Source organism: Biomphalaria glabrata, chromosome 1, assembly GCF_947242115.1.
Source record: "Biomphalaria glabrata chromosome 1, xgBioGlab47.1, whole genome shotgun sequence".
Taxonomy (NCBI): domain Eukaryota; kingdom Metazoa; phylum Mollusca; class Gastropoda; family Planorbidae; genus Biomphalaria; species Biomphalaria glabrata.
The window spans coordinates 77,039,132-77,144,029 of record NC_074711.1 but is presented as its reverse complement, the minus strand read 5'-3'; the positions used below and the strand labels follow the sequence as shown (position 1 = coordinate 77,144,029).

Genomic DNA, 104,898 nt, shown 5'->3' with positions numbered 1-104,898 from the left:
TAACAGAGAACTCTTTGTAATACTATTCCCATTTATAAAAAATATTTCATTATTAAATCCGAATACAACAGGGGTTCTCAACCTGTGGATTGCGACCCCTTGGGGGGTCGATTGACGATTTGCCAGGGGTCGCCTAAGACCATCGAAAATATGGATTATATTTTGCCTATTCTTCTATTCCTGTATGTGTGTGTGTGTGGGGGGGGGGGGTCGCAGCACAGTGGGGGATTATAAAAAGGGGTCGCCGAGCCTAAAAGGTTGAGAACCGCTGGAATACAAGGTTAACGTTGTACTAGTTACCTTTGATATATTCAATTTCTATTTATATAATTATAATTTTAGATAAAGCTAGACAGTAAATAATGGATTAGCCTACATCATTAATGGAGCATAAATGTTCTAGTAACTCTAGTTCTAGTTCCTTGGTCAAATAATATTAGAAATGTGGTTCGGTTCCCTAGGTTCAAATTATCAAGCAGGATTCGAGCTCGTTCCAAAGCTTTATCGTTCAGCAAGTACAGACCACAAAGCAAAAGTTGAGCTTTATGTCATCTATCCTATGGTAGTCTGTTAGTTACACAATCTAATAGTCATACTTAAATTAACATTAACAAAATACAGGCTATACATTGTATACACTCCAAAGATACCTGACAAAACACCCCCATGTTTATACTTAGACCGTGATGGCACATAATAATAATAATAATAAGGCTAGTCTTCTAGTCCGAAGATCAGTGAGGAATGCAGTATTTCCCGTGGCTGCGCAGTCCCAGCTGTGACTTACATATTTTGCCACATCCAGGGCAAGCATAACCATAATCCGCAGGCGGTCGATTTAGATTTTCTTTTCGTCGTCTGCGTTTGTCCTCGGCAGCAGATTTTCTTTTGGTCTCAAAAGCCGTGATGGCACATAAGGATGAACGAAGTGCAAGGAATAACACGACATAGAAATAGTGTTCTATTGGCTGAGTTTTGTGTCAACTTATGTGTTTCCTTGGGGGTTCCAGGTTAGGTCTTGCCTTGTTATGTTGGATGCAGGCTTGCGAAGGGTGTGACCTATGCATCCCAAGAGTCTCTGAAGCATATCTATTTCAATTAGCTGCTGTTTTGTTCCAAAGTTCCTCATTCGAGATCTTGTCTGGCCAGCGGATCATAAGAATCTTCCTCAGGCAGTTATTGATGAATACCTGGATTTTTTTCATGGTGTTGATGGTTGTTCTCCAGGTCTCTGCTCCATAAAATATTATCGGCTTAACAATGGTGTTAAAGAGATGATAATCTTGGTGATGGTGCTTATTTCCCTAGATCCCAGGTGTTCTTCAACTGATGGAAGGCTGCTCGATGCGGGTTCTGACATCTGCATCATGGTGGACTATGATACTGCTGAGATGTCTGAAGTTTTCTACCTCTTCCAGCGCCTCACCTTGGACTGCATTGGGTGTATTGTTGGATGCCTTTATCTTGAACACCTTGCTCTTCCCTCTGTTTATGGTAAGACCCATTCTAGCTGAATTGTCTGCAACAACATTTATCTTTTCCTACATCTGCTGCTGTGTGTAAGTAAGAAGGGCCAAGTCATCTGCAAAGTCAAGGTCATCTAGCTGTTTCCACAGTGTCCATTGTATACCATTCCGCTTCTGGTCTGTGGCTGTCTTCAAGACCCAATATTTGGCTAGTAGAAACAAGAAGGGAGAGAGTAAACAGCCTTGTCTCACTCCTGTTTGAACTTGAAATGCCTCTGTCAGTGGTCTCCCATCATGTACTATTCTTCAAGTCATCCCCTCATATGACTTCTATACACTACAATGTAAAATAAAATCAACAAAGTTATCTCATTGTCATAGTTTGAAAAGTTTTATTGACAGTTACAAAATAATCCGAAATAATTGAAGTCTATACATGTTATGACATCATCACATTACATTGAAATGTATTTATACATACTATATATTACACATACATCGTATGAATACATAATGTTCAAAATAAGAACATATTTCTTATATAAGTTTTTATGTTTGTATCTATAGTTTGTGCTTGCTTGTTGTTTATAATACGTACGAGAGTATTGAACAACCTTAGAAGATAATAATGTAAAGTTTTTTACTTTGAGAGAATCAATTCAGTCTGTATGGAAATTAACTCGTTCAATACAAGTTGTCTACCCTATTCTAGTTACATAGCAGCAAGACAATATTTTGAGGCTTGTAAAGAGACAAATGATAATAAGTTTAGAGTTGTAGATCTAATGCTTCTTAATGAAAACCTAATCTTTAGGTGGAATAATGCAGTAGATATTGTATGTATGTTTCTTTTCTCAATAAGTGTAATTATAAGACAAATAAAATTATCTAAACTAAACTTTGGTTTCTAAAGAAATGATTATTATGAATAGAAAAAAAGATTTTCGTCTAAATACCAGGCTATAAGTTGACGAAGAAGTGTAACTTTTTTTTGTTTCTTTTAAAATTGTGTCATAAGATTTCGTAAAATCTTGGATTAAGTTGTGATGGCTTCACAGTCCCATGGTTGATGTATGTTGGTATGTTGAAATGATTCCTGAATGAAGTATACATAAAGTAAAAGGAATGAAGTCGTTGTCAAGGAACTTATAAACAAAACCATATACTCAGGAATAATTAAATCTTATCACATCTGCCATACACTTATAGCGAGCTAACATCGTGTTCTCTATTTGTTAATTAGCTTGCCTTATTAATTGCGTTATTCTGATAGAGGAGGACTACGACATTACTTCTCTCGCTGTATTATACAAATGTAGAATGTTTGACATGTTTTGGATGTTCCTTCAGAGTTGAAGATAATCTACTTCCCTTCCGAGTCCAAACCTTCCGCAGGACGACGGGGGATGGCAACGGGCAGGGTAGTATCAAGTTTAGGTATGTAAAATTTGTGCTCCGAGATTTGCATTCAGCCGGCTAAAAAAATAATTTGAATTAATATTCTTTCAATAACAGAGGTCACCCGTGTTAAGTAAGCAGCAAAAAAAAAATGATTTTAAGTACAATACGCTTGAAAATAGCATAAAAAACAACAAGAAGAAATATTGAAACTTCAGATTCAAGTACTGATGCTCCAGCAAGTTAGCATTGAAAATGATGTGAAGATATTGCTCCTTTAGTTGGTATGAGAATCAGAATCTTGAAAAATTGAGTTAGCGAAGAAAAAAAACATTGTTCTACTAAAAGAAAGTTTTTTCCCGCTTTTTTTTTTAAATAAATGTATTTAATGTTTGTTCGTCGTCCCGTAAATCACAAAACTAATAAATGTGACCAGAGTCAGCATTCAATCAACACATCACTTGCCAACAAGGTTCAAGAAATGATTCAGTTAAGCCACCCCCAGATTTGATGTTTGATCTAGACCTACAATCCCGTGTCAGCCCTCTGTCTGAACGCTGTGAAGCACAAACACAATCAAAGTGACACATCAGCACCAAGATTCACTGTATGACATGTCTCCTTGTCTTCTGAAGTTTTTCTTGCTGACATCAAGTTTGATTAATGAAGTTTGTTGGCGCCATTCGAAAAGCAGAAGATTTGACATTGCAGCAAAATTAGATCTTGGCCCCTTCGTTCTGCGCTTTATAAAAATAAATAAATTCTTGCTGATCTAAAGAAATCTTAATTAGCAGATAACAAGAACATAAAGTTTGTTGATTAGCCTCTGCAGGTCAATGTCATGACTTGTCAACTGAAAAGGGCGTAGGATGATTGACACGAATTATCAGGCCCAGGAGTCTCTGAGGAAGGAATAACTATAGAAACAAATCGGCAGTGGATTTCTATTAGAGATATTCACATAAACTGAACAATATCAAGGACTGACAAGGACGCTAAACTGAACATAACCATTGCCAACTGAATAAAAAAAAAAGAATTGAGCTATAATTTTGACAATGTGTTTCTGTGGATCATGATATCAAATCTCCTTTAATTACCGCTAGTTACTTTCAACTTTGTTACTTTTAGATAAGCTTTAAGTCATCTAGTGAAAGTTTAATGCTCCTTTCGTATTGAAATTATACCGTAAATGTAAGAACTTAACATGTGAATACAAACCAACACTGTTTTCACTTTTTATCAATTTAAGGCATAAATACATACATACTGTATTTATAGCATTTATTTATTAGTTCCATAAATTATTTTATGGAAAATAACGTAAAGGTTCTGTGACCTGTTACTGCCACAATTACATTCTTATGAAAATAATACAAGACATAGGCTATATGAATCAAAGTTTCCCTTTCAGACTATGTAGTTCATAGGGCAGATAATGTAAAGAACACCTGTTTCTGTGGCCCACGGTTAACTAGGGTGTCATTTGTCCAGCACAATGACCAACCGGTTTTACCTTTCACCAACTTTTCATCAATGTCAGGTACCCATTAGAGCTGGTTGGACTCAGAGGCTAAAAGATCGCGAAATAAAAATCCGATTCTACTCCAGGACCTCCGGTTTGGGAGCTAAGCGCTTGACCACTCAGCCGCTGCGCCTCCATGTCTCCGTGTAACATTTGTTTAAAGTTGCTTATTCCCTCATACTTTTTGTATAGACCTTGTGGCCCACTAGCTCTCCATGGAATGAATAGCACACTCCTTACAAGGAGTAGTATGACAATAGAATGGCAACACTTGAAAAAGGATCTAGTCTTACTGCATTGATCCTCCAAGTGCCAGAGAAAGACTCACAATTAAATGTTCAGACACTTGGAATAAAGATCCCTTTAGTCTAGGACATAGAATGAACTAAAAGGTCTCATCACTAATGAAAAAAAATTGACACAACAGAACGTATCCCAACAGGCAACAAAAGCAACATGCCAGATTGTAGCCGCACATTTCGGGGTCAAATAGTTCTTACCAGTCACATGCAGAGACACTGGAATGCTGTGCCGGGCCTTCGAGTTCTTGAGTAACAGGCAGATGAGGTTCCAATTTACTAGTATCAGACACCTCCTTTAAGTCCAGTAATGCAGTGAATCATTCTTCGGTGAATAAATTCTAATGAAAAAGTTCATTTTATTCTACCTCATAAGATCCGTTGATTCCTTGGAACTCTGAATAAAGACGATGTATAGAGTGAAACGTATACTTTTTGGTGACTAGTTTTAAACTGTCTAATAGTCTTTCAAGATTAGGTATGGATCCAAGGGCGTATCATTGCACGTGCAGTACAGCAAGTCAGTCTTGTAATACTCTAGAGTCACGAAGTTAATGATCCACGATTTAACCTGCATCCCAGAAATATTTGGGTTACTTTTGGTACGATAACATCGTCTGCTTACACTTCGTCTCCCAGAGTTCTGTTTTGTGCCGCACGGATGGTGTGCAAAGATGTTTCCCTGGTCTCGCTGCCGCACCGTTTGGTCTGGGTGAAGAAACTGTTGAGGGTCAGACGTAGGAAGCGCCTGCTGGTGGCCAGGTAGATGAACACGTTGCCCACGTGGTGCGAGAGGCTGAGCTCCTTGACCACGATCTTGACGGAAATGAAGGAGAAATAATTACGCCAGTCAGGCTGAAAAAAAAAAAAGGAAATTGAGCTATTCATTATTTAAGTAGATAATAAAACATAGAAAAAAAATGAAATAGAACATACACAATTATTATAAATTGAAACGCACATTAATAGTAATAGCAGCAATAAAAAGTAAAGACTATTGACTATGATATAAGTGCAAAAATATTTAAACTACTCTACCGCTTCTGCCCCCCCCCTTTTTATGTGACAAGGTGCACTAATCTTACTGAAGCTTTTCTATAAGTCTTGCAAAAAAAATTCTTGAGAGCACTAGAGATGCTAGTCAATTGCCATCATGTTTACTTTTATTTTTACAAAGCTTATATCAATTCACTTTGTCTGTCTCTTTGTCTGTCTGGTAAGAAGTTTGTACACGTTTTTTCTCCGAAGCCAAATCTTGAATCTAGCTGAAACTTCGCACAATTATTTCTTTTACCTAACAACACCAGAATCCATTTAAAAAAAATATTACCAGTTAGTTAATTAAATATTGGTAGTTAATTATTTTGTTTAATATCTCAAACAAGGGAAAGAAATAGTACTTGAATGCAATGGAGTTATAAGCTGAATTAGTCCTCTTTATATATCTTTATTTATAACTATCCAATCTCCTCCAGTCGTAAGTACCTCACTAGCAGAGTGGTTAGCACGTCGGCCCGATGAGGCGTGAGCTACGAGTATGAATAAAGGTCATCCCCTTTTTTTTTCTTTTTGTTTGGAAAATGCTTTTAAAAACCAATTACGGTCGGGTAAATCCACCCAGATATCCCTTTCTTTCTCATCATTTTATCAACTGGTCCAGACAAGTGACAGGATCATAGCGTATTGAGAAAGCTAAAAGCATGCAATTGCGCTAAACAAAAACAACTGGTATTAATATTTTTAATCGCACAGATTTATTGCTGTTGGTCTATATCTGTTATAAATATAATTACATGACTTATCCAAACTAATTGATACAATTACACTTCGTATAAGATTTTTGTTTTGGTAAAAAAGTATAATTAAAAATGTTTTTCTTGTTTCTCTAGTGGGAATGATACATCAAGTTCCTATTGCTGTTGTTCTTTCCTGTACACACACTTTAGCTTGTACAGCTTTAGAACTCAGTTCCTAATTATATGGAAGCTTGAAGGTTTGGAGTTTTGTTGAGCAATGGTGTTTTTTTTAATATGATATAGGTGGCATCTTAGAGAGAGGGTGTGGAAGAAGAGAATGGAAGTAGAGAGATGGAAAAAGACAGATGGAAAAAGACAGAGGGGAAAAGACAGAGTGAAGAAGACAGAGTGAAGAAGACAGAGTGAAGAAGACAGGTGGAAGAAAAGAGATGGAAGAAGAAATAGAAGAAAAGAGATGGAAGAAGAGATATAAGAAAAGAGACGGTAGAAGAGAGGATGGAAGAAGAGAGGATTGAAGAAGAAAGATAGAAGAAAAGAGATGGAAGAAAAGAGGTGGGTGAAGAGATAGCAGAAAAGAGATGGAAGAAAAGATATGGAAGAAGAGAGAAATGGAAGAAGAGAAATAGAAGAAAAGAGATGGAAGAAGAGAGATAGAAGAAAAGAGATGGTAGAAGAGATAGAAGAAAAGAGATGGAAGAAGAGATAGAAGAAAAGAGATGGAAGAAGAGATGAAAGAAAAGAGATGGAAGAAGAGAGGATGGAAGAAAAGAGATGGACGAAGATAGAAGAAAAGAGATGGAAGAAGAGATGAAAGAAAAGAGATGGAAGAATAGATGAAAGCAAAAAAGATGGAAGAAGAGAGATGGACGAAGATAGAAGAAAAGAGATGGAAGAAGAGATGAAAGAAAAGAGATGGAAGAAGAGACAGAAGAAAAGAGATGGACGAAGAGAGAAGAAAAGAGATGGAAGGAGAGATGAAAGAAAAGAGATGGAAGAAAAGAGATGGAAGAAAAGAGATGGGTGAAGAGATAGCAGAAAAGAGATGGAAGAAGAGAGATAGAAGAAAAGAGATGGAAGAAGAGATAGAAGAAAAGAGAGGGAAAGAGAGCTGAAAGAAAAGAGATGGAAGAAGAGACAGAAGAAAAGAGAGGGAAAGAGAGCTGAAAGAAAAGAGATGGAAGAAGAGATAGAAGAAAAGAGAGGGAAAGAGAGCTGAAAGAAAAGAGATGGAAGAAGAAAGGATGGAAGAAAAGAGATGGACGAAGATAGAAGAAAAGAGATGGAAGAAGAGATGAAAGAAAAGAGATGGAAGAATAGATGAAAGCAAAAAAGATGGAAGAAGAGAGATGGACGAAGATAGAAGAAAAGAGATGGAAGAAGAGATGAAAGAAAAGAGATGGAAGAAGAGACAGAAGAAAAGAGATGGACGAAGAGAGAAGAAAAGAGATGGAAGGAGAGATGAAAGAAAAGAGATGGAAGAAAAGAGATGGAAGAAAAGAGATGGGTGAAGAGATAGCAGAAAAGAGATGGAAGAAGAGAGATAGAAGAAAAGAGATGGAAGAAGAGATAGAAGAAAAGAGAGGGAAAGAGAGCTGAAAGAAAAGAGATGGAAGAAGAGACAGAAGAAAAGAGAGGGAAAGAGAGCTGAAAGAAAAGAGATGGAAGAAGAGATAGAAGAAAAGAGAGGGAAAGAGAGCTGAAAGAAAAGAGATGGAAGAAGAGACAGAAGAAAAGAGATGGAGGAAGAGAGAAGAAAAGAGATGGAAGGAGAGAGGTTGGAAGAAGACAGATAGATAAAAAAGATGGAAGAAGAGAGATAGAAGAAAAGAGATGGAAGAAGAGATAGAAGAAAAGAGATGTAAGAAGAGACAGAAGAAGAGACAGAAGAAAAGAGATGGACGAAGAGAGAAGAAAAGAGATGGAAGAAGAGATGGAAGAAAAGAGATGGAAGAAGAGAGTTGGAAGAAAAGAGATGGAAGAAGAGAGTTGGAAGAAAAGAGATGGAAGAAGAGATGGGAAAAGAGAGAAGGAAGAAAGGAGAATGAAGAAGAGTTGTTTTCATCCCATCTATTTAGGGGCTGGCGTGATTGTAAGCTTGCAGACAGTATGTGGAAACAGAAAAAGAGTACTATGCATGACAAAATGTTCGAGTTGTCCTCATCAACTGTTTTCATTGATTTTCATGTAGTTTTAAACTAAGTTGGCGGAAGGGAAGTAATACATTAAAATGTTTTTCAATTTTTTTTAATTATTTTTTTTCAAGATAAGATTTTTCCTTTTTTTTTTCGCATCACTGGATATTAAGCCAAGGTTGTTAAATACTGTGTTTGACTATTGAAAATAAAAAAAAACTAAAATTAAATAATTGAGAGCATTATTGTATTCATTACTTTTTAAACTGCTTTCAACCACAATCGACAGGCATTTACTGTAATACTGCAATAAACTCTAGATATCATACACAAATACTATCACTAAAACATCTTCTTTTCTGAAAATACAAAGTACCAAAGACAAACATAATACTACAGTATAATATGTCCAAAAATGTACTTCCATACAGACATGTCGTGGTGGATAGTTAGATCGTAGATAGAGCTAAAACTGTTTCCCTAAACTCTGACTTCTTTCTTGATATTTTAAAGCTAGCATTCATTTGAAGAATCAATTTTTTTTAAAGACTTTTTACGACATCTAGAAGTGAAAGAATCTTAATGTGATTACGACTTCAATTTCATTTAGATCTGGTTCTTTCCATTGATCAGTATGAAATGACCAGCCAACCCCGCCCGCCCCCATTTTCCCAGAATGAAATGAATAAAATAGAATCGCTACATGGAAAATAAGAAGCTTAATCTTAAATCAGATCAAGGATTTTTCAGAAACCATACAAATTTAATAGGATTTTTTTTAAAAAGGTACAAGATAGTTTGTGTGGAAAACACAAACTCAGAATCGGCCCCCCGGAGTGGTCCACACTAGCAGGTAAACAGGCCATAAGTTTATCACGAATATCAGAAGCTAGAAACTACAAATTATTCATGACAAAACCTTAACTCGGTCTATTTAAATAGACGAGATGTGTGCGTGTCGAGAGGGTTGCCTATAGTCTTGTGTTGTCAAGCCAACTGACGACATGATACCACAGGGTACGGAGATATATTATATATATATATATATATATATATATATATATATATATATATATATATATATATATATATATATATATATATAATGTTATTATTATTATTATTACATTGTTAATATTGACTTGTATTCAATGAGCTAATTGTTATAACGATATGCTTCAGTGTGAGCCTGGCCTAATGAATCTTTATTGATGTTTGTCAAAGGGCAATAACTCAATCAAGGCCTCACGGAAGAAGTTTTGGTGAAGGGGCATTGTTTATGTACTGTATGATACCACTTGTATTAAATCATATAAAACAATACTAATGAAATCTTGTTTTAAAATCTATTTGATTTATATATATATATACTAATTTGCTTTTTCCCCTTTTGAAACATTGAAACACAATAAAACATACTTATATAATAGAAAAGTTAACTTAGTCACTCCAACAATAATACTGCTAGCTTTAGCTATATAAATACACGATGTCGACACACAGTTACAGCGTATATATATATGCAAGAACAGCCTCATCCCTCTCTGGGATCGCTAAAAGTACACTTGTGTACTAAAATGAATTCTTGTGTATTGAAAAGGGAATAATGTACAATATGAAGGATTATGTACTGTAGTACTATAACACTTAAATTACTTTGCACGGATGCAAGTAAATGTTTAGTTCTATCTGATTGGGAACATCGCAAAACAAGAAAATTTGGTGTATTTTATTGCTAAGGTTAGAATTCATGGATATATTCAATCAAAATAACGAAATGATTATCACCATACTTACATCTCCGGCCATTTCCTCTATAAGACAAGGCATAGGTCCGAATGGGATGTTGGCCTGCATGGCGTAGAGGACAGTGTTGGGCAACATAGTGAATATCAGATAAAAGGAAACCCAGAGAAGCGTGACCGTGGTGCCTTTGTAGTTGGCGTTGTAGCCGCCGTTGGTGTTTCCGCTAAACCGCTTGACGCAGCGGTGGTCATTGTCCACCACCAACGCGGACATGCTGCTGTCCTGAGACTGCCGGCTCTCGTACGCGAGGTGCTTCGGCTTACCGATCCTCAACTGCCCGACCGTTCTGACCTTGTAAAGGACGGCCACGTTGAGCAGGAGGACGATCAAAGGGATGACCCCGAAGATAGCCAGCTCCGTGCACCAGGTGTAGATGGAGAAGAATGAATCCGGCTGGAACTCGTCCATGCGCACCACGCACTCTCCCACCAAAGAAATGTCCCAGAAGTATCCATGAGGAAAGCTGAGCAGCAGTGATGTCAGAAAAAGGAAGAAGATCGTTCTTGGAGTTCTCGTCTTGCCGAACTTCTCGGCCTTGAACGGGTGGCACACGGAGAGAAACCTCTCCACAGTGAAGGCGAGGACTAGGAATACACACAAATACTGAACCGCCATGTTTGACATGGAAAAAATCTGGCACCATATGTACACATCCAGCGTCCCTAGCAACCAAGGGTTTTCCAGCTCGTATATCAAGTGAAGGATAAGGAAGGTTAGGTCAGCCACAGCCAAGCAGGTCAGGTAGTAGGCCGCCGTGTTGCAGGTGCGCATGCGTGGGTTGGCCCACACCAGAGCCGAGATGACGTTGCCGAAGACGCCAATGATAATCCAGACGGGCGTGACGCACTTGTTGACCATCATGGCCATGGGGACGTTGTGGTTCCAGGTGCTCACTATGAACTTGTACTTGAGAAAGTCGTTCTGCAGCTCTGTGCTGTTGTTTATCAGTTCCATGTACGTTGTGTTATTGCAAGCCATTGTTCACGTGACCTTAGAGAAAATAAAAAGAAATGCTTATGTAGATACTTGCTGGATATGACCCGCGGCCTGCGGGCCTTAGTTTGGGTATTACTGATGTAGTGTAATGAAATAAACCTGTCTAGCATGGATAATGTTCCCTTCACATTTTTTAAATTTTACTATGAAAATAAAACACGAACAACTTTTAATGAAACAATAGATCTAATTAAACATTTGCGCACCTTCTTATTGTAGACTCTATTAGCTTTGTCACCAAAGTAAAAACTAAATACACGGCTCTACGCAATTAAAGTGTCAACAATTTACAGAGCACTTTAAACTCAAGAATTAATTGAAGAATGATTAATAAAATATTGCATAGAAGTATGTTTCTTTCAAGAAGTTTAATATTCCAAAAAAAATAAAATTGAAATAAAAAAAAATGTACGTTTAAACACAAGTTTGTTTTTGGTTTTAGAATGTGCCAATGGACCTCATTCACCAATCGTAAACAAACAAAATTTAGCCACGTGATTCTCTATCTCTTCTATACAAATTACGTAATACACAATGACAGTTTTTTTTTCGTTGTTTTATCAATATTATCACGTGGCTTCACCTTTATGAACGAACCAGAATAGTTATTAAATTATCCTCATTCGCATAAGGACAAGTACTTAAAATTCAGAGGCGTAGATTGGGGGGAGGGGGAGGCAAGGGGGCAAGATTCCCCGGGCGCCAAGGTAAGGGCGTCGCCACTTCATAGAGGCGCCCAAAAAATATTTTACATGTTTTAGTTAGGTAATACATTTTAAGATCATTTGTATTATATTATTATTAAATACTTTTATTTATAAGTCTACATTTCTATGTGATTTTCATGGAAACTGGGGGGGGGGGGGGGCGCCAGTAAAATACATTGTCCAGGGGGCTCACGTTTTGCTCACTACGCCTCTGTTAAAAATAATCCAACTTAGATTTTTAAGAATCAACTCTATCTTACATTTTATGAGATATTAAAAGAGGAAGATCGATTTGAGTTAATCTAGAGAGCTGTCAAGGACTCGTGACCTTATTGACTTCGAAACATTTCAATAGCCTAGTTCAACTCAATTCAGGACAGCCCAATCAGGCTTCTAAATTGTTCCCTAACTCGTTCGTCTGAGTCAATTGAAAGTTTGCAGACGATGATATTTTGGGGGTAAAGCCTTTCGTGACATAACGTCTTAACATTTCTTAAGGCAGCAAACGACCTCTTGATGTGTCTGGGCATCTCTAAAATGTTTCTTTCCAAGAAAAAAAAATATGCTCATGCCTTCTATCATAAAAAAAAATATTCTGCTATTTAATTAATTTTTTTTTTCTAAATGGTTTGTTGAAGACTTCAAGAGACAATTCAATGTCATTAGTTTTAGACTTAAAAGACTATACATTTCAACTATTTTCAAGGTTCAGACATGCGCAGATGAGGAAAACGTAAAATTATCTGAATGCAATCTATTCTGAAGACATGCTGGCATTATCAATCACCTGGGATCTCAACTGCTGCAATCTATGAAACAATTGGAGAGAAAACGACAAATCAATAAAAAAAAATTGTTTCTTTCCCTCCTCAATTTTTAAAAACATCAATAAAAGGAATAAAGAAAAACGTCAAGTTAAAATATAATATAATGTTTAAATAAGACGATTTTGATTTATGCTTCGTTAAGTCGTGTCTCCTAAGTTTGAAAACATCAAATAGATTTACAATTCAGTCGAGCTGACATAGAAATGTTATTGCTCTTTTATTTTTTAACTTGTTTTTTTTTCTGTCTCATAACAATGTGGGTCATTAATGCTGTCGATGTTGTTGACGCTTACACAACTTTAAACCATTTGTAACGGTCTCTTGCTGTTCTTAGCAAGTCTGTAAAAAGAGGACCGTCATATCTGTATGTCTGTCATTGAGTCTCTCTTTGTCTATCTCGTTTTTTTTTTCTGGCTTGGTTTTCTGAAGTCCTGGTTTGAAAATAATGTTTTATTGATGACGAGTAAATATTATCTAAACTTTTTAGATCCAACACTATTCAGCAAGTCATCTTAAGGAAAGACTGATAACACTTTGGCATTTGTTTTCATTTCTTGTTGTCTGGTTTTGAAATATTTACAGTTTTACACTTTATTTCTGAAGCCCGACCTGTTGTAAATGTCTCAATGCTTCTCTGCTTAGATGATAATGTAACATTCTGATGAGTTATACCATAGCGAGTTAAATCTCAACCTGCAATAAGTTTGTGTGTTCCACCTGCAGTAAGTTTGTGTGTTCCACCTGGAGTAAGTTTGTGTGTTCCACCTGGAGTAAGTTTGTGTGTTCCACCTACAGTAAGTTTGTGTGTTCCTCCTGCAGTAAGTTTGTGTGTTCCACCTGCAGTAAGTTTGTTTGTTCCACCTGCAGTAAGTTTGTGTGTTCCACCTGGAGTAAGTTTGTGTGTTCCATCTCCTAAATATTTAACAATTTAAAATTCCAAATTAGTTTATGACATCAAAAAATAGTTTTGTGTTTTCAATCGAACTTCAAACAAGTCCTCCGTATTTTCTTGTAGATGGACATATTTAATATAAGTTGCTTTGCTGGAAGAAAACACAATTTTGAAAACGCTAATAAAAAAGTAGTTCTATATAATAAATATTAATTGTTTCGCCTTTATTTCTGTCATTATACGCCAATACAGCAGCCTTATACCCGACGATCAATATTGAACTCTAGCTGCAGCAGTGTGGGAAGAGACGAAACTTTTAAAAGTCTTCCACCTCCTGCATTTACCCTCCTCGTCCAAAGGGAATCTTTCGCCATTTCTGTTATTTTACACTTCAATCTTTAATTCGTTCATTTCGACTCACTGTTTAGTTCAGAATTGAAGGATCGCTTTTGTATTTGAAAGTTTTCATTCATAACAATTGAATAGCAAACATTAAATGGTGTTGTTGGGTTTCCAGGTTTGTATTTAGATGAAGAGTTGCAGAACAAAACATAGAAAGTTAAAGGAAATTCGAAGACAAAACAGATACTCTTTTAATAACGATATTGTAAGTTTATTTCCTTAAGATTGGAACTGTTTAAAACAGCACAAGATAGATAGATAGATAGATAGATAGATAGATAGATAGATAGATAGATAGATAGATAGATAGATAGATAGATAGATAGATAGATAGATAGATACCCTAAGATGGGAACTGTTTAAAACAGCACAAGTTAGATAGATAGATAGATAGATAGATAGATAGATAGATAGATAGATAGATAGATAGATACCCTAAGATTGGAACTGTTTAAAACAGCACAAGATAAATAGATAGATAGATAGATAGATAGATAGATAGATACCCTAAGATTGGAACTGTTTAAAACAGATAGATATAGATAGATAGATAGATAGATAGATAGATAGATAGATAGATAGATAGATAGATAAATAGACAGATAGATAGATAGATAGATACCGTAAGATTGGAACTGTTTAAAACAGCACAAGATAAATAGATAGATAGATAGATAGATAGATAGATAGATAGATAGATAGATAGATAGATAGATAGATAGATACCCTAAGATTGGAACTGTTTAAAACAGATAGATAGATAGATAGATAGATAGATAGATACCCTAAGATTGGAACTGTTTAAAACAGCACAAGATAAATAGATAGATAGATAGATAGATAGATAGATAGATAGATAGATAGATAGATAGATCTGTGGCCTACTTTTAACGAGGGTGTCATGTGGCAAGCACAACGACCTTTACTTTTCCCCAACTTAGAGCTGGGTGGACTCAGAGGCCCCGGTTTGGAAGCTATGCGCTTTACCGCTCAGCCACCACGCCTCCTTAAACTCTATTCTATTATAGTATTTATTTCTTTGAGAAAGATAAAACAATGCAGTAGTGATGATGATTCGTGTCTTCTACATTTTTTTTTCTCTTCAACTAACTGCCAACTTTCTCTTCCAATAATTGCCAACTTTCTCTTCCAATAATTGACAACTTTCTCTTCAACTAACTGCCAACTTTCTCTTCCAATAACTGCCAACTTTCTGTTCCAATAATTGCCAACTTTCTCTTCCAATAATTGCCAACTTTCTCTTCCAATAATTGCCAACTTTCTCTTCCAATAATTGCCAACTTTCTCTTCCAATAATTGCCAACTTTCTCTTCCAATAATTGCCAACTTTCTCTTCCAATAACTGCCAACTTTCTCTTCCAATAATTGACAACTTTCTCTTCAACTAACTGCCAACTTTCTCTTCCAATAATTGCCAACTTTCTCTTCCAATAATTGCCAACTTTCTCTTCCAATAATTGCCAACTTTCTCTTCCAATAATTGCCAACTTTCTCTTCCAATAACTGCCAACTTTCTCTTCCAATAATTGCCAACTTTCTCTTCAACTAACTGCCAACTTTCTCTTCCAATAATTGCCAACTTTCTCTTCCAATAATTGCCAACTTTCTCTTCCAATAATTGCCAACTTTCTCTTCCAATAATTGACAACTTTCTCTTCAACTAACTGCCAACTTTCTCTTCCAATAACTGCCAACTTTCTCTTCCAATAATTGCCAACTTTCTCTTCCAATAATTGCCAACTTTCTCTTCCAATAATTTCTCTTCCAATAATTGCCAACTTTCTCTTCCAATAATTGCCAACTTTCTCTTCCAATAACTGCCAACTTTCTCTTCCAATAATTGCCAACTTTCTCTTCCAATAATTGCCAACTTTCTCTTCAACTAACTGCCAACTTTCTCTTCCAATAACTGCCAACTTTCTGTTCCAATAATTGCCAACTTTCTCTTCCAATAACTGCCAACTTTCTGTTCCAATAATTGCCAACTTTCTCTTCCAATAACTGCCAACTTTCTGTTCCAATAATTGCCAACTTTCTCTTCCAATAATTGCCAACTTTCTCTTCCAATAATTTCTCTTCCAATAATTGCCAACTTTCTCTTCCAATAATTGCCAACTTTCTCTTCCAATAACTGCCAACTTTCTCTTCCAATAATTGCCAACTTTCTCTTCCAATAATTGCCAACTTTCTCTTCAACTAACTGCCAACTTTCTCTTCCAATAACTGCCAACTTTCTGTTCCAATAATTGCCAACTTTCTCTTCCAATAACTGCCAACTTTCTGTTCCAATAATTGCCAACTTTCTCTTCCAATAACTGCCAACTTTCTCTTCCAATAATTGCCAACTTTTAGTTTTCTATCAAATCTTTTAAAAGTTTGTGATTAAAAGAAAAACGTCAACAGAAACAAATACATTCTTCCATTCTGTTTTCATCTTTTTGTCTATCTATAGGCCTACTAGAGTCATGTATCTCATACTCTTAGTCCGTCTCTGGTAGATCTGTTTCTTTCTGTCCTTCTGCCCATCTCTTGTAGACTAGTTCAAGTCCCACTTGCATTTGTTACAAGGAAGAGTTCGTTTAACCTTTTCGCCCTTTTCGTGTCCGCCCAGATGGTCAGTCGGTGACAGAGTGGACATGCTGGGAGACAGCACGAGATGAAATATCAATACCGGAGAGTGGACAGACAAGCTGTCCTTGATTGTAGGCCCTTTTTTTTACGAAAACTTTCAAATCCAATTATAGTATACTAGGAAGTACTAGCAGAGTCTGTACTTGTTATTGCAAATTTAGGATCTAATTCCTGATAGCTATAACCCGACCCAGTTTCACATGTACAAATTCATATGAAGAAAATACCTTTCTTGAATAAAATACAATCCGTGAGATAGATAGAGAGAGAGAGAGAGAGAGAGAGAGAGAGAGAGAAAGGAAAGTGTTTTTTTTACTCAGAGATAAGAAAGAGATATCGTACAATATTAAAGAAAAATACAATGATTAAACTTGACCATAAAAGTAACAATGACAATGTGTGTGTGTTCGTGCGTTTTACGAAAGAATGCAATATTTTCAAATTACAAAGTCGCGGCTTAGAAACAGGAAGTAGAATGATGGGATTGAATGGAGGCGACATGTATTCGATTCGCACTGACAAACAGCAATGTCTGTAACATGAAGTTGTTTACTTGTACTGTAGCATCTTGTTTTAACTTGGGTCTTTTCTCTACATTGTATTTTCTGCATAGTGCAACTTTTATTCTATAAGCATGTTTAGTGAGATCTGGCTTTAAGTAGATCTCATAAATAGATAGACATTCAACAATAGAGCCTACAAGTGGCAGAGCGTGAATACCGTTGAAATGTATCTGTCATAGAAGTTACTTTCATAGAAATAGATTGAGAAGAAATGAGTTTAATAATAATTTAAAAAATCCGCATTTCATTTATCGTAGAACACGTATTGAATTATTATCCACGATTAGTGAACTCAGATCAGAAGTATGTTTTAAATGTATTTATAAATGTTTATTTTCCATAATCAAATAATTCCACGGGTAGTAGCATTTTAATGGGTCATAAAGTGTACTCTGCAGGTGACGTGGCTGGGGCGCTGCGAGGTATTTGTTATTTATTGTTTGTGTTTAATTTAACATTTACAGAAATCAAGTCATAAATTTAATGTATAGGCTACCTTTTGAGACAGGAGTCCACAAGCACAGAACATTGACTGGGTAGGATTATCACCCTTCTATCGGTGTCAAATGTCCACTAGTCCACAAAACACACACACACACACACATACATACATATGCTCAATATTGATTTAAAAATATATCGCATAGAATACACATACTGCTATAGTATCAATATATGGATATATATCCAGATAGATTCAAAATGATATATTTTAGGATTTCAACTCTGTAACAGAGCTTGGGATTTAGGAACATTAACTTAGATTTGTTGTTTTTTCTTGTGGCCAGTAATGAAGCCAGTTAATGACGTCTGCTAGACTGTGAAATATCTGAGATGACGTGTACAGCTGTCGGAATATGTTTTTTTTAAATTTATTTGTTGCTAAGGAAATTTACAGTCAGGAAACGTGAATGACCCTAGTGTCACATCTCAGCTTTCTTAACGGATACAATCTGAACTGTTGCAGAGGTGATCTAAATACATTCACTCATTCAAAAAAATTATCCCTAAAGCGATATTGTCATAATAGCATACAGAATCCAGTCTTTTGCATTGAGATAAAAACACTTCAGATTTCGTGCCTAATAGATAAAAACACTTCAGATTTCGTGCCTAACAGATAAAAACACTTCAGATTTCGTGCCTAACAGATAAAAACACTTCAGATTTCGTGCCTAACAGATAAAAACACTTCAGATTTCGTGCCTAACAGATAAAAACACTTCAGATTTCGTGTCTAACAGATAAAAACACTTCAGATTTCGTGCCTAACAGATACATAGCCTACACTTCAGTTTTAGTGCCTATTTTTCGATTGAAATACGTTATGTACATAGCACTTCAGATTATAATATTTCACAGACAATGCCACTCCAAATAATAATACTTTATAAAATAGCATTTTAGACAAAGTTTCAGATTTAAAAAAATGCTTCAACAGCATTTATATATTTCATTTCACATTAACCGGTTCACCAAAACATTTAACACTAATTCGCATGAAAAAAATACATAGTGAACAAAACCAGGCACACAATTTACTATTGCTACACAACAGCTAGTTCTAACAACTAGACTACACAGCCTACTTTCCCCCAACAACTATATCTAACAATTAGGAAAGAGCGAGATATAACAACTAGGCTTCAATTGGATCTAACAACTAGGCTTCAATTAGATCTAACAACTAGGCTTCAATTAGATCTAACATCTAGGCTTCAATTGGATCTAACAACGAGGCTTTAGATCTAACAACTAGACTTCAGTTAGATCTAACAACTAGGCTTCAATTAGATCTAACTACTAGCCCTACAACTAGATATAGATTTATAAACTAGATCTAACTACAACTAAACATAACAACAACAGATAGATCTAGGCTACCACCTAGATCTAACTCCTAGCTCTAGAAACTTTACTAAATACTTCTTTTAGTTGGCTTAATTTCTAGCGAAGCTATTCGCTGGTGTCCAGCCAGTGGTTCTCGTCACCTTTTACACATTTTTGAGTGCCAGACAAAGAAGATATGTTTGATAATATGAGAATCTTTGGTCTAGACTCTGTTTATTAAACTTCTCATTCTTCCATATCAATCTCAGTAGGAATTTCAATTAACAAAACGGGAAACGTGACGACACGCCGAGTCTGAGACCAGTGTTTCCATTTACTAACTTATTCTCTGATCCGAAGGTTCCTATAAATGTGTTGATTACGTCAGTGTTAGAACCTATCATACCGCCCCATCGCCCCACAGTGCCATCAGATTCACTCCCCCCCCCCCTATCAAAGATGATCTCAATGTCAACAAGTTTCACCCTACTTGAGTCATACACAGTTCGTGGAGATCCTGAGGAAACATCAATTCTTTACAAACTCCAATTGAGACCCTACAAGCCTGCTGTCCTCATTGAGTACCTCAAGTAAATGCACACACACACACACATATGCAAGCTTGCTATCCTCGTATAGTTGCTCACGTGAACGCACGAACGCACACAGACACACACAAACACACTTACAATCTATATTCGTATATTTGCTCAAGTAGATGCCCACACGAACACACACATCTACACTTTTCTAAGCTAACATAGTTAAAGCTAGAGACACTGTTATAGTATACTTTCATACTATAACTGCTACGAAATTTTACTAACCCATCACTTGACCAATAGAATTAATAGTGGAGGACCGTAGTCGTAGAGGGAATAGAGTTGGTCACTTTACTCAAGGGCACACTACATTAAATAGACTTATTCGATCAACGTATACGAGTTGGGTGATTTCTTGAAATCAACGAGTAGAAATAGTGAACGTTGAAACAGACATGTCAGGACACACAAAAACTTGTCTCAAAATTAATTATTCTCAACTACTTCTCAATACAAAACCTTTTCTAGGACTTTGTATTAGGAAAACGTTTTTATTCTATGAATTATATTTTAATCGTCTCTCTCTCAGCGATATGTTCCTGTGTAACTTGCTAGGATGTAGGCCTACTTTAAGTATCGATCCAACATTTCAATATATGTAGTAATCGGTATTTCGGTGGCCATCTCGCTGTGCGTTTCTAATAGAAGCTGATAAGAAATGATAACAGCGATTCAAAGCCAAAATGTAGAGTCGATACTTATAAGCTCTTAACTTAATGACAGTAGTGACAGCCTCTTTGACTGTTGATACAGCTATTATAACTTTGTCATATCTCAAGGGATAAAAAAAAATATGACAACAGACAACTATTGTAAACTATTTTTCTTTTAAGTTCACATCGGTGTCTTCAAATTTAAATGCGCCCAAAAAAGTATGCGACAGACATAATCAACAATAACATGAAGACAGCTTCAGACAGCTTTCCAACGAATACGCCGCTGAAGATGACGTCAAGAAACACTCCGGCAGCACTTGGACACAGTATCTCCAGACAAAAAACGAAACAAACTTTCTGATTCCTCAATTTTTATTGCCCAGCACGTTCCCAAAACAAAGTGAACGGGAATGCCCTCTGTAACCAAAGTCGTACTAGGAAGTGTCCCTTCCTGTTGTGACCCAGGTCATGGTCAATGTTGCGATGGGAGTTGGGGCTAGGGATAAATCAGTGGTCTGTTGGACTTAACAGCAATGTCAACAAATGACCAACCCTAAGATGCGGATACGGTAAATCTGTATACACATGACAGATATAGACAACGTGCTTTTATTGTTAATTTAACAAATGGAAAGGTCATTTACTTACATGAGACAGAAACTAAAGGACAATAAAAAAAATTGAACTAAATGAAATTTAATGCTATACTAGTCGACCGGCGGCATACTTATTGACGTTACATCCTGACCAATACATACTATGATGTGGACTTATAGTATTCTGGTTAGTAGCTTAGGCCTGTCTTGCGAACACAACTCTATCTTACATAGCACATTATCCAATAAGTGATTACAGGATTACATCAAACTGTAACATGAAAAATAAACTTAAGATTAATAATAACAATAGAAAACTCGATACAGAATGGACTTTGACATGACACAACTCAAAACGGAAGCGACTTAAGTCTTCCAAGCTGGTCCTGTCACAGTTTGACAGATAGGGCATATAAGATATCTCAGCGGTGCGGATTATCGAATCTGTAGTAAAGATGGAATTATTTCTTTTTCTGAAGCGAAGGCTGTGTTTACATGGAAACTTTCTGTTTGCTTCTTAAAAGATATTCGTAGGTAAAATAAATGCTGCGTGGATCGAACTATAGTATTGATAGAGACAGGTCAAGTCTAGCTTTATCTTACTTTTTTCTCTGTATTTTATAGAATCTTACTTTTTCTCTGTATTTTATAGAATCTTACTTTTTCTCTGTATTTTATAGAATCTTACTTTTACTCTGTATTTTATAGAATCTTACTTTTTCTCTGTATTTTATAGAATCTTACTTTTTCTCTGTATTTTATAGAATCTTACTTTTTCTCTGTATTTTTATGGAAGCTTATTTTTTTTTCTGTGTTTTTAAGGAAGCTTAATTACTTTTTTTTCTGTATTTTTATTGAGACTTACTTTTGTTTCTGTATTTTATAGAAGCTTACTTTTTTCTTTATTTTTTATAGAAGCTTTTATTTTTCTTTCTGTTTTTTAGAAGCTTTAAAACTCTTATACCCCTTTTACGAACTGCTCTTTACCTTTGCTGATAATAAAGGTCTTTTGCAGCATGTGTTTACTTGTTGGCTAGAGAAGTATCACTTGTTTGACCAATTATATCGAAGCTATTTGAGAAAAACTGTGCGGGCGTATTATTGTGAATACATTTGAATTCGTGACCGGAGACTTACCTCTAAGCTGAACAGAGATGAATCGATGAAATAGAAATATAACTGGAATCAGTCGAGTCCTTACTAATATACCAATGTGTATTGTGAAGGCCCTACGCTTCCTGTCAATGAGCAACTATGTATTACTCTTGTTTCTAAAATCACTTCACCCTTAATTCCACGTTAACAGTACGTACGTTTTGGTGCGCGAAACTAATCCATGGCACTTCACATTTTTTTTGTTTCTGTATGCTTATATAAAACATTTATACTCTCTGCGCATATAGTGTGTGTGTTTGTGTGAGTGTGTGTATGTTTGTAAATATGAGAAATATTTTCCCAAGTAATGCTTTTATTCCAAGTGTGTGAACATCCTTAACGGGGCCTTTTGTTCATGACTAAATGGGTCTGCATGGGAATGGAATACGTCTAAAAGAGTTATCCATCTTTAACTACATGAGAATATTTACGTGAATACGTGTCCAGTTCTTTCTCTCTCGCCATCTTTCTGTACAGTATTAACAAAAACAAAAATAATCTTGTTCCTCTGAAATGTGTACATTTATTTATGTATCTTAGTTTTCTGCTGGCCATTTATTCTTTCCTTTTCTCCTGAACATTCTATATGTGAGCTTGCGTTCCCAGAGCTAGTTTTATATGCAATTTTAGCTATTTTTTAAATGTATTTTTGTTGTATAGGTTAGATCTATTTTTATATATTTTATTTTTATAGGTTAATGTCAGATTTTAAAATTGTACTTCCGCATATTTATATAGGTTGGTGCGGGATAGTATAAAAGTAATGTACTACATGCTGTCTTAAAAACAGTTGAGTGTACATTTAACCAGTGGTCAGTACCATATCTGTCTGTGTGACAGCTGAAGATCTTTGTGGTCTGTCGTCTAATTATTTTATTATTCTGTACCTGGGACGGCCTGTAAGTTTGCTATTACTACTGCTTTTAACTGCTGTTTTAAACTGCTTTTAGCTGCTGAATATTACTTCTGTGTTACTGATAAATATTACTGCTGAAATACATGCTGCTGTATCTAATATTGCTGCTATAATTGCTGTTGTAGATCTATTCTTATTCTAGGGAATCTAGTGTTATTTTCTAATTTTGTTTCTGCTATAAACAGCTATTGATAGATCTAGTATTGTTATTCTTGTTATAGATATAGAATCTAGTGTTATTTTGTTTTTGTAGTGTAGCCTTTATAGTTATAGGCTTAGTGTCTTAGTTATAGTCTGTTTCTTGCTTTAGCTAATTAGTAATTAGTTTAGTCTAGTTAGTAAGGTACTAAGACTAAGGTGTTCTTGTTTTAGTGTTAGAGTTATGGGTTGTTTATAGTAGCAGAATATTGTAGATCTAGACTAGTTTATTGTAGTATGTTTGTGTAGATCTAGGTCTAGTGTAGTAGTTGTACTAGTTGTAGTGATTTAGTTAGATAGTTGGTTTGATCAGTTTGTGTTAGATAGTTGGTTTGGTTAGTTTGTTGGTGTTTGTAGTGTCGTAGATTTAGAGGGTTAGTATTAGTTGTTTTCATTGTAGTGTATATATTATATTTTATTATTGATTTATTTTTTTGTATGTTAATAAAGTTTCGTTTTATTTAATTTGAACTAAAGTTTCGTTATTGCTTCTTCTTAGTTAGTTAGTATAGTTTAGTATGTCTGGTTACTTAGGCGACTCTAGCCCCTTGGTCACCATACCGAGGTGCACAGATTGAGCCCACCCAGTAGCGCTAACATCTGCCTACTGTATAAAATTTAATGTTGAGCAGAGAATAGGTCCTCTCTCACTCAGAGTGCCTCCTGACCTGCTCACATATACATCCTATATCTCTCTCTCAATCAGTCTCCTCCACCACCCAGCATCTCTCTATGTAGATAAATAACTAGTTCTGTCCGTTACAGGATATATACGTAGACCTTAGTTTATCTTCAACTGACCAATCCGACTTCATTTTGGAGAGCCTTTAATACGTTTTTATATTTGTTCTCAATGTATTCAAAGTACCAGAGTGTCTGCGTTTACTAGAGTGTGGGAACAATTCATAGAGATTTTATAGACAACGATGACATAAATATAAAACATATATATATATATATATATATATATATATGTATGTATGTGTGTGTGTGTGTGCTTGTGTGTGTGTGTGTGTGTATACTAGAGTCCGTCCTTCTATCCTTCTATGTCCATCTATATTATCTCTATATCTGCCCATATATATCATCTCTACATCTGTCCTATACTCTTATATAAGTAAATGTGTGTAAGTGATATTTGTGTGTGTTTATATTCACCTCCAATTCATCTCCATACTTCATAGAAAGTATAAGTTGCATTCTGTGGCTCTTGTTTTGTGTGGCTGGACATTCCATTAAGTATCTCTATCCCAAGCACCCGGCCCTATCAGATGAACTTATGCAAATAAGTCTGGGCGTCAAGCCAACACTTAACTTGAGAGACGCGGAGAGGAGGAGATTTTAGCACCAATCTGATGCAGTGCAAGATTGACTCACCCAACACTTGCTGGGAAACATTTCTGTGGACATTAATTAGCACGCACCTAGACGAAAGTTACAGGAACCAATGAGAGATACAAAGGCTTTACACACGAATAAAATATGTGAGGATATCAAATGCTGTACAGCATCGAACATATTAGATTGTCATGAGTTGATTTGATTCAGCATTACTGGAGTCAAACAATGTGGCATCTGGTATTGTTTCCAAGTACGATGTTAAAAGACGTGTGCATAATTTATTTGAATACTCTGAGTCTGAACCAGAAGTGAGCTTAATATTTCGCCACAAGTAACGCATACAATGTGGAAAAGGTGGCGCCCACTAACCAGTAGAAGCTACAAAGATTGACAAACAGACATAACGACGGAGCCCTACACATAAGGGCGCTACATTTAAAAAAAAGAAAAGATTTTTTAAGCAATTGCATAGAAAAAAATACCGTAATACATATATAAAATAAATACATTTTTAATTGTAATTTATTAATTATTTGTAACAAATTTCCATTGGGCAAAAAAAAATGTCTATTAACAGCATTTTTTTTCTAGATTTTCTGAATCCAAAGATCTTACAAAAGTTTGTCTCTCTTATCATCTATATAAAATAACAAAAAAAGTCTGACAAAATAAGTCCTATACTAAATTTGTTCTTTCAGATGTCGTCTGCTGACTAATGCTTTCTTTCCCTTTGGGTATCTGCTTTATTCTTCTTGTTATCAGACAACGTCATGTTGTTTTTGGGGGGGAGGAAAGAAAACAACAAACTGTCCAACTATTGATTGAAAAGATCAGAGTGAAAAGCGGCAGTTAAACGTCCAGGGATCAGCAACTGCTGGAGACACGTAGTTAACGGAATGAAAGGGGGGAGGGGATACAGGGTCGGGGAGGGTCAGCGTGACTTGAATACCCCCGGTCCAAGCAGACGTCTAGTTCAATGTTTGTCTCCTATGTAGCAATGATGTAGATCTGGACTCTAAAAGTTTGTCGGTTGATTGTCGTGTGTTTCCTTTAACCAAAATAAGCCAAGAGACGGCTGATGTTGTGCACACTTGGGATCCTTCAAGACAAAAGGGAAATGAAGGAAAACAAAGAGAACGAACAAGAAAAACGAAAAGTGTCGACAGGACAACAGAAACAAACAGACTGATGGTAAAGACAAGACAGAAAAGAGACGTCCAAAAGCTTGTTTAAACGAAAAACAAAAACAAAAAAACTACTTTTTTTAAAAAAACAAAAGGACAAAACTTTATTTCAATGACTCATAAGACAATTGTTTTGCTCTTCTTAACGAATGAATGTAAATAAAATAAGGAACTTTTTTTTATCCCACCCAATTCAAGAGAGAAATAAAATTCTCCTAGACATTATTGTAGTCTAATGAAAGCCCTTTAGATCTAGACTTAGAAGACAGTGCGCAAAAATGTTCCTGAACATTAATATAATGACGATATGTTGAAATATCCGAAGACGTAGAGACTACTCCGTTCTAGATCTCTAGCAGAATTTAAATTGTCTTTCAGTACTTGGAGAACTCAAAACGTTCAAACTAGAATTTGGCCAGTGTAACCAACGAGCTAGTCTTTCTTTTCTCAACAATATACATCAACTCTTAAATTTCTAGGAAGATCCTTTAAGCCGTTTTCGAGATCAGCGTTCCCCCATCCTCCACGAAGTTCTGACTTGAATAGAGGCATTGTAAAAAAGGTTTTTATCTCGTTTTATTGACTTTGTTTATTGCTATTAAAATGAGCATTGCCAACACCGTGAATTTCTGCTAGTTTTATACAGAAACAAATTTTACAATATTTTTTTTTTTTTTTTTTACTAATTCCCTCAAACTATGTCTGGAAATCATATTTTTAGATTTCCTCTATTCTGCTTGCAATTTCATGGGCTTAAAACCCTGGATTTTGGCGCGTCTCTCGAAAACGGCTTCAACGATTTTCCTAGAAATTTGACAGTACGTGTATATCTTTGAGAAAAGAATTATTTCAAAGCTTAGGACTATATCAACTTGCCCCTTCTGTCTGTCTGGCAAGATTTTTGTCTTTACTCGTTGTTTTCTTCCACTCACCATAATCAAGTTACAACTTTGCACAAATATTCATTGTCGATAAAAAAAACATGAATGGATTGTCATATCCCAAATAAAAATAAATCTGGCAGTATTGAGAAATCACAGTAACTGAGCAGTATTTTTTCCTTTAAAGAATGTTTGTTTTGCTTTGTTTGTTTTTTTAAGTAATTTTTTTTTCAACTTCTAAAGTTGTTGTTTTTTTTTCATTTCTAAATATAATTTAACCCTTTCGCTGCTGATAAAAAATCTGTTTCATTAGGGGATAAATTATCATAACGTTACAGCCATAGTTTTTTTTACACCTTCCGTCTTAGCTGTAAGCTGAGTACTAGAAAGTTGAACCAATGTACTAGATTACAGTAGAAAAAAAGCCCACAAAGTGGCTTCATAAATATCGACATAGCAATAAAGGTAATGGGCTGGCTGTGTGATAGATACTGTATGCAGAGGTCCCCTAATGGTTTTTCTTAGTCCCTTCTCCTTTAAAACAGATAAAGAAGAAAAGCTGTCCGGGGTAGGTAGAGCAATGAGTGGTCACACTTGGTGTATGATATTAATGGTAGTACATTAATGTTCAGCGTACTTTTTTTTGTTACTAGCATTGAACGGACTTATTAGAGTCGATAGAGACCTCCATCTGCTTTACGAGCTCTTCGTTCGTATAAGATTAAAGAAGAGCTATAAAATAATTATATTCTTGTATTCAGAGTTTCGGAGACTAGAAATCTATTCAGACAGCCGGGAAAACGGATGGCGTCCTTGGTGTAGGTCAAACTGATTGAAGATAAAAAATAGACCAGTGAAGTTGTTTATCTGAGAATAACGTTTGGGGAGTCGGTTATTGATGGGAGATCGATGTATTTGGACATTTTGCAACAAACGATCTAGAGTTGAAGGCAAGAGTACATTAATAAGTCGCTTAGCCATCTTTTTTTTTCTTGTTCATTTTATGTTGTCTCAGTCAATAAAGAATGTTTGCTTTCAACGTAATTAACACAGAACTCTCACATTAAATCTTGTATATATACCCCGCCCATACATGGACAAGAGATATCGTTGTAAATGAAGAGCAACATTAAATTGCTAACAATCGTAAACGTACATGAAATCTCTTTTTGACTCTTCTCTTCTTCTCTCTTCTTCTCTCGCTTTCTCTTTCTCTTTCTTTCTTCCTCTCTCTCGCTTCCACTCTCTCTTTCTTTCTCTCTCTCTCTTTCTCTCTCTTTCTCTCTCTTTCTCTAACTCTCTTTCTTTATTGGGAGTTTTGAGTTTAAACCCCTTCCTCCAGATGGCTTTTTTAAAGTTTAAAACCCCTCTTGATGGTTTTGAGTTTAAAATCCCCCTATAAAGCGTTTTTGGAGGCGCGGTGACTGAGCGGTAAAGCGCTTGTCTTCCGAACCGGGGACCGGGGTTCGAATCCTGGTGAAGACTGGGATTTTTAATGTCGGGATCTTCGGGCGCCTCTGAGTCCACCCAGCTCTAATGAGTACCTGACATTAGTTAGGGAAAAGAAAGGCGGTTGGTCGTTGTTCTGGCCACATGACACCCTTGTTAACCGTAAGCCACAGAAACAGATGTCCTTTACATCATCTGCCCTATAGACCACAAGGTCTGAAAGGGGAACTTTACTTTACTTATACAAAGCGTTTTAACGTTGAAAGCCTCTCTCTTCAATATTATTTCCAAAGCAAACTATAGTCACCAAATTCTATGACCTTAGCTACATGGGGTTTTGAATTAAAAAAAACAAACTCCAGAGATTTTTTAGATTAAAACCCCATTAACAGATGATTTTGACGATAAAACTTCCCTTATTGATATAAAATCTAAATCAAAATAGTCACCTAATTCCAAGAGCGTAGTCAGAATGGTTTTCCCTTTGTGGCTAATTAGCTAGTAATTTTGTTCCCAAAGATATATATTCATTCTGTGGCATTTTATGTCTCAAGGGACAATCCATTCTCTTTGCAATTTCTTGTGCGACTAAAGAGGCCAATTCTTGATACACAGCTGCGGTCACAGGTTGGGCAAATCACTGGCGCCGTTGTACTTTCACTCTTCTTTCTAAATATACATAAACACTCAAATTTCTAGGAAAATCGTTAGAGCCGTTTACGAGAACAGTACCACCCATCAAGGTTTTTTTGTTTTGAACCGATGCAAGATTTGCAAGCTGATAAGAGGAATTGTAAAATTGAACTTACACTGATGAGTAAAAATTGTGACGTAATTTTACATTTATAAAAATAATTGGATCAATGTTTTTTGCGTTAAATATTTTTTTATCATGCCTAACAGTCAAGGAGTTTCGGTGCTTTGATTATTTTTCGGAGATTAAATTTATATTAAGAAAATAAAATGTTAAAAGTTAAAAAAAGAAAAGTTTGCTTAATTGTAAGATCTTTAAATCAATCTAACTAAATGCTTATACAATTACCTTTCTCCCCTTTAAAAAAATCAGTTGTTTTTTAAGTTGTACAGTAATACACTGCCGACAATACACAGATCCTCCGTCCTTGTCCTTGACATTGGAAACGGAAACAAAGTATTGAAGGTGGGATCTAATTTTGACCCGGACCATTTAGCTAAATGAGTGTTGTTGTTACCACGACTGGTCAAGTAAGCCATCCCCAGATATAGGCGGAAGAATTAAATAAAGTTGGCAATATCATGAACATAGCATAAAGACGAATAAAATCGATACTGTGACAATGGGAGTGGAGTTACTTCCCTTTATAACGTATATACTTCCGACTTCCTGTTTGTAGTTAGGAAACTATTTGGTCATTTTAAGACAATAATATTTACTTTATAATATACTTAAGTTATTTTTTTTCATCCAGACTGAAAGGTCTTAGTATATTTTAAACTATCTGTGTGCGTGTGTTTGTGAAGTATGATTTTGACATCTATTTCAAATGCGAAAGCAATATTCTGTGCACATGTCTAATCGGGCGATGTATTTCAATCTGGGCCAAACTTAAAACGTGTCCATCTTCAGCTCTGAGACAGTGAACCTCATCAGAAATAAAAGAAGACTACTACATTCAAGAACAATTTCTCATATTCTTTTGTAACATAAAGCAATGAAATGCACACTCTCTTATTACACTTCTGCTAATTCTTCATCAGCAAAAACCTGGAACCTGGATGCACACGGATCTCGAAAACGGCTCTAACAATTTTCCTAGAAATTTGCAAGGTATGTATATCTTAAGGAAAAAAATTCATATCTACTTTGCCACGCAGGGAAATTTCTAGTTTGACCGTCATGATTTTTCCAAATATAATAATCTTTAAAATTGAATGTGGTCTGGAGGTCTAAACTTTCTATATCTTGAACACGCGTACATCAGTGGGTATTCCCGTATGTATTTATGTAAAGAGTTAAACCAAGACGTGAAGAAAACTTAGTATGTGCACCGTCTTCTTAGTCTTATCTTCTTATCTTATAAAATACAGACGTAACTTCAAAAAAGAATATGATTTCGTCCTATGGGGTCATGCATCTAGTCATGCATGTTAACCAATGACTTAAACTCCGCCAAGTCACTGGTCTTCCTGGCTAGCTCAGGCAACCCATTCCATGCTCTAATAGCACTAGGGAAGAAGGAGTATTTGTACAAATTTGTTCTAGCATATGGGACGAGGAGTGTTCCTTTATCTTTGTGTCTTTCAGAGTATTTTATTAAATTTTGTTTTTGTATTTGAAGATTATGGTTCAGTGTTTTATGTATAATTGCTACTTTACTTTTGAGTCTTCTGTCCTGAAGGCTTTCTAAATTTAGTGATTTTACTAAAGGTGTTACTCTCGTCAATTGTGAATATTCGTTTGTTATGAATCTCACCGCTCAATTTTGTGTCTGTTCCAGTTTCTTAATGTTTTCTTAAGTTGAGGGGTCCCAAACGGAGGATGCATATTATATTATTGGCCTAACCAAGGTTAAATTATATTTTAGTTTTATTTTCTTATTTAATTCATTGAAATTTCTTTTAATAAACCCTAATGCTTTGTTTGATATTGTTACGTATTTCTGATTTTCTGGCTAAATGTACTAGGCACACAAATAAAAGAAACACTGCAAAGAACTTGACGACTCAACTTTCAGCTTTATATAACTTTATTGAATTATAACTATAACAATTCGTCACTGTAACATGTAGCGTATACGTCTTACATCGACTGTATCGACTGTAACGGCTCAAGTCCACTCTCTTCTACTGTCTCGCACATTAGAGAACAGTATCGACGACTGTACTAATTCTTTTCACATGAACTCTCTGGTTTATAAAGAGTCCCTAATCGCTTGTCTATTGTTGCAAAAACACTGCTAGTATCCTCTGGAACAACATGGGAGGAAACATCACATCCTGTTGTTGTTTATACATGTCGATTCCAGAGGATACCTGCTGCAGTGTCATCTCGCCGAGGTCACACGTAGTGACCTCTAACTGTCACTGTTCATTTGTCACAATGCCCCCCTTCGTAAATCTGTTCGTCCTCTGAAACAACACGTGAGGCACGTCCCATCCTGTCTTTGTTTACATGCATAGATTCCAGATAACACTCGGTGCTGTGTCATCTCGCCGGGGTCACACATAGTGACCTCTACCTGTTACTGTTCATTCGTAACACTGCCCCCTTCTTAGATCTGTTCGTCCCGAACAGATTCTATTTCACCACGGTACTGATGGAGTCGGTCAACGTGGACAACCTTCAGCTTGGACCGTGGACTTTTCTGTATCCGGTAGACCACGTCGTTTATTCTTTTTACGACACGGTATGGACCTTCCCAGTCTCTTTGGAGTTTCGGGGATCTGCCTTTTCGTCTCTGTGGGTTATAGAGCCACACTAGATCATTCTCATGGAACCCCGACGTATTGGCCCGTTTGTCATACCTCGTTTTCATCAGGTCACTGTTGGTCTTGATATTTCTGCGGGCCTATACATGAGCATTCTCCAATCGTCTTCGGAGATTGGTGACATATTCAGTTGAAGACACTGGCGTATCTCTCGGAATCCCAAATAACAGGTCACATGGTAGACGAAGCTCACGACCAAATAACATCTTCGCTGGGGTATATCCTGTGGTGCTATGAACGGATCCTCTGTATGACATGAGGAACATGGGGATATGGGTGTCCCAGTCGTCTTGTCGGTCATCAGTAACCTTAGACAGATGTTGTTCTAGGGTTCTGTTGAATCGCTCCACCATCCCATCAGATTGCGAATGGAGAGCTGTCGTGTGAGTCTTTTCGATGCCAAGTGTCTTGCACATCTCCTGGAAAACTTTGGACTCGAAGTTCCTTCCCTGGTCAGAGTGCAACTCATTAGGTACACCAAAGCGACTGATCCAGTTATCCACGAGTGTTTCGGCCACTGTGATAGCTTCTTGATTTGGTAAGGCATAAGCTTCTGGCCATTTGCTGAAATAGTCCATGACTACCAAGATGTATTTGTTTCCTTTCTTGGTTTCAGGAAATGGGCCTGCTACATCTATTGCGATCCTCTCGAATGGAACACCAACATTATACTGTTGCAAAAGACCCCTAGTTTTGCGTCGAGGGCCTTTTGCTGCCGCACATATGTCGCACCTTCGACACCATTCCTCTATATCCTCTCTATATCTGAACCAGTAGAACCGCTGACGAACCTTTTCCAGAGTCTTATTGACACCAAGATGAGATCCGCTAGCGCCATTATGCATCTCTTTCAGTACTTCAGCAACTCCCACCTTCGGTAACATCAGCTGAAGGCGATTGGATGTTCCATCAGCAGATTCCCAAACTCTTTTGATGACACCATTGACCAACGTTAGCGAGTCCCACTGAGCCCAGTACGCCTTGGTGGCTACCCCCTTCTCAGAGATGTCTTTCCAATCTGGCCGTTGTCCATCTTCTTTCCATAGAAGAATGGGAGCCAGATCTTCATCTTGCATTTGGTCCTCTCGAATCCTTTTATCACACCAGGGTCCGGAAACATCTACTCCGAGCCGAAGACAATTGACAGCTACCTCCTTTTCTTCAGCCCTCTTGCAGTGCTTACATTCTGCTTTGCAGGGTCGTCGAGACAGTGCATCAGCATTTTGGTGAATTTGCCCTTTTCGGTGCTTAGTTTCAAATTCATAGGTTTGAAGACGTTCGATCCACCTTGCCACCTGACCTTCAGGGCTCTTAAACGAAAGCAACCATTGCAGAGCTGCGTGATCTGACCTTAAGATAAATTTCTGCCCGTATAGGTACTTGTGGAAATGTTTTATTGCATCCACAGCAGCCAGCAATTCACGTCTCGTCACACAGTAGTTCCTTTCAGCTCTCGATAGGCTTTGACTGAAGTATGCGATGACTCGTTCAGTTTCATCCACCTTTTGGGACAAGACTACGCCTATTCCAGTGTTGCTTGCATCTGTGTCGAGTATGAATGTCTTCCCTGGAATGGGGTAGGCCAATACTGGTGATGAGGATAGTGTGTTTTTCAGCCTCTCGAAAGCTTCTTGACATTCAGATGTCCAAATAAATGGCCTCTTTTGCTCTGTCAGTTGATGAAGGACCTTACAAATGTTTGAGAAATTTGGCACGAAACGTCGGTAGTATGTACAGAGTCCCAAGAAACTTCTCAGCTCATGGATATTACTTGGCGTAGGCCATCGTTGCACTGCCTCAACTTTGTCAGGGTCAGTGCTGACTCCGTCATTTGACACAATGTGACCAAGGTACTTAACGTTTTTTCTGAATAAGGAACACTTATTTGGGCTGAGTCTCATTCCCGCACTTCTTATCCGTTGAAATACTTCCTTCAGATTTGCAAGGTGCTCTTCAAACGTTTTGCCAATGACAATAATGTCATCAAGGTAAACAAGGCATGTAGTCCAATGAAGTCCTCGTAAAACCCTCTCCATCAATCGTTCAAAGGTGGCTGGTGCGTTGCAGAGACCGAATGGCATCACAGTAAATTGCCAGAGGCCATTGCCAGCAGAGAAGGCGGTTTTCTCTCTATCATTGGGATGCATTTCAACTTGCCAATACCCACTCTTTAGGTCGAGAGTAGAAAATACCTGGGACCCTGCAAGCGTGTCCAAAGTATCGTCGATTCTAGGAAGTGGATAACTATCTTTATGTGTGACTTCATTCAGAGCTCTGTAATCTACACAAAATCGCATAGATCCATCCTTCTTCTTTACTAAGACAATAGGCGAACACCAAGGACTATTTGAGGGCTCAATGATTCCTTGCTGCGTCATGCCCTCTATCATGTCCATAGCTTCTTGTTGCTTTGCTAGCGGCAAGCGACGTGGTGGCTGTCGAATCGGTCTGGTGTTTCCAGTGTCTATACGATGTTGTACCATGTTTGTCCGTCCGCAGTCTGTTTCATCAGATGGCAGAATATCTTCAAACTCCATGATCAACTGTTCCGCTTTGCTGTACTGCTCATCTGATAAATTCACTTTCATTTCTGTCAGGAGCTTGGTAATTTGTGGATTGAAAGGTTTGGTGGAATTAACGATCGTGATATCATTATTACAGTTTCTGATCAGGTCAAGAGTATTACATATTGTGATGGGGCTGTCTTTCTCTAGATGTCTCTCCTGTAGGCCGAGGTTCATGATTCTGACGGGCACCTTTTGATCTTTTCCGACAAGGACCAATGTTTTTCCTACTGCCATTCCGCTGTTGTCATTTTCAATGCCTTCCACTATCGCCGTCATCGTTGCAGTTTGACCATGCTCTAACTTTCCCCAGATAATTGCTTCAGACTGAGCTGGCAAACTTGTATCTTCTGTTAAAAGGATTCTTCTTATTTGACCATTCTCTTCATCTTCATCCCCGAGCAAGGGAATCTCAACATCACCACATTTCAAAGTACCACCTCCGATGTTCAGAGAGAATTCACATTTCTGCATAAAATCGAGCCCAATAATACAGTCATCCGTAATGTTAGCGATCAGAAATTCATGTATAAATGACTGATGCCCGAGCTCAAAGTTTATATTTGTCAGTCCATGTATAGGCATCATCTCTCCACTGGCCGTCTTCAAGGAGTAAGAGTTCACTCTCTTGATTTCGTTCTTTTTGACAATGTCTGGACGAATGACTGAACGTGAGGCACCAGTATCTAGAAGAAAACGGTAATTTCGAGATCCAATTCTACCATTGATGTACAGACTTTTATTCTTCCCTATCACAGCGACTGGAATTATAGTTGCAGGGGCTGTCATGTTCTTGATCGCCGATTTTTGCCCCATAAAACCGGCGAAAGTTAGTTTCCCTGGTAGACATGAGCACCTGACCTTGCATCTGTCTCCGGTCTGTGCTGATACTCTGTTTGTCGGGGAAATCTTCTCGTGCAGTTCCTTTGTAGATGGCCAGGTTCTCCACAATTCCAACAACGTACACTGGTTCTATTCTGTCCTTCTTGCTTCTTATTTGGTCTGCGTTCTTCTAGCACTTCAGTTACCCTTCTGAGAAGTTGTGTAAGATCTTCTTCTTGGACTTCCAGCATACGCCCATGATGGATATTCTTAGAGGCGTCTTTGGCGGCTTCATAGGAGAGGGCGTAGACCAGAGCTTCGCTGGATTTGCGCTTACCACTGATTCTTATTGCCTTCTTCAGTTCTGGATCTCGAATAGCATCAATGAATGCATCAGTGATAATGACGTCCAGAAAGTCTTGTGCTGCTGTTAAATATGCCAAATGAGCAAGACGTTCTATGTCCGCCTCTAGCTCTTGCAAGGTTTCACCGGAGCGTTGTTGTCGGGTTTTCAACTGAACTCTATAAACTTCTTGTAAATGTTCGTCTCCGTAACGGAGCTCCATAGCCTTAACAATGGCAGCGTAATCTTGTTGATTTGTTATTGACTGAAGCAGTTCTGCTGCCTTCCCTCTTAAAGCTAACACCAGAGCAGTCGCTTTCTCTTCTTCAGTGTTCCAGTTATTAACCTTGGCCGCTGCCTCAAACTGTCTTTTGTAAACAGTCCATGAGATGGATCCATCAAACACAGGCGGCTTTATCTTCCCAGATATTTCGGGCACTAATGTTTTTGTTCTAGTACCCCGTTCCTTACTCAGTTGTTCTTGGACATGAGTCCTTATCTCTTCCATTTCTTTTTCCACAGTGTTGACTCTCTGGTCAATCTTCTCGTTCATAGAGCTCATCTGTTCATTTACTTTTTCATTCATGGCGTTTATTTTCTTGAGGCTCTCCTTCATTAAGTCCATCTGGCCCTGCATGTTACTCAGGATCTCTGTCATATCTGGGTTTAATTCAAATATGTATTCATCTGGATATTGATCTTCCTCAATAAGGGCCTGTCTTAGGCGTTCTGTTAGTGTTTCTTTGTTACCATTGAGCTGCAGACCTCTCTCACGAAGTTCTTGCCTTAATTCTTTGACCAACAGCTGGTTAAGTAGTTTCCTCGAAGACATTTCAGCCAGAAAACATCCCACTTCTGACACCAATTGTTACGTATTTCTGATTTTCTGGCTAAATGTACTAGGCACACAAATAAAAGAAACACTGCAAAGAACTTGACGACTCAACTTTCAGCTTTATATAACTTTATTGAATTATAACTATAACAATTCGTCACTGTAACATGTAGCGTATACGTCTTACATCGACTGTATCGACTGTAACGGCTCAAGTCCACTCTCTTCTACTGTCTCGCACAGTAGAGAACAGTATCGACGACTGTACTAATTCTTTTCACATGAACTCTCTGGTTTATAAAGAGTCCCTAATCGCTTGTCTATTGTTGCAAAAACACTGCTAGTATCCTCGGGAACAACATGGAAGGAAACATCACATCCTGTTGTTGTTTATACATGTCGATTCCAGAGGATACCTGCTGCAGTGTCATCTCGCCGAGGTCACACGTAGTGACCTCTAACTGTCACTGTTCATTTGTCACAATGCCCCCCTTCGTAAATCTGTTCGTCCTCTGGAACAACACGTGAGGCACGTCCCATCCTGTCTTTGTTTACATGCATAGATTCCAGATAACACTCGGTGCTGTGTCATCTCGCCGGGGTCACACATAGTGACCTCTACCTGTCACTGTTCATTCGTAACAATATTCTGATAGTTTCATCAATATAATAATTCCATGGCAGTTTTACATTTATTATAACACATTATAAACATTACATACATTCGATTTTGTTTTTGGTGAGAGGGGGGATTAGGAAGTGGTAAAAAAATTTCTAGGTGTTTTTTTTAATTTTTTTTTTATCTATCATTTTGTTGTTCTTGAGATATTTGAGCTGAAAATAATCGCTCTTAATTTGTTGTGCCAGTCATAGAAGAGAAATAGTCTTTTAAATGAACTTTTTTTTTATCTTACTTGTTTAGTTCTCAGAATAGTTTTTTTTTTTTTACTATTCGGTAATTACGTTTGTAAGTATTAACTACACATTACTGTCAACCACACAGTTATCAGCATATTGACTTGACCATACTTGGCAAACTTGCTTGCATCGCCTGTCTGGAATAAGGGATCTGTAGCTTGTAGGTCAACCGTACCAAACTTGCTTGCATCGCCTGTCTGGAATAAGGGATCTGTAGCATGTAGGTCAACCGTACCAAACGTTATTTATCGGTAGCCTTTGTAAAGAGTTAATGCCATCAGGCAATGCTGACAGTGACAAAGAAACTAAATTGGATGCAGCGAGAGCAAGTTCACGGCGTCTGTTTCCTACGACATACCAATGAAAGTGGTTCTTACTAGTCACTGTCAAGAAATGCATTTTGTTAATGAATAAAGTGAATAATTTTAACACATTATCCTGAGATTTAAAAAAAAAAAAGACCCAAGTGTCAATATGATTTCTAATTATTTAATTTAGAAGAGAAATTGAGCCATTAGCTGGCCAATCAAATTTGATAAAAAATAATGATGATGATAAAATGAGTGGGCATGCAGCGAGGGCTATAACAAAACTCACAAGAGAGACTTAAAGAAACGGACTAATGGCTTGACCAGCCCAAAACCTCGTCATTGGTCTCTGGAGTTCTAGATTAGAAGTGCCATATCTAGATTTAGTCTAGAATTCTAGCTTGATTTAATTTAAGTAGATCTAGCTACTTACAGTGAAACTGCCAGTAAATTATTAAAAGTCAACAAGTTTAGGAGCTCAACTATTATTATCTAAAATGGTTATTCTGACGTAATACCTTTAGACCTAGCAAAAAGGTCTAAATGCCTTTTTATCGATAATAAATTATTCAGTTTGTTTTCAAGTTAAAAGCAGCGCCAAATGATTCTTTGACATTTTATTACTTTAGGCAATCAAATAAAAATCATCTTTTGAATATTCCATGCCTCTTGACGGATCCGATAAGGGCCACCTCTGAGTTTGTATGATAACACAAACTCTCTAAGCAATCATTTATTTATTTTGTTTTCTTTTAAAGCAGATATACATATTTTTTGAGAAAACATTGTCATAGAAGTTTAAAGTTTACAGTATTCTGGAAAAGTTTTCGTACTGCATTAAGGCGCTCAAAAAAACACAACTCGGCTCGGGTTTCGAACTTAATTCCCTTAATAACCAAAAGGTTAATGGTCTTAGTGGCGACATCAAGACGGAGGGGTATTTTCTTTAACTTGTGTATCAATAAATAGTAAATATTTAGAATTATGTATACAACTATGTATACCACTATTTATATTTTAACCTATCCCTGTGTTTTGATCTCAATTCTCTTCTTCCAATCTAAATAATCAGATTAAGGAGCAGATTACAAAAGATGAAGAAATGTAATAAACATTCCCACATATGTCAATGGTAGTGATGATGGAAGCGGTAATGTTAGTGGTAGTCGTAATGATAGTATTGATGATATCATTGATGGTACTGGTGATGATAGTATGGATGATATCATTGATAGTACTGGTGATGATAGTATGGATGATATCATTGTAACGTGCGCATCTTAGTGTAAATGTGGAATGGTGCGATTGCGTGTTAGAAGGGAAAGAAGAACCAAAATGGAGGAATATGAACAAGAAAGTGCTTTCAGTGTTAATAAAGATTAAAGTACTTATAAACTGTGATTTGTCGTTTCCATGTCTAAAGAGTCTCATCCAATTTGGAGACGTAACAATCATTGATGGTACTGGTGATGATAGTATGGATGAAAATATTAATGATAGTATTTATGATAATATTGATGGTAGTAGTTAAGATAATATTGTGGTAGTGGTGTTGATAGTATTGATGACAGTATTGATATTAGTATTGATGATAGTACTGAAGGTAGTGGTGTTGATATTGGTCACAAACCACCTCCTCTATATACGGGTTGCCATGGGCGGTTGTAGATGTCGTTGTCTAAGGTATTGGATCGCTGAAGAGAAACTACAAGCACTAGTTCAATCTTTGTCGATTAAACATTTGAACATCTAACAGAGGTGCAATACAAGTCTGAGCGCACTCTCCAATACTCATATGTATAGTTAATAAATCATTTGTTCAGAACTGATTATCCTATCCACACTGGTCGCCATGAGGATCATCAGATCAATGCAAACAAAATAGTTTATGACATAGTGACTAACTCTCTTAAACTCCAGTCTCCTACGCTGACTACCTCTCTTAAACTCCAGTCTCCTACGCTGACTAACTCTCTTAAACTCCAGTCTCCTACGCTGACTACCTCTCTTAAACTCCAGTCTCCTACGCTGACTAGCTCTCTTAAACTCCAGTCTCCTACGCTGACTAGCTCTCCCAGGGTCCTGTTGATAAGGATCTCAACCCTCATGATACCAATGGTAAACCTTTCAATACTCGAGGTTGAGTAAAACTATAATTTAGGCCCTACCATGAATATAAACAAACATCGCCCTGAACAAAAGGAACATATGTTGAATTTCTCTGCTCTAGTATTAGACTGTGGAGTAGATCCCTAGAGTTAAACATCTCTCACATGTATGAGTAAGTATAATTTTAAACATACGTTTTACTTATAGATCGAAAACTTTTTTTCAAACCACACTTTTTATTCACAAATATCTATATTCTTTCAACATCATTTCAGAAATATTTAAATGAAATGACAATGACCTACTGTGCGAGTGATATGTATCTTGTATCACCACCCACTCAAATCTGTTTGCTCTCGCCATTCAGACTCCATTCGTGACTTTTTTTTTTATTAGCCATTACTTCCTGTCAACGTCCCGCACGTGCAGTTTAAAAATAAACTACATGTCAATCCATCATTTTCTAAAAATAGTACCTTTCATTAATTTGAATAGAAATACGTCCCTTTTTTACGGTAACAACATTGTACAGAAGGAAAGATCCTCGAACATGGTCATTTAATGTTAGGACTTGTATTAAGTTCAAAAAACAAGTTTATTTTGTGATTGAATTTCCAGCGAGTTTAGATAAAAAACAAACACTATAATTTCATACTTGTACTAGATTGCGGAACATCAGAATTCTGCCTACGAAATTAATTGACTGAACAAATCGTCTCTACACTAGGACCCAGTCCTGGGGATCTGTGGTGGTTCCACTTGCTGTACGAGTACCCTGGGGCCACTCGGTGAACCGGTTGAGAGTGATCTCAAAAGAATTAAAGCTTAAAAATAATTGACTTGTTTGTGTATAAGGACCGCGGCGTAGAAGAAGAGCAGAACTAAGAGACGGAAGCCACGTGACTTTGAATTATGGGAAGACTATGGAGGGAATAGTTGATTTGGAGAATATGGTTGGGATACTCAGAAATAAATCGTGTACTTTACAGAAAGAGAAAAGGCCTGCTGCTTCTGTTGTAAAGTAAGGCACAGAATTTAATATATCACAAACATGATTCAAACCAGATATACAGAATTTAGTGGTCACGTCGAGAAAGATCCAAATTCGGTTTAAAACTAACAAGAAATGTGAGATATTTACGTTACAAAAAAAAAAGCGATCAGAAAACCATACGTCTGTTTTCTTTGACAAGTGTGGGTAAATGTGGATGCGTGATATCATTATAGTATTCTACAATAGCCAGGGACACAGCAAGGATATTTTCCTCGGATGTCAATAGAATGTTCTCCCAATCAACAATGAGATTCCATCATTACGTCTTTGTAATATTTTGTGGAATCATTAAAACACGTAAGTGGCTCTAAGAAGTCAGCTCTCTGACAAGCTTGCATTCAGCCACACTAGTTTAACATCTTTCCAATCAACATTAATTTTTGGCGCGTCTTTCTTACAGTTCAAATCTTGCTTTTATTTGTAAGGTAACTCTGGAATGTCTGGGTGAATAACGTTATGCATTGACACATTTATAGCCAGATCAATAGACCTTATGGTCCGAATAGTTTTTCTCTTCAAGATGACATTAAAGATTTATTTCAGCCTATACATCCAAATGTGTACCTCCAATATTTGCACACTTTTTTTATAAGTGTAGATTGAGAAGCTGAAATAAAAACATGAGATCGCTTATTTAATGTACCTGGAGCATTGAACTGTTCTGTCTTGTAAAGATGTTACTTCAATGTAGATTTGACACAATGTCATCAATGTTATTCTCATAACTTTTATCTTCACTCCATGTAATGGGATCACTCCATGTTATGGGATCACCCATGTAATGGTATCACTTCATGTAATGGGATCACTCATGTAATGGGATCACTAATGTAATGGGATCACTCCATGTAATCATTGTAATGGGATCACTAATGTAATGGGATCACTCCATGTAATCATTGTAATGGGATCACTCCACGTAATGGGATCACTCCCTGTAATGGGATCACTCCCCATGTAATGGGATCACTCCCTGTAATGGGATCACTCATGTAATGGGATCACTCATGTAATGGGATCACTCCATGTAATCATTGTAATGGGATCACTCATGTAATGGGATCACTCATGTAATGGGATCACTCCATGTAATTGGATCACTCCCTGTAATGGGATCACTCATGTAATGGGATCACTCCCTGTAATGGGATCATTCCTGTAATGGGATCACTGCCTGTAATGGGATCATTCATGTAAAGGGGTCGCTACTAATGTTCTTATCCTAGCTCATTGCCAGAAATAGTTATTGTTTTGTGGTGTTTTTATTTGTTTTGTTTTTTTGTTTTTTTGTACTACGCACAATGAACTAAAAGCCCAAAAGTCTCGTAGCTTCTCAGGACCTCGCCATTAAATTGTGTGTGGGGGGGGGGGTGCTTTCGCATTTCAAAAATGTAACATGTTTCACCATGGCTCAAAGTCAGTAGGTTACAAGAAACTAAAATGACATGAAATGTACACGTAATCCATTTCTTTCTTCTGTTTCTTTCTTCTGTTTCTTTCTTCTCCACAAAAATTTGGGAGGCTGGCGATATTACACTTAATGTACTTATTAATTAATTTAAAATGAAAGCAAATGAAATATCTTGTCAAAGGGCGCGTACTGTGTTCTGTGTTCTCATCGTCTGCTAAGTTACTAAATAACAGCACGTGGCAGATATTTCACTTTGCGCGCGACCTTTTCACACTTCCATCACATTGTCTAATGAGCTGATGAGCTGATAGCTTCAATCAAGTGACTTGATGTCGCCCTTTTCATTCTTTTTCTCTTCATTCTGCTAAATTACTTGTGGAGGTAAAACCACATGTGTGTGTGTGTGTTTGTAAGTGTGTGTGTGTGTTCTCAGCATTAGCTCGCTCGTGTGGAGAAGTAGATGTCACTTCCTGACACAGCAGTCGGGTGTCTGTCATCTGGTTTAACCTTCACTTCTTTTTTTTTTTTTTTGGTCTTTTTGTATTATCCCAGATCCGCCCCTGTAATCTCTGAATTCCTTATTTGCCAAGTGCTTGGAGAGGAAATGAAGAGGAAACGTGTTCACAAGTATCAGAGAGAGGAGGACTTACACAAAGTGAGCTTCTTCGGGATCAGAGATTCTCAAAGTAGAGAGGAGGTCTTACACAAAGTGAGCTTCTTCGGGATCAGAGATTCTCAAAGTAGAGAGGAGGTCTTACACAAAGTGAGCTTCTTCGGGATCAGAGATTCTCAAAGTAGAGAGGAGGTCATACACAAAGTGAATTTCTTCGGGATCAGAGATTCTCAAAGTAGAGAGGAGGTCTTATACAAAGTGAGCTTCTTCGGGGTCAGAGATTCTCAAAGTATAGAGAAGGTCTTACACAAAGTGAGCTTCTTCGGGATCAGAGATTCTCAAAGTAGAGAGGAGGTCTTACACAAAGTGAGCTTCTTCGGGATCAGAGATTCTCAAAGTAGAGAGGAGGTCTTACACAAAGTGAGCTTCTTCGGGATCAGAGATTCTCAAAGTAGAAAGGAGGTCTTACAAAAAGTGAGGGTCTTTAAGATCGGAGATTCTCAAAGTAGAGAGGAGGTCATACACAAAATGAGCTTCTTCGGGATCAGAGATTCTCAAAGTAGAAAGGAGGTCTTACACAAAGTGAGCTTCTTCGGGATCAGAGATTCTCAAAGTAGAGAGGAAGTCCTACACAAAGTGAGCTTCTTCGTGGATCAGAGATTCTCAAAGTAGAGACGAGGTCTTACAAAAAGTGAGCTTCTTCGGGATCAGAGATTCTCAAAGTAGAGGGAAGGTCTTACACAAAGTGAGCTTCTTCGGCATCAGAGATTCTCAAAGTAGAGAGGAGGTCTTACACAAAGTGAGCTTCTTCAAGATCTCAAAGTGGCTACATCTCTTTCAAACCTACATACAACTCCAGTCATTAATTTGTTACGTACGCTTATAAGATTTAAGTTTATATTTCTAGGTCGAAAGAAATACGTGAGCTTGAGAGCTTCTAACTTGTCATAGAGCCGACAACATTTATTGTAAATGAATTGAAATGGTTATGAATGTTTTGGATCTTATCTATTCCTATAGGTCAACAATAAAGCGAGATCGATTTTGATACCTATTAATTATAAAACTTTTAGTGTTTGGTTTTTACCACTTTTGATTCTCTAAATAATTACAATTGATTGTTAATAAAACATTTTTAAAACCATGATCAATGACCTTTGTCTGTTTCTAAGATAAAGACCTATGCCATTGTTTTTAAGATCATATAACTTTGTCATTTTCTAAGATCACAGACCTTTTTTACTAAGATTATATCACTCATTCTGTTTGTCTGTCTCTTTGTCTGTCTGACCGGTAAAAAGTTTGAAAATGTTTTCTCTAATTTATCTAATTTTGTTTTATATAGCAGGAAGGGAGCTAAACCAAGCAATTTTTAGATACATGACAATAATTAGCGGTTCTTTCCCTTAGATTAGCTTTTTGTTTTTTAAAGTATATTTTTTTCTATTGCTTGTTATGTATTAAGGATTACAGTTGCTACGCCCTAATGTACGTTCGTTGAGTTCTGTAAACGAAAGTTTATTTTCTACATGTCCAGCAAGATTCAAGTTGAGACCATGAGCAGCAGTGAAGAACTTTTCACTATAATACAAAGAAAGGGTCAAGAATTATTTCATTTCTAGAAAGTTCTTTAGAGAAAACGATATATTGGGGTATGTGAAGTCCTTGGAAAAGCATGTCAATAAGTACAGGTAGTTAATGGATGTTTATTTTCGTGCGTGCCTTTCTATACTGCAGTGGTAAGGGCGGTCCAGCGAATGTTGCTGTTAGCGAGAATAGCAACAATGTTTTGGTGAGCGTGCCTTTCGTTAAGTCAATAATATGCTAATGAACTAGTGGACTTAAAAGATATCTATTAAAGTCTTGTATCTTGGTTAGCTACAGCTAGAAATTCTGAGAGAGAGAGAGAAGAGAGAGAAAGAGAAAGAGAGAGAAAGAAGCAGTGTAGTATATATACAAATGTACTGACCTTAATAAAAGTTGAAGTTATGTGAACAAGCTAAGAGCTAGCTTTGCTGTTGAAAAATTACATAAGGAAATCGCACACAAGCCTAACAGTGTTCATTGTCCATTGTTGGTTCATATTGAGTATTGATGATCAGTTCATACTGTCAGTGTCTATCATTCGAGCTACCGTTTTATTAGTTCATTCTGTCAGTGTCTGCCAGTCAAGCTACCTTTTTATCAGTTCATACTGTCAGTGTCTGCCAGTCAAGCTACCTTTTTATCAGTTCATACTGTCAGTGTCTGCCAGTCAAGCTACCTTTTTATCAGTTCATACTGTCAGTGTCTGCCAGTCAAGCTACCTTTTTATCAGTTCATACTGTCAGTGTCTGCCAGTCAAGCTACCTTTTTATCAGTTCATACTGTCAGTGTCTGCCAGTCAAGCTACCTTTTTATCAGTTCATACTGTCAGTGTCTGCCAGTCAAGCTACCTTTTTATCAGTTTATACTGTCAGTGACTGCCAGTTAAGCTACCTTATTATCAGTTTTGTAATGTCGATGTCTGTCAGTCAAGCTACCTTATTATCAGTTTTGTAATGTCGATGTCTGTCAGTCAAGCTACCTTATATCCGTTTATGTATTAATACTAGTACACTTTATATGGTTTTATTTTCGCTCTTTTATTTCATCGCTTGGATTTATATTTATTGTGGATTGAGATTGAAAAGATTCATTTCAATCAACAAAATATTCGCGTCACTTCCGTGTATTATTAAAAGAATCCGTTGGTTTGGTGAAGTTGTTGCATGATCTCGAGTTGGCCCACTTAAAAGTCCTTCTTAACTCATAATTATTATTTTGAACAGTGTAGAAATGTGTTAGGCTAATTGAAATCATGTAGAAATGTGTTAGTATAGTTCCATGGTTAGGCTAATTGAAATCATGTAGAAATGTGTTAGGCTAATTGAAATCATGTAGAAATGTGTTAGGCTAATTGAAATCATGTAGAAATGTGTTAGTATAGTTCCATGGTTAGGCTAATTGAAATCATGTAGAAATGTGTTAGTATAGTTCCATGGTTAGGCTAATTGAAATCATGTAGAAATGTGTTAGGCTAATTGAAATCATGTAGAAATGTGTTAGGCTAATTGAAATCATGTAGAAATGTGTTAGTATAGTTCCATGGTTAGGCTAATTGAAATCATGTAGAAATGTGTTAGGCTAATTGAAATCATGTAGAAATGTGTTAGGCTAATTGAAATCATGTAGAAATGTGTTAGGCTAATTGAAATCAAAAGCAAAAGAATCGAAAAAGAAGGAGCAGAAAATAAGTCAGATAAAAAGCAACTATTGGTAGAATCCTGTGCTAAAAATGTAGTAAAATTCAGAATGTTTTCTCGCAAGCACTAGAGATTCACCCACGTTAGGATTAAAGCATTTATGAATGAACAGGCTCAACGCCATAAGACGACAAGGATAAAGACCTGTGTCGAAGTATATAGAGGGTTTGCTAAAATATGAAATAATCTTGACAGCATAAGTTTTACTGAGCCTAAGGATATTAAATTACCGTCAAAAAGGTGGACTTGATGTTCTGTTGTGTGTGTAGCCTTCTCTAAGATGAGGACAGTCAAGCTAGACAGTATTTGACCTTGTGAGTAAGGTTAAATTTCCCTTTTCAGATCTTGCGATCTATAGGGCAGATAATGTGAGGGTCTCCTGTTTCTTTGCCCAATGGTTAACAAACAGCACAACGACCAACCTCCTTTGCTTACTTTAAATAAGGTCGGGTACCCGTTGGGTATACTGAGGGGCGATAAAGAAAATCCCGAAATTCAAAATATAATTTACAACTTGCCTTCCGAACTGACGTAAAGAGCAAATGATTCACATTTTGTAATATTTTGTAATATTTTTTTATTATTATTTTTTTTTACGTATAAACAGCATGCAGCAGAGACGTATGTATGATATAGTTTCTATTTATATAAATATACAATTTGGGGTAATATAGGTTTACAATAAAAATGTACTTCATTCCTAAAATGTAAATTTTATTACAATGAATATCAAAAAAAAATATTATCTTATGAAATTTTGATAATTATGAATTTAACAAACATTTTAGTAAAATTATGTGATTTGACCGAATTTGGACAAAAAATATTCCTAATCAAATAAAATGCAAAATTTTCTTATTAAAAAGTTTATAGAGTTCTCTATGTAGTTGTACTACGAATATAAAAAACCGAAAGGTCATTCCTTCAAAGAAAGAAAACTATTGGAAAGGATGTCATGTTTCTCATTCTTATTATCTAATAAATAAATACCTAAAAATTGCACTATATTGTGCTTACTTCTTTTATCTTTTTTTTTAAATATTTTTATCATCATCTGGCTCAAGGATGCTGCTGCGGTTAGCGTAACAAAATGTCTTCACTCTTCTCAATTAGAAGCTATCCTTAACAGAAATCAAGACAAGGGCAAGTTCATTATTTGATGTCGATCATGTCGCTTTTCTTTGTAATTTTATTACTTTTTAACCTTTATTAGAGATGATTTTGACAGCGAATCGTGTCAAACTGAACCAGCTTTAAATGCCTTAAATATGAATGTCAAAGACATGTATATGTTAATATATATGGTAGTAGAAAGTTTATTGTGATAATTGATTAACTATTCCAAGTGTTATACTTTATTCATTTAGCAATAGTTCGTATTAGTTTCAAAAGTATTCCGATAGCTGAGAAATTACATTCGACACATTACTGTGATATGCAGAATGCCATTAAGGACATGATTAGATGCCCATCATATGACATACAATTTATGGGCCGCATTGTATAGAAATACCCGAGCCGATTTCGACACCCAGTCCGTCCCTGTCAGAAATCCCTGTCAAAGGAGACCTATCTATGGATCCTAAGTTACAGACCTCTGTGTATCAGCTCCCAGACTTAAAGCAGCCACCAAAGACTCAGCTCACTGTAGACGGTTCAATATATTACCTTTTATTTTCTTCCTTAGCATTGGACTTCGTCCTATATATTCTCAAAGTTTTTATCAATTCATTTTTTGATAATCCATAATTAAAATAATAGATCTAGTATCTCAGACGATTGAAACTGTATCAACTGCTGATGTCATTTCGCTAACTTCCAAGTACAAACAAACATAGTCACTTGTACGTTGTGTTCCCTAAAACTTGAGAACCACTGCTGGGCAGTCTTTAGTATGTGAATAGAAATTGTGGTGGTGCAGGGAGGGGGGGGTTATCAGGGGGATGGAAAGGCGATAAAGCCTGTTGGAAGAGATGGCCCGTGAGTGATGGCCGTCAAATTTGTGTGCTCAGGATTGGAAAAGTCCAGTAGAGAATCCTGGTGAATAGATTATTACAGTATCCGAGTGGTGATACTCGAGTCCATCCTAGCCTGGAGGGATGTCTTGGTATTATCTTTTTTTTCTTAAGGAAACAGATACCTTCAGTACAACATGCTGGTTTATGAGACAGGCTATGCAAATGTGTGTGTGTGGGGGGGGGGGAGAATCTGAGACCGTCTGCTCTTCAAATATGGAAATTTCGGTCAAATGTTTTTCTTACTTCTAAACTTCTTGGTATATATTCAGCATAAAATATTAAGTATGAAGAAAGGTAACCTCCTCTTTCCCTTATTCCCCTGTGTTTTATAACTGTGAAAATATAACTACATCATCTATTGGGATAGTAGTTATAGAAATATTTACAAAAATATGAAGTTAAAATTCAACAATTTTGTGCTCTTTCAAAGTCGTATAAGAAAAGTTTTATCCGGGTCTCGGACAATCTCATTTTTTATAAATTCATTTTTTGTTCAGTTGATTAAGAAGTAATTGAAAAAATAAACTTTTGAGATTTTGAAGGTTGCAATGTTGAGCATTGAAAGATGCAATGTTCAGATTTGAAAGACCAAAATTTTGATATTTTAAAGACAAAAATATTGAGATTTTGATGTGAAAAATGTTACGATTTGTTTAAGCTGTTGTTTTTTTTTAAAAGAATCCTGGTAATCACAAAACATTTCCAAGAAGGTTCAGTAAACCAGTTCTATTCTTAGTTTTAACCAGTTCTAGACTTAGTTTTAACCAATTCTAGACTTAGTTTGAACCAGTTATAGACTTAGTTTTAACCAGTTCTAGACTTAGTTTGAACCAGTTCTAGACTTAGTTTGAACCAGTTCTAGACTTAGTTTTAACCAGTTCTAGACTTAGTTTTAGTTTCTGAATTCTATGACATTCTTATGGTAACTAAACATACTTTTTGTTCTGTTGTAAAATGGACTACCGCCAGCTAGTCTAAATCCCAGGATTAACTTGCAGAGACCATCTAACCCTAACCCTAACTTGCAGAGACCATCTAACACAATGTGGTTACGTAATAATTAAATGAAGCTTTGAAACAATAATGGACTTTCAAATACTAGAACACTTTACTGACCTGTGGGGATCTTCTGTCTTATAGTCACTGACACAGTAAGGCGCTCCTGGTCAGCGGATGTAAGTAAATCTCATTTATCAGTTCAGAAAATGTGCTGTGATAGAGAAAGGATGTTAGTTAAACACGCTGGCTGGGACAGACTCTGGGTCAAACAAAAAAGTTACGTAACAAAATTTAGTCCAGGGGAGTTGATTCAACGCGCGGGGAATTTAGTCTGAGGCGTCTGCTGTCACTGTGTCTGAGGCGTCTGCTGTCACTGTGTCAGATAAAGGAACAGACGAAGAAAATGGAAAGAAAGTTTAAGTCAGGAAGAAAAAAAGTGTTAAGGAGCTAAAAGTAAAAGTTCATGACCTCGCCAACTCTTTGGGAATACCGGAAATTATTGATTTGGTTTGTTACTTTATTTAGACAAACTAAAAAAAAAAAAATTCTGTGATGGGAAAACTATGGCACGCGGGCCGAATCGGGCCCGCCGAGAAGTTTCATCCGGCCCGCCACATGTTTTGTTTTCACTATACAAAAGGGATACAGATTTTGAATACAAGATAAAATATTGGTATTATTTAAAAGAAAACTGTTCTGTTACTGAATAGTTTGCCTGCATGTGTTCCTTGAATTAAGCAACAAAATGGCAAGACGTTTTTCATTAAGTTTGGGTAAACCACTCCGAGAATAATATTTTCCTGCACTGCACTAGCATCAAGACATCGTTTGTAAAACTGACTTGACTATTGCATGAGTTCCTTAATTATATGCAATCTGAACACTCCTCTCCTATATACTTTACTATACGAAAGACAAATGGCTAAATGCAGGTCGCACGGTGCTATTTAGAACGAGTTTGGGAACTAACAAAATGTAAAATTTCTTTTTTCTAATTGGTCTGCAGAACGTGAAATATTTTAAAATTATGCACCGCGCTCTGACTTTGCATATTCACAAGTCCACTCTGTCACATAAATAAATTAAATATAATTATATAAGTGAACATTAATTTTATCGATATCTGGAGGGTGGGCACATTAATGGTTTCAAACAACAACTTGTATTTACAAATCAGTTAAAACTTGTGAAGGAAGACGAACTTAAGTATTATGAAGATAACTTGATAACTTCATGGCGAATTGTGAAAAAAAAAAAAAAAGAATTTAGAATTTAAAAATTCTGTGCTATTGAAAAAGATTTTGATATTTTCAGAATGTCTTTTAGAGTAGTATAAAGTGTGTGGTAGTGAAAATAAGACTTGAAACTTGATTGCTGCCTGGTCGTGTGGTATGCGCGCTGAACTGTCGTTCGGTCGTCTTGATGGTCCCGGGTTCGTACCCTTTAGTTAGCTAGCTTGAGGGGAAACCTGCTGTTTCTCTTTCTCTTCACTTCAGCAAGATTATTTTATTTAAACACTTTAAAATTATCTAAGCAACAACTTTTGCAATTTCTTTTTTTTTATTCGAGATACGAAACAAAATAATTTATTAACAATAGTTAATTAACTGGTAATTTTTTTATTTGATTCTTGTGTTGTCAGGTAAAAGAAATAATTGAGCAAAATTTCAGCTTGATTCGAGATTGGGTGTGGGAGAAATCACGTGTACAAAGTTTTTACCAGACAGACAGTCAGACAGAGTGAGTTGATGAAAGCATTCGGAAGAAAAACCCCTGAAGAGCAGCAATTGAATTATATTGCAACGGTGGAGTGCTTGTGAATAGAAATGTGTTTCTGAGTGCATATATGAAGATTTCATTTTTAATCTCACTACTCACTTGTTACAGTCTTTGGAAAACAGCTAACCTCCAGCTACCCCCCAGCTAACCTCCAACTAGCCACCAGCTAGCCTCCAGCTAACCTCCAGCTAACCTCCAAGTAGCCTCCAGCTAACATCCAGCTAGCCTCCAGCTAACATCCAGCTAGCCTCCAGCTAACCTCCAGTTAGCCTCCACTCCAGCTAACCTCCAGCTAGCCTCCGGCTAATCTCCGGCTAACCTCCGGCTAGCCTCCAGCTAACCTCCAGCTAGCCTCCAGAATCACCAAACTAAGAATTGTATTTGTTTGTTTTTTTCAGTCCCCTCGAATGAACAAGAATCTTATTTCTGGCGATGTTCACAGTTCGCGCGTGCAGTTAGAGAACATGATCAACCCAACATGACGAAAGTGGGCATGTAAGCGATATCAAGGGAAGATAACAGATGATGAGATCACATGACAGGTTCTACGTTTTGACAAGATGGAAGCTGTGCTGGTCAGAACAAAACGTGATGCGGCAAGAAAGCTCGCCAAGATGTAGCCAGAAAAAGAAAAACCAGTTCAAAAAATGTGAGAGGCTGGACCACCTTATATTTAGGTACAAAAATGTGAGAGGCTGGACCACCTTATATTTAGGTACAAAAATGTGAGAGGCTGGACCACCTTATATTTAGGTACAAAAATGTGAGAGGCTGGATCACCTTATATTTAGCTACAAAAATGTGAGAGGCTGGACCACCTTATATTTAGGTACAAAAATACGGTTGACTTTTGACTGTAGACATGATATCAGTCATGATATCAGTCAGAGCGCTTGCGAGTGAGATTTTTCTAATGCTAGTTTTTGACCTTGACCGAAACAAATAAATGTCTTTAAAAGGGTGTATTAAAAATTGACGTAGACCCGGATAAAAAAAGTTTGGATTTATTTCAAGACAAACGATTGGCCTTAAACGAGAAAATTAGACTGAGAATTTTTTTGTTTTGTTTTTTGGGAGGAGAATCGTGTTTATATAAACATTTTCTCAGTATGACTCATATATATATATATATATATATATATATATATATATATATATATATATATATATATATATATATATATATATATATATATATATATTAATAATAATAAAGATTGTCTTCGAGTCCGAAGATTAGTAAGGAGTACAGTATTTTCCGTGGCTGCGCAGCCCCAGTTCTGACCTATATATTTTGCCACACCCAGGGCAAGCATAACCATTGTCCGCAGGTGGTCGATTTAGATTTTCTTTTTGCCGTCTGCGTTTGTCCTCGACATCGGATTTTCTTTTGGTCTCAAATGTGTATCCCGCGGCCTTCGTGAGTGACCTCCAGCTGTCTCGTTCTGAGGCCGCATGCAACCAAATGCTCTCTTCTATGTCAGCCAAGGAAAGTTGACGCCTAAGCTGGTCTTTAAAGCGTTTACGTGGGGTGCCTCTGTTACGTCGACCACCTTTTAGCTCACCAAAAAAGACTGCCTTTGGCATACGTTCGTCCCCCAAACAGGATACGTGCCCTACGTTACATATATATATAACTCAATTTGACTGGACGTTTCGGGCAATGTATAGAATGCCGGATTTCGCACTTTGTGAAAGAGAAAGAGAAATTGGAAAGAAAATTTGTTCAAATATTACAATTCAAATTCAATCTACCTCTGCGTTTGTGTGGGTCTGTTCGTATCATTGGGATTGTTTTAATGTAACAAATTAATCATTTAGATAATTTTTTAGCGGCCCCCGAAAGGGGAAAAGAAGGTATTAGTTTTGTGCGAAATGTCTGTCCGTCTGTCCGTCCGTCCCGTTAAGATCTCGTAAACTAGAAAAGATATTGAAAATCCGACATCACAATATTTTAGACCATTCAAAGTTCTGATGCAACGGTTACTTTTTTTTCTGAAAGCGAAAAATCTAATTTTTAAAATCAGTTATGCAAGCAGTTTTTAAAGAGAAAAAGCTAATTAGTATGCATTATAAGTTAGACCTAATTTAACACGAATAGTAATATTGTAAACTTCATTTTCCTGAACTTTTGTTATAATGCGGAATTTTTTCTATTTTTTTTTAATAAGAGATTGAGTCTTCTCAAAACAATTAGATCAATTATAAGACATCAGTTAGGCCATGGGAGGCGCGGTGGCTGAGCGGTAAAGTGTTTGGCTTCCGAACCGGGGCTCCCGGGTTCGAATCCTGGTGAAGACTGGGATTTTCAACTTTGGAATCTTTGGGCGCCTCTGAGTCCACTCAGCTCTAATGGGCACCTGACATTAGTTGGGGAAAAGTAAAGGCGGTTGGTCGTTGTGCTGGCTACATGACACCATCGTTAACCGTAGGCCACAAAAAACAGATGAACTTTACATCATTTGCCCTATAGACCACAAGGTCTAAAAGGGGAACTAGTTTGGCCAGGTTCACATCTAACTTTACATTCACTTTCAACTATCCTTTGATCTGCGGGACCGTTGGGGCACTACACAAGATCTGTTAACCTTCTTTCTCCATTCTTATCTCTCATTTGTCTTTGATATAATTTCATTCGGATGTTCTTTCTGAAAATATTGAAGCCTGCCTGGATTGACCACTTCGGGGGCCGATTTTGAGTTTGTGTATCCACACAAACTGTCTTTTGTAACCTTGTTAAATACTGTCTTATCGGAAATATAATTCCATTTCAAGATGTAGGCATTAAACTTCTATTAATAGATTTATAATTATACGAAATCAAAGATTGATTTATTTAAAATAAGTTCGAATCATTTAACAAAATTACAGAACAGAAATCACCATTTTTATCTTTATGGTCGAACCAACATAGTTCTATTCATTGCATGGGCATTTCCAAAAATGATTTTTTTGCGACAATTTCATTTGTAATGATATAATAAACTGCATGAGCCAACTTAATAAAAAAAATTATGGAACTTTTTAACGCATCCATCAATTTTCCACTGCCTGTCGTTTATTCTGATAGACGGTAGAGAAATGTATCTTCAATGAATGAAATCTTAAGGTTAAAAAGATGTGAAAGCTAGAGAAAATGAGGAAATAAAAAAATGTCTGTTTTTTTTTTTTTTTAAGAATAAAATGAAATGCGATCCCCCTAATTTCAGGCATGCGCAGTAGATGTAAAACTTTGGCAGAGGCGATACGTGCGTTAGATAAAGAAGCAATAAGAAACTGTTGTAAAGGCTGAACTTTGATAATGGATGACTTTATAATGGATAAGTCTTGACAATGGATAAGTCTTTACCAAGAATTAAGTCCGGACAATGAATGACATCCGAAGTTTAGTCTAGTGTCATGTGGGTGCTTACGAAAGACCATGTTTATGAAATGAAAGAGAAAGTGATATTTGGACAAGGGTGAACACATTGTTTGAATGGGAAGGGATGGCAGATGGATGTTGCGATAGATGACATTGTACAGTCCACGAGAACTTCAGATTTGTGTTTTATAACCAAAAGGAATAAACAAAATTAAATGTCTCTTTCCATGAGATTTCTTTCATAAAATGTTTTACATTAAAAAAAATGTTTAATCAAAGATGCTTACTTTTATATAAATAAGAAATAAATAAATAGATAGATAGATAGATAGATAGATAGATAGATAGATAGATAGATAGATAGATAGATAGATAGATAGATAAATAGATAGATAGATAGATAGATAGATAGATAGATAGATAGATAGATAGATAGATAGATAGATAGATAGATAGATAGAGATAGATAGATAGATAGATAGATAGATACATATATACATACATACAAACATACATAAATACATACATACATAAATAGATTGATTGATTGCTTGATCGATTAATTGAGATCTTAACAGACAGATAGATAGATTGATTGATTGATTGATTGATTGATAGCTACGAATATTATGTTATAGACTGGCTTTCAATTAACAGATTAATTATATAATTGCTCTAAAAGATAAGGTGATTCGATACTTCATATGCTCTAAATAAACAGGTACTAAAAATTATACAAAATATAATGGAGCAAATAATTTGTCAATGTATAGTGTTTGGTATTTTAATCTATAAGAATTTTCTAAATCTGAAAATATCAGAGTTTTAAACTGTTTAACTAAAAAGAAAAATCAGAAACTTTGATCCTAAATGTCAATACATCTCCTGCCTTTAATTTCACCAAGGACCGGCGCTTACCAATTTTTTAAGTTGAAGATATTCTCTAGATAAATATCGTGAAGACGTTCATCTGGTCAGCACCGGCCATATGTAAACATTGATTCTTCCAGATGGCCAGCCACAAGGCCAATGTCTTGATAATGAATAAGACAGCGCCCTTGAGTCGGAAGCCGGGCTTCTTTAAATACTTCTCTCACGAGCAGGGTGGAAGCTGGACAGCATTAGAGGTTAAAGCCGAAGGGACAAAGTAATCCTTCTTTTTTTTTATTACGCTTCTATAACTCTTGAGATATATATAGATATATATAACGACTGAACTGGCCAAAATAAACAATAAATCTGAGGATGTTTTATTTTTTTTTTTCGTTGGGGAAATTTTACAATTATATATATATATTATAAAGAGAGAGAGACACACACACACACAAATAGTCACACACACACACTAACGCAAAGATATATTTGCACTTATATCCCCCTAGTCTATTGTCTCGATGTTCCCGGGTTCGATCCCCCCCCCCTTTTTTACCTCATTTACTCACAACGTATTTGATTCCTTGTTGGAAATAGAAGTTTTCATTACCTTGACCCCCGTTATTTACATAAACGCTCTCATAGGAATGACAATATAAATCACGTGACTAAAGATCAAATCTTCAGTGAACGAATGACATGTTCTTTATAATCTTAATTAAATGGTGCTTTTGAAATGAAATTGAAACTAGAGTCTCATTACTAATAATTTGAAGTATTACAAACTCGACTCAAATTACATCAAGAATTAAAAATGTTATATACTTTTTGTAACGTAAACAGTTTATAACATAATAATAATATCATAATAGCAAATACAAATCAACAGCCAGAATGACAAGAATTCAGTACCACTTAGTAGTCAGTTGTAAAGTGAGAGAAATGAATAGATTTACAAACTTTTGGGTGTCTAAGCAATTAGGTTTTATAGAGTCACTCATTTTAAAAAAAATTCAATTGGCATAAAAGAGACGGCATGGTTTCCCCTCTGAATGGACAGTAGCAAATTTTAATGTTAAAGTTTAACATTCATCTCTGACTGTGGTCGTGTCTAGGGCATAGGCTACTAATCAGCTTGCTCCAGGAGTCTCGGTTCTGAGCGAGTCTCTAACTGTCCTCACGTCTTGACCATCTGCTTGGCATCTGCTTCCAAATCGCGTATCCAAGTATTCCTGGGCCGTCCCTCTTCCTCTTCCCTTGGTTGTTCCAGGTTAGGCCTGGGCGGCTGGCCTTGTAATGTTGGATGCCGGCTTGGGAAGGGTGTGACCTATCCATCTCCAGCGCGTCTCTGAAAGATATCTACTTCAATGGGCTGCTGCTTTGTTCTTTGCCATAGAGATTTAACGTTAAGTGAAGATTATTGGTGACGTTTCTTATAAACCCTTCTCACAAGCCCTCATGTCAACACTTAACAGATTTATAGAACCTGGCTAAAAAAAAACTTCTTGTATTTCTAATCATACTTTTTAATGTAGGTCAAAATGCTAAAATATTATTAATTAACATAAAAACCAATTGAGGGAATATGTGCTTTATGCCATGGATAAGCCTTGTACTGAGTTTGAAATAGCAAGCATTACTAAAAAAGAAAAGAAAAAAAAAATTCTTTCACCCAATGTTTTTGCATTGTGTCAAGACGTTTTATGACCAGATGGTCAAAAACTGTCTCGGTTTGGTTCGCTCACATCAGCGCAGCTGTGGAACTTCCATGGTGCATTATGTCAATGAGAGGAGTGACCTGAACAATTTAAGTTGGTACTTGCTATTTCCAGATCTGACATTTCTTCAGACCGGTGACATTTTACATGATCTTTGCGAAAGTAACCAAACGCTTCTAGCCAGTTACGTTAGTTTCTTGAGTCCTAACACTTTAAGAACTCTTCATTCCCTGGCTCTGTTTAGTTCCCTGAATCCTAAAAGCATTTATTTTAACATTAATTTGAAGAAACTTTATAAAAAATTCGTTTCGTTATTTTAAATGTTATTGTCTCAATTGTGATACTCACGTTTCTGTTTCCATGGGCTCTAACACTTTAAATGAAGCCATTAAACAGATGTCTGTAGAAGCTATCAAGTGTGTAATAATGTTCATTATACTGCAGCCAAATAGCAGGTTGATAGCATCATGGCTCAGAGAAATCTGGCCAACTGCATTTGAGCAAGTAGTGAAAATAAATGCTTGGATGTGTGCTATTTGCACATATTTCAATGTTCTATTAGGGCGAAATTAACACATTTATTAATGATAGAAAAATATTTCTTCATTATTCTTATTATGAAGTAGCAATGGCCAGGGCCGGCTTTAGGTACAAACTAGGTAGCCGCCTAAGGCCTACGATTGGTGGGTGCATTGTACAGGACTCAGAATTTTTTTTAGAGAAGAAATAGCGAAACCTGTCTCCCAATGGTATTGTTGGAGTGTACTATGTTTTAAATAAATTACGTCATTTAATTTTTCGCTGTTTATTTTTACTTTTCTATTTCATTTGGGGCCACCAAATTCACTTAGCCTAGGGCCGGCCCTGCAATGACACACACACACGGACACATTTATTTAATAGGATGTCTTTTTGGATCCTGGAACTGGCCAGTCCATTCAATTCTGTTGTCCAGCCAGCTTTTCTTTGGACGACCTTTCTTTGTGCTCCCTCCACTGGACCTTGAAGAATAACGTTTGATAGGGAGTCATGTCTCTCCCCCTGGTCGTGCGGTATGCGCTCTGGACTGTCGTTCATACCCTGCACTCTGCCATCACCCGTCGTCCTGCGGGAGGTTTGGACTAGGATGTAAATTATCTTTAACTTTCAAGGAACATCCGAAACATGTAATACATTTACAATATGACCAAACCAGATCAGCTTTCGTCTCTTTACAGTATTGTTTGGCCAGCCAGAGTGTTGACTTGTACAAGTACACACTCATATGTTCTTTTCCTGGTATCTGATATCCAGCATTTTTTCTGTAGCACTTACTCATTTACCGTGTCAATTACACAGCGGCGTAGGTAGGATGGGGGAGAGGGGGGTCCAAATTTAAAAATCCCCCAGCGCCTCCACTTGAGGATGACCACCAAATAAGTGTCGAAATTTATATTTACATTAAGTATTACGCCATTATCTCATGTCATGATGTCGAATGTCAATGTGTAGGGGCCCTTAAAGATGTCAAGCCCTCCGGACCCCAAATCTATTATCTGTTAGTACAGTTAGTAAAATTAAGTGTCAAGAGAGAAAAAAAAAGCGAACTACCAATCGACCTATTGTAAAGACATGTTGCTTTAATGGAATCATTATTGAACTATTAGCTAAAAATGTCAGGTCAAATTTGTATAACCTTATCATATTCTTCTAAGAAAGTTTAAGAGTGTCGTAGGCGACAACCACAATTACGATACCAACCAGTTTATATCTGTTCGCACGCATTCTTTTTTTGGTGTTATATACTGAAAAGGTATAAATATTTGTATAAGGACAAGTAAGGTTAGGCTAATCTCCAAACCTCTAAATATAAGCCATGCATTAGATATGTGTTTAGCAAAAAGAATCTACATTTCTTAGGGGGTTAAACAATGCTTCTCAATATTTTAGATTGTAATCAGGCAAAAAGACAAATGTGCTACATGTATGTATCACTGTCAGACTACTTCCATTATACCAGAAGAAAAAGTAAAAGTGACATAGATTAAAGAAGCAAAAAAAAAGAAAACAACTGAAAACCTTGCGAGTTCTCTATCATTTCATTTGAAGAATGTCTTTTGTCAAAACTATTCCGTTGAATTTCATTCTTTTAACTCCACTAAAATTATTTTTTTTGGCATCGGATAAATTAAAAAGGAGCCACTTTTTTAGATAAAAAATAATTTACGAAAATGAAAGTTTTAGAGAAGCCTTGGTTACAATTTCTGACTAAACTAAGTTACTCATACATGACCGAAACAAAAAACGAATCTTCAATGTGACATTGTCTGATCACTTGTCTGGTGCACAAGAGATCTCTTGGATAGACATTTCAATTTACGGACATAATGGCCGACGTAACACAGTGCCACTACATTGCTGGTCGATGCAGTAAAACTCGACGAACGAGCATCTCCAGAGCCTATATTTCAAAAACTACAACGAGTTCTGAGAACCGCGGAAATGGGAAATACATTTCAAAGTGCATTCTGTCATGCGAAGCGTGCTGATCACTTGGGATTTTCAGATTCAACAAGATTGGTTAGCCCCCCCCCCCCCCCCCCCCCAGTTTGTAGTGACCAGGACGTGAAGATCTAGATCACTTCATCCTGGTGCCATTGTACCTTTATTAGTTTAACTCTTTCTCTCCTAATTGACGATAAAATAAATTAATGTCTAAGGTTATAAACTTGACTTTGTGTTATATAAAAAGAGCATGCAGTTCCTTTTAACTCTATACCAAATACAACATTTTCTGATAACAAACAACAAAGCTATTGAAGCCCAATCATAACAAGGTTATGAAATAGTAATGAGCAAAATTAAGAATTCCTTCGAAACGTGGACAAATAATTACGGAGAGAAAGAGTTAAGGCATGAACAACTGTTGTGTTGAGAGTAGAGTTACCAGACGTCCGGCGAAAGGAAGACTTACCCCCCCCTTTTTTTTTTGTTTTACCTTATATATATATATATATAATGTGTGTGTGTGTGTATGTAATTAATTGTACGGCAACAAATTAATACACGTGTGCTGATTTGAGTTTCGTAATTATTCAGATTGCAAATGCCTTACACAACAGTAGTAGAAAGAAGGGGGAAAATGCAACGGCGTCTGGTGGTTACGTATGCCCAACCTGTGACCACAGCTGTGTAACTATGTATCTGTGTATCTGTCAGGTGACCCATGTTACATTTTGTTTGTTATATTCACAATGTTTTTTTCTTTGGTATAGTGCACAAATTGTAAGACGAATTTTCTTACGGACAATAAAGATTATTATTATTATTATTATCATTATCAAGGATTGGTTTCTTTAGTCACACAAAAAGTTACAAAGGGAAAAGTTCGTCTCTCGAGAGGTAAAATGCCACAGAATTATTCATTGAATTATTGATTTTATCATGATCATGGTTTCTTATAGAACTAATACTTATCAAATCTTTTTTCGAGGCGTATTTGAGAGCAATCACACGAGCGAGAATGCAGGAATAGATGCCAACTCTAAAATCGCACTCTGAATAAAATGACAATGTCCCAATAAATAACGTGATTAGTTAACCTGGCATAAAGTTCATAGTATGTTTTCTCAATGACCAAAGATTTTCAAAGATGTATTATTTCTTAAATGATTTTGTTTGTTCACAGCGTTGGTAGCAATTTTCCAAAACTAATTATTAAATGGGAAATGGTCAGTGTTACAAGTGAATTTTTCTTTTCTAATTTCTAAATGTCCAGACACTGTTTTACCATACTTTTCGGCTCTGTGCGAAACTGATTGTGTTTAGCTGCAAGTTCTTTTCCATTTTCAGCATAGTATAAACAATTACATTAGTTATTTCAACAACTTTACATTATCCTAACGAGGAAAAATTTCACAGATAAACTCGTTCAACATGACTACACATTATATTAAAATTTTAGAAAAATTGCTTCATTTATCATTGAATTTAAAAAAAACAAAATTATATGTTAGAGCCCGAAGCTCCCTCTTTGGTACTGAAGTGGTTTTTTTTACTACTGAGTATCAGTAATATTCCTTTTGTATATTACCTCCCCCAAGACACAGTCTTTTTTTTTTAATTAGCTTGTATATAAGTATATACTACATGGATATGTATAGCAGTTAATGTAGAAGTCGTATTTAATTATTTTATTGTAAAGTACATAAATAAGCATAAATTACATTTTTAAGTCATTGAGTTAGGGTTAGGGGTCATGGGTAGCCAATCGGGCATAAAGGTCAAAAAGATCTTTAGCAAGGTTTTGAACCTATTTATTAGCTTTCTTATGATTATTTACATCTGCGAATGGCGTCATTTGCATTTTAAATGAAGAGTATTTTGGCAAACCTTTGTCTTAACAATCCTAATCAGAGTTTTTTTAAAATCTGTAATTCAGATCAGATTTATTGGCACACCCGTAAATAGGGCTAAACAATTACCAAAGTTCTTGACTCTCAGTACGGGTAAGCAATTGCTCTAAAAAAAAAATACAATTTACTGTAAGGAAAGGTTTAAATAATGAAAATAAAATCGGAAAACGATTATTTCTCTGTTGATTGCTTCCCTTTGATGTGTCTATTACCTAAGCTGAACTGTCCATGAACTGGGAAAGTCTAGTTACCAGACGTGAAAGTGATAGAAGGTCATGCCCTACTTCTGGCGGACGTATTCAACGCTCGGCAGACATTGGCTTAGAGTTGGAACACGTCCATTTTTATTACTGTTATCTACTGTAATTACACATTATCCATTGATCTAATTAAGTCCTCTAAATAATTTGAGACTAAACACACAGTCTCATTAATTAGAGAAAAATGACAATTTGTTTTCATTGCCTTCGTTTAGTCAAAACTGTTCCAAAGAAACCTGTCACTCAGAGTTCCTGAAAATTAGTGATTTTTTTTTTAAATCCCGGGACACACTGTCAATGTCAGGATGTCTGCCGTGTCGTTTCGTATGTGGTTGGAATTGTCGTAAGACTGGTCCCGAGTTCTAAGTGGAATACTGTTGTAAGACTGGTCCCGAGTTCTAAGTGGAATACTGTCGTAAGACTGGTCCCGAGGTCTAAGTGGAATACTGTTGTAAGACTGGTCCAGAGGTCTAAGTGGAATACTGTTGTAAGACTGGTCCCGAGTTCTAAGTGGAATACTGTTGTAAGACTGGTCCCGAGGTCTAAGTGGAATACTGTTGTAAGACTGGTCCCGAGGTCTAAGTGGAATACTCTCGTAAGGCTAGTCCAGAGGTCTAAGTGGAATACTGTTGTAAGACTGGTCCTGAGGTCTAAGTGGAATACTGTTGTAAGACTGGTCCCGAGTTCTAAGTGGAATTCTGTTGTAAGACTGGTCCCGAGTTCTAAGTGGAATACTGTTGTAAGACTGGTCCCGAGGTCTAAGTGGAATACTCTCGTAAGGCTGGTCCCGAGTTCTAAGTGGAATACTGTTGTAAGACTGGTCCAGAGGTCTAAGTGGAATACTGTTGTAAGACTGGTCCTGAGTTCTAAGTGGAATACTGTTGTAAGACTGGTCCCGAGGTCTAAGTGGAATACTGTTGTAAGCCTGGTCCAGAGGTCTAAGTGGAATACTGTTGTAAGACTGGTCCAGAGGTCTAAGTGGAATACTGTTGTAAGACTGGTCCCGAGGTCTAAGTGGAATACTCTCGTAAGGCTGGTCCTGAGTTCTAAGTGGAATACTGTTGTAAGACTGGTCCTGAGTTCTAAGTGGAATACTGTTGTAAGACTGGTCCCGAGTTCTAAGTGGAATACTGTTGTAAGACTGGTCCCGAGGTCTAAGTGGAATACTCTCGTAAGACTGGTCCTGAGTTCTAAGTGGAATACTGTTGTAAGACTGGTCCAGAGGTCTAAGTGGAATACTGTTGTAAGACTGGTCCCGAGGTCTAAGTGGAATACTCTCGTAAGGCTGGTCCTGAGGTCTAAGTGGAATACTCTCGTAAGGCTGGTCCTGAGGTCTAAGTGGAATACTGTTGTAAGACTGGTCCCGAGGTCTAAGTGGAATACTCTCGTAAGACTGGTCCTGAGTTCTAAGTGGAATACTGTTGTAAGACTGGTCCAGAGGTCTAAGTGGAATACTGTTGTAAGACTGGTCCAGAGGTCTAAGTGGAATACTGTTGTAAGACTGGTCCTGAGTTCTAAGTGGAATACTCTCGTAAGACTGGTCCAGAGGTCTAAGTGGAATACTGTTGTAAGACTGGTCCAGAGGTCTAAGTGGAATACTGTTGTAAGACTGGTCCTGAGTTCTAAGTGGAATACTCTCGTAAGACTGGTCCAGAGGTCTAAGTGGAATACTGTTGTAAGACTGGTCCAGAGGTCTAAGTGGAATACTGTTGTAAGACTGGTCCAGAGGTCTAAGTGGAATACTGTTGTAAGACTGGTCCCGAGGTCTAAGTGGAATACTCTCGTAAGGCTGGTCCTGAGGTCTAAGTGGAATACTGTTGTAAGACTGGTCCCGAGGTCTAAGTGGAATACTGTCGTAAGACTGGTCCCGAGGTCTAAGTGGAATACTGTCGTAAGACTGGTCCCGAGGTCTAAGTGGAATACTGTCGTAAGACTGGTCCCGAGGTCTAAGTGGAATACTGTCGTAAGACTGGTCCAGAGGTCTAAGTGGAATACTGTTGTAAGACTGGTCCCGAGGTCTAAGTGGAATACTGTTGTTTCTTACGAAATAATCATTTTTGAAGGAAAGTCTGATGTCAGGTCAACGTTGAAAGATCATTTTCTGATCAACTGTTACAAAAATTCAACCTGAAAAGTTTCACTTTCAATGCGATGACGTAATGCAAAAAGACGCCCTTCTGTCCAGCGTATGACACACTGGCGGATCCAGGGGGGGGCGGTAGGGGCGATCGCCCCCACCAGTCGGCCTACCCCCCCCCCCCCGAAGGGGGGCGGACGAATTTTAGTATAGAATTCACACAATTTGTATACGAATTTATTACTTATGTTAATAATATATACTAATTATTTATATTTCAACCTATTTTTAGATTATTTCGAACCCCCCTTCTAGTATTTTGGCCGATTTGGTAGGGTCGGGAGGGGGTGATGGCATCAATCCGCCCCCCCCACTATAAACTTACGAGTGGGGGGGGGCGGTCCTATTATTCGTAGAAATCACAGCTTGCTAACAGAATCAATTAAATATCTATATGATTAAAACTTGTTATTGGTATTTTAACAGGTCTTTATATTATGTCATTCATCTTTGGCCGATTGGAAGGGGAGGAGCGAATACCTCTACTGCCCTTCCCATCTAAACCTTTTGAGTGGGGGGGGGCGGTCCTACTTTTATGGAGAAATCATAGTATGTGAACAAAATTAGTCGAATAGCTATACAATATAAACAGGTGGAAGTGCGATACATGCAATCACCTTCCCCTCCCCCCCCTCATCGGACAAATCAATACTTTTTCTTTTTGTATTATAGTAAGAAATTACAAAATAAAAAAAAAATCTGTCACTGATATAATTTATATATGCTATAAAGTAAATTCTTATATCGAGTCGCCCAACCCCTATTCTTTAATGCAAAATGCAATCATTAGCAGAAATTATAAAAAGGAGGCAGGATTAATCGTTTTCATTTTACCACCCTTCCCCTTTCCAGACAGAGTTTGTGTAATTTCACATGAATTTATCTTAACTATTTTAAGAAAGACTTTGCTTTTGAAAAGTTATAATTCAAACGAAATTTTTCTATTTTAACAGTCACGTTGAGATGAGTTCAAAAGCCAGATAATCTTTTCCTAGTCGACTTTTTTCAACCTTTACTCTATCTCATATATTTCTAGTTAAATAAATTTAGGACTATAACTCACAATTTATGATTACATTTTATTGAATATTATTAATCGAATATTTTTTTTCTGCGGCGATCCTCAAAGCCTTAATCTAAATATGTTGGGTATCTTATCTTTTCAAAGAACAAATCGGTTGTATTTGCAATGTATTAAGGGACTATAAATTCATATTAGAATATTTTTTCCACATTATTCAAAAGGTCCTTTATAATAGAATGAATAATGAGCTGTAGGTCAGGAGAATGCGTTACTGCAGTGAAGAATGCCAAAAAACGCTTTTAGCGTTGAGGCTTCGCCCCGAACCTCACTGATGAATAATAAGCTGTAGATGTCAGGAGAATGCGTTTCTGCAGTGAAGAATGCAAGAAAACGCTTTTGGAGTCGGGGCTTCGCCCCGAACCCCACTAATAAATAATGAGCTGTAGATGTCAGGAGATTGCGTTTCAGTCGTGAAAAATTGAAGAAAACGCTTTTGGCGTTGGGGCATCGCCCCGAACCCCACTAATAAGTAATGAGCTGTAGAAGTCAGGAAAATGCGTTTCAGCCGTGAAAAATGCAAGGAAACGATTTTGGCGTCGGGGCTTCGCCCCGAACCCCACTGATAAACAATGAGCTGTAGATGTCAGGAGAATGCGTTTCTGCAGGGAAAAAGGCAAGAAAACGGTTTTGGCGTCGGGGCTTCGCCCCGAACCCCACTGATAAACAATTAGCTGTAGATGTCGGGAGAATGCGTTTCTGCAGGGAAAAATGCAAGAAAACGTCGGGGCTTCGCACCGAACCCCACTAATAAATAATAAGCTGTAGATGTCAGGAGAAAGCGTTTCTGCAGTGAAAAATGCAAGAAAGCGCTTTTGGGTGTCGGGGCTTCGCCCCGAACCCCACTGAGGAAACTTACAGCGATTTCCCAGACTCCCAAGCGTGCAAGAGAAAGGCTTCAACATGACTGTTTGTTTTCCTGTTGTTTTTTTTTTGCCGTAGATTGAGAAACAGTTTTATTTTATTCTCATATATCGAATATATATATATATATATGTATGTATATGCTGTACGCACGTTTATGCATAGGGTTAGGGTTTACTGGGCGTTAAGGTTAGGGTTTGGAAAAAAATCGCCCCCCCCCCCACTCCAAAGTTCTGGATCCGCCAGTGGTATGACACTTGCCCGGGGCCCTGATTTATGACACTCTCCCCGGGCCCACCTACTGCTAGGGTCGTCTCTACCAGAACAAAGAGCGACCTTTAATATTTCAATGCATTGCCTTTAGTCTCTTAGTTCGTTTAGTCACCCCGTAATATTTGTTGAGCTTCATTCTATACATTAGACTATAAACTAGTCATACTGATCGTTTTAACATAAGATTTCTGATAAAATCTACATCTAACGTACCTGTCATTAAAATATCCAACATATTTTGTTACGATTAACCGGAAAATATAAAAAAAAAATTGTAATGAATTTAATGATCTAGTTCCTTGTAGTTTCTTATACGGGTCAAAATTTAGGAAATATCAGAATTGTGTTATCTTTAAATTCGATATCCCCCAATTGTTTTCAGTATTGTGTTTCGATTTACAATCCTTTCTATTTCAGTTGTAGGAATTACCGTTCCTTGTTTCCGTTAACTGCTTCACTACAACATCCGTTTTCAGTTTTCACGTAATACAGCAATTTAATTACAAGCCCACTTGTACGAGAGTATTCTCTCTCTCTCTCTCTCTTTCTCTCTCTCTTTCTCTTACATACACTTCTATGTCCTTGTGTTAAATCGCCTGTTCTCGAATACCATCTGATCACTTTCAGGTCTGGCTGCCTGCAATTGAACTGGACGGCATGTGTACGAGGTGGGAGGAAGCGGCTATCTTGTGAGTACCCTGGTCCTTTTAAGTGTCAGTCCGTGTCCAATCACCCTGAAGAGATGAAGCAGTGCCGCGAAAATTAGAACTTGATCCGTTCGTCAATACGATGTCTCTGTCGGCAGACCATACTTATGGGAGGTGATAGAACGGCCATTGCAGGGGTGTAGACAAGTCGAGATAATAATAAATTCATCTTTGAAACGGTGTCTGGACAGTTTTTGTTTCATGTTTTTACATTGTCACTTGCAACAGTTGTTTAATGTCTAGAGTTTAGAGCTCAGTGTTCAAGATCATTGTTATGAAGTGTGTGTGTGTGCGTGTGTGCATGGGCTGAAAAGATTCTGATGTAATCACACGTAAAACTACTGCAAAGAAGTGTATGAATATGGGGGTGAGCGAATGGTGAAAATTAGACATATTGTGTTCTCTATAGACACCTAAATTGGAAGTTGATATATATATATATATATATATATATATATATATATATATATATATATATATATATATATATATATATATATATATATATATATATATATATAAACAAAATAAAATAACACGCATACAATGGTTTAGTTGGACTAGCTGTCTGGAACTACAACCTTTGTTGTACCAAGCTTATATTAATCTCGCTCCGTCTGTCTATCTAGTACAAATTTTGTACAATTTATTTCTTAACCCCTCCTCCTATTAAAAACTAAAGCAAAACTACCAAATAGATATATGGGGAAGTAAAAAAAAATTGATGCCCCCCCCCCCACCAACCCCCTCCCCAAAAATAAAAAAAATAAAAACAATCCTGGCTACGCCTATTAAGTGTGTTTTGGTGACAATTTTTGCCAAGGCAAGTGCTCATCTAAAAATAGAAAAGCGTTTATCATTACACTAATTATCTGTTTCTCTTTTGTTTTATGTTACGTTTGAACTATTTGCATAATATGTTTATACTGAAGTTACTAAGCCGGTGGCAATACATTAATAAAAATCACCAATTAGATAATCAATTAGTGGTAATTAATTAGTTTTGTATTATATTAAAAAGGGAGCATATTCCTGCAATATTGAGATATATGGCCGTGATTTTGCGTTTCTTTCCTTTTCTTTAAATAATTTTATTTATAATTCTTTATATTTTTAAATAATTTTGAAAAGGAATTTTAAAAATGTTTATTATATTGTAACACCCTAGAACAGTGTTTCTCAAACTTTTTTCCTTGACGGAACATTATGAGAATTTAGCGGAACACTATCTCTATATTCTAGAGAGATTATTTCAAGTGGTGGCCTACTAGTTAAATTACTCCAGTAGTTCTTGGAGCACCTATTCAGGCTTCGCGGAACACTAGGGTTCCGCAGAACACAGTTATGAGAACCGTTGCTCTTGTATACATTGGGAATAGATTTCAAACAATTAGACCCACTTTTCATTGTTAGATTTTCGCTGTGAAAATGAGCGAGGGAGAGTTGTTTCAGTGATATTGACCTGCCAAACGATTTCATTACAACTCGGATTGTAATTATAATTCAAAGAATAAAATCAACCAGCCCAGTCGCTTCTCTAGAGAGGTCAAACGTTCACGATCAGTGAGTATTTATTAAAATGACTGAATACCATGAAATAGAAGCACAATGAAAGTGAAGGGACACAACTTGTTCTTGTCCATTTTCTATAATTTTTACTTTTCCATATTTTTATAGACTTTTCTATAATTTTCTATAATTGTCTATACTTTTCTATATTTTTATATACTTTTCTATATTTTTCTATAATTTTCTATACTTTTCTATATTTGTATATACTTTTTTATAATTTTCTATAATTGTCTATACTTTTCTATATTTTTATAGACTTTTCTATATTTTTCTATAATTTTCTATACTTTTCTATATTTTTATATACTTTTCTATATTTTTCTATACTTTTCTATATTTTTCTATACTTTTACATACGTTTCAAAACTAGTCATCAATTACTTTTTCGAAAGAATCAACAAAAACGTGTTTATCTGTAAGTGTAACTACTCCTAGCACTCTTACCATGACGTCATTACATCGTACATTGGCCTGGTCTTTTTTAATACATCCACACAATGCAACTATAATATCTATATTTCATTATGTCTTTGTTCTGAATGCTCCAACCGCTTGACTTGTAAAAATATAATCAAATAAATTAATAACAAAAGTTGCGTATAAAAATAACAAAGAAAGTGACAAATGATGTAGTGATCAAATGATAACCTACAGGGCGTCTCATGTAACTCATGGATTCAGATAATGACTTTAAATATACAACTAGAAGTGTGTTTGGATATATCGTGATGTATTGTAAGCCGAAACCTGTCGATTCTCAACCAAAACAATCTGTTGTTTTAGTTTCTTTTAAATGATCACTGAATGATTTGACTCTATGTACAATTCTTGAAAGTAGGGCCCAACATAGATCTGTCAAGAAAACAGAAGCAGATCGTATTACCGCATTGTTCAAATCTCTTTTGTTTTCTCATTTGTTTGTGGTCTTAGTGACGTCGGTCGATAGACTGGACCCTACGTTGTGATAAACACATGTATTAGATATACATCTATTGGATTCTGGGTGAGTCATCCTTCCAGAGTTAGACAGATCTATTTTTAAAACAGTTGTCTGATTCTTAAACTAAAGAAAAATGTTTTCCTTCTATTATTAAAATATAATATATATTATAATTATAATTATAATCTTTATTATTTATAAGGAAATTTTTCATACAATTTGTGCATTACACCAAACAAAACATTATAATTATAGAAAACCAAAATATACATTCACACCAGACTCACTCATAATTTACATGTGAAAAGTTTAGAACAGGTACTCTCTATTTAATGATCTGATTGCCAGGAGAACAAAAGAGTTTTGTGTCTGTTTGTCTTTGCTATCGGTGTCTTGTATTTCTTTTGTGATGGTAAAATCACAAAATCCTGACCTAAAGGGTGATTTTTTATTTCTAGAATCTTTTAGCTTTTTTTATGGATGTTTATCTCAAACAGCTGCCCAAATGAGGTTTGTTTTTGCCAATGTGCTTGGTGTGCGCTCTGGATTGGCCCGGGTTCGAACCATTAACTTAGTCATACCCCGCTGTCCTGTATGAGGTTTCAGCTAAGCCTGATGTTCAATTCCGAAAAAATATCCGAAGCATGTAAAACTTACAAACAATACATCTAAACTTACTTAATAGGAGAGGGATGAATGTTTTGAAGAAACAAATGGTAAAGGTTCGTTTTGTAATGTTTAGAGACTCTTATGAACACTGGTAGAAGTACAGACAAATCTATTCAAACATTTAGAGCTCTAAAACTTTAATCCGAGTAGTTTATTTTCGGCTCAATATAAACTTGTGGTTTTTTGCAGTCTTATTAGTATTATTATACAGTATTATTTGTATGTCCTTTACTATATTATATAGGCCTACACTGCGCTTATTTTTTTTTTATAAAGGATTGGTGCCGATACTCAGTCTTGGATTGCCTAACTTGTTTCGGTCTAAGTGGAATACTGTCGTAAGACTGGTCCCGAGGTCTAAGTGGAATACTGTCGTAAGACTGGTCCAGAGGTCTAAGTGGAATACTGTCGTAAGACTGGTCCCGAGGTCTAAGTGGAATACTGTCGTAAGACTGGTCCCGAGTTCTAAGTGGAATACTGTTGTAAGACTGTTCCAGAGGTCTAAGTGGAATACTGTCGTAAGACTGGTCCCGAGTTCTAAGTGGAATACTGTTGTAAGACTGGTCCAGAGGTCTAAGTGGAATACTGTTGTAAGACTGGTCCCGAGGTCTAAGTGGAATACTGTCGTAAGACTGGTCCCGAGGTCTAAGTGGAATACTGTCGTAAGACTGGTCCAGAGGTCTAAGTGGAATACTGTCGTAAGACTGGTCCCGAGTTCTAAGTGGAATACTGTTGTAAGACTGGTCCAGAGGTCTAAGTGGAATACTGTTGTAAGACTGGTCCCGAGGTCTAAGTGGAATACTGTCGTAAGACTGGTCCCGAGGTCTAAGTGGAATACTGTTGTAAGACTGCTCCCGAGGTCTAAGTGGAATACTGTTGTAAGACTGGTCCCGAGGTCTAAGTGGAATACTGTCGTAAGACTGGTCCAGAGGTCTAAGTGGAATACTGTTGTAAGACTGGTCCCGAGTTCTAAGTGGAATACTGTTGTAAGACTGTTCCAGAGGTCTAAGTGGAATACTGTTGTAAGACTGTTCCAGAGTTCTAAGTGGAATACTGTTGTAAGACTGGTCCAGAGTTCTAAGTGGAATACTGTTGTAAGACTGTTCCAGAGTTCTAAGTGGAATACTGTTGTAAGACTGGTCCAGAGGTCTAAGTGGAATACTGTCGTAAGACTGGTCCCGAGTTCTAAGTGGAATACTGTTGTAAGACTGGTCCAGAGGTCTAAGTGGAATACTGTCGTAAGACTGGTCCCGAGTTCTAAGTGGAATACTGTTGTAAGACTAGTCCCGAGGTCTAAGTGGAATACTGTCGTAAGACTGGTCCCGAGTTCTAAGTGGAATACTGTTGTAAGACTGGTCCAGAGTTCTAAGTGGAATACTGTCGTAAGACTGGTCCCGAGGTCTAAGTGGAATACTGTTGTAAGACTGGTCCAGAGTTCTAAGTGGAATACTGTTGTAAGACTGGTCCAGAGTTCTAAGTGGAATACTGTTGTAAGACTGGTCCAGAGTTCTAAGTGGAATACTGTTGTAAGACTGGTCCCGAGGTCTAAGTGGAATACTGTTGTAAGACTGGTCCCGAGGTCTAAGTGGAATACTGTTGTAAGACTGGTCCCGAGTTCTAAGTGGAATACTGTCGTAAGACTGGTCCCGAGGTCTAAGTGGAATACTGTTGTAAGACTGGTCCAGAGGTCTAAGTGGAATACTGTCGTAAGACTGGTCCCGAGTTCTAAGTGGAATACTGTTGTAAGACTGGTCCCGAGTTCTAAGTGGAATACTGTTGTTTCTTACGAAATAATCATTTTTGAAGGAAAGTCTGATGTCAGGTCAACGTTTAAAGATCATTTTCTGATCAACTGTTACAAAAATTCAACCTGAAAAGTTTCACTTTCAATGCGATGACGTAATGCAAAAAGACGCCCTTCTGTCTAGCGTATGACACTTGCCCGGGGCCCTGATTTATGACACTCTCCCCGGGCCCACCTACTGCTAGGGTCGTCTCTACCAGAACAAAGAGCGACCTTTAATATTTCAATGCATTGCCTTTAGTCTCTTAGTTCGTTTAGTCACCCCGTAATATTTGTTGAGCTTCATTCTATACATTAGACTATAAACTAGTCATACTGATCGTTTTAATATAAGATTTCTGATAAAATCTACATCTAACGTACCTGTCATTAAAATATCCAACATATTTTGTTACGATTAACCGGAAAATATAAAAAAAAAATTGTAATGAATTTAATGATCTAGTTCCTTGTAGTTTCTTATACGGGTCAAAATTTAGGAAATATCAGAATTGTGTTATATTTAAATTCGATATCCCCCAATTGTTTTCAGTATTGTGTTTCGATTTACAATCCTTTCTATTTCAGTTGTAGGAATTACCGTTCCTTGTTTCCGTTAACTGCTACACTACAACATCCGTTTTTCAGTTTTCACGTAATACAGCAATTTAATTACAAGCCCACTTGTACGAGAGTATTCTCTCTCTCTCTCTCTCTCTCTTTCTCTCTCTCTTTCTCTCTCTCTTTCTCTTACATACACTTCTATGTCCTTGTGTTAAATCGCCTGTTCTCGAATACCATCTGATCACTTTCAGGTCTGGCTGCCTGCAATTGAACTGGACGGCATGTGTACGAGGTGGGAGGAAGCGGCTATCTTGTGAGTACCCTGGTCCTTTTAAGTGTCAGTCCGTGTCCAATCACCCTGAAGAGATGAAGCAGTGCCGCGAAAATTAGAACTTGATCCGTTCGTCAATACGATGTCTCTGTCGGCAGACCATACTTATGGGAGGTGATAGAACGGCCATTGCATGGGTGTAGACAAGTCGAGATAATAATAAATTCATCTTTGAAACGGTGTCTGGACAGTTTTTGTTTCATGTTTTAACATTGTCACTTGCAACAGTTGTTTAATGTCTAGAGTTTAGAGCTCAGTGTTCAAGATCATTGTTATGAAGTGTGTGTGTGTGCGTGTTTGTATGGGCTGAAAAGATTCTGATGTAATCACACGTAAGACTACTGCAAAGAAGTGTATGAATATGGGGGTGAGCGAATGGTGAAAATTTGACATATTATTGTGTTCTCTATAGACACCTAAATTGGAAGTTGATATATATATATATATATATATATATATATATTTATTTATTTATATATTTATTTATATATATATATATATATATAAACAAAATAAAATAACACGCATACAATGGTTTAGTTGGACTAGCTGTCTGGAACTACAACCTTTGTTGTACCAAGCTTATATTAATCTCGCTCCGTCTGTCTATCTAGTACAAATTTTGTACAATTTATTTCTTAACCCCTCCTCCTATTAAAAACTAAAGCAAAACTACCAAATAGATATATGGGGAAGTAAAAAAAAAATGATGCCCCTCCCCCCCCCCCCCCACAAACCCCCTCCCCAAAAATAAAAAAAATAAAAAATCCTGGCTACGCCTATTAAGACTGTTTTGGTGACAATTTTTGCCAAGGCAATTACTCATCTAAAAATAGAAAAGCGTTTATCATTACACTAATTATCTGTTTCTCTTTTGTTTTGTTACGTTTGAACTATTTGCATAATATGTTTATACTGAAGTTACTAAGCCGGTGGCAATACATTAATAAAAATCACCAATTAGATAATCAATTAGTGGTAATTAATTAGTTTTGTATTATATTAAAAAGGGAGCATATTCCTGCAATATTGAGATATATGGCCGTGATTTTTCTTTTCTTTCCTTTTCTTTAAATAATTTTATTTATAATTCTTTATATTTTTAAATAATTTTGAAAAGGAATTATAAAAATGTTTATTATATTGTAACACCCTAGAACAGTGTTTCTCAAACTTTTTCCTTAACGGAACATTATGAGAATTTAGCGGAACACTATCTCTATATTCTAGAGAGATTATTTCAAGTGGTGGCCAACTAGTTAAATTACTCCAGTAGTTCTTGGAGCACCTATTCAGGCTTCGCGGAACACTAGGGTTCCGCAGAACACAGTTATGAGAACCGTTGCTCTTGTATACATTGGGAATAGATTTCAAACAATGAGACCCACTTTTCCTTGTTAGATTTTCGCTGTAAAAATGAGCGAGAGGGAGTTGTTTCAGTGATATTGACCTGCCAAACGATTTCATTACAACTCGAATTGTAATTATAATTCAAAGAATAAAATCAACCAGCCCAGTCGCTTGTCTAGAGAGGACTAGCGTTCACGATCAAAGAGTATTTATTAAAATGACTGAATACCATTAAATAGAAGCACAATGAAAGTAAAGGGACATAACTTGTTCTTGTCCATTTTCTATAATTTATACTTTTCCATATTTTTATAGACTTTTCTATAATTTTCTATAATTGTCTATACTTTTCTATATTTTTATATACTTTTTCTATATTTTTCTATAATTTTCTATACTTTTCTATATTTGTATATACTTTTTTATAATTTTCTATAATTGTCTATACTTTTCTATATTTTTATAGACTTTTCTATATTTTTCTATAATTTTCTATACTTTTCTATATTTTTATATACTTTTCTATATTTTTCTATACCTTTACATACGTTTCAAAACTAGTCATCAATTACTTTTTCGAAAGAATCAACAAAAACGTGTTTATCTGTAAGTGTAACTACTCCCAGCACTCTTACCATGACGTCATTACATCGTACATTGGCCTGGTCTTTTTAATACATCCACACAATGCAACTATAATATTTATATTTCATTATGTCTTTGTTCTGAATGCTCCAACCGCTTGACTTGTAAAAATATAATCAAATAAATTAATAACAAATGATGTAGGGCGTATCATGTAACCAATGGATTCAGATAATGACTTTAAATATACAACTAGAAGTGTGTTTGGATATATCGTGACGTATTGTAAGCCAAAACCTGTCGATTCTCAACCAAAACAATCTGTTGTTTTAGTTTTTTTAAATGATCACTGAATGATTCGACTCTATGTACAATTCTTGAAAGTAGGGCCCAACATAGATCTGTCAAAAAGACAGAAGCAGATCGTATTACCGCATTGTTCAAATCTCTTTTGTTTTCTCATTTGTTTGTGGTCTTAGTGACGTCGGTCGATAGACTGGACCCTACGTTGTGATAAACACATGTATTAGATATACATCTATTGGATTCTGGGTGAGTCATCCTTCCAGAGTTAGACAGATCTATTTTTAAAACAGTTGTCTGATTCTTAAACTAAAGAAAAATGTTTTCCTTCTATTATTAAAATATAATATATATTATAATTATAATTATAATCTTTATTATTTATAAGGAAATTTTTCATACAATTTGTGCATTACACCAAACAAAACATTATAATTATAGAAAACCAAAATATACATTCACACCAGACTCACTCATAATTTACATGTGAAAAGTTTAGAACAGGTACTCTCTATTTAATGATCTGATTGCCAGGAGAACAAAAGAGTTTTGTGTCTGTTTGTCTTTGCTATCGGTGTCTTGTATTTCTTTTGTGATGGTAAAATCACAAAATCCTGACCTAAAGGGTGATTTTTTATTTCTAGAATCTTTTAGCTTTTTTTATGGATGTTTATCTCAAACAGCTGCCCAAATGAGGTTTGTTTTTGCCAATGTGCTTGGTGTGCGCTCTGGATTGGCCCGGGTTCGAACCATTAACTTAGTCATACCCCGCTGTCCTGTATGAGGTTTCAGCTAAGCCTGATGTTCAATTCCGAAAAAATATCCGAAGCATGTAAAACTTACAAACAATACATCTAAACTTACTTAATAGGAGAGGGATGAATGTTTTGAAGAAACAAATGGTAAAGGTTCGTTTTGTAATGTTTAGAGACTCTTATGAACACTGGTAGAAGTACAGACAAATCTATTCAAACATTTAGAGCTCTAAAACTTTAATCCGAGTAGTTTATTTTCGGCTCAATATAAACTTGTGGTTTTTTGCAGTCTTATTAGTATTATTATACAGTATTATTTGTATGTCCTTTACTATATTATATAGGCCTACACTGCGCTTATTTTTTTTTTTATAAAGGATTGGTGCCGATACTCAGTCTTGGATTGCCTAACTTGTTTCTGTCTAACACTCTGTGTGTCTCTGTCTCTATTATATATTATATGTATGTATAATGTATATATATATATATATATATATATATATATATATATATATATATATATATATATATATATATATATTTATTTATTTGTAGTTATAGATCTAATAGCCTGACACATTTCCCATGATCCATTAGCACCCACGGAAGTGCTCTTCATATCCATTAGCCAAGCATAGCGCTTTATTCCTCCTTATCTTTTAGATCTCCATCTCTCTCTCTCTCTCTCTCTCTCTCTCGCTCACTTCTTCTTTCTCCTTGCTCATCTTGTTCTCAGGTTCACTCGTCTATCTGTATGTATCTTTCTCTCTGTGTCACTCTGCCCCTTTCCCGCTCTCTAGTAGCAGTAGAATTACTTGTAGAACCCAGTACTTCAAACAGCAAACTTCTTGAAGCAAAGGAAAAGTAGATGCTTCATTTCCTTGGCATAGTCTTTTCGTATCTGAAACTACTCAAACAGAACTAGCTCTCTGCTGCGTTTCCTGGCGATTACATCTTCAAGTATACTGCCTCAGTAATATTATGTCAAAGTCAGGTGCAATAACTTTAAAATAATTAATTATTCAAGAATTGTATCCCCTCAATGTCTTTGTAGTTTTTACATTGTTATACATATTTTTATCAGCTCAAGGTATTTTGTAAAATTAAATTATAATGTATGTCACTAAACAAACATCAAAAACAGTTTTGATTTTAAAATAAATTGTTCTTCTCACATAAAAGTATACCTCTGTTAAAACAATATTTAAATGTAAGGGAGATAATATTAAGAATTTTTGCGGATTTTTAAAAATGGTATCTACAAGGGATTACCGTCTCGATGGTTCCGTGTTCAAAACCTGCCCAAGGCCCAATCGTCGTCTCTGAGGTTTTAGTTAGTAAGTATTATTCTTCACTTCTTGAAGGTGGATACAAAATATGTAAAACATACAAACTACCCAAGGTCAGATTTCTTCTTGAGATCACGATATTGAGATGGTTGCCCGAATTATGGTGGAGATGTGCGATACACACAAGATAGTAAATTACTTTTCTCTTATTTTTTTATGTAAATAAGCTTAATATTACCGCTGGCTCGCAACCCACGACTCTCGGGCCAGAGGCGCGGCCCGATAGGTGAGCACACCGAGGAAAGTCCCGTATATTCTTTCTCTGTAACACATCAGCCCTTCGGGTGCTCTCCATAAAGATTGCCCCTTGAGTGTGTGAATAGTGACATGTTTGCTAAAGCTCTCTTCCATCCCCGTAAGTGCAATAGAATCGGTCCTCAGTCACCCCAACGGTGGTTCTGATTAGCGTCTCTAATCGTCTTCTCCAACCTTACGCCATGTTGAGGCAGATAAGCATATCTACAAGACACAAAACTCTCAGTGTAAGAATGCTAACTCTTAAAACAGTCTAGAGAAGTTCTTAGAGATAGATTGCAGTACAAACTTGGATATGGGTCATCAAATATTTCAGTGCTATCAAAGTCTCTTCTTGGAAATATTGTTTCGGTTATTCTCACGCGTACTACGTCCAATAATTGTAGCAATATTGGGTTTGTCCTTTGTGTACCACAGAAATAAATGTGCTTTCACGCACGCAAATTGGACGCGCGTTATCTCCTCAACTTGATAGAGTAGCCAAATCAATGTCTTGTCCAAGAAGTGGTTCATATTTTCTTGTGGAAAAGAAAACGTTGGAACTAAAGCAAATGTTTCTTGGTCATTTCATTGTTGGGTGGATTGGTTTAGCTGTTCTGTGTACCCTGAATATTTTACCCAGTATTTTGTACTCTGCTCCGGTACTTTGTAGAGAAGAATAGGGGCTAAAAGTTGCCAAACTAGACTTTTTAGTGGGATAACTATTTTTACCCATTGACCAAAATCACCGATAAATTAGGTAATAGACATTTAAAATTTTGATAGATTTACACTTAGTCAAAAGTAAACTAGAAATAAATATGCTAGATCAAAAAACCAATATCACAAGTTCTTTAATCTCTTTAAATTGTAAAATCCAAATATTGATGAACTAAATAAGTTACTTAATTACCAAATTTTTATTAACTAAATGATTAATTATTTTTTTTTTTATTCTTGTTTTGTCTGGTAAAAGAAATATTTGAGCGAAATTTCAGCTTGATCCTAGATTGGGTGTGGAAGATATAACGTGTACAAACTTTTTACCAGACAGAGTGAGTTGGTATGAGCTTTGTAAAAATTATGCATATTTCTCATGACTTAAATATGTTAGTACGTGCAAATATGAATTATAGTCGTGTACATATCTACTGTTCTATTTATACACCCTATAAATCTTCAGCAAAAAAAGTGCTTACCACTAACTGTAGGATTGAAGAAATCTTTTTTTTTTTTATAAAGAATTTCTGCTTCCAATGACCATCAATGAATTCTGTTCGAGTCTATTTCAAAACGAGTGTCTGTCACGTTTCTGACTGTTCCACTTCCCATTGCTAGTGCAAGCATAGAGTCACGAAGTAGAGTAGCTCCTCTTGGAACACGCCTTAACATCTTCCACGCCTTAACATCTTCCACGCCTTAACATCTTCCACGCCTTAACATCTTCCACGCCTTAACATCTTCCACGCCTTAACATCTTCCACGCCTTAACATCTTCCACGCCTTAACATCTTCCACGCCTTAACATCTTCCACGCCTTAACATCTTCTTTCTATATCGTTTGGGTCTCCGGCCCCGGATGTAATAAAGGGATGTCCTGACAGCCAATCATTTCACAGTGTCAAGGCTCAGACTTCTGATCATCGACATAGACCGGAAGCCCAAACTCAAAAAAGGAGGCTCATTAGCCTTAAGTTTTCTGTCACTAGAATGAAGCATGACATCACCGAATGAGAATTGGAACAAGTTATTTTTTTTAACTTTAAACAAATGATTTGATTTGTTAGCTTCGTTGTGTGTTATTAAAATTACATGGAGGACAGATATCCACGACATCGTCCGAATTTTTAATATTCACTGGATAGCGCTTTGGAATGGAAACAAATACCATTTATGTCTAGACCTAGAGTTTATTTCAATGAAAACAAGTTCTCCCATTTCACATTTATGTCTAGACCTAGAGTTTATTTCAAAGAAAACTAAGTTCTCCCATTTCACATTTATGTCTAGACCTAGAGTTTATTTCAAAGAAAACTAAGTTCTCCCATTTTAACTGTTTTGAACAAAAAAAAATCTAAGCATATAACCCGCATTAGCATACGATACGACTCACATGCATGCTGAATACACAAAGTACACAATAAGTAAAAATAAAATCGTACAAACCGCACCCTTATATAACCCGCATGTGCAAAGCCATAAACTTGTCACAGTTGATTCTCAGCCGCATCGGTACTATTTATTTTCTTGGGGTTTATAATGAGTTGTTAATAAAACTTTCCAATCTACATTTCACAACCACACAGCCAACTAGAGGAGATATAAAGGCCCACGGTACGTCCATAGTTTTTGTTATGCCATGTTTATGAGTAAAATAAATTTTGTAAACCCCGCACCTTTGTATATCCCACACAGCTGCCATTCGTTTGTAAAAAAAAAAAAAAAAAAAAAACACCTTTGTCTATCCCGCGGGCTATATGCGCCAAAAAATAAATAAATAAGGTAGATATTTCTATAAAGTAATTATAAAAACTCTAGCTGGTAAATGTTTCTTGATGAGAGTTTTCAGAATGATTTTTATTCGTCTCCGCATCCTAACCTAACGTGGACATCACAGCGATTAGCTGCTTTACAATGGCTTCCCATGGTTCTTACGAACAGGAAGTGGATTTAATCCGGGTCCCGAGCTTAACACTGACGCTAGTAGGTGAGTCAATTAGGTCAAGAAAAGCTTCAGCTCTTTATGGCTTATTGACCTTACAGAACCAGAGCCTGGAGAGAATGGGAACTCTGTTCTAGGGACTTGGATGCCGGTTAATGGCCAGTGTGTTCTAATTTCTTAATGACTGATAGTATTTTTATTATAGTAATATTTATTATTTATTATAGTAATATGTGTACCGTTAACAATCGTTAAGCAATAAATTGTAAATATTCTACGGTTCACTTTTTGTTCTTCATACGAACATACTAATTTATGTAACTCTTTTCTAGTTCTTATTCATAATTGCATATCTCAAAATTGAATTTTTTACTAGCTCATAAGGCTGTTGTAGCAAGCTTGCAAATGAAATATGAGAATATTCCAAATTTTCCAACACAATCTGATACTTTTACACAGAATTTATTTTTAAGACCATTTATACCAATTTTATTCTGCAAGCTTCACTAAAAAAAAATTTAGTTGTTTATTCTTCAAGACATTTCTTTCATTTTATCAAGACCCATTGTTGTAACAAACAACATTCTGTTAGATATTAAAAAAAAGAAAATAAAAATTACATATCTCTAAAGATGAGTCATTTCAACTTGCAATTGAACAGGATCTGAATGTTTGTCAACAAAGATTATCTCCCATTGATGCATTTTTTATCGATCAAATTTCTGATACGACGGCTTTTTTTTTTTTTTAAAGCAAAACATTTTACTTTCAATATTAATACGGAAGAAGGCGCGATGGCTGAGTGGTAAAGCGCTTGGCTTCTTGGGTTCCGGGTTCGAATCCTGGTGAAGACTGGGATTTTGAATTTTGTGATTCTAGGGCGCCTGTGAGTCCAACCAGCTCTAATGGTTACCTGATATTAGTTGCTGAGTTCCAGCAAGCTTGCAAATGACATGTGAGAATATACCAACACAATCTGATACTTTTACACAGATTTTATTTTTAAGACCAATTATACCAATTTTTGTCTGCAAGCTGGTTCAAAAAAAATAGTCGTTATACTGAAAAGGCGGTTGGTCGTTGGTTGATGGCTTCGTTAACCATGGGTCACAGAAACTTCATCTGCCCCATAGAGTGCAAGGTCTGGAGGGGGAACTTTACTTATTAACACGAAAGACTACATTAAAAAGTAATGTAATTCGTTAATATTTTAAACTACATATGCAATGTGTGTGTGTGTGTTTTTCAAATATTTGTATAGTTAAACTGAAGTTTTTCTGTTAAACAAACTACTTATATTTTTAATAAAAGGTTTACTTTTGTTTTCAATAATAATGCATTTAGTAGAAATATAGTTAAACATAATTTTAAACAACAATTAATAAGCATTATATCGTATTGTGAAAGTAGAGTGTTTACACATGCCACTCCATACACACACATCATTAAGACCTTGTTTGTGAGAATGGCCCTTTACAAAACCATCAATTAGCTCATCATTCAATTATATAGTTAGGCCAGTGTCACATTGAACCATATCATCATATCTTTCTATTCATGGAATGCATTTAAATATTAACAATGCAATAATGATATTAACAAATCCCCGTTTCCTGTAGTATCTTAAATATCGTTAATCGGCCAAACAATAGTGTTGGCAATATTTTTATTACGTACAAGTCTTTTGTATTGGCGGAGATTGGGTTGTGGTTGTTGTTAGTTTGCAGTTCATACCTTCTGATATTCATTTTGAACATAAAATGATTAAAAACTAAATTTTTCTTTGGTCGCAGTCTAACTGTCTGTCAAACGCAGATTCATGGGTGGACATTTGGGGGCCGCCTATGAGTTTCTGTAAAACACAAACTCCTATAATACTTTTGTTTCTTTTTTTGTAATTTTCCTTAGCTTGAAAGGAGAGACGTATATGGCCTGTCATAACTATTGTCAAGTGAAATTGTAAACATAAAAGTGTTTTATCGTTGCACGTTAGCCAATAGACTACTTCGTCAAAGTATCACATCAGCGGCAAGAATAAGTTTCCGTATAGACCAGTGCTTCCCAAACTTATACCTAAACGGAACACTTCGCACAGTATGAATATTCAAAGGAACACTTTGCTTTTTTTTTTTTTAGAGAGATTAATTTACCTGGTGGCCTACTAGTTGATTCCAGTAGTTCGTAGAACACCCATTCAGGCCTAGCGGAACACTAGGTTTCCGCGGAACACAGTTTTGGAAACACTGATATAGACCAAGTTCACGTGTCCCTGTGTTTCAAGCAGCAATGTGGCAGCTGCAGGATCATACGGGCATTTAAGAAAATTATGTCTTGAGATTCTAGAACTGGATCGGCTACACGCGACATACCGGTCATATGTGACGCGCCGAAGTCTCTCTCAGCCTCAGTGGCGTAGCCCCCACTTGAAGGGGGTCCCCAAATGAGTTTTTTTTTACATTAAAAATTAAATACTACGCAAAATGTAGGGAACCCCAAAGAGGTCAAGCCCTTCGGGCCACCAAACATTGGAAAATTCCTAGTATAAAATGATGACGAATAATACGTTTTTAAAGTCATTAATAATATGCAAATTAAACAATGTCATGTCATATGTTGATGAGGAAGTAAGACCAATATAAGAAAACACATACTGTTTATATTCTGTACTGCCAACAAACAAATTGCTGTCCTGTGCCCAATTAATTCTGAAAACTAAAAGGTCGCTTGTAATTCTGAACAACGAAACAATATATCACATTGAAATCTTCCATTTTTTTTATGGAGGACTGTAGAATTAAATTTCTAAACGCTTTGGCCTGTAGCACAGACTAGTGTTTATTATTTAGCTGGCAGCAGTGATCTTTCAATATGGTGTCCTTGACATTGTTGACTTGCCAGCAGTGATCTTTCAATATGGTGTCCTTGACATTGTTGACTTGCCAGCAGTGATCTTTCAATATGGTGACCTTGACATTGTTGACTTTATTTAGTTCAAAGTGTATCCCAATCCTCCATTTGTTTTTTCTTACATTTTTTTCTTTAGCCTCATTATATTGCCACCACATTTCTTAATGTTGCTTTTTCTTCTTTTTTTCTCTTTTATTTTACTATATTCAATTGCTTAAAAACGTAAAAAGATCTTCAAAATGGAAGTGCAAACATTTCACTGCATATACCACAACTATAGACTATCCCAAGGTCTGCATGAACTGAGCATACTAATAATAAGGCTTGTCTTCGAGACCGAAGATTAATGAAGAATGCAGTATTTCCCGTGACTACGCAGCCACAGCTGCGACCTACATATTCTGCCACACCTACCGCATCTATTGTGAATGACGTTTTTTAAATTTTTTAAATGAAACTCTTGTAATGCCCATAATAAGGTTTTTGAAATGTTTGTGGCTCACTGGGCTAATATGATTGCCGATCCCCGGTCTGTAGTAATGGACCTCATTCACCAATCGTAAATAAACACATTTAGCCACGTCATAATACTGATAAAACAATGAAAAATACGTATCACGTGACAGCCTTTATGGATGACATAATTTGTATAGAAGATATAGAGAATCACGTGGCTAAATGCTGTTTGTTTACGATTGGTGAATGAGGTCTCATTGTTATCTTAAGTGTCAGATACTAAAAAATGCTACTACGAAGTTTTTGGTCCTGATACTTTTGATTTATAGCACTTAAGCTGTAGGCCCAGCAGTGGGAATAGATTTTATTAATAACGTACGTATTAGTGCTATAAACTTGGTACAAGTCTCGTGTTACTATGTTAATATACATCAAGCGTATTTAAAACAGGAACTTTGTTGCTAAAAAGAATAAGACGACGATAATGTTAATTACCATAACGGCCATTCATTTGCAGGCATACAGGAAAAAAAACATTAATGGCAATATAACTATAGCCTGGGCACTCGATAATGTCCGTTACGTGTAATTTCAGGGTCGGCTAAATTATATAAAACTCAGCTATCTAGAAACTGAGTTCTCACAGGTGATGGGCTATCATTGTAGAATTGATGATGATTAATCTAGTTCCTGATCAATTTAAACGTTAGAGAGCAAAAGAAGGTCAAGGTTAGGGCCAAATTATTTAATGGAAACGACTGTATGAAGGTTTAGGTCTTTTCAAATTTCAGGTTTTGAAATCAGTGATAGAATTGTGTTTTCTTCTCTTTCTGGGTGAGGTCTCTATCCAACCTTTTCTTTTAATCACTCTTGTCTCTTTAACACGCTCTGTTGTTCTTTCTTTCTCTTTTATCTCTTTCTCTTTCCCTCTGTCTATATATATATTGATCTAGATATATTCTAGAATTAGATCTAGAATCTAGATCTAGTCTAGGTCCACATTTTGAATTTAATAAACCATTTGATTTGATTTAATTGTCATTGTAAACTAGCTTTCACTTTAGATTTAGACTTAACTTAGGCATTGTAAACCTTAAACTAGATTTAGACTAGACTCCTTTAAAAACTAAAATCAAGAACAGTCATCATGAAATTGCTCTGGCTATTTATCCTAATAATCACTAAATGCACATTAGCTGAACACAGAACTAGATCTACCTTTGTCAACACTAAACTTAAAAAGGAAACAACAGTCATAATCAATCATCACACTTTAAAACAATGCAACTTCAAAAATAACCTAACATACACATCTATAACATTAAAGAAGATTACCCATCACAAATGGAAGTTCTCAATCAGACACAGCAGAAATAAATACCTATCACTGTTAATATTAATAGCAGGAGATGTAGAGTCAAATCCAGGGCCTAGATCTAAAGATAGATGCAACATCTGCAAAAAAAATATGCACCCTGAAACAGAAAGCCATTCAATGTGACACCTGCGATGAATGGTACCATGCATCATGTCTCCATATGAATACACCTGTGTATTATGCCTTAGGCAACAAAGACGCATCATGGCACTGTGTACCGTGTGGGTTACCTCAGTTTACATCAGGACTGTTTGATTCCTTTGATGCGGACACCTCTAACCCATACAACATCCTAAACACCATCCCGAACCAAACTCACCAACCACTAGCCAGATCCACTCCTGTTAAACCTAAATCTACTAAAATTAATACAACAGCCTCACTAAACAAACCTACTAAAGAAGTAATACCAAAATACCTTAAAACCTTAGTTATAAATTTTCAAAGCATTAGGAACAAAACAGCAGACTTAGAAATTTTATTAGAATGTGAGAAACCAGACATAATTGCAGGAACAGAAACTTGGCTGCATCCTGAAATTTATAATGCAGAAATTTTCAATAGTAATTATGAAATTTTTAGAAAAGATAGGGCTGATAATCATGGAGGAGTTCTTTTAGCAATAAAAAACACTCTTATAGCAGAAGAAATTACCTTACCTAACTCAAAAAATGTAGAATCAACATTTTGTAAAATTAATACTACCTCAACATCCCTAATAATAGGCAGCATTTACAGACCACCAAATTCTAGTTTAGAATACATGCAGGAACTATGTAATCAGATTACTACACTTAAAGAGACAAATAAAAATGCAGTTTTTTGGATTATGGGTGATTTCAACCTACCTGATATAAATTGGAAAACACTAACCATAGATAAACACCAAAACCTTAAGGACATAAATGAGCTTTTCATAGAAACTTTACACAACCTAAGTTTAGATCAAATCATTAAAAAGCCAACTAGATTAAACAACACATTAGATCTCTTCTTAACCAACAGACCTGGATTAGTAGTTGATTATGAAATTATCCCTGGTCTATCAGACCATGAGATCATAAAAATACACAGTCAGATAAAAGCAGTAGCCAATACAAAACCCAAAAGAAAAATCTTACTCTGGAATAAATGTAACCTGACACAACTACACCAAGCTGCACTAAACTTTCAACAAACATTCTTATTAGAAAAAGACATTAACAAACCAGTCGATGACCTCTGGAATTTCATTAAAAACCATCTTAAAAGCATTATAGAAAATCATATACCAACTAAATACACATCAAACAAAATAAATAAATGCTGGTTTAATAATAGACTAAAGAAGCTTTGTAAACAGAAGGAAAACCTCTATAGAAAATTTAAAGAAACTAATGCAGAAAGAGTTTACAAAAAGTATATAAAAATTAAACACTTAACCCAAAAAGTAAGCAGACAGCTGCAGAGTGAATACATAAACAATGTAATATCTAAAGATAACAACAAAAACCTATGGTCATACATTAAGTCTAAGAAAATGGAAACAACAGGCGTAGCGCCATTAAAAGATGAACATAACATAATACATAATGATAATGAAACTAAAGCAAACATTCTAAACAAATACTTTGCATCAGCATTCTCAGCCCCAGGAGACAAAGACATATTACTGAATTTGAACCAAGTAGACAACATAGAAGATATAGTAGTACAAGAAAATGGAATTCAAAAACTATTAGCCAACACCAAACCAAATAAAGCTTCTGGACCTGATGGTATTCCAGCTAGATTACTCAAAGAACTAAGTAATGAGCTAGCCCCAGTGTTCAAAATACTCTTTCAGGCTTCACTTAACCAGGGCAGAGTACCAAAGGACTGGAAAGAAGCTAATGTCACCCCCCTATTTAAAAAAGGAGAAAAATCTGACCCAGGGAACTACAGACCAGTATCACTTACCAGCATCACATGTAAAATCCTAGAACACATAATATGTAGCAACATCATAAACCACTTAGACAAACATAATGTCCTCACACCATACCAACATGGCTTTAGGAAATATAGATCATGTGAAACACAACTAATAGGACTAATTGATGATTTTTCAAAAGGTTTAGATAATAGTGAACAAATAGATGCTATCTTACTAGATTTTTCTAAGGCTTTTGACAAAGTTCACCACCATAGTTTGCTTAAAAAATTAAAATATTTCGGCATTAATGGTCCACTGCATCAGTGGATTAAAGACTTTCTGATAGGGAGAGAACAAACTGTAATAATAAATGGCTCTAAATCAACACCGATAACAGTAAACTCAGGTGTACCTCAAGGTACAGTCTTGGGTCCACTACTATTTTTAATTTACATAAATGATTTACCAAATTGCATTAGTTCAGGAACAAAAGTCAGATTATTTGCAGACGATTGCATAATATATAGAACAATAAAAACAACACAAGACACAGATATTTTACAAAGAGAATTAGATGAATTACAGAAATGGGAATCAAATTGGAGCATGTCTTTCCACCCAGAAAAATGTCAGTTGTTAAGAGTAACAAAAAAACTAAAACAAATTAATTCCATTTATCTTATTCATGGCAAACCAGTATCACAGACTAAAAACGCAAAATACCTAGGTGTTATAATAAATGAAAAACTATCATGGAATCCACATATTGATGAAACTACAAAAAAATCAAACAAAGCATTAAGATTTATTAAAAGAAATTTCTATATAATCAAATAAGAACATAAAACTAAAATGTTACTTAACCTTGGTTAGGCCAATAATAGAATATGCATCCTCCGTTTGGGACCCCTCAACTCAAGAAAACATTAAGAAACTGGAACAGACACAAAATAGAGCAGTGAGATTCATAACAAACGAATATTCACATTTGACTAGAGTAACACCTTTAGTAAAATCACTAAATTTAGAAAGCCTTCAGGACAGAAGGCTCAAAAGTAAAGTAGCAATCATACATAAAACACTGAACCATAATCTTCAAATACAAAAACAAAATTTAATAAAATACTCTGAAAGACACAAAGATAAAGGCACATTCCTCGTCCCATATGCTAGGACAAATTTGTACAAATACTCCTTCTTCCCTAGTGCTATTAGAGCATGGAATGGGTTGCCTGAGCTAGCCAGGAAAACCAGTGACTTGGCAGAATTTAAGTCATTGGTTAATATGCATGACTAAATGCATGACGCGTAGGACGTAATCATCTTCTTTTTTGAAGTAACGTCTGTATTATATAAGATAAGATAAGTCTGTCGGGTTTTTGTCTTCCCCCCTTTTTCTCGTTCTTTTTCTCTATTTCTTTCCACCTTCCTTTTTTATCTTTCTATCTTTCCCTCTCTTTTTCTCGCTCTTTTTCTCGCTCTCTTTCTCTGACTCTTTGTTTCTCCCTATTTCTTTCTCCCCTCTCTCTCTTTCTCTCGGCAGTAATACCTCTTTCCTTTTCGCTGCTTCCGATCCTTTTCTCTGATTTCACATTGCTCTCTGTCTCGTGTGTCGCTCTGTGTCTCGCTCTGTGTATGCGCGTGTGTCTCTATCTTTAATTAATTTTAAATCGTTTCATTCTCTCCCTCACTCCCTCCCATTTAGTTTCATTCTCCTCCACCACTGACACTAGCTCGCGCTCTAAGTACGACAAAAAAATTAACTAAAAAAAAAATACTTAGTTTTCCTTTGGGTAGAACTATGGGAGAGATCCCAGCAACTGAAGAGCTCGGTAAATTATAAGTAATGCAATAGCAGTCTGATGTGAATACGATATTGCAATGGTGTGAAGTAATTTTATGTGGCAAAAGTAAGATAAACTAAAGTAATTGAATACATTTAGGAATACAGTTTCATGGGTCGGTCTACTCATTATGAATCACTTGGTGAACTTTTAACGTTCATTTGTTTGTTTTGTTTTTAGCAGTGAGCGAAAAGCCCACCAAAATGTCAGAACTGTGTCAAGGTCAAGTTTAGGATACAAAAACAAGCGTTGTAAAAAATGTCATCATCTAGTTCATTGTGATGGAACTTATCTGAATGTGTACTCAATTCAATTAAATTAAAAGTGTATATGCTAATTAGTATAAACCAATTTCAAAACTTTATCAGGAAAGCAGTTACACACCCAATATATAATACTAGTTGACCAGCGGTGTAGCATACGCCGCTATTTTGCAGGGCCAACCTTAGGTCACTGCAACCTATTCGACCGCAGTGGGCCCAGCACCTTTATAGGAACCGCGCTAATTTTATGTGTATAAATTATTAAATTAAACCATTTTATAACTTATAAAAGATTTCTCGCGGCCTCCCTTCGATTTAACAGGAGGTCCTAGAAATCTCCTGAAATTGCAAAATATACGAAAAAGTCCTTGAAATATCCGGAAATTATTAAAATCTTTTGAAAACTCATACCAATCTCCTGAAATATACAGACGAAAATTGTTTTCTGTTCCCTCTTAAATTACCTAGGATAACTCCCTCCGTCCGAGTTGCAAAAATAAAAGAGTGATATTTCCATTGTGTCCAAACTCTTGAGCGTGCTCTGTCGCCTCGATAGTTACTACACAGTATATTACACCCCCCCCCCCTTTTTTTTTAACGTGAGGTAGAAATAAAATTTAAAAAAAAAAAGAGTCATATTATTGCAACGGTCCTGCCCTGCTATGTTGTGACTACGTGTTCTCCCCCCCCCCACCCCACCCTCTTGTTTTCTCGTGGACTATACGCAGAGTGATCTTCCCTTTACTCCTTACTACTCGTTTAAACTGTTGAGGGAAGAAGAGAATTATAGATAGATATATATGTATATGTACAATAAATAGGTCAATGAATGGATCGATGATAAAGTCAATGTATCAACATTTTTTATTGCCATTTAGGTGTTAGTTTTAGGTACTTGATGGCTAACACAACTAAGCCGCAGGGGTCGCGTAAGAGTTTATGTAACACAAACTGCTATAGACATCTGTTTTTTATTCTGAAGTGTATTTATCTTATGATCCATACTCGTGTGTGGACCCCTTTGAGGTAAATGATAAATGCAAGAGTCCATTCTTAAAGGTCAGAATTGAGACAAAAAAACCTGGCAAAAAAATACTTGACGCCGTAGCATAGGAAAAGGTCTAGAGTCTAGACATTGGAAGGCTGCCTGGTCATGCGGTATGCACGCTGGACAGTTCAGTTGCCTCGATGGTCCAGGGTTCATACTCTGCCCTCTACCTCCGCTGTCGTCCTGCGGGAGGTTTGGACTAGAAAGTAAATTATCTTCAACTCTGAAGGAACATCCGAAACATGTAAAACATTTTACAAAACATATTTACAATTTCTGAAGTTGTAATAAGATCAACAAGATCAGCACAGAAATATGTCTTAAGAGTCAATTTCGGGGGGAAAATGCTTTCAACGCTGACCATTAGGGGCTTCCCCTCTAGCTATTACAAGGGAGATAATATTATTTTTTGACTTTATGAATAAGAGAGTTACCGCACTTTGGTTGGAAACAGTACTTAAGGGAAAACCAAATTTGTTGACATAAAAACTGTGAGACTTAAAATATGTTTTTACAAAGTTTATATCAACTCTGTCTGTCGGTCTGCTAAAACACGTGATATCTCCCACACCCAATTTCGGATCAAGCTTAAATTTTGCACAGTTATTTCTTTTATCTGACAACACACAAATTAGTAAAATAAAAATGTCCAGTTGGTAATAGATTTTTTTGTTTGGTATCTCGAAAGAAATTGTAATTGACTGAAATAGATTTATATGAAAAGAATTAATCCAATTAAAAATGTACTAAGTAAGATTTTCATCTTTTATGTTTAATGTTGAAGACTTTCAATAACTAATCCTAAATCTGATATTAACAATAACTTTCAATAACTAATCCTAAATCTGAGATTAACAATAACTTTCAATAACTAATCCTAAATCTGAGATTAACAATAACTTTCAATAACTAATCCTAAATCTGAGTTTAACAATAACTTTCAATAACTAATCATATATCTGAGATTAACAATAACTTTCAATAACTAATCCTAAATCTGAGATTAACAATAACTTTCAATAACTAATCCTAAATCTGAGATTAACAATAACTTTCAATAACTAATCCTAAATCTGAGATTAACAATAACTTTCAATAACTAATCCTAAATCTGAGATTAACAATAACTTTCAATAACTAATCCTAAATCTGAGATTAACAATAACTTTCAATAACTAATCCTAAATCTGAGATTAACAATAACTTTCAATAACTAATCCTAAATCTGAGATTAACAATAACTTTCAATAACTAATCCTAAATCTGAGATTAACAATAACTTTCAATAACTAATCCTAAATCTGAGATTAACAATAACTTTAAGGACGTAAATAGGAAATGTAGAAAATTGCCAACTTTTTTTTTATTGTTTTGAGATGTGTTGCTCTGAGATTCTGAAATCAATCAGTGGATATCTTTTCATCAGAGACTCATCTCGACTCGTTGATTAAGGATATAAACTTGAAGGAAGTGATGTATGCCTGGTTCCAGTAAGACGATAACACGAAGCAGTTATAGAACTTCCTTCAAACCAATTTAAAACATTTATAGGTCAGGTTAAATGTCACTTACCTAAGTTTTAACCAAATGTATATTAGCAGACGCTAACCACGACCAGCAGAAGAACTTTAATAGTTAAACAAAACTCAGAAAATAGTCCATATCGTTAATTTACAGCCCATCGGACGATCAAAGCATGCATCAGCAAGTAAGATCGATTTATTCTTTTTAAAAAGGAAATTCACACGGTTATTAATTAATGTTATGCAATTTACCTTACTTCAAAGAAATGTTCTCTAGACTTCAAACAAACATTAATTAGAACAAAACGTGATGCCAAGCTTAGGCCTACTAAAAGCGGGCCATTTCCGGACCGTAACATACCCATCTTAGGCCTACTAAAAGCGGGCCATTTCCGGACCGTAACGCAGTGCTATCTGGCAACTCGAAATATCTTGTTTCCATTGCACTCGATGATTTCTCGAGGTGAGGCGGCCCGTGACAGAAATGTAAAACAAGGAAAACATAAAAGATACTTTTTTAAAGAAAAAAGCAAAGTGGACATGAAGTGTAATTGTATCAATCAGTTTGGATCAGTCATGCAGTTTAATTTGTAATAGATCTAGACTAACAATAACTAATCTGCACAATTACAAATAGTCTTCTTGTTTAGCGCAATTTCATGCTTCTAGCTTTCTCAATACACTGTGATCCAATTACTTCTCTTAACCAGTTGGAAAGGGGTAGGAGGTGAAAGAAGGGGGTAAACGTGGGATCGCTTTTTAAATGCATTTATATAAAAAAAATAGGTGAACGAACTGAATTCGAAATCAAGGGCTAAAGCCTCCTCGAGCAAATACACTAGCCACTATGCAGCGAATCGCTAACGAAAATAGAAGGTTTTATAGTTATCAATTTTTTGCTTCAGACTTTGAAGTGGCAACCTACAAAATATTAAAGGGGGTTAAATCAAGTTATACCACCACATCAGTCAAGAACAATGTCTTGCTCGAAATATCAAAGAAAATAACTAATTACCAATAGTTAAATTAACTAATTGATGTTGTTTTTTCTATTGAGTCTTGTTTTGTCAAGTATAAGAAATAATTTTGCGAAAGTTCAGCTTAATCCTAAATTGGGAGTGGGAGAAATAACTATTAACTAATAAAACAGACAGAGTGAGTTGGTATGAGCCACTATAAGCTTTCTAAACAAACGAAAGTCCCCTATGACGAAATAGGTTGGACATTCGAGTTTTTACCTCAGAAACGGAGACATTTATATAGTTACTAGCTGACCCGCGACGTAGCATACGCCGCTATTTAGTGACGGGTGAACACTTCCTGAAAGACACAGTTGTCCAAAAGGGGTGAGTTTGGGCAAACGACTGTGTGCGCATACCTGGACAGCGAGGAGGGCGCGGGTGCGGGCGGGAGGGGGCGGGAGGAGGGTTAGTGCGTGTTGTCCCGCATGGTTGGGTGACGTACAGAATTATATATAGTTTTGAAAAACGGTTTTTATTTGAAGCCTTTGGGCGTATAAAGACGGGTGAGATTTACGTGGAGACTATGTAGTCAGCACATTGGTTAGCTTTCTACACTTTGAACAATTATACATTTAAAAAGAAAATACCTAAAATTAAAAACTATTTCATTGTTCTTAAAACAAAATGTGATTAGAATATAATTTTGTCAACTAAAAATAAAGCAGTGTTAGTACTTTGATTGTAATTTGGTTGATTACATGGAAGTCATTCCCACAGTGTAATATACCCAAAAATTTAAGATGCAACATTTTTTTTTCTTTTCTATTTGATTGAGCAGGTGTTGTCGACCAGACTGCCTCAGACTTTGAGTTACAGATTGATAACATTATACGTCAACCTTTTTTATGCGAGTTTGTCCAGACAGCAAAGATTTAGAGCTAGACGGAATCCATGAATAAAAGAAAAGAATAGAAGCAGACGAAGTGTAGGCGAATAGACAAAAGGTGGACGCCAAATGTTCTTTTCATTTTGTTTTTAATGTTGTCCTGAAGGACATTGCCAGGACATTCATTGTTGAAATCGCCAGAAGTGCCCACAGCACAATGTGGACATTTTAACAGAAATCAAAGGAGAACATCTAGCTCACCAAACATTAATACTTGACCTCTAAACTTTAATGAGATTCACATCAGAATGCAACAGAACTTGAATGTATGTTACACAACATATAGATAGTAAGCAACTAATTTTGACACTATGAAAATGTTTCAACCAATTGTCAAAGTAATTCATAACCTAAATGTAAAAGTTAGATCCATGAACATAGAGAATAGATTTAATAAAAATAAACTACGTTCAAAATGAACACTCTTTTGTTGCCCTTTCTTGCAGCTACTGTTCGTGTCTTCCTTTCAATGTATTCTGTACATGTCTGTCACAAAACGGAAAAGGAAACCAAGAACAATTTTAATGATATGTCGATATATTTGTAATCACTTTTCCTCAACTGAAGCCTGTAGGGTAATACAATAACCAAGTTGTCAGAAATTCCAACTGTGATAAGAATCAAGAAAATGTCTGCGCATTAATATTTGAACTTCATGTTTTGTTTTATATTGTTTTACCGTGTACACCTCGACGTGTTTATTACCAGGCAGCATGTTATGACAGTTATTTATGCAAGATACATAAAGAAGATAAATTATATCTAATAGAATGGTATGAACCAATACATAGTGAAAGTACATGGGGGAAAAAATATAAAGAGATAAATATTTTCAAAAGTACACGAGTGCGTAAAATAATTATCGACCTTCTATGGCCTCTTCTTTCCCAGTTTACCCTTAACGTCTGTATGTTCTAGATCCTATCAGAAAAAAAGTAATTACCCCAACCCGTCCCCCCCCTTTCTCCCCATGTCTGATTGCGTCTACAATGTCAGACATAGGCCCGAAATTTTCCTACACCACGTGAGATTGTTGACTCCAGTTATTTTGTCCATAAACTAAAAAAAAATAAAAAAAATGAATGAGCCATGTCAGCGTCTTGCCCATGTCTGGTCCCTCTGTGACTTGAAGAATGTAGTTAAGATTACACCATGTGATGTTCAATTATTTTAGATGCATGAGCTTCTAATACTAAACGTGCATCTTCTAAAATGTTTTGAATAGCATAAGAAAAACATTTTCAAAAATAAAACTAGAAGAATCCTTGGTATCAGCCCACACCACTAAAAATAAACACTCGTCGTTACCTTGGAAACACAGAAATGCACTTCAAAACAGATCACCTTGGCAAAATGGACCCCAGAATGACCTGCTGACAACTGTCAGAAAATGCAAACTTAAACTGTATGGCCATATCACAGGTCCTTACTTCAGGGAACAGTAGCAGGAAAAAAAAGGAGAGGCAGGCAGAGAAAGCCATGGAAAGACAACACCAATAGGTGGGCGGACCTGCAATTGAAAGAGATTCTAATCAAGGCTAAAGAGTGGAATGGATAAAGACTGTCGACAGATCATGTGTAGTGCCCCAAAGTTCTGAGGTGAAGGTGAAGGTGAATACTATTATAAATAATGAGGCTTAAAAAACAACAACAACAACAACTGGTATATTAAATATTGTTGGCACGTGTTATTCCCCTTTTTTTTTTCTTTTTTTTTTTATTTCTCTTTTTGCCAGCAGTGTCTTATATTTCGATTACAAAATATTTGTCTTTTAATTTCTAAGTTTTATGAATTCAAACTTGATGTTCTTGGAAAGATCCAAAAGGACCAGAGCAACAGAGTTTACACTTAGATGTAATCAATGATTTACTAAATTTGTTTTTAGTTCAAGTGATCCCCCCCCTTCCCACATCAAAAGTACCCAGGCACATCTTAAAGACTGTAAAAGCTGCTTGATAATATCCCGAATAAAAACTACCAGGGTACAAACCCGAGACATTCGGTTAAACAAAAACAACTCCCCACCATTCAATCACTGATGTCAACCATTGTAAAATGTTGTGGGAACAATTCAATTCTTACATCCCATTGATATTTCAGAACCAGGTCTAGCAGAGCGCACGTTGTGCTGAGACGTTCCGTTATATATTGAGTAATCTTAGTAGCCGTGAACTATGGCAGCCTCACCTTTTCAACCCTCATGACCCTCAGGTCATAGATATTTATTGAATGTTCCTAATATAGTTGTTTATCCCCAGAATTAACCATTGAAATATTTTTAAAAGAGTACTAATAACAGTGAAACATTTGAAAAATGATTTTTTTTTCATTCCTGCGTTTTCACCATCTTATTATTTAATGTCATTTATAAACGTCTAATTTAGTTGCATTTCGAGTGAAATGTATGTATCTTTAAACATACCTTGTGCACCAAGGACATATATATAAGGCCTGCTGGCCTTAGTTTGGGAGTTGCTGATCTACTGGATTGGATTCAGATCTATGTCAAGCATGTGAAAGAGTGTGAAAATGTGTTTACCAGTTCAGCCAACATATTCATATCAAATATAAGATATTCTGAATACGGGTTTACCCGATGTGTTAACAAGTTTCGTTCTTTAATAGAGTTACAATTAGGCACTTTTTCTTTATTTTTAGGGTCCTCTGAATGTGTGAGGGACATTAAACATGCAATTTGTATCCGCCTTAATGTAAGGGACATTTATGACACGTTTTATCAAGATTGGTCAAACGGATTTGATTTTTATTCGGGACATATATACATACATAAATACTCCTTACTTTCAATTTTTAATATTACATGAAACGCCATCTAATAGGACTTAGAGCGCATTTTTGTAGCATGAATTTTTATTGTAAAAAAAAAGGGGGGGGGGAATATTTGATGTAATTTTTAATTAAGCAAAGCAAATGTTATAGTTTGCGTTTAGTTATAACAGTTCCTTATTTAAAAGTGCAGTCTCCAGATCTCATTACAAATTATAAATTCCTCAAAAGTAATTAAAATGTAGGGTAAAAAGAAGTCAACCAAATCAACCAGACATGAGAAAACATAAAGATAATTACACATTTTTTTTACAGTGAACATGGAACTCCCAATAACAAGATTTGAATAGATGAAAGAAATTTCCACCAGACCCACACCATGACATTAGACTGATACATTATGTACACAGTAACGGGTGTTCGCAATGTTGCTGTGCAGTTTAAAAACTTGATTCAAGAATGTGTGTAGGAGAAATAGCGTATTTAAATTTCTTACCAACAGACATAGTGAATTGATATAACTTTTGTTAAACGAAAACAAAACGATAGAACTACCGATTTCGTGGCTTTATTCATCTCAACAGTCAAAACAAACATATACATATGTCTCGGAGGACTTCTATCTCAAGCGCATCCAATATTTTGTTTTCAGTCACTGCACAGCATTTCGGACACCAGATCAGTGACCTTGACTTAATGGGGGTACTCCTGTGTCATTTTGTAAGTCCAGATATTACATCTCAGTGCTAAATATTTATTTCAGGGCCCTAAGCTTATAGCTTGTGCTGCATAGGTGTTGTGACACGGTTACTGTGTGTGGTCAACCGTGACACACGGTCAAGTGGTGGGTATCGGAGAATTTGGGGGACTTGCGGGAAGTGACGAGGGTGTTGTAAATATGCAGAAGGAAGCCATCTAGTGGAGTTGGTTATCTGTAGATAATGTTAGCCTTGTAAATATGTTATGTTTGAATGCTTCACAATAAAAGGCAGTTTATACTTAAAAGGACTTGTTTCTTCACAACTGGCGAAAAGTAAAAAAGCTTTAAATACTCGCCCTTGCCAGAAACGAGGCTTGGGGAGAGGCCCGCCTTCAGGCATTATTTTCGGTATTTAAAACAAAAAAAATGCATATTCTGAGGTATCTTCAGTGCACTATCCTGCTATTAAAAAAATTAGTTCAAAAACCTAATCTGCTATTCTTACTTAATTAGGATTTAGATTCTCCCGCGCCGTTTGGTGCATTGGGCAGCAAGCTGTCATCACTAAAGTCTGTCACTGGCAATGTCTGAAGTCTTTTATAGCTTCAAACCCCGGTGGAGGGGGAGTTAAACTCAAAACCTTATGGACGGGGTTTTAACTTAAAGCCCTGAGGAGGAGGCTTTAAACACATAACCCTCTCTCGGCAAAACTCATAGATGTATTCTTCAGTCTTATAGTAAAAAGGGGGTTTTATCGTTAAAAAAAATTCGGAAGGGGTTTTAAAATCTAAATCCTCCTTGGCTATGCTCTTGGAATTTGGGGATCTTCGTTTGCATTATTGTTTCGTTTATGCGGTGGGGGGGGGATTTTATTTTGGGGGGTAGAACCCCAAGACCCCCCCCCCCCCTGGTTATGTTGCTTATAGGTAAATCCGGCTCTGCACCTGAAGCCTAATACTTAATAATTAACATTTTATTGGCAGCCCAACATTTTTTCTCCTAAACTTGATATTCAATGCACCTATGATAGGTGTGAATCAGTTTAATATTATCTTACTATGTGTCTTTACTAATTATTTGTACCCAAATTCCAATTACTGGGTTTTTTTTTCAGATGCTTGTCTCCATATTGTAGATATTTTATTTTTATATTTTATGTGTCATCAAATTGCTACTTAGAACCTAAAATAGTACAAGTGCATAATATTTATAGTGTTGAACATTATTTTAAGAGAGTCTTTTCTATTGTGTTATATTGATTTCCTATTTCTTTGACTTTTTGTATCACTCTTTGGTAGGTCAAGGAAAAACTAATTGTAAAACTTACCTTTTTTGTTCCCACTTAGTTGTGAATAGTGTTTACCCGTTTAAAATCACTGACGACTTAAAGAAATGATGTCATCACGCTCGCGATGTATCGCAAGGGTCCAGAGAGGAACAAAATGTTCACTCACAGGTGACCTCTCCATCCGCAGGGCTGACGCGCGTGTGGGCGCTAAAAGGGCGAGACATTTTTTTTTTTGCGTACTCCTCTTCCTCCAAGTTGCTTCAGTCTGTCTGTCGCTTGTCTGTCTTTAGGGAGCAGAGGGGAATGAGCAAAGCCTTCGGGTTTTTGGGGGGATCTATTCTGTGATTGATTGCTTCGTTGTGAGTGATTGATGGACGAGAGAACGTTTCCATGATGTGCTGTAAGAACCCTCGCACTAAGAACTATATTTCCACTTCTAAGTACAATGAGGTTAAAGGTCAATTATATTAATCCATATAATGTTAGTGTTAGCTAGAGTGTCTGGCCTTTTTTAATGCCATCCAAAGTAATTTTTTTTAGATAAAATGTTCATTTATTTGCAAACTTTGTATAAGATAAAAGAGATGATATTGTGGCTCTTGCGTGCTGACTTCTCACATTTCATTTCCTTCAGTGTTCAATGGTTAAGTGGTTCAGTGGTTCTCGATAATGTTAACAGTTTGTTTACTGAATTACCTGCTGGCACGAATGCCGTTTCTCTGGCCTAGAATAATGTCGATGGTTAGGTTCAATGGACTATCTCTACCGTCTTTGACTTAACCAACGTGGAACAGTGTAACAAATTGTGTTTAACAGTGTTGCCCAAACTACGACCTCCGTTTCAAATGTTTCTTTCATAGATAAGAAGATTGTTACATGTATGTCTGTGATGTGGGGCTATGGTCATATAATGTTAACAGATTCATATTTACCTATTCTAGGTAGTTTGTCTATGAAATCTTCTTGTTTATGAATATTTGTTTACATAATATTTTTTTTTAAATTGTTTTTGACAGAACCAAACTGAATGTTACAGTTACGTTTCTGCTATTAATGTCACATCATTTTTACGGTGTACACGTGACATTCTCTTTCTTTAATGAATTACATGTCGCAATTTGATTAGGTTGTGAGAAACTTTGTAGTGAGGCATTGATGATGATTTACCCCCCCCCCCCCACACACACACACATACACATGCACTTCCAAATGTAATCTATCATCGACAGACGTATCTATCTATCATCAGCATTAAATGTACAGACGTTATCTGTGGGGGGAATCTCGTCTCGAGCTTGTTGCAGGGTATCTCAAAGAGGTCATGGTGACCTAACCACCAAGGCATCAGCCAATCGACGTGTGCCATGCGCCAGGCTATTGCATTGCTATTAATGAAGTGGACACACGTAACATAACAAAGAGTACTTATGTATAACCAGAACTAAGGGCCGATATCCTTGAGAGAGTGTGCTTAACTCCCCTAGTCTTCATTACCACCTTATCTAAAAATTGTAGCACTATGTCACGTCGACCTGTTGGCTATGCTCCGTTGATTGGCGTGTTCAGATATCAGAGCTCCATGTGACCGATCGGAATTATTTTCAGAATTACGTAAAATGTATTCGATAAACGTCATGGTTACAATAAATTTATCTAGCTCTTTGATGTAAATCAGTGTTTCTCAAACATTTACCAGTTAAGCTCTCGCCTTTCCCATTCCAAAACATTGTACTTACGCGTGCCCCTCAACCACTTAGGGGCTCGCTTATAAACTCTTTCAAAGAGGTAAGTTTTATTATTTTCTGAGTTTCAGAAATTCATTCGGTATTTCCCCAAAAGCTCGCAGTCTACATTTATAAAGTTATAAAGTTTTTTTTTTTATTTAAAAACAAATCCGTATTTTTATTGCATATTTTTCATTTTGACTAAGTTTACTTATTTATAATATGCATGCCTTACATCATTTCCACTTCCTTTCAAAATAGACTCAAAAACACGGCATGCATTTTTTTTTACCTAGATCTAGATTTAATGCAATCGGGCCGTGAAATTTCATTTTAACGCATACACTAATTCATGGGCTAAAAATGTATGTTAGGTTGATCGTTAAAATGTGGCTCGTTTATTAAACTAAAGGGGGCGTACCGGGCATTAAAAATAATATAAATCCTAGGAACAAATCCGGCCATAAAAACAATAAAAATCCTAGGAACAAATCAACGGGCGTAGCTGGTACGTACTGCTAGTATTTCTATGTATTTTAAATCCTATTATAACGTCGTTTTAAATTGATGACTTGCCCCACTCGCCACCCCAAAGGCCGCTTCTGCACACACACTTGTCAGTTACAAGCTGAAAAACAAATCCGCCTCCGTCTGACATATCTTTATAGATACGTTCACTCAGGCTTCAACATTCGTTCCAGCCCCTAAAACTAGATGTCCATCTCTTGATATAAGGATGTCGTTTGGGTCAGTTCTCACCGCTGCAGACGAGCTTATGTCACCTTAACCTCATTGATACAAAAGATTCCTTGGTAGTAATTCTTATCTTACTTCTCACAGTGTTAGAGGTTGCTGAAAAGTTATGTTAGGATTGATTTTGTTTATAGATTGATATTAATTCAGGCTGACTGCTTCCTCTATGACTCGCTGTAGCACTTCAGCCAGAGAAATGTACCTATTAGGTTGAGATTCTTAATTAAGTTAAGAAAATAATGAAATTCATCGCTGAGAAAAAAATGTAGGTAGAAATTAAGAGCTGATTTAGATCATGTCGAAAGGTAAAACAGAAAATGTTGAAAGATAAATTAGAAAATGTTGAAAGATAAATTAGAAAATGTTGAAAGATAAATTAGAAAATGATTAATGATAAATTAGAAAATGATTAATGATAAATTAGAAAATGATTAATGATACCTCATAATGATGTACATGATATAGTGCTAGGAGTACTAAGAATACACGCTACCCCAAATTCTTTATTTTTTATATCATTATTTTGAAAGGTGGAGAGATATTTCCATTGCCATAGTTTGAGTCATATGTTGTTGTTGTCGACATTTCACTATCAATCCCGTCATTTCTTCTCCCATATTTTGTCCCAGTTTTTTAACACCTACATTTGGGTTTTTCTAGCCACCCACGCTGCCATCGATTCAAACTTACACATAAAGACTAGATCAGTTGTTCTTGTTTTTTTTTGTTCACTAGTTCTGATGTGGAATTCACTACACAGATCATTACAGAGAAAGTACTTCCTTTCTGATGAAACTAGTGAGAGAGAAAAAAAAAAGGGGGGAAAGAACTCAGCTTGAGCCAAAATTAAGTGGTGAACTATTTTAGGATGTCAAAAACCAGACATAAGGAAGGCAATCAAAATGTAAGTTGTCCTAAGGCCATATTGTATCGGTCGTTACAGAGAAGGAACAAAACTAATGCTAAATAAAACATAGATCTGTATCTAATTAAATCAATCTACATTGTACTCCGAAATGAGATCCTTCCCTGCGGGAGGGGGGTCGGAATTTAGTGGCTGATTTTTGCTTTGATTTTGTTTATTTTAGGTGAGATTTTAATACTAAACCATCACTTGCCCCAGCGCAGGCAAGCGGGCTTTGAGTTTAAAACCAATACATGGGGGTTTTGCAGTTAAATCCCCCTCTTCTTCAAAACGAAACAAAAAAAATAATGCAGACTACAATCCCCGAATTCCCAGAGCATAGCTAAGGAAGATTTATATTTTAAGCCCCACTCCGAAATTGACGATAAGGCCCCCCTCTTCGATATAAGACTATCCATTCATCAGTCACCAGATTCTATGAGCGTAGCCAAGTGGAGCTTCTTTGTTAAGGCCCCCCTCCAGCGGGATTAGCAGCTAAAGGCCGCCTATTCAATATAAAAAAAAGTAAATTACAAGCAAATTACAAACTAGGGATTCTATGAGCGTAGCCAGGTCAAGGGGGGTTTTGAGTTTAAGCCCCCCTCCTCTAGTGGACTTTTTTTGTCGTTTTTGTCCCCTCCAGATGGTTTTGAGTTTAAAATCCCCCTACAGAGAGTTTTGAGGTTGAAAGCCTCTCTCTCTCTTTAATATTAATCTGAAGCAAGCTTCAGTCCCCAAATTATAAATACCATTTTATAGAATTTTTTCCTGTCGTAGTGAAATGCATAGTGATAGATTATTGTGATGATGCATACACACCTATTTGACATCTGCAAACTTTTATAAAGAAGTTATACAATGTAAAATATAATTTATATATGTTATGATAATTTTTCTACTTTCTTTAAATAAATATTTTTTAAATCGAAAAATGCAAAATTTTGCTATTAAAATGTCCATAGAGTTCTCTATATCAATGTACTATGAAAGTAATCTATCACATAGCAATCAACAAAGGCTGATAACTGTTGGAAAAGATGTCAACTGTTTTTAATTTATATCAAAACTAGTTTTTCAATTTTAAATGCCAACTACATAAAACATTATCCTTTCTTTTACTAAACTGTTTTAAAACAAATCTAATGTTTGAATTTTAAAAAACTTCAGCATTTGAAGAAATATTGAACTAATATTTTGTAAAATAGTTTGGAAAAATTTTTTAGATTTATCTGATAAAAAGAAAATTTGATTTAAAGTATGTTTATATAACCTGAATTTGCAATATTAACATTGTTCCCGTGGTATGTACTTTGAATGTCTCCCTTTAAAGCCAAAGGTACTTGGTTCAAAGTCTCATTAGCGCATTTTTAAAATAAACTTGTTTTTCTTTTCTTGTGTGTGTGTGTGTGTGTAAAAAAATGACAAAATGTACTACGATAACCTAAAAAATAATAATTTTGTCCGAATAAATATATAGCCTTATCTTACAATGAAGAGAAATGCAAACTTATTACTTCAAGATGTTTCTCTAGCTTTCTTTGTAATGTTTTTACTTCTGTATCTTGAATGATGATTTTAACAGCTAGACTTGTCTAATAATATGAACAAATCAGTTCTTTAAAAAAAAGATGAACATATAAAACGGCATTATACAACAAATATGACGTCATTCTTGATTTGAACAGCGAATACGAACATTGTTAAATTACGTCTAAAGATTGGAGGATCGATGGGAATATTGACCAAAAAGATACAAGAAAATGAGTCGGTGGTATACCTAGCTACAATGTTGTTCATTTTTTAAGAAGTGAAATGAAACCATTTTCTGGCGCGTATATAAAAAGATGAACGTGGAATTAATTAATTTAAATACTAGATCCATGGGCTTCTAATCAAATAGTTTCAGGTCAACTACATTTCGTTTCTGTTACTTTTCGTACATATGGCACGCGACAAGAGTGTCGGAAATTAAAATGGCCCGCAGGTCGAATTAGGTTGGGCATCACTGATATATACAAAACAAAGATAACTAGTGTTTTGAAACACAATAATAAATGTAAAATCTTCACAAATTTGGCACTTGAGAAGGACAGAAACAATCATAATTATTTTGTAGGGAAAATTTCATAAATAATTTACTGGTTATGTCCTTCAGCCGGAAGATCAAACATTTGTTATTTATTCTATGTAACCTCTAAAGCAGCTACAAGCGACATGTTCTGCCAGTCGATACCATATGTAGCCGACGTCAGAGATAGTTTATAAAGTGCTAAGTGCTACAAAAGTCAGTTTCATTTAAAAACTTTGTCCTAAAAAATAATGTTCCACGTGTAAACTATGAACTGTATAGATTCACGTAACTCTAGTGGTTCTATAATATTCATGTATATTATAATCCACTGAACACATTGTTGATTGAGTTAATACATTTCTCTAGGAATTTCACATATTACCTTCATCTTGTTCAAGTTATAGGCATATAGAATGTTGACGAACATTTCAAAATGTATATTTTTTTTTTTGGGGGGGGGGGAAGGGTATTTCTTTTAAAACACGTTCCACACACATCCTATATTTTTATGTTTTCAATTACATCGCTCATTTCATCTCTATGGGTAATGTTAATTTTTTGTCCCTGTATTCCCTTTAGAAATTGGCTAAAGGTTTTATTCGAATCGTTGCAGACGCTACAAAAGAAAAAAAATATTTGAAGTGTTGGAAGCTGACGAGAGCCCGAAGCATGAATTCCAGATCTTGTTTTCCCTCCTTCTGGTATAACCTTGCGCTGGTTCGCTCTCTCTCTCTGATTATCCTAATCTAATACTGGTTATAATCTGTCAGGTCATCGGATTTCATTTTGAACGTCCTTTTCATGATTACGTACGTAGGTCCTAACCCAAGTCATTATTATCTTAGTATTTAAATGTTGTACAGAAATAAAAATATTTTTTAACATTAACAAATGTCTATAAACTTTTCGAAGCGAATTAGTTATCTCCACTTTAACGTCATTTTAATCTCCGTCTATAAATATTTTTATTGCTATAATTCATAAATGTAGCGTTTTTCTAGCCCTGAAAATAATAAGTGACCTTGACCTTCTCTAGTCCATCAGACGTTGTCAACTCTCATTGTTATTATTTTATCTGGTTAATTGACCATTTAAACTAAGATCGTAAGACGCTTATTGACAAGTTAATTTCCATATGAAGTGTATATCTTACAACATAAACTTAAACAGAGAAGACTTCTTGTAGCGTTATAAAACCTCCAAACTACAATATCCAAACTACAATATCCAAACTACAATATCCAAACTACAATATCCAAACTACAATATCCAAACTACAATATCCAAACTACAATATCCAAATCTTCTAAGAGCCGACAAATGATAATAAACAAATCTACTAGCGCTATCAAATGACGGTAATAAATAAATTTACTAGAACCATCAAATTACATATACGAATCTACTAGTCATCAAATAATGCAATAAATCAACTAGAGCCATTACATTACAATAAGGCAATTAACAAATCTGCTAGAGTAATCAAAATAATATTTAAGGTATTCAACGGAATAAAACTACCTAATATACTATAAGCCAGCAAATTACAATTACCAAATCTACTAAGACCCAGTAAACCTTAATTCACCACCACCTCCTATTGTACTACACATCCTGAATATCTCAAAGAAAACAGAATCCACAAGTTACTTGGGTAGAGCTTGAATTTAGCTCTGTGACATCATAAAGGGAAATCTGTCTCTTTGTCTTTGTGAGCTTGGGTAATTCGGAAGGGGAAGCGAGTATGTCGCCGAAAGCGTTGTGATAATTTTGCATATGATGAGTTTTTGTATTTGGAAATGGTTCATCCATCTCTTTTTTCTAGCTTCTATTTGAATCCTTCTGTATGTCTACTGGGTCGAAGGGTTTATGCATTGAATTTTTTTATAGTGAGATCAATGCAAGGAGAAAAGGGGACTGTAATAA

At 36.1% G+C, this 104,898-nt stretch overlaps 1 protein-coding gene across 1 annotated transcript; it reads right to left on the bottom strand.

The window, feature by feature from the left end:
• Positions 1 to 1,921: 1,921 nt before the first annotated feature.
• Positions 1,922 to 97,734, bottom strand: LOC106052314 (uncharacterized). The gene is made up of 4 exons (XM_056016000.1): positions 97,560 to 97,734; positions 49,094 to 49,187; positions 10,375 to 11,373; positions 1,922 to 5,543 (listed from the first exon to the last, which is right to left on the bottom strand). The coding sequence occupies exons 3-4, from the start codon at positions 11,359 to 11,361 to the stop codon at positions 5,310 to 5,312; spliced, it is 1,221 nt and encodes a 406-aa protein (XP_055871975.1). The 5' UTR covers positions 11,362 to 11,373; positions 49,094 to 49,187; positions 97,560 to 97,734; the 3' UTR covers positions 1,922 to 5,309.
• Between the last annotated feature and the right edge of the window lie 7,164 nt (positions 97,735 to 104,898).

What these genes read in the sequence shown, in the direction of transcription:
- LOC106052314 (XM_056016000.1), bottom strand. Translation starts at nt 11,361, where the DNA reads ATGGCTTGCAATAACACAACGTACATGGAACTGATAAACAACAGCACA. An exon ending in TAGAGGAAATGGCCGGAGAT is followed by an intron (nt 5,544 to 10,374) that starts GTAAGTATGGTG and finishes TTTTTTTTTCAG; the next exon opens with CCTGACTGGCGTAATTATTT.